Below are 120914 nucleotides of genomic sequence, written 5' to 3'. Positions count from 1 at the left end.
CAATCAGAGGGGTGGGTGGCTCATGACTGCCACTGGCCAGAGGTTAAAATCTCCAGGAATTATACCGCTGAGCATCTTAGCAGAATAGAAACTAAAGGATCCTGGTTTGGCCCCTGGACGCCAAAAAGTTAGAGCTGTAAGTACAGGTGCCATGTGGAATACACGTACGTGACTCCAGGAGGACAGTGTAGGGCTCCACGGTGACACACTGAGAGCAGGCTGAGAGTTCAGAGACAAAGGTCAGAGTGAGTCAGGCATATAAGCAACTAGGTTAAACGTCAAACAATGTGAGATGAAAGCCCAGTTAACTCCCCTAGACAGAGGCAGAGCCACTTCACCTGTTGTGAGGGAAGCAGAGACTCTCAGCTTGTACCGAATTCCACTTCAGCCTGAAAAACAGGTCGGCTTCTCCCAGGGGATCTGTGCACACTGGACGCTGTGAGCAACCAGGCCCCTGAATGCCTTCTCTTGTCACCATCCTTGCAGAGAGGCAGGGCTCAGGGGTCTGGGAGGAAAAGCTGAAATTCAAGAGGCTGTGGTTTGTGCTTTAGGTTTATTTTAGGATAATGGTAAAGGCCATGAATTCCCAGGGGTGCTGGATTCAGCTAGGCTGTGCTTGATCTCTAAAAGGAGCCAACACAGCTCCGGGGGAAGGGCACTGGGGCTGGGTGTGACTACAGATTTCTAGGCTGGTACTAGCAGGAAGTGGGGACCCAGAGCTAAACCAAGGTGGTTAGAGGAAATCCCACAAGACTACGATGGAGGGGAAGCAGACAGAGCTGTTCTGCAGAGGGGACAAGGAGGGGGCGCTTATGGAGGTGCTTTCTCTGGATTCCCGATCAGCAGCTTAGAAAACACTCAAGAACACCGTTTGCTTCCCACTGGTGACCCTGGCGGTCATTGCAAAATTTGGGGTTTCTTTACGTTGTGAAAATGAACAGAAACCTCATTTAAAATGGAGTCAGGTGACTTTCTTGGTGGTACAGTGGATAAGAATCTGCCTGCCAACGCAGGGGACACAGGTTCAATTCCTGGTCTGGGAAGATTCCACATGGCGAGGAGCAACTAAAGCCCGTGCACCTCAACTGCTGAGTCTGCAGGCCTAGGGCCTGCATGCCACAGCTAGAGAAGCCACCACAATGAGAAGCCCAAGCTCTGCAAAGATGAGTAGCACCCACTTGTCACAACTAGAGAAAGTTCACTCGCAGCAACAAAGACCCAGAACAACCAAAAATTAAATAAATAATTTTAAAAAATAAATAAAATGCAGTCAGGGACTTCCCTGGTAGTTCAATGGCTGAGACTCCACACTCCCAATGCAGGGGGTCTGGGTTCAATCCCTGGTCTGGGAACTAAGATCCCACATGCCTCGGCAACTAAGCCTTTGCACAACTACTGAAGTCTGCAGGCTCTAGAGCCTGTGAGCCACAATTACTTGCAGAGCCTGGGCTCTGCAACAAAAGAAGCCACTGCAATGAGAAGCCCAAGCACCGCAACTACAGAAAGCCTGTGAACAGCAATAAGGACCCAAGGTAGCCAAACAGGAAGGAGGGAAAAAACTGACTAAATTTAAAGGAAAATAGCCTGGTGGGCTGCCTTCTATGGGGTCGCAGAGTCAGACACGACTAAAGTGACTTAGCAGCAGCAGCCCCTAAATAATGCAGTCTATCAGTGGATGCTGGGAAGGCACAGGCTCCAACGATGTTTTGGAAATACTTAGTTACAGCCCCTTCCCCAGAGAAGGTCCATCCAGCACAGGGGACATGTGGGTCACGACAGTGGCACGTTTGACATGCTTCAAGTGACTGGTATCTGCTCTCCACTGTTCTTTGAAGCAGGCGGGTGAGGACTGCCATGATGGGCAGTGACGGGCAGCCCTGGTGTGTGTGTGTGCATGTGTGTATTGAGGCTCCTACAACCTACTTCCCTGGCAGCCCCACCCAGGGTCTGTCATCTTGAATCTGACACACTCACACTTGAACTCTGGGCCTGTCCTGTTATTGTCTCTCAACCATCCTCCCAGTGTTGCCACCTCTCAGCTGATGTATGTGGGTAGGTATGTGATGTGTGTATATGATATATGTGTGTGATGTATACATGTATGCATATGGCATCTCAATGTATGTATGCGTACGATGTTCGTGTATACAACACGTGTAAACATATGATATACTCCTATGATGTATGTGAATATGACATGTGTATGGGGTACGTGAATATGTATGTGTCATACATACACATGCATATGGTGTATCAATGCACACATACGATGTTTGTGTGTATGATGCACATGTACATATATGATGTACAAGTATACGGTATGATGTATGTGAACATAATGTGCTTGTGGGTACAATGTATGTGTATCTCTGCATTCCCACGGGCTCAGGTTAGAAAACTCTGCACTTCTTCCTCAGCTGGGGGATCAACCTTTGAGGCAGGAATCGATCTCATCACTTCTCTTCACCTCAAGGCCTCCGCTCTGGTCAAGCCCCTGTTCCACTGCCGAATGATGGCCTGAGTCCATCTCAGCCGCCTCTGCCTCCCCACAGTCTCTTTTCAACCAGCTGCATAACTTGGGACATGCACCTGCCAGGGTTCTGCTCTCTGGGCCTGGAGGCAAGGTCTTCTCAATACTTATAAGGCCACGTGGGTGCTCCCCTCCTCAGCAGTGTGCTTACTGCTTCATCATGTGCCTGTGGCAGTTCTGGTGTCAGCCAGCCTTGTCCCCTCGTTTACAGGTCACTGGCAGCTGGATTGCCTGTGATGGCCTAATTTGCAGGTTCTGGCAGTGGGCAGGCAGCTGGCCAGGGACTGCTGGCTGAGCGGCTGCCTCTCCTCCATGTGTCTAGTCCTTGGTGGGCTGGTTCAGGCTGTTCTTTTGAGGGTTGCTGGAGGGTCCCTAACTCTCAGCATGAGCTCCTTTCAAACTCCTGTTTGCATGTCACTCGCATACCATCACCAGCCCAAATGGAAAGGACAGAGACAGAGGGGGAGGACTTCTGGCCATATTTTGCAACCCACAAGACCCACCTCCCTCGGACCCTTGTTTACTCAAGTTCAACAGCCCCCATGGAGGGGTGGGGCAGCAGGAGTGGTGGTCACGGCCTGCACCCACATTCCAGCCACCTGGAAAAGGTTCAGCGGGTGGCAGTGAGCGCTCTCTGAGGGCATCCGTCACCCCGTCTTCACGGCCGAGGAAACCACGTTGCCTGAAAACCTGGACACAGAGACTGGGGTGCACGTCAGTGTCTGCGCCCAGTCCAGGCACATACCCATTGAATCCCTGTAAATTCCTAAGTGGGCTGAATATTGGGAGCATCTTTCTAACAAGAGGACTTTACGGGACAAGAGCTGGTCACCATGGTTACAAGCCCGGATTTCCAGTCCTCCTCCCCACATCCTCCTGAGAGGGGCGAGGGGGATGGAAATGGATTTCAGTGGGAGACCCCTGTTGTGCGACCCCGGCGTGCGCGGCCTCGCGGTGACACTTCGCTTAAGTCTGGGGAGAAGGAGGGAGGGGCAGCCTCAGTACAGCCGCTGGGCTCCGCGGGGTCTCGCGCGCAGACTCGTTATCCTCGGTTCCCTACAGGCGGCGCGGTTCTGGCGTCTCCGGAATTTGGGGTTGTCGGTTGTTTCCTCACGCACAGCTCTGCTCACCTCGTCAGGAATAACGCAAAAGGGATAGCACAGTCTTCTCCCGGTGGTGACATCTGACTCAGGCCGCTAACTTCCGCCTTCAGTCGGACCTAAATAAATGCCACAGACACGGTTGGCCCCTGTCTCCCGCCACCTGCAAGATGGCCGCCTCAGCCCCGGACGAGATGGCCGCCGAGTCTCCGCCCCCGAGGTGGGTGTGACCTGGCAGCTGGCAGCCAATGGGCGCTCGCGTCTGTCCGCAGCCAATGAGAGGGCAGCGCGGGCAGGACCCGTAGAGCCCTGGACCCGAAGCGCGGGCAGGACCCGTAGAGCCCTGGACCCGCGCTCTGTTTGAGAGATGTCAGCCCCCGGGGCCCGGGTCGCCGCCTCGGATCAGGGGCCTGGGGTCCGCAGGAGAGCGTGGGCTGAGCTGCTGGGTAGGTGGGCGCGGGCCCCAAGACTCCTTCCCCCCCGAACCTTCTTCTGCCCATCCTCGTCCCCCTTCATCCTGATCCCGGAGCCCTGATCCCTCCACGCTCACCCGAGCTTCCCATTCTGGCAGCCCTCTGTCCACTCTGTCCTACGTGCGGTCACGAGGGGCCGATTCCAGAAGGTAGAGACGTAAGATTCACCTCCCCCACCCCCCAGTAGCCTGGATGACAATAATTGTTCAGCTCCGCTCAGCCCGAGTCACCTTAACATCTTTGAAAGGATCAATCCCAAGAAAGTAGCTTTGGTACAGTCCTAAACAGCTAAACTAGACTTTGCTCAGATTTCATCAGTTTTCCCCGTAAAAGTCCTTTTTCTGTCCAGGCTCCCACGTGTCAATTACTCCCTTTTCCTTGGTCCCTGCGTGGGTGACAGTTCCTGGGTCCTCCTGACCTGGGCGTTTGAAGGAGTGCCCCTATGTTGGGTGTGTCTGATATGTCCTAGGATTAGATTAAGCTTGTGCGGTTTTTGGCAGGAGTCCCATGGACATAACGTTCCAGGGTGCATCACCTCCAGGGGTACAGCGTGTCACGGTGTTTCCTTGCCTGAGTTTTTAAGGAGTGCTGTAATTTTTGTGAAACTGATTTTCTTCCCTAGAGGGAAGAGTTGAGAGGCAGAAACTGAGTCCCGAAGGGGAGCAGAAGGTGAGAGAGTCAGCCGTGCGCCTCCTGAGAAGCCATCTAAACCTGAATGACCTCATTCTGGAGGTGAGAGGCAGTTGGCTTCGCCTTTGTAAGCACATTTGGGTTGCAGGTTTTCGAGCCTCTCAAAGGCATCACCTTTATGAAGAGACACCTGGCAAGACTTGTGAGTATCTGGGAGGAGCACCCACTAAATGCTGTCCAGGTGAGAAAAGTAATCAGGAGCATATATCTATTTGGAGGTAGAATAGTCCAGAGAGGAGTCTGGTAATTCTCAAAGGTTTTAGTAAGTTTCACCCTAAAATTTTTTTCACCTCAGATTATTTGGGAATCGCACAGTAGGCAAGCACTGTGTACACTTTGGTTGTCTTCAGGACATGGCTTGCATTTTAAAGTGGAGTTCTTGATGTTTTGTTTCTAGGTAGAAGGTCCTCCCTGTGACCAGCTGTGTCTCCGCCAGTTGATTGATTGTGATGGTCCTGAGGCCCACACTAACCTTTCCAGTTCATTGATAGGTGAATTATAGATTTGTTTTCTTAATATATTGCGTTATGGCAGAGCTGTACGTAAAGTGACTTTGATGTGCTTCTAACAGGCAGATGTGTTTAAATTCCCCCAGATAATGGTTTTCTACTTACATGTGTGGTCACCAACAACAAGTTTCTGTGGCTTGCTTGGGGCTTGTTTTGAGGCTCTTGTTTAAAAACAGCAACTGTGCATCGGGCTCAGAACAGTAGGAACCTAAGTGACCCTTGGGAAGATGGGACAGAAATATGGTCCTCGTTTCTGGAAGTGGTGGGAACAGGCCGTGCTGGGTAGGGAAGAGCAGAAGGCAGCTGGAGATGAAGGCTGCCCTGGGCCACTGCTGGGAAGCCAGTGTTGCAGGCAAGCAAGTCCCACAGATTTTTTCATTTCCTGGTGCATAAAAATGTTACATTTACATGACACTGTAATCTACTAAGTGTGCAACAGCATTATGTCTAAAAGAACAGTGTGCATACCTGAATTAGAACATGCTCTACTGCTAAAATTTAAAAAAGACTTTATTGCTAAAAATGTTAACCATCGTCTAAGCCCTCAGAGAGCCATAATCTCTGTTACTGGTAGAGAGTCTCCCTCACTGTTGAGGCTGCTGACTGATCAGGGTAGAAGTTGCCGAAGGCTGGGGTGGTTGTGGCCATTTCTTAAGACAAGATAACAGTGAAATCCGCTGTGTCTTCCTTTCACAGATTCTCTCTCCGTGGCCTGCAATGCTGGGTAATAGCATTTTACCCACAGTAGAACTTTCAAAGTTGGAGTCAGTCTTTTCAAACCCTGCTGCTGCTTTATCAGCTAAGTTTCTGTAATAGTCTAAATCCTTTGTTGTCATCTGAGCAGTCTTCTTGGCATATTCCCAAGGACTATATTCAATCTTAAGAAACCACATCCTTGGCTCAGATATAAGAAGCAGCTCCTCATCCTTCACTTTATCATGAGGTTGCAGGAAATCAGTCACATCTTCAGGCTCCACTTCTTCTTTTTTCAGTTTCTGTAATTTATTACAGACCCAGCACAGCCAAAAATTAAATGGAAATAGAATCCATCTGCCAGGCGCCCTGTTTGTGTCACCCATAACGTCCAAACGTGTGTGTATGTGTATGCAGCCCTAGGCTTCAGGGGCCCCAGACCATCGTGAGATGCTTCAAACAGACTGAAATTGCCTTACTTTTATATGTTGTGTCCCCCAGGTCTCTTCTCCCCTTCAAAAGGCAGTTTTCTGTAGTGCTAGAGCTTAAGAGAAGGCATTTAACCAGTCTCCTTCAGTAGTAGATTTTGTTGGGTATCTCCATATTTTGTTCTGTCTTTAAGGCTCTGCTTTGCGGGATCAAGCCACACGGCTGGGCGTTCCAGTGGCTGTCCTGTCCAGCCAGGTGGTGGCATCTGGCCTCATGCGGATCTGTGAGGCAGACACGAGGCCCCCTCCCAAGGTGCTGCTGACACCAGAGCAGAGGGTAAGATACAGCGTGAGTGAGGGGACTCTGCTTGTTGCTGTTTGGCTGTCTGGGAAAACTGGACATTTAATATGCTTTCTTAGAAAGGATTTAATCTCTTTTCAGAAGAAATTGTCGTCCTTGTTGGAGATCGCTCAGAACTTATTAGCACAGAACATGTTTTCCCGTCTCTACTTCTGTCAAGAATTATGGAAAGCACAGGTAAAGTTGAGATGGTAATTCTGATTCCAGGATCTTCAAGCAGTATTCTGTTCATTTTGGTGGAGCCAATAGAATCCCCAGGTTTTGTTAGGAATTTCCAGCAAGCGTCTTGTTAATCACAGAGACTGGAGTGGAAAGCTTTCAGCAAGTGTCTCTGTGAATGGGGAAGAAGGACCTTCAATTACCGTATTTATCAGTATTCTCCCATCATTAGTCATATTTATTAGAATAGACAGTACACAGAAACATCATGTTATGCCTTCTTAGGTGTACTATGATGAATAATTTCCCAAGGTAGTAAACTATAAAAATGTAATTTAAAGTTATTTTTATTTTTATTGGCCACACTGTGCAGCTTGTGGGATCTTAATTCCTGGAGCAAGGATTGAACCTAGGCCAAGGCTGTGACAGGGCTGAGTCCTAACCACTGGATCACCAGGGAATTCCCTTATCTGTTGTTTTTTGGAAAGTTATAAATTCAGTAGGCCTACAGGGTTTTAAACAGACTTTATTACTGGAGTATAGTTGACTGACGGGGCTTTCCAGGTGGTGCAGTGGTAAAGAATCCACTGCCAACGTAAGAGACACAGGTTCCATCCCTGGGTTGAGAAGAACCCCTGAAGAAGGAAATGGCAACCCACTCCAGTATTCTTGCCTGGGAAATCCCATGGACAGAGGAGCCTGGTGGGCTACAGTCCATGGGGTCGGAAAGAGTCAGAGACAACGGAGTGACAGAACACACGCATAGTTGATTTACAGTTGAAAGTTATTGCTTAGTTACTAAACGGGGTCAGTTATGTAGCAAAGAAGAAACCCAAGGGTGGTGATGCATTCATGGTTTTTCCCTACTTTTATCCAGCGTTTATCTAGAGTTCAAGTGATTGTCAGGCTTTACTATGGTCCCAGCACCTGCTGATAATGAGCTGAATGCATGAGGGTTGTGATGGTCCGGGTGTTTGCAGGCAGCAGAGAAGAGTGGGCAGGGTGTCTGATTGGGTGGTTAGGAAAGGCTTCCAGGAAGAAGCTCATCGGGGTTGGTTGGGGGGGGGCCTGAGTCAGAATTCCTGGGTGAAGAGAAGGGTGCAGTGGGTGTGAGGGCCCGAGTCAGACTGGGGCACCGTGTCCGAGGGGTGGGGCATGTCAGGGCTACAACTGGAGGGCCTTTGTCCTGAAAGTGGAGAGAAACCACTGAAGGGCCCTAGAAAGGAGAAATTGGCGTGACCAGCTACACTGTGGGGTCTTGTGTTGGCCACAGCAGAGAAAGGCCTGGAGGTAAGTTAAGCTGGAGTCTGGGCCTGAACGCAGGATCATGGTGGGGATGGGGGTTCAGGTGGTCATGTGAGTGTTGGCGGCTTGGTTTTCAGGAAAGCATGTCATTAGGCATATAGGTTGAATGTCTTAGAAGAAAATGTGTAGGTGAAGGACTCATAGTTCTGTCACTTTCTTCAGAATTCTTTGCTGCTTGAAGCTGTGTGGCGTCTTCATGTTCAAAACGTTGTAAGCATCCCAGAGCTGCTGGAAAGGTAAACCAGTGATTATTTAGCATTAAAATAAGCTAAAATGAAAACTTTATGTAACATAAAGTTAATATTACTTGATTTACTTTTTGTAATCTAGTCTAATTTGACTCACGTATATGTGAAACCAAAAATCACCCAGAGAAGCAGTTGCTTTATTATTTAAAGACAACGTTGTTATAATTGAAATCTTCATCATGCACAGACTTGGTAATTTTTTTTTATGAGATACATAATGTGATAAAATATTTTTCTCAGGTAAATTTATGACTGGTAAAATGTGTGCAACTGTTACCTCCTGAAATGCCACCAAGAGTCAGAAAGGGGGGTTTACAAAGGAACAACCCTGTATAGTTAGGAGAGACAAGGGGAGGAGGGGCAGAAAGTGGAGGGACTGAAGGAGAGGTGATCCAGGTGGAGCCAGTCGGACATGCACACTGCCTGCCACCTGTCCAGATGTGAGAAGGGTCAGGAGCCTTAGTGGTTGGCCGTCCCTGGTCAACAGAAGGCTGGAGGTTTAGGTGTTTGTTCTCTGGCCAGAAGAAACACAGAGTGTCTAGTCTGGGGGACTGTCAGGCACAGTGGTAAGTGCCATATTGAAGCCAGTGGTTTCATGATGTGTGGGTCACATCCAGAAGTTATGCAAGTTTGGTTAGTTTGACTACATGAAAACCATTATCTCCTAGCATACACACCTAATGTCAGAGTGCCAAATATATGAAGCAAAGCATGATGGTAATGAAGGGAGAGATGGACTTTGAACCATACTAATTGGAGCCTTCAGTAATGGGTCGATCCAGTGGTCAGACTGGTGATGACCAGCCGACGTATCTGACACCTGCAGTATGTCCCACCCAGTGGTAGCAACACACTGGCTCTCAAGTGTGGAACCGTCTGCAGGAGGGGGCCGCATGGGTCAGGCCCTAGAGAGAGTGGGAATAAATTTAAAAGGGTGGAATCCATACAAACGTCTTCTCAAATCACAGAGCAGCTGAAAAGAATCCACAGAAGACAATTTGGGAAATCCACAGTGTTTGGGAAGTAGGCCACACGCTTTTCAATAATCAATGGATTGGCGAAAAATATCACAAGGGAAACTAGAAAATAGCATAACAAAGGAAATGGGAATAACATACCAACATATATTGGGTGCCACTGAAGTAGTGCTTAGAGGGAAATTAGCTGCAAAAGCCTATATTAGAAGAATGATCTGAAGTCAGTGGCTTAAAGTTTGGCCTTAAGAAACTAGAGAGAGAAAAGCAAACCAAACCCAGAGCAAGAAGGAGGAAGGAAATAATAACCATTAGAGCAGAAATCTATGAAATGAGAAACATAATAGAATCAATGAAGATGTCTTTGAAAATGTCAGCAAAATTGATAAGCCTTTAGCTAGACTTACCCAGAAAAGAAGACACAGCCAGCCAAAATCAAGATGAAAGGGGGGTTATTACTGCTGACCGTACAGAAAATTAAAAGCACTGTAAGATAATACTGTGAGGAGTTTTATGCCAATAAATTAGAAAACAGATGAAATGAATGAATTTTCAGAAAGATACAAAAGATTGCACTGAATAGACTGTAACAGGAGAGGAAACCAAGTCACTATTAAATGATTCAGAGGCTTCCCACAAGGAAACCCTCAGGCCCTGGCTCCTCTTGAGAACTCTGCCAAGCATTTAAAGAGGAAATGCAGTGTCCCTTCATAAATTCTTCCAGAAAATAAAGACGATGGAATACTCCCCACCTTACTGCATGAGGCCAGTAGTACCTTGACAGGAAAGTTGACAGAGAGACCCCAGGACAAGAAATTACCAACCAGCATCTCTAATGTATATAGATGCAGAAACTCAGCAAAATATTTACAGACTGGATCCAGCAACCAAAAAAGGTCTAAACATCATAAAAATGGAGATTTATCCCCAAAATGCAAGGTTGGTTTAACATCTGAATGTTAATTAACATATACATTAATAGCATAAAGGACAAGAGTGATCATCTTAATAGAAGCAGAAAGCAGTTGACAAAGTCTAATACTATTTCATGATAAACACTCAGCAAGCTGGGAGTAGAGGGAACGTGTCAACCTCATAAAGGTCATCTGAGAAAAAACCCACAGCTCACATCATACTGAGACTGCAGACTGTACGATCAGGAACATTCTTAATATTTCTGTTCAATATCACCAGACTTTCTGGCCAGGGAATTAGTCAAAGGGGATAAAAAGGCGTCCAGATTGGAATGGAAAAACTGGAACTGTTTGCAGAGGACATCATCTTGCATATAGAAAATCCTCAGAAATCCACACCAAAAGTTCTGGTGTGAATAAATGAATTCTATGTGGTCGCAGGGTACTAGACCAATACACAAACACACTTTTGTTTTCATACGATAACAACACACAGCCTGAAGGTGAAACTAAGAAATAATTTCATTTAATAGTGCATCGAAAAGAAAAAGAACAAGACTAGTGCACTGAAAGCTATAAACATGCTAAAAGAAGCTAAGACCTAAATAGATGCTCCAGGCTCCTGGATCAGACATATTATTATCAAGACGGCACTGCTCACCAACACGACGTGTGTACCCAGTACGGGTCCTTCGGGTCTCAGCTGCTTTGCTCACAGACTTTGACAAGCTTGTCCCAGTGCTGATACGGAAATGCAAGGAACCCTGAATCACCAAAAATTGTTCAGAAAGAGGGGAAAACCTGAAGGAGTCACACCTACTGAATTGATTGTTTGAGTTCTTGCTTGCTTGCCTGCCATGCGGCCTGTGGGATTCCCCAACCAGGGGTTGAACCCATGCCCCCTGCAGTGGAAGCACATAATCCTAGCTACTGGACTACCAGGGAAGTTCCCACACATCCTGTTTTCAGAACTTTTAGTACAAAACAGTCATTATCAAGATAGCGGGGTCCTGGCATAACAGTTGACATACAGAAAAACAGGATTGAGTGTCCAGACGTAAACTCATACATTATGGTCAGTTGTTTTTGACAGCGGTGCCAAGACCATTTAATGGAGGGAAAATGGTCTTTTCAGCAGTGGGGCTCGGACCACTGGATATCTACATGTAGAAGGATGGAGTTGAACCCCTACCTCCACTACAGATAGCAGTTAACTCTGTGCATCCGAGACCTGAACTTAAGGGCTAAAACCATAAACCTCCTGGAAGAAGATCCAAGGGTAAATCTTCATGAGCTTGGACCAGGCAGGGATTTCTCGGACGTGACACCTAAAGTTCATGCGACTATCAGGACAATGAAAATAGTGCACAGGAAACTGTTTACAAGTCAGACAATTCCTCTACTCCAACAATAAGAAGAGGAATAATCCAGTTAAAAAGCAGATAAAGGGTTTCAATAGACATTTCTCTAAAGAAGATTTTACAGAGACTTCCCTGGTGGTCTAGTGGCTAAGATGCTGCACTCCTCAGGCAGGGGGCCCAGGTTCAATCCCTGGTCAGAAGACTAGATTCCATATGCCACAACTAAGAGTTTGCAGGCTACAACTAAGACCTACTACAGCCAAATAAAAATAAATTTTAAAAAGATCCACCAATAGCTAAGCACATGAAAAGATGCTCACCATCATTAGTCACCAGGGGAATACAAACCCGGCAAGTGAGAGTTGCCCACCCACTGCGACGCCCCCAAACCAGCATTGCTCTGCCAGATACTCACTTGTTGGTCTAGAGCCCGAGCCCATTATTACTACTCTCATTACTTTATTACTACTCTCATTACTGTTATTAAGATTTTTCTTTTCCCCCAACAATAATAAGCCACTCCAAGTAAATACACTGTGGAAAAAGGGATGATTTTTACTTGGCTGGCCCCACAGTGGTGGGGGCAGGAGGCTGAGCAGTGCCGGCTTGCTGCCTGTGGCCTCAGCTCCCTGGTGGAGTGAGTGTGACAGACGATGGAATGCTGTGCTTGTGCCCTCAGCTGCGCTGACACCCAGGCCGTGGTGGTCTGGCTCTGCAAGGACCTAGGCCTGCTGTGTGAGCAGATAGAGGTCCCCTGTCCGCATGCTGAGGTCGCCAGGGCTGTGCTTGCCGGTGAGTGCATGGAGCGGGCGGGTGTGTCCCGTGGCGATGGTCAGGGAAGCACAGCAGGCCACACTTGGGGTGTGGAGAGCCAACAGAAGTCAGCTCAGGCACACCTGTCCTCGAGGGCATGTGCTGACAGCCTCTTGGCCTGTTGGGTGGGCCGGCTGCTGTATTGAGGATAGGCACGTGGTGGCCTTCTGAGCACAGAGGCAGGGGCTCCGTGGATGACCTGTCCTGCCTTCCAGGCCCCGAGCGGGCGGGAGAGGGCGGACAGTCGGCTCCTAGGACCTGTGCAGTATCCATGCCTCTGCGAGGCCCAGCTCCAAGTGCTGATTTTAGAAGGTGCAAGAGAGGAAACTGGGCAAGAACCTCGGGTTCTCTGAATGTGGGGACTCTGGGTGAGCAGGGTTGCCTGCTGTGGCCCTTCGCTCAGACACCCGGCCCCTGCGGCTCTTGGGTCAGCAGGTCTGCCGTCACCCATCCTCCCCGAGGAATGCGGCCCATGAGTAAATCGAAGCCTGGACGAGAGGGTTCCCTGTGGGGCTTATACAGTCTTCCTTTGCGGAAGGGGCATTCCTTCTTCCTAAAACTGTCCTGCTGATGTGAGTTATCCTGCTCCCAGATGAAGCTTAAACTGTTTAATTTCAGTCCCTTGATGGTAACCTTGTCAGAAGCTCTGAGTCCATCTCCTGCCTTGCTCCCCACAGTTTAACACTTTCGGGCCCTAAAAGCGTCCTAGTGTGGTTGAGTAGGAGGGAAAGGACACGTGAAACCCTCTTGAAACTTATTTAAGTGAGAACGTCCTTCCATAAACCTGACCAGCTATGTCTCCCTTTCTGTGCAGTGGGCTTAGGGAAGGCTTGGCTGGGTCTGGTGGATGCGGTTGGTGGGCCCCCCGTGCCCAGAGCCAGCGTCCCAGCTTCGTGCAGATCCTGCCCTCCCAGCCCCTCTGAAGCTGGTGGTCTGCCCAGGGACCACAGTGCACAAAAACACTTTGCTTTTGTGCTTTTCAGATCTTGTGCAAATGTTTGTTTTGAGGGGATTCCAGAAAAGCGACGGTGTGAGGGGAGACGGGGCACCAGCGCAGATGGCCCAGGTGGGTGCCAGGCAAGTGGAACAGGACTCTGGGCAGCAGGCACAGGATGAGGGGCTTGGGTGTGCAGCCCCATATGGGGGCGCTCCCTGAGTCTAGCTGCGAGGGCGTAGGCCTGGGCAGTGGTCTCTCTCCTGCGTCTCTGGTTTCTGAAGCTCCCAGACTCTGGGCCAGTGCTTGGGAACAGGGGGAAGGGTGTCCTGGGCAGATCCCCCGAGGGGGTCTGGAGACTGGATCTGGGGTGATGGCAGGCTTGCTTGCACACAGGTGACTGCAGTGTTCTGTCCCCACAGATCGCCGCTGCTGTTCTTGAGCAGATGCTGGCCTGTGAGTGGCCCTGTGGGCCGGGCTGGTTGGGGTTCCTGTAGCTCCTGCCTTTCCAGCTCAGTCGTGCCCTTCAGAGGCCCTTTGACGTCTGTGATGGGGTACAAACTGACCAACTCACTACAGTCTCCTCTGGAGACCAGCTTTGCTGTCTTCACGTCTGGTCTCCAGAGCAGCAGTGGTAACAGCTGGATGGTTTGTTAGGAAAGCACTGTCTTATCTGTATTTGGGTGGATTTTCAAGGCTTGAGTCTGATGCCACCGAGACGTGTGGGAGCTTGAAGGGATTGTGGGTTGGGGGTCCATGACCTGACTTGCCCAGAAGCACTTGGTCGGGGCTGTTTCTGACAGACGTGACGATATGATGCTGATGTCTCTTTTCTGCCTCAGCCACTCTCGAAGCTGTGGCAGCTGGCCTACCGGAGGGGTCCCCAGCATACAAGGCAGGGAGCTGCTGGTGAGTTCCTGGGGTGGGCCTGCAGGCTGAGCGTCCCAGCTGCGCTCTCCCTCCTGAAAGCTCCGTGATCTTTCGCCATCGTGGTGACAGCTCAAAGTGCTAGGAACCGTCTGAAGATGGGGCCCTTCCTGTGGGAACTGTGCCCTCCGGGTTGTGAGGAGGGGGCAGGCCTGGGTCCTCAGGGTCCAAGCCAGGGTGGCCTTGCCCTGCCATGCTGCCCCCGCAGGACCTGTATATGCTTCTGTGGGGGCATGCCCCACGCTCCTGGGGACCGAACCTGCTTCAGGGGATCGTGGGCTGAGGCCACCCAGACTGTGGCTCTTCCGTGGGAGGCTTCTGTGCTTTGTTACTCCTTCCCCTTCTTAATTACCTTGCTCCTGGTTGCTGGTCCCCACGATGACATCAGGAGTCCTCAGCCTGCTGCGTGGTTCAGCACTTAGTAAGCAGCTACAGCACACAGCTGTGTTGTACGTGTGTGCATGTTCATCGTGTGTTGACTGTGCGATCACGGCCTCCCAGGTTAAATCAGTGAACTCAGAGGCCCCTCCCTGTCTGGGTGGCTTCTGCCCTGTCTCCCACCCAGAGCCTCCTCACTGCATGTGGGATGCAGGCAGGTCACATGGCATCTGGGACCCTGAGTTCTCTCCCCTAAGGGGCACCCCACTGTCAGGTCCAGCCCCTGTCCCTCCTCACCTGTCGGTGACTCTCTGCACTGTCTTTCCTTCCCTCTCGTGTCGGGGGATGGCGTCCTTGGCTTGAGGAACGTGGGTGTGGTTGAGAGCTTTGTGGTCTAGGGCGGGGCTGTGGTTCCTGTGGCCTGTGAAACCTGCGAGGAGCGGCCCTTCACGCCCCCAGTCTGACCTGCCTGCTTCTCTCTGTGACAGCGACTGTTACCTTTCATCCTGTCCTGTAGAGTGATGCCCCCCTAGATTCCCTTCCATCTGCAGCATGGAAGCCAGGCTGCAGGCCTGCCAGGGAAGCGTGGCAGGGTGTGGGCAAGGCCAGCCCATACACACAAGCCAGGGGTCTGGAGTGTGGGGCCTGCAGGTCTCCGCTGCTCTTCGGATGAACTGCTCCTTGTGCGTGAGGTGTCGCTGCCATGCAATGGGAACCTAGAGGGTCCCTTCCCTGAGTGCCTCCGCTGTGTCTACAGGTTCAGTGTGTTCAGTGGACCCATGTACCAGAGTATACTTTCAGCAGAGACTCTGAAGAGGTGGTTCTGTCATACTCTGACCCAGATCCTCACCCACAAGCCTGTGCTAAAAGGTGGGTCCAAGCGTCCTGGCGCTCCCCACTACGGGAACTCAGACTGTGGGTGTTAACACTGGAAGGACAGTCTTCTGTCATTAAACATCTTGTTTGAGAGTAACACTTTCCCATAAAGAAAGTTTGAATTAAAGAAGTGTCACCCATTGCCACAGTAGAATGGCAATGGGTGAAGGCCTTCTTGTCTTTTCTGGGTAGGTTTTGGTTGTTTTTTTTTGTTTGTTTTTTTTTAATATTTATTTGGCTGAGCTGGGTCTTAGTTGCAGCATGCAGAATCTTAGTTGTGGCATGTGGGATCTAGTTCCCTGACCAGGGATCAAACCCGGGTCCCCTGCATTGGGAGCCAAGAGTCTTAGCCGCTGGACCACCAGGGAAGTCTAGGTAGGTTTTTAAAACAGTGCTCATACTGTGAATTCCAGGGTTCTGTCTCTGTGTCTCAGGTCAGCATTTCCTGTGTGTGCATGGCTTTCTGTGAATTCCAGGGTTCTGTCTCAGTGGCTCAGGTCAGCATTTCCTGTGGGTACATGGCTTCCTGAAAGGTGTCCAGCACCTAGGCCTTCTCCAGGTCTGTGTGGCTCCCAACACGCCTGCCCTCGGAGCACAGGAAACTCCTCAGAGGCCACTGCTCCAGCAGAGGGCCTGGGCCCGCTGACCTGTGCTTTTCCACCTGCCATGCTTTCCACAGCGTCCTCACTGCTTGTTCACAGTGAAAGTTCGAAAGCCAAATAATTAAAATGTAACTGATGGGTTGGAGGATATTTAGTAGATATGTATGATAAAGGATATGACATAAAAAATGGTTGACAAATGAAACGATGAAGTTCACATACACTTGGACAAGTGCAAATTAAAACACGGTAAGTGTTTGACATGGACTCAATGAACATTGATGATTGCTGACCTGTCATTCTGTGTGTTTGCTCCTGAATGAAGTTTCCGATGCCGTTCAGATGCAGAGAGAGTGGAGCTTTGCAAGGACCCCCGCTCTGCTCAGTGGCCTGTACCGCAGGGTAAGTGCATGGGGTGGGGTCCTGGGAGACACCACAGCCACAGCTGTCCCCGGCTGGATGACCATCTAGGTCCAAGACTGAACTTGTTACTAGGGCAGAGCGCCATAGCCTCAGAGGAGAACTCCCTCTGGCTGGTGCTGGCCGTGGGGGTCAGCATGGGCAGGTGTTTTGAGTCCAGGTTGTGTCTGATGCAGAGTGGGAGGAGGTGAAGGTCCAGCTTTGACTCTCCGCTTCCAGCTCTTTGTGATCCTGAGCCCAGAGGAGCTGGTGGGCCACTTACAAGACGTTCTGGAGACGCAGGAGGTAAACTGGAGACACGTGCTGTCCTGTGTGTCCACGCTGGTCATCTGCCTCCCGGATGCACAGCAGCTGGTTAATGGTGCGTGGGGCGGGAGTTGTGTCCTTTTCTGGGTGTGTGTGTGTTGGCGCGTAGGGAGGGAGCTGTGTCCTGTTCTCAGTGTGTGTCTGTGTGTGATTTATGGACCGGTGTCTGTGAGTGAGCCTGTCATGGAATCACTGATTCCAGCTCAGTGAAAATGAAGCCCTTCACACCTGCTCAGCAGGTGGTCGTCCAGCCGGGGACAGCTGTGGCTGTGGTGTCTCCCAGGACCCCACCCTGCTCAGCCGTCTGCCTGCTGCCGTCTGCCCTCGTACCCACTGCCAGGCTGCGTGCAGGCCGCCACCCATGCTTGGGGATCGGTGTGGGCAGGTGGACAGTCCTGCCCGCACCCCTGGCTTGTCCACAGCCGTGCTGGTGTTCTTACCTAGGTTGGGTGACCCGTCTGCTGGCACGTGCATTCGAGAGCTGGGACTTGGACAGCATGGTTTTGGCATTCCTAGTCGTGCGGCAGGCTGCGCTGGAGGGCCCAGCTGTCTTCCCATCCTACACTACCTGGTTCCAGGTGAGCTGCCTGCACTCCCGCCTGGCCCCCGGGGTCCAGCATGGCCCACGTTTGCAGCTGTGGTTGACTCTGCTGAGACTGCATGGCTTCCCACCTCTTTGTGAGTGCAGTCTGGTAGGACGGTGAAAACCAACACGGCTGCTTTTGTGCACACTGGGCTGCTCTGTGGTGGTTCTCACATCCATGGGGATGGGGTGGGGCGGGGGGTGCCCTTCTCTCTGCTTACTTCCCACCAGGTGCAGGTGTTTGCCGGGGTTTGCTCCTTCCAGACTGCTGAGCCCATCTGGGTGCATTTGGATCTGGGATTACAAGGCCTATTCTTTGTAGAAGTTTGGGTGGCAGAGCTATTGTCTCCTTGCTGGACTCTGTGCCCGGCTTGCCTGTTGGGTTGGTGGGCGTGGTTCGTTCTTTCACTGAATGAAGCTCCCTCCTGCCCAGTGTGTCGGCCAGCTCCACACAGTGGACCAGGGGCTTCTGCATGTGGCTCCGAAGCTGTGTCCACCATCCTGGCACTGAGGATCCCCCTGGGGCCCAGGCAGTGCTCTGATGGCAGGCCCAGTGGTGTCGACTGTGTGTCCTGCATGCTCACTCTGGTGACTGTATGTCTGCTGTCTGTCTGACCATCCTTTGTCAGAAGAACTAGGGGTGTGATCTGGAGGAGGAGCTGCTGCAGGCCTTGCAATGTGGTGGGTGGGCCTCATGTGGGGTGGGTGCTGCTCTTTGCTGGCTCATCCAGACTGCTCAGGGCCGACTCTTCAGAACCTCCCTCCCCCAGGCGCACCCAGTTCTCTAAGGGTCCTCTTCACTTTCCTGCTGTGACCTGGGGCTTTGCCAAAGGCCCACCTGCCGTGGCTACCTCCCCTGCAGGGCTGTCGTCCACTCAGCTGAGCGTGTGGTTAGAGTGGAATGAGTGTGTCTTCGAGGACAGGGCTCTCGTGGGCAGTTGACAAATCCTGTCTCTAAGGTTCACAGAAAGGCACCATATTTACCATTTTCCACAGGAATGTATCCTTTATAAATTTTTAAAATGTTTTTAAATTTAAATTTTTTATTTATTTTTGGCTGCACCGAGTCTTCCTTGTTGCACAGGCTGCAGCAAGCGGGGCTACTCTCTAGTTGTGAGAGTCGAACAAACACCTGACCTGGTGGGAAGTAAGCAGAGAGAAGGGCACCCCCCACCCCATCCCCATGCACGTGAGAACCACCACAGAGCAGCCCAGTGTGCACAAAAGCAGCCGTGTTGGTTTTCGCCGTCCTGCCAGACTGCACTCATGAGGAGGTGGGAAGCCACTCGGTCTGGGCAGAGTCAGCGTCTTGTTGTGGAGCATGGGCTCTAGAGTGGGGGCTCAGGAGTTGTGCACTGGCTTACTTGCTCCTCGGTATGTGGAATCTTCCTGAACCAGGGATGGAACCCATGTCCCCTGTATTTGCAGGCAAATTCTTAACCACTGGGCCATCACGAAGTCCTACAGGACTGTATTTTTTACTTTTTAAATTCTCAGTCCATCTGTTTAGCTAGGGCACAGCCATGGCATCCTGGAGACAAACAAGCTAAAATGACATTGCTTCCCTCTTCCCGCTGTTGCTGAGGCTGGGACGTAGTCATGGCCACTGCATGGCAGGTCCTCCTGTCACCCCACCTCATTCCCGGCTCCTCCCCAGGCCACTTTCGGCAGCACTAGGGGCATCCACAGCTGCAGCAAGAAGGCGCTGGTCTTCCTCTTCAAGTTCCTGTCTGACCTCGTGCCCTTCGAGGTCCCCCGGTACCTGCAGGTGAGAGGCCAGCAGGACCTTCTGCTCAGTCCCCGGTCCTGGGGTTCCCCCAGGACACTGCAGCAGGGAGCAGTCACAGCAGGGACGCCACCCTGGGGTGTCAGGGTGTACCCAAGGGAGCCAGGTTTCTTCTGGTAAATGCCCAGAAACCAGCGTGTGTGGTCCTGGGAGCTGGTCCGTGAGCAGGGCCGTCTGCGTGTCTACACACCACAGACGGTGAGGCAGGCAAGCGTCCTGGGCCCTGTGCTTGGTGTTCAAAATGATCTATTTGTATACTGACAAAGAAGCTGGGGGAAAAAAAAAAAAAGAAGCTGGGGGAGTACGCCCCCGAGGCCATGACTGTTATTCCTGGGGTGTAAGACTGGATGCTCAGTTCATGTTGTCACCAAAAGCATCCTGCTGTGCACTTGCTTGTGATGAGATGACTATCCCCAGCACTCACTTTCGTGGGTAAGGCACTTGGAAAATGAACATCATCTTCCTATTTAATTAAATGTATATTTCATTTCAAAGAGTACGCACGAAGTAACGCACATAGAGGGAGTGAGCACATGCCCTCCTGAGTCCTGTCCCCCCGCCCCCCACTGCCTCCCTCCCATGTGGGGCCTGGGAGCCAGCTCTGTGACAGGACCCTTCCTGCCCTCGCCTGGCCCAGGGCCCTGTCTGCTGCATGTCCTCTGGTCTGTGGCTGATGCTGGGACTCTTCTGTGGTCAGTGTGAGTGACTGCCCCAGAAAGTCGGGGCAGCTGAGGAGCTGATGGACGCCCCCACCCTCTGCCCACAGGTGCACATTCTCCACCCACCCCTGGTCCCTGGCAAGTATCGTACCCTCCTCACCGATTATGTGGTGCTGGCCAAGACGCGCCTGGCCGACCTCAAAGTGAGTCCCAGCTCCTCTTCTCTGTCCGTGGAGCCGAGCGCCCCCAGGGGTCCTCACCGACACCCACCTCTCTGCAGATTTCTATAGAGAACATGGGGCTCTATGAAGACCTGTCTTCTGCTGGAGATGTCACGCAGGTAACGTGCCCATGCTCCTCTCTGCGTGGCCTCCTTCCTGGACTCTGCGCGTCAGAGCCTCTGCCGTCGGGGCACCCGCATGTGCGGCGGCCAGGCAAGCCGTCCTCTGGTGTCTGTTCACAGCAGCAGCAGGGGCCCCACGGCCAGTAACGTTTCTTCTTGGGGTCCCCTTCACGTGGTTTCATGGACAAAGTGGTCTGTAAATCAGCTGGGGAAGGGCAAGGTTGTGTTTTTCTCAGAATTATAGAAAAAAGTGTTAACTCTGTTCGTGTAGACACATGTCAGGTGGGTGTATGGGCTGTGTATACTTTCCTAAGACACTCTAACCTCAAAGTTATGAGTCTATGAAGAACTTTTGGAGGTGCTGCTGGACTGTCAGATTAAAGCTTTAAAATATGTAAAGCAGTTTTCCATTTAAGATTTATTGCTGTTTACAAGTTGCCATTTCATAATATTTTTAAATGTCAAATATCAGGTCTCTGCCTCTTCCCACCTGAAAATTTTGCATTGGGATCTTTGTTGCTCTAGAAGGGAAGCAGAAAGAGGGTGGAGGGACAGACCCACGGGGGCCGGCAGGGCAGCTCTCCAACATGGTGAGCTCACTGAGGCTGGGGGCAGCAGTCGATCCCTCCTAGCAGTTTGCTGGCACAGGGGCTTGTCCACATGCCCTGCTCTCTCGTGCTTCTCACCTGACCACAAAACCGTGGCCCTGCTCTGCTCCTGCCTTTTCTTTAAGTCTTCTGTTCATTTCCATCCAGCCCCAGAGCCAAGCATCCCAGGATGTTGAGAAGGCACTCTCGGTGTTTGAACACACAGGGAAGGTTCCCGTCGCCATCCTAGAGGCCAGGTAGGGTCACACACCGGGAGGGCTATTGGGCAGGCCCCAGCGAAGCTCTGTGGCCATGATGGGTGGGCCCTTTAGGAAAGCTGTTCAGAGGGATCAGAACAGGCCCGCCCTTAAGCCACAATGATTTTTCTTGTTCATGCTTCAGCAGTGACTGTGTGAGGCCAGTGCAGGGAGTTGAATAGCAAAATTTTGTAGAATTTGCTGTGACCCCAAAGCATGAATTCTGGCTGCTCCCAGCATGGGGTAGCTTTCTTAAGGCTTTGCCCCTGAGGGATGTGCATGGCCTCCAGCTCCCACGGTCAACCTCCTGATCATGGATGAGCCCAGATTCCAGAATGCCCTGACTCTCCAGCCACAGGTGGTCACCAGCACAGAATTCTGTTTGTGCAAAGGGCCCCTAAACAGTGAGAAAGAAGACTTGAAAACATGATGCTGACCTTCAGGGACGGCCCCAGATGTGGATGGCACTGCCCTGCTGCAGGTCCTCTGCCAGGGGCCGCCCTGAGCCTGCCCTTCTCCGTTGCAGCATATTCCGGAGGTCCTATTACCTGTCCCACTTCCTCCCTGCGCTGCTCACACCACGAGTGGTCAGTACACGTCTCCGTGACCCTGGGGCCGGGTTGGCAGAGACTGGGGTTCCTCTCGGCATCTCACAGAGTCTGTCTTTCTTCATAGCTCCCGAGAGCCCCTGATTCCCGCGAGGCTCTTATCGAGTCCCTGAGGAGGTATGTGTGGCCAGTGCGGCTGGGGGCTAGCAGCACAGAGACCTGTGTGGTGTCACACGTGTGCTCTATTTATCTATAAAGTTGCCTTAAAATTAGTTGCTTAAAATGTGAAAAAGAAAATTTCTTTGATTCTGAATATCACAACTTCAAAAATACCATATGATGTCCCTTGTACGTAGAATCTAAAACATGGCCCAAATGAAACAGAAACAGGCTCACAAACAGAACAGACTTGTTGCCGGGAGGGGATCAAGGTGTAGAAGGGGAGGCATGGACCGGAAGTTTGGGATCCGCAGATGTACACTGTTACATAAAGGATGGATAAACAGTAAGATCCTACTATATAGCACAGGTAACTATTCAATATCCTGTGATAAATCAGAATAGAGAAGAATATGAAAAAGAATGTATCGATATATATAACTGGGTCATGTTGCTGTACAGCAGAAATTAACACGACATTGTAATTCAACTATATGTCAAAATTTTAAAAAAACAAGTTAGACTAAAGAATCAGATATTTCTATGAAGTTTAAGACAGAGAGCCATGCCACCCATCCTGCCACTTCACTTTCTTTCTGGAAGCAAGCATTTTCATCTCTTACCTGATTTTTTTATATTTTGCCCCAAATCTCCAAATAACTTTATTTCCGTACTTACCACTTTTTCTGGTTTAGTTTTCTGTCCTCCACCAACAAACATAGCTATCCTTCCTGTAATAGTTTTTAAAACCTCAGTATTTAGTGCTTGTTTTTAAGACTATCCAGACACTGTTCAGAGTTGTTCCTTTTGTTTTCTCTGGAGTTCATAATCATCTTTGTTTTATCGTAGTTTTCCTTGTACATATTTATATGCTTCCCTGCAAACTCAGCTGGGTGTCTAACTGTTCTCTTGTTCAGAATCGTTGAGTATCCCTGCAGTTATATTGTAGGGAAATCTCTTCTAGGCCTTCTAACCTGCTCCATTGCTACTTACTAGCTGTTTATGCCTTTAAGACGGCTGTCACCCTTGCATCTCCCTTCAGCATCACCTTGTGCTGTCCTCTGCCATGGCTTGTGCTGGCTTCTCTTTTCTATATCAAGATCCTCCTCTTTCTTGGTTTACTCCTTTGTGTTGGTGGAAAGCGTCCTATTGAAGCTTCTCACAAAAGGATGGATGGGAGGTAAATTTTTGACACTTTTTTTAGCCCGTCATTTGATAGGTAGTTTGGCTGGGTATAGAAATCTAAGTTGTAAATTATTTTCCCTCAAATTTTTGCATCACTTCCTTGACTTCTAATGTCCAGTGTTGCTGCTGAGATGTTAGAAACTTAAAATTTCTGACTCTTTGCATGGGATCTGTGTTCTTTCTGGAGGCCTGTAGTGTCTTTGTTCCCTGTGTTCTGAAGTTTTATAGCAGTGCATTTCACTGTAGATCTGATTTCATTTCTGGTGAAATGATGTAGCAAGGTGTAGAAGGGGAGGCATGGACTGGAGCAAGGTGTAGAAGCTTGCAGAAGCCCCATGTGGTGGGGCTTTTAATCTGGAAGTTCATATTCTTCAGTACTGAGGAATTTTCTTGGATATTTAAAACCCTTTTTTAAAATTTTATGAAAAATTTAAGACAGAAAAGCAGAATAGAATCTGTCACCCAGATTTAATAGTTATCAATAAATGACCAATCTTGTTTCATCTTTAGCCTTCAAATTCATTTACCCACTCAGTATTCTGGATGGTTTTGAAGCCAGTCCCAGACTCTGATTATTTTATCTTGGTTCATGTCATTGAAAGTTTCCTCTGTGTCTTTTTCCTTCTTGGAACTTCTCTTTTTTAGGTGTTATATTTCCTGAAGTGTCTTCTGACTTTTTCCTCTTTTGTCATATTTTGCATATCTGTTTCATTTTGTTTTCCCTCTCCTTTCTGGGAGATTTCTTAAAGTTTATCTGTAGGTACTTTTACTGAGTGTTTCATTTCTGCCATCAGATATTTCTTTGTACAGCAGTCCATTCCTTTTTTAATACAATCTGTTTTTGACTGTGCTGGGTCTTTGTTACTGTGTGAGGTTTTCTCTAGTTGCAGCAAGCAAGGGCCACTCTAGCTGTGGTGCACAGGATTCTCATTGTGGTGGCTTCTCTTGTGGAGCATGGGCTCTAAGGCACACACTCACCAGTTGTGAAGCACTGGCTGTTCCATGGCATGTGGGATTTTCCTGGACTAGTGATCAAACCCTTGTCTCCTGCATTGACAGGCAGATTCTTTACCACTGAGCCTCCAGGGAAACCCCCAGCAATCCATTCTTGTTTCATAGATGCAGTGCTATGTCTTATCTCTCTGAAGATGTTAATGAAAGCAATGACTCAGTTTCTTTTCTGTGGATTTCTCTGTTTCCTTGAGTTTGCTCTTTTTAATTGCACTGGTTTCTGACTTTGGGCTAAAGGCTGTACTGACCCCAGGGCAGAAGGCGGTGCCCCTCAGCTCCTAGTCTCCAGCCCCTGTGCACAGTCATACTCTAGACCGCAGCAGGTCTCTCTCTGTTCTGCTTGAGTCTTGTCATCACAGTTTGCAGCACAGTGTGTGTGGAGGGGAGTGTCCTGCAGACCATGCTGCTGTCATGTGTCTCATAACTGGGCCACTTGTGACTTCCACTCCTCTGAAGGTGACTCCGTGGCTCTTGTCTTTGGACTCGTCCTTGTGCCATGAGGGCATGCCACCTGGGTCCATGCCCTGTAGCTGCCCTGCATCATCACTGGACTTATATTTTGAGTGTCGTAAACATTAATTGGGTGTTTTTCTTAGCATTTCTCATTAAAAGTAATTAATTTCACCTTTAAAATGTGAGAATTACCAAAACTTGACTGAGAGAAGTGAACATCATTTCTAATCTCTCTGCCCAACAAAAACCATTGGCAGACGTTTATGTAGCATGTATTATTCAGTAGAGTCACGTGGTGTGGTGTTGTATAATCTGTTTATGTGTCGTATAGTTTACTGTATTGCATATTTGTGTTTTCTGATAGTTTCTGGAATTGTAACCTTGAGAATCAATTTAAATTGCAATGGACTATTTTACTGTTTGCTTCTGACCCAGAGCGGATAAAATTCCCCCAGCCCTGTACTCCGCCTACCGCCAAGCCTGCTCCACTGCCGGACAGAAGCAGCCAGAAGGTGTGGTCCTCATTTGTGCCCATCTCCGCTTCCCGAATCACGAGACGTTGTCGGTGGAGCCGTAGTCCCTCTGGTCTGGTCATGTCATGCTTGGTCTGGTCAGAGTTGTGGCTTCAGAGACTGACTGGCTCAGCCCCAGGATGGTTGTGACACCCGGAGGGCTGCCTGTGATATCAACCCTCTCAGGTCTCAGCCGGGAAGTACCTGCCGTACACTTCCTGAAGGAAGTGGTACCAAGTCCACTTGACGGTCATCTTTGTGTGCCCCACTGAGGTTGTAACGTGGTTTCTGTTGCCCATCTGATTCGAGCTTTACATTTAGGTGACCAGCCAGGCTGAGGTCATGGTGTTGGTTCTGCACCGTGTCCTACTGGGGGTCTGCCTCAGCTCTTTGTGATGTTGGTGGGGATCTTGCTGCTTCTAGGGGACAATGATGTAGACCTGGGCCAAGAATGCATCAGACCTGGAGCAGCCGGGGACACTGTCCCTACCCCACCCCCCAGGAGCAAGGTGCCATCTGCACAGGGCCTGGTCTATCAGTGTTGAGATGGTGCTGCTGTTTGCTGGTCAAAGCCTCTGCTGCCTGCTGGCCAGTTAGGCTGACTGACTGCCTGCAACTCTGTTCTCTGATTCTGTCTGGCAGAACACTCTCACAGAGTCTGCCACAGGTTCTGATGGCCAAGGGGACCCACACCTGTTTGGACCCGTATCAGAACATCTCATTGATGAGGTGCCAAGGGGCTGGAGGGCTGTGTCCACAGCCAAGAGCAGCCTTGCCTCTCTTCCTGATCTCTGGTCCTGCTTTTGGAAAAGGGCTTCTAGAACCTTTTAAATGTATGTTGAGGGCTGGTAATTCCCTCTAACATTTCATCTTAACATCCTATGGTAAAAAACAGTATCACAATGTTACTTAAAAGTTTAAGAAACATCATCATCAGTTTGACCATCATCTGTCCATAATTCATACCCCCAGCCCAGCCTCCCTCCACAAGCGTTTGGTCTTTTTTATTACGTATGTGCATTTTACACTTGGCGGCGATGATGTGCATAGAACCGTGGTTTTTTCCTAAACTTCCATGTGCTTGCTGTCTAGCCCAATTGTGAAAATCACCTCCCGCCTCTCAGATGCAGCCCAGGGAGGGGAGGTGGAGCCCAGCTGTGCAGAGGAGCCACTGGACCTGCTCATGGCTGCCCTGCAGGAGTTCAGGGCCTCTATGACGGACCCCACCCAGCATGACGGTGAGGAGGGGGCTGCAGGCAGGACTGTCCACAGTGGGTGTTTGTGGGTGGGAAGGCATGTCCCGTGCGCTCAAGTTCATGGCTGGTCCCTGAGCCACAGTGGTCATTGCGTTCCCTGAGCTCAGCATCTGTCACAAAGCCTGACCATGGCCTGGTGGGTGTGGAGGACGCAGCCTTGTTTCTGACATGCAGGCTGTCCCAAGCCTTGGCAGAAGGTGAACTTTCTCTCCTTGGCACTGGTGGGATAGGTGATGTAGAGGAGAAAGCCGTGTGCTGGGCTGGGTATGGCTTTCTTTCTGACCTCCACTGCCCGGCACCTCCAGCCCTCAGCACTGGGTCTCTGCTCCTGGGCTGTCTCCTCTGGGGGACCTGGAGAACCAGTCTGTGCAGTTCAGAGCACGCAGTGGCCACAAAATAAAGTGCTCAGTTCCAGTAGTTTTAGACTTTGTTATGCTAAAGGCAGAAACTAATATAAATAAGCCATGTTTTTAACTGCACAGGTCCATTCAGTATATGCAGATTATTTTCAGTAAATATACTTAATTTTTCAGAGGTAAATGACAATTTGAAAAAACTTGCAGATAAACCATGTAGCCTAGAGATATCAAAAAAATTAGGTATGTTGTGAACGCATATAATGTATGTACGTTCACATCTGACCTGCAGAGAACATGGAAGCCTGTGAGGAGTTAAAATTGAGGGTCAGAAGTGACACATGGTTTTCACAGTCCCAGCCTTGTGTGGTTAGCTCTACCGCAGCTGTGGTCACCCTGCGGGCCCAGGACATCCCCTTGTGGCCAGCATGGCCCTTCCTAACACTGCCCCTGCAGCCTGTGGTCCTGGGGGACACCAAGGCTGGGCCGAGGGGCTGCAGCAGGTGTCAGCGCCTGCAGAGGTGGCAGGCGATGCAAGTGGAGGGTGGTGTAGACACAGTGGGGGCAGGGACGCCCCTGCTCATGGCAGTCCCTCCCTCGTAGAGCTATCAGCTCAGGTGGCCATGGTCTCCGAGAGGCTCCACTCTGTCCTGGGCCTCAGCGAGGATGTCAGCAGTGACGAGGCGGCCCCGGTGCAGCTCAGCATCCAGGCCCCCAAGCTGCAGCCGCTGGAGCAGAGGGTGAGTGTGGGAGACCATGTGTGAGTGAGTTGAGGGTTTGGTATTGTCTGCGTGCAGACTCTGCATTTGGGACGAAGGTGTGGGCAGGTCTGCCGACCCTGTTCTCCACCAACACATCCCATCATGACCCCGGGGGACCTTCCTAGGGTCTGGGGGTTCCTATGACCTGGGAGTGGCAGCCTTCTCTCTGGGCAGCAGCCTGTTTCGTAGTCTCGTGAGCTTAGCCCTGATCCTGTGTCTCCGGGGTGTAAATGCTCTGACAAAACCTTTCCTCTCAGGTGGTGGACCTCCTGCTGACGTCTTTTTGTCAGAACCTCATGGCAGCCTCCAGTGTCGCCCCACCGGACAGGTAGAGGCTGGGTGGTCCCAGCGGGTGGTTGGAGCTGCCCGGAGGGTGGCCTGGTGCTCCTGATGAGAGGCCATCGGTCTTGGTCCAGCTCTGGGCCCTGGGCCACCCCCGATGTCCTGCTGCACTGGGGGAGGGCGGGGAGGGCTGGGGGCTGATGTACTACAGGCACGTGGGCAAGGCAGCCTCGCAGCAGGTGAGCCTGCTGTCTGGGGAGTGACTTGGCTCTTTCTGGGTCTGCGGTGCCTGCCTGCTCATCCATGGGCTCTGGAAGGGCTGGGAGGGCTGGGACTGCCACTGCCCTGTTCTCTATGGCTGTCCCCATAGGCAGGGCCCCTGGGCCACCCACTTCGTGAGGGCCCTGTGTGGACACAGGTTCCTGCCAGCCGTGCTCACCAGGCTCTGCCAGCTGCTCCATCACCAGGTAGGGCTGCCATTCCCTCCAGCTGGGAGTGGGTCCCCCACCCGGCCCCCCAGCACCGAACACCTTTTCTCTCTTAGGGCCCAAGCCTGAGTGCCTCACACGTGCTGGGCTTGGCTGCGCTGGCTGTTCACCTGGGTGAGTCCAGGTCTGAGCTCCCCAAGGTGCACGTGGGTCCTCCAGCCCCTGCCAGGGGCCTGCCCATCCCTGAGTTCATTGACAGCCTCCTGCCCTGCACAGCCCAGCAGGCCTCGGCCCTGTGTCTGAAGTAAGTACACCTTGTCAGTAGTAACATGTGTTCCTCAGACAGCACAGCACGGACAACACGTGTTCCACACTGTGCTGGTCCACACCTCCCGAAAGGAACCTTGTCTGGATGTATCTGGGCGCATGCTGGTATCTCTGGTTAGGACAGTGAAGTCATCCTGCCTTGCTCCCTGCCTTTGGAGACGCTGGCTCTGGGCTGCAGGTGTCCTTCTCTAGGCTGGGTGGCCAGCAGCTGGGTGGACCTGTCCCTCAGGTTCAGTTCTGGGGTCTCCCTGTGGTGAGCAGCTTTCTCTGGGGGACTCTTCTGCACGCATGGCTGTCCCGTCACTGCACACAAAGTGCCAGAACCTCTCCCAGGACCCAGCCGTTGCAGGGAGCCCAGCACCAGGCTTGGCAGGTGTGAGAGATGGCTGGGGTGAGAGTGGCCACCCTATGGCAGAGACCTGGGGCTTTCTGCAGCTGCTGACGTGAACAGACTGAAGTCAGGACAGAAGCCAGACTCTGGTGGGAGGGATGTTGGCAGGGGCAGGGTCTTGGCTTGCGGACTTAGCTGACGTCAGCAGACAGGGAGAGCCAAGCACAGGAGCAGCTCTCACTAATGAGGCCCCCGGGAATCAGGCCCTGTCCTCACTACCCAGACTCCCTGCTGGCCTCTAGCCTCTGCCCGACTCGTCTGAGCCACCATGGGTGGGCAGAGCTGAGGCTGCAACTGGACCCACTTCTCCCTGGCTTGGAGGTCCTTATAGGCAGGAACGGCAAACAATGTGTGGTCATGCTCATGAACCTCACGGAGCACGCCCTCCCCAACACGCTGGGGAAGCAAGCCCTTACGTGGAGTGCTTGCGTGTTTACATTTTCCAAGATGCATTACTAGGGGGTGGGGTGGGGGTCCTGGATGCCCTTGGTTCACTTCATGTGACTCATGCTGACTTCCACCCTGTATTTTGTGTGGATCCTGTTTCTGTGTTATAATTTCCGTTTTCTATTTTCAGATTTTCTACAGCAGCAATTTCTTATTCCTTGTGTAAGTTTTCCCAGTCACATGAGCTTCTGCACAGCTGTCTGTCTCCTGGCCTTATAAAAAAGGTGAGTCTTCTGGGTTCCTTTCTCGGCCGAGTTCCTGTTTTCTACGGGTCTCTGGCCCGAGGCTGTGTGGGCTCCATCTCGTGCTCAGCACCGCCTTGGTCTGTGGCGGGCTCTCTCCTGGGAGCCACCGCCTTCTGCCTTTTCTCACTGGCTGAGTTAAGAGAAGGGGGTGTAAGGTGAACCACAGATGTCCCTCCCGTTTATAAAATTGGCTCAGTAGTCATAAGTAGCGTCTTCCCAGGTAAAGAGGCACCCTATACTTCCTCTAAAGATAGCCCTGGAGACTGTGTGTTGGGATTCTGTGTCAAGGGTGGCAGGGCTGTCCGTTCCAGCGGGAGCCGGGGTTGCGGCACGTGCAGAGTTCCAGGGAGCCTGTCCCCTGGGCAGTGAGCCTGTCCCCTGGGCAGTGAGCCTGCTTCTCAGTTCCAGGCTTGGTGTTGGACTCCTGGGCCCTGCTGGGAGCTGCCTTGTCAGGAGCAGCCTGGGGGCTGGTACCACAGTTTCACAGTGTGGGATTGGAGCAGGTCAGGGGGAGTGGCTTCCCAGAAGAGGAAGCCCACCTCAGGTCCCAAGCTGCCATGGTCCTCTTGTGCTGCCTGTGACTCCGGCAGCACAGGGCAGGGGTTTCTGTCTCCTAAGGAAAGACAGGTGGCTTGTCCATCACCTGGGAGCATCTCACACAGACCCCAGTGCCAGCAAGCCTCAGGGGACGGCTGAGCACGGCTGCAGGACACAGCGGCCTCACATGTGCAGTCAGAGCTGCTGCCCCCTGAAGTGCCATCTGAAGAGCAGGGGCTCCCCACTGCCAGCCGAGCATGGCCAGCCTCACAGCACACACGCCACTGGCTTTTTTCAGTTCCAGTTCATCATGTTCAGATGGTTCCCAGAAGCTCGAGACCCCCCGTCTCAGGAGGACCCGGCCAGCCTACCCTGGAGGCCCCTGTGCCTGCCCTCCGTGGACTGGCGGAGAGCCGCGCTCTGCCTGTGGAAGCAAAGAGCCCTGAAGGAACTGCTCAAGCAGGAGGGGCTCCAGGTACGTCCTGCAGTCCCCTCCCTGGGACACCTGCTACACACAGTGTGAGGTTTTGAGGTTGGTCTCTGTGGACATGTGAGCTGCCCCAGAATTTAAAGACAGGGCAAGTGCTGTGCAGCTGCTGGAAGCTTCATGTTATATGCCCAATTCGGTGAGCTGAAACGAGTTATGCAGATGCCACGATCTGTCCAGAGCCAGGCAGCAATGTGGAGGATGCAGTTGAAGACCAGTTTGAAAAGTTTCAGTTAGCTTCACTTTCAGGGTTAAATGACTGGTTCTTGGGGCTTCATGCCAAGCTCCCTGTCTAACACTGGGAAGTGGCGAGAGGGTCTGAGACACAGGAGACCTCCAGCTGCCATGAGAGCCACATTCACAGCCCGCCCTGTGGCTCCTGTGCACCGTCCTTGGCATGGTGGTCACTTGAGCTTTTTCTCTCAGTTGACTTATAGAGACTGGTTACAACTGGAAATAGAAATTCAGCCTGAAGTTGATTCTCTTTCAGATACAGAAAGGTAAGTGCTTAAAGGATTTGCCCTTTAAAACGTTACACTGTTTTGTGTCATGATATCCTCAATTTAATGTTCAGCTTAACATACAGTCTGTTATAGTATAGTCTGTGAATATAATTTTATTCATTCTATTATTCAAGGAATACTTCCTGAGCTCCTGTGGTTTGGCAGATACTTCTAGAATGTTCTGGGAGCTAGGGATGTAGCGTGAACAAAACAGACGGGGCTCCCCGCCTGCGCTTCTGCCCCATTGGCCCTGAGTGGGCACTCCTACTGAGGGACTGCAGCCCGGAGGCAGGCAGGGAGATACAGCAGGGCTGTGGGAGCAGGTGCTGCCGGGTGAGGAACAAAGAGTCTAAACCCCAGAGGGCCATGGTCAGGGAGCCACAAAGATCTCAGCTGGTGTCAGCCAAGGAGGGGGAGGGTGGGCATGGCTTCACCAATTGCTGGCTTCAAGGCGTGGCAACAGGAGTGAGCAAATTGGGGTCTGAGCCCTGTGGGTCCCGGGGCCCCTGTGGGTCTCGGGGCGGGTGAACGAGATGGCTGAGCCATAAGGTATGCTGTTTGGGGCTCAGGTGTGTGCTGAGGGGCTTCGCAGCAGGGGTGGCTGTCCTCAGGCCGCCATCTGTGGTGTGGTCAGAGACGTTCCCGCACATGGAGATGTTGTGATGTGGTGTCAGATTCTGGTGGAACAAGTAGGCTTAGGGATGATGGCAAACAGGAGTGGGAGTGACGACAATGCCTCTGCAGCTCAGAGGGTGGGGGTGGAGGGGCTGGTGGGGCGCTCCCACCTATCAGCTTTGTGCCCGGCTTGCTTCCTGAGCACTTCCTTCCTATGCTCATGGGCCCGGGGCCTCCCTCCTCTCCAGCGTCCTGGTGTGCAGCTCCAGAGTACGCCTTCTTAGCTCTCCCTCAGGCCACTGTGCTGTCGGTGAGGAGTCAGGTTGGGGCCTCCTTTCTTACTCCTCACTGCAGTGCCCCCTTCCTCTTGTGGTCGTGGCCGAGGCCCTGCTCGGGTTCTGGTCTCCCTGTGGGGGCAGACTGCAGCACTGGTGGCTGCCAGTGCTGTGGTCTTAGCACTGTGGCGCCTGGTCCACATCTGGATGCTCTGCTGCTGGACCAGCCAGTACAGACGCCCCCTCTGCCCCCAGCTCAACAGCCGTGCACCTGCAGTCCCCAACCCCTCCAGCTGAGGCGGCCTCCCTAGGCACAGACACTGGCATTTGCATTGTAGGCAGGACTTCCAGCAGTGGGCCATCCACCAGCACTTCCTCCCCATGCCCTCTGCCACCGGTGGCTGCGATGGAGACCTGGAAGCTGCTTGCACCACCCTGGTCGACGTGCTCATGGACTTCTGCCAAAGGTTAGGAACGTTGGTGCCCAGAGGCATGGGTGTTTTGATTTTGGTAGCTCTAAGAATGTTTTTATTTCTCTCGGTCCACACATTTGGACATATCTGATAACAAGTTTGAATCTTCGCAGTGAAGGCAAGCTTCTGGTATCATCTTTTTCTCTGTGCATCACCTGGTCAGCAAACGTGAGGAGAATAAAAGGTCTAGTAGGTGGTGGGTGCCAGTGTCACCACCCACAGTGCAGGAAGTACCAGTGTGGACTGGCTGCCACAAGAGGCAGGCCTTCCCAGTCCCGTCTGGACTGTGCAGGCTGTGGGCGTCTGACACGGCCTGTTCAGTCTCATCGTCCTCCTGGTTGGGAACATATGCTGTGTCCAGGTGATATGTGGTGTTATCTTGTTATGGTTTTGATTTACTTTTCCCTGATGGCTCACAGTGTTGACCATTTATTTATCTTTTTTGGACAGATGTCTGATCAGATCCTTTGCCCGTTTACAATTGGGCTATTTGTTTGTTGAGTCTTAAGGGTTCTTTATATAGTCCAGATGCCAGGTCCCCTGAGACACGTGAATCACAGATGCTTTCTCCCATCCCTTAAAGTCATTGGTTCACTCCCTTAATAGAGTACTTTGATTCATATAAGTTTTACATTTTGAAGAAGCCATATTCATCTGTTTTTAGTTTTAGCTTTTGGGCCTTTGATCCATTTTGAGTTACTTTTTTTTCCCCTAAATTTATTTATTTGACTGCATCAGGTCTTAGTTGAGGCACACAGACTTTCCATGAGGCACACAGACTTTCCAGTTACAGCCCACAGGCTCAGTTGTGCCTCGGCATGTGGGATCTTAGTTTCTTGACTAGGCATGGAACCCACATCCCCTGCAAGGCAGATTCTTAACCACTGAACCACCAGGGAAGTCTGTTGAGTAAATTTTTTGTAAGATGTGAGGTAGAGATCCAGCCCCATTCTTTTGGATGTGAATGTCCAATTGCCCTTTTTGCTGAAAAGACTGTTCTTTCCCCATTGAATGGTCTTGTTACTCTTGTCAAAAGTCCACTCACCATATGTGTGAGAGTTTACTTCTGGACTCTCAACTCTGTTCTGCTTATTTTTACATCTATCCCTATGCCAGGACCACACTATTTTGATTACTATAGCTTTGTAATAAGTTTTAAAACTGGAAAATGTGGGAATTCTCTGGCAGTCCAGTGGTTAGGACTCCATGCTTTTACTGCTAAGGGCCTGGGTTCAATCCTTGGGTAACTGCTGCTGCTGCTAAGTCGCTTCAGTCATGTCTGACTCTGTGCGACCCCATAGACGGCAGCCCACCAGGCTCCCCCATCGCTGGGATTCTCCAGGCAAGAACACTGGAGTGGGTTGCCATTTCCTTCTCCAGTGCGTGAAAGTGAAGTCGCTCAGTTGTGTCCGACTCTTCGTGACCCCATGGACTGCAGCCTACCAGGCTCCTCCGTCCATGGGATTTTCCAGGCAAGAGTACTGGAGTGGGGTGCCATTGCCTTGGGTAACTACGGTCCCACAAACTGCACGGTGCAGCCAAAAAATAAACAAGGAAGTAAAATTGGAAGACATGGGTCCGCTAACTTTGTCCTTCTTTATCAAGATTGTTCTGGAGCCCTTGCAGCTCCATCTGGACTTTTAGGATCAGCTTATCAATTTGTACAAAATGAGCTGGGATTCTGATAATGACTGCACTGTATCTGTATATCAGTTTGGGTCCTTCCATTTGTTTAGGTCATCTTTGATATTTTTCAACAGTGTTTTATAGTTTTCAGTGTGCAAGTCTTGCATCTCCTTGATTAAATTTATTCTGCAGTATTTTTCTTTTTTTAGCACCATTGTAAATGGGATCATTGCTTTAATTTCACTTATTTGCTCAGATGGCTTTTTATTGTTAATTTTTTATGATTTTTCTATGTATAAGGTCTTGTCATCTGTGAATAGAGATGGTTTAACCTTTTCCTTTCCAATCCAAATGACTTTTATGTGCTGATTTATTTGCTGAGTTGTCCTGTCTAGAACTTTACAGTGCAATGCTCACTGGAGGCAGTAGGAACAGACACTTCGTCCTGGTCCTGGTCTTGGGAGAACAGTTTTCAGTCTGTCATCATTGAGTACAACGTGAACTGTGGGTTCTTCATAAATGCCCTTTGCCAGGTTGAGGAAGGTCCCTTTTACTCCTAGTTAGTTTATTTTTTTAGTCATGAGATGGTGTTGGACCTAATGTTTTATCTGTGTGGGTTTTGGTTTTCTATTTTACTTATGTTTATTGCATTAATTGATTTTTGCATATTAAGCCAACGTTGCATTCTTAGGATAAATCCCAGTTGGTTGTGTAATCATTTTGATGTGTCGCTGGAGCTGGTTGCTGGCTTTGTGCTGTTGCTGGGGCACTGTGCGTGCGCTGTGGTCCCTGGGTACTCCCTGGCCCTGTGACTACAGGCCATACTGGAGGCAGAAGAAGAGGTAGCCCAGCACAGATAGGAGACACTAAGGAGGCTTTCAGTGTGTTTTCATTTCAGTTCGAGGAGTCATCATCACTCAGAGAATTCTGATTTGGTTCTCAGTGGCTGCAAAGGAAATCGGGACATTTTTTCCAGATTGCAGGTGAGTTAGAAAATGCAAAACTCAGTGTGTCCACTGCATCGAAGCCATGTGCTATCATGATATTTATTGAGTATCCAGTGAGTCCAGATGCCTTTTCTAAGCAGAATGAAAGCCTGAGTCACAGACATGGTCACTCAGACCAGAGACCATGTGTTCTGTGAACTCATGTCACCATGAACGTCAAAGGAACACAAAAATGAAAGATGAAATACAGGAAGCATCTCCAGGCTTTAGGACATTTAAGATTTGAAAACAGGAAGTAAAAATATGGACTTCAGTAGTAACTTGGTTGCTACTCCCATTCTCTGCTCTTTAACTCTGGGTGCTGCGCTAGGAGGTCAGACTCTTGAGAACTGATATAAATAACCCTCCACTTGGCTGAGTATTTAGAGTTTGGAATACAGCCCCTTCTGTTTCCCGGGTCACTTGTCACTGAGGCAGGAATACTGAGAAGGGTGCAGAAGCCCTTCAGGTTCTCATCCTGCAGTGAAAAGTGCCTTTCTGTCAGCATGCTGCTGCCCAGATCTCCTGAGAGTGGGCTCTGGGGTCAGAGGGCAGACCAGGCCTGTCCTTCTCGCCGGCTGTACACTGGGAGTCTGTAACTGTGGACGTGCCGACACAGCTCTGTCTTATGGGATCTGGAATTCCCGCTATCTCTCTTTAAAAGTGCCTGAATTTAGAAAATGTGGAGGATGAAAGGGAGATCCTAACACTCCACACAAAAGGGACGTGTGTCCTCTGCGTCCATCGTAACGGGAAGTGGAAGAAAGTACCCGGGAGGGCGGCCGCGGCAGGAGTCGTGGGGTTAGAGGTCGCGTGTGACAGAACGATAAGGAGACGGGTGCTCTTCATCTGCTGCCGTCTCCAGGAGATGGCTGCTGACCTGGAGCAGGGCCCTGCGCCCCTCGGCCACGCTGCTCCCCACGGACACTTTCTCTTTGGAGTTTTCCGCAGACGCCTCCAGGCCCTGACTCACGGGTGGGACATGGCCAGCCGCCTCCAGAGACAGCGGGAGCTGCTCACCTGCAAACGGTAACACGGTCGTGTCCCAGGGTCTCTCCCCACTTTGGCTTCTCTTCCCTCTAGTTGCGGGTCTCTGGGCTGGCCTCTCCCCGGGAGTCCCCTGGAGAGCAGGGTCTGGGCCCAGGATCCCTTGAGTTCAAAGGCTTCACATCGAATGTGGGCTCAGGGGTCCTCACAGCAGCTTCATCACAACTGAGCTGTGAATTGACATCCTTCCCAGGCTAGTGAGCTCGTTGGTTCGCACACTGCTCCCACCCTGGGTCATCATGAAACTGCATGGCTGCTTTGGGGAAGCACAGTGGTGTCTGTGGACCCAGCAGCACAGGAGCCCAGGCCCTCCAGGGAGGGATGGGCCACAGACTAGGGCCAGTTCCCAACAGGCTGGGAGGGTGGCTGCTGCTCCAAGCATTGCTCTCGGGGGTGACTGTCCACACCTCTGTCCTCCCAGCACTCTCCTCGGCCTGCCCCCCTCCATGCTGGTCAGCAGCCCCCGTGCGGAGCAGCCAGCCGCCCCCAGCTGCACTGATTTCTTCCACTTGGTCAACTCAGAGTTGGTAGGTGTGGAGCGAGCAAGGTCAGGTGCGGGGCTGGGGGCCATGTGGGCACCGTAGACTAGTTCTGGGGAAAGTTCAGGAGTGCATCTGTGGTGACATGGAGCCAGCGGCCTCGGTATAAGTCCCACCTGCAGCAGGTCACTGAGGATAGGCTGTGGCACTTGGAGCCACAGGGAGTCCTTCACCCTGTTGGACACTGGCGGCAAGGCCAGAGACTGGGGCCAGTGCTCTCTCTGGAACACGACTCCTTCACAGAAGCTTCCCCAGGTTAGCAGTTTGGGCCCCAGAAGTGCTGACCGACCTGCCCGCTTCACCTCTGGGCACAAAAGCCAGACAGTGCCCACACCTGGCTCTTCAGGTTCCAAAGGGTGCCCTCCCTTACTTGTGCACAGTCAGGGACAGGGAGGTGCTGTGCCCACCGCAGGAGGCTTTGTAAAATTGCACCATGTGGTTGGAGGTTGATCTGAGGTTCTGGTCATCTGTGTGGAGCTTATAGGGTAACTGGGGAGCAACAGAAATGAGGTGAGATTTTCTGTTCAAGTTCGTTCTGGAGGCTGTTCCCCCTCAAGCTCTGAGAACGGCCTGTGAAAGCAGCCAGGTGCTGGGGGAGGAGGGACAGCACATGGCCGCCCACCCCCGTCCACCGCCTTCCTTCCTCACCAGCCTCTACTGTCTTGCAGAGGAACTTCTCCCATGATGGTGCCCTCACCCACGACATCACCGCCCACTTCTTCAGGGTAATTCCAGTTCCCTCCACCCCTCCCGTGTCACTGCTCAGACCTCTGGCCTGGCCCTTGTGTATACAATGGTTCCCAGGGTCCACATGCAAACCCAGTGGTGGGCATCTCCTCCCCCAGGGGCTCCTCAACACCTGTGCACGAAGCAGAGACCCATCCCTGGCAGCCGACTTGGCCCTGACCGCCTGCCAGACCCAGTGCCCCCTGCTGCTCACCTCTGCTCTGGTAGGCCTGCCATCTTCTTGCGGGAGCTCCCAGGCCTGGTGAGGTGCCATGAGGGTCAGTGTGGCTGGGGCTGCACGTCCATCTAGGGCTTCCTGGCTGTGTGATCCCAGGCACAGTGGGTGTTAAGTCAGGAGAAGATGGCCGGGAGCAGTGGGGAGAGAACTGGAGTGGGAGGACAGGGTTACAGGAGTCCATCCGTACCAGAGCAAGCGACAGGAGTCGTTCACACTGTGTGCTCTGGGCTGGAGCTGCCGGCTCGGCCCCTGCAGCCCGGCCTCTGCATGGCGTTCCGAAGTTCCTCAGGAGGGGCTCCCTTGTGGGCTTTCTCACCCCTTCTCGTTTTGTCAGGAGGGAGGGCACAGCCCCATTCTTTCAGAGCAGCATGTCCTATGCCGAGCTCCCTGGATAACCGTGCGTCCTCTGAGGATGAGTTGTGTTGGGCCGTAGATGAGACACTGTCCTTGTGGTTAGGAAGCACTAGATGAGCAGAGCCAGGCTTGGGGGGGTGGGTGTCAGCCAGCAGGTGGACGTGTCCTGCCCAGATGGTCAGGGTCACTGAGGTCTCCAAAGAGCCCTGGTGGTGGGGAATGACTGTCGGTGCCCGTTCTCTCCCATGAGCTGTGGTGGTCGAGCCTGGAGCCCGAGCTGCACTGCCGGTGGAGGAGGTGGTCCCAGAGCCCGCTCCCTGCAGAGCTGCGGAAGCTGCAGGAGGCCCACCTCTTCGCTGAGAGGTGAGTATGGGCGCACGCTCTTGTTGACCTGCCCAGCATCTCGGGAGCTGGAGAGGCCTCTGGACAGTCCCTGCAAGGTGCAGTGTTTACCTACCCGTCTCCTCTTACTTCCCAGTGGGTGCCCTCCTAACGGTCACAGAGAAGATCGCTGGCCCTCTCCAGCCTCCTTACATTTTCCTCTGTGACCATTTCCATCCCTCAGGCACCCACAAAGAGTTAGGGATGCCGGAAACCTCAGAAAACAAGGAAAGCCAGTCTGCCCACTGACTCTAATCATATAGAGAGCAGGAGTTTCTTAAATCACTGCACTTATTGTTTTTCACTTTTGTCCATTTTAACCTGCTGAAGGACCTTGAACATCACAGTGCAATTGGGGCAGGGGTTGTGTGGGAGGCCGGTGTAGACTCTGGGGAATCGGGGGAAGGGGGTCGGGGCAAGGGCTCCAGGCGACCCTGCGTTCCACACCCTCCTGACAAAGCTGAGACCCCCTGCAAGCTGCACCGCTTCCTGTGTCCAGGGCATAGGGCCAGTCTGTGCAGAGCCAGGTTGGGGGCAGGGGTTCCTGTGGTAATACACTCCTCTTGTCTGTGCAGCGTGTCCTCCCCCCTCACACCGTCCCCCGCACCTGGCCCGTCCTGGCTCTGCGCGGCTGCCCTGCACTTTGCGATTCAACGGGCCAGGAAGGAGAGCTTCCGGCAGGAGCTGGGGAAGCTGGATGGCCAAGGAGAGGAGGCAAGGATGAGACCCTCTTCCTTGAGGGTCACCTTCTCTCAGGGTTCATCTAACACACTGTGCTTTTCCAGGACACACAAGTGTTTGGGGTCCTTGTGACTTTATTTGGAAGCAAACCTTCCTGGGTGTACAGGTTTGATAAGACTTACTTTCAGGTTAACTCTCAACTGCTTTTATTTGACCGTTTATCCTCCCCATAATCCCTAGGAGGGGGCAGTTAGGGCTGGCTGGCACTCATCAAGGTACCTATACCCCATTCAGCTGCTCGCTGAGACCAGGGCTGGATGGAGGAGGGCTGCTCGGAGGGCAGGCTGATGTCCCCACTGGGAGCTGCCATGGTGCACCCAGCTGAACCCGATTCTCTAAAACCCAGAGCTCCCCAGAAGCTCAGGCTGTATACACCTGCCTGACAACAACTGCTGAGCTGTGTGGGGTTTGAGTGATTAGAATTTCAAGTAACAGAGTCCCAGGGAGCATCTGTTCTTAGACTTTTCAGGCTGTTTTTGTTGGAAGGCTTTTAGTGGCTCCGTATCTTCCAGACCACTGTCCCCTGACAGACCCACAGAGATGGGCGCCAAGCAGTAATTGTTTATAACCCATTAAATTCTCTAAAAGCGATTGGAAATTTTATTCCTGTGAAGATTCCCCTAAAGATTTCTAACCTAGGCCTATAAACACTCAATTAGTGAGGAATGTTTTTTACTTATAGTTACTCTCAGGGACAGAATACAGGTAGTCTAATGTTGTAAGCGGATGTGTTTTCATTTGTAGCTGTTCGTTTCCCTGTTTTTCTTTTCCTTGATGGGCCTGCTCTCTTCATATCTGACTCCACAGGTAAGTCAGACCCTCTCCCACATTGGACAGGGTGGCGAGCCCCTGCCCCCAGGGCGCTTGAAACCATGGATCCCCATTTCCCCGCAGACCTCCTAAGTTGGGTCTCTTGAGCAGGGGAGGTGTGGTACCTTTGGGGCAAAAACTTTCTCAGGAGAGAAAACCCCAGGCCATGGGCCTGCCCTGTGGGGTCTCCCTTCAGACCCTGTACCCTGAAGTCTGTGCAGGGCCCCAGGTAGACACCCCCTCCTTGCCCACTGTCACCTTTGAGTTCTCCTGTTTTTCTGTGGGTCACAGGCCATTGGTTCCCTGAGGGCTCTGGACATCTGTACGGACATCTTGGGGTGTCTGCAGAGGAGGAGGATTTCCTGGCTGCTGGTCTTTCAGCTGACGGAGGCGGGTGAGAGATCCAGAGGCTGCCAGCCATGTCTGTGCTGGCCCCCAGCCCTCTGGCGGGAGCAGGTCAGACTGCAGCCGACTCAGTCCTCTTCAGAAGGAACTTTCAAATGATTATGCAGGAGCCCTCCTTGGGGCTCACTTTAAAAACTCATTTTTGCAACTTTATGTTCTTGGTTAAGTATGCAGATTCACTTAATAATTTAGTGGAGCCCTGAGGATTTCAGAGACCCAGCCCCTACCCCCTAGTCTGTGGCGTGAGGTTGCCACCTCTGGGTCAGCAGGCACACAACTCCTGGAGACCCTGACACTATGGGAGGACCCCACGCTGCTGACAAGCCTCTTGGTTTTGCAGATGTCCCCCTGGGGCGCACCCTCCTTGGCCTGGCCCCCGACCACCAGGTCAGGCTGCTGCCGGTCGCCTTCTACAGGTAACCCTCAGGGCCTGGAGGTCAGGGGAGAGAGAGCAGGGGTCCTTCAAGACAGAGAGGCTGCGCCCCTGCTGCCTGCCACCAGCCCCAGTCAGACGTGTGAGGTCGTCACCTGACACCTGTGTCTGCCTTCAGCCTCCTTCCCTACTTTGACGAGGATGCCCTCCTCACAGAAGATGCCTTCCTGCACGTTGCTCTCAACATGTACCTGAAGCTTGTTGGCCTCTTTGTGGCCGGGGAGACCGGTGCAGTCTGGACTGTGGCCCATGATAGGGAGCTCCCAACTCAGGCAGGTGCAGGGCCAGGCCCCATCTCCAGACAGACCAGGGTGATGCTCCTGGCACAGTTCACAGCTGTGGGCACCCTGACCTTGGCACTGCCCATCTTCTTTCTAGGGTGACCCCGTAAGCCTGATAACAAATGCCCGTCTGTTTCTGCTGCAATTGATACCTCGGTGCCCAGAAAGGAGCTTCTTGCACGTGGCAGAGGTAACCCCCAGGTGCTCACCACGGTGTCTGTGTTTAGGTCCATGTCACCGTGTGACGTGAGGATGCTGGACGCCTTGGGGAAAGCTGGCATCCAGCATCCAGGCCCGGGAGGGACGGGGGCAGAATGGGCCCAGCGTGTGGGCTTTGTTGCAGCTGCTGGCTGTGAGTGGAGACTGTGACCCGGAAGTGAGTGCTGCCCTCCTGAGCAGGCGGCAGGCTGTGCTGGACCCCGATCTCTCCCAGGAGCCCCAACTCTTCTGACCCGATCTGCACAGGGCACTGCCCACTTCCTCGGTAAATAATTTATTACAAGCATGACATGGAGCTCTTGTTGCCCTGAAAAGTGGGTTACAAATCTCAATTGCTTTAGTGGGGAAGAGGAATCAGTTCTCTAAAATCTGCATCTGGCCCAAGTCACTCTGGTTATAGGAGAAGAAACTGCTGGTCCCAGAGCAGAGGCCACAAGACCCCGGAGCCGTAGACTGAACCATCACCACCAGCACGCATAGTGGGGGTACATCAGGGCACCACTCTGCGCACAGGCCGGAACCTCAGTCACCACCCGAGCTCGGGGCAGGCAGGCCCTCAGGTGGGCTCAGCCTTCACCACCTGCCCTGCTGCGGGCCGGGGCGGGGCCTCCGGGGCCTGTGTCAGCGGGTGCACCATGGACATGTGCACGTTGAGGTTGTGTGCCTTCTCAAACCGCCGGCCACACTGGTCACAGGCAAAGTCCAGCTCTGTCTCAGCCTTGTGCTTGGTCATGTGGTACTTCAGGGATGCCCGCTGCCGGCACTGGAACCCGCAGACCTCACACCTATGGGATGGGGGCAGTGAGCCAGGGCCAGGGTGCTGCCAGTGGGAGGGCCACCACCCCCCACTTACTGCAGAGGCTTGGCTCCCGAGTGGCGCATCTGGTGGACCAGGAGGTGCTTCCGCTGCTTGAAGGTCTGTCCACACTCATCGCAGATGTAGTTCCGCACCTCTGGGGACCAGATAGGGAGTGACCACAGGCCCTGACACTGTCCCCTTGGTGCCCAAGCACCTGACTCACAGGTGACACAGCTCTGACCCACGTCACTTGGCTGTAGCATGTTTCCCTAAACCTATTTTCTGGAGCACCAATTCTCAGAGGAAGCCCAATCAGTGCAATTTCACAGATGACTGATTACAGCTACTCCTACTCTAAGGACTGTCCCCACCACAGGGGTACCCACTGTGGCAGTCAGTCTTACAAGAGCTTTTCAACAAAACTTGAACGTCACACCCCCAGCCATGCACCTGGAGCAACACCACATGCTTCTCTCCTACGTCACTGCGCGCCTACCAACATGTGACGAAGCCGCACAGGCAGGCTCCTCCGTGACTAGGAGCAATTGTCCTGAAACTGTGAGGTCTAGACTGTTCTGTGCTGAAAATAAAAACTGCTCGTGGTCACGACTGTGCTCAGACTGAGTTACAATGGCTTGACCCGACACCAGGGAATTACTGTGTCTGGACTAACAGACAAGAACACTCACAGCATGAAATGCTGTGAAACCAAGGCACTGTGAGCCAGCCATTAAGTGGGCAAATCAGAGTGAGGAAGTCAGTCGTTTGTACAAAGATCAACAGAGCAAAGATATTGTTTAGGATGGACTATCTGGACATGGGGGCTGCAGGTCGGGAGAGCTGCCTTCTGGGCAGAACAGCAGTGACGAGCATAGGCACACACGAGTCCAAGGCTGTGGACGCGTGTTCAGAGAGGAGCGGTAGCAACCTCACACGCTGACGGCGGTGATCACGGGCGCCACCTTCCCTGTGCTTTGGGTTACTTTTATAATCTGAAAAGCATATACCATTTTCTTCCAGTGATGATGTAAATGGAGAAGGAAATGGCAACCCACTCCAGTACTCTTGCCTGGAGAATCCCATGGACAAAGGAGCCTGGTGGGCTATAGTCCATGGGGTCGCAAAGAGTCAGACACGACTAAGCAACTGACACACACAATGATATAAAACAGACCACAGTAAACTCACAGGACAGCACCAGGGTTTCTTCAGTGTCAGTTCCCGGGAGCCCCATCTGCAGGGGAGGGGACACACCTGTGTGGATGAGCTTGACGTGGCGCTGCAGGTAGCGGTCAATCATGAACACCTTGTTGCAGCCGGGGTGTGGGCAGGGCCTCTCCCGGACCTCCTCGTGGTGCTCCTTGACATGCTTCTGTGGGAGGGACCAGGGGCGTGAGTCCCCTGGCATGGCCAATACCCCAGAGCAGCGCACGTGCCTCCTCCCAGCGAAGGCACAGACCCAGGCAGGCCCTGTCAGCAGAGCTGGGGGTGCGCTCTCCTGGGAGCCCCCTCACCTTCATGCCGTCGGCCCCGCGGTACACGGCCGTGCAGCCCTGGTGCGGACACTTGTAGATGGTGGGCAGTTCCTCCCTGCAATGCAGAGCACACGTGGAGCCACAGCCCCCACAGGCTGTGCAACCCCCGCTCCAGCCCCTCACCTCTCACACCGTGGCTTGCCCTTCCAGCCCGGCTTAGGCCCAGGTTTCTTTCGGATTTTTGGTTCTTCTGACTTCTTGGCTTCTTTGCTTTCACTCTTCCTACCAGACACCCTGGAAGAAAAGACAACACTGGTCAGTGATGTTTCTGACCTTTTGCATACACAGTGCTCATTTTTCTTTAAACACTGAGGTAGTTTCTTTGGATTTCCAGGGCTAGCCTCCAGTCCCCATGCTGACCACCTGGCCTTCACACTGACGCTTGGCCACCAGAGCTAAAAAGACTCTGTGGGGAGGTGGAGGCCCTGCTCTGCCACCTCAGGACCCAGGAGTGGGCCTTCAGGGCCAAGTGTCACTCCCTGTTGTCACACCAAAACACAACTTTGGAGACACCAGGGAAAATAGTGGAGTGGGGGAAGCTAGAAAGAAGATCCAGATCCACTCTCCCGGGACCTGCCAGGAGACCCTCAGCAACCAGTGGGGAGCTCCACACCCACTGCTGTCCCCCTACTGCAGACCCTAGGCAGTGGGGACCTTGTCTTCCAAGCATGGGGTTGTGCACCTCAGCCAGTCTCACAGGGCCCTGAGGACCAGGCCAAACAGAGCAGCTTCCCCCTTGGTGTCCTTCAAAGTCTTAAAGAGACATGCACACCTCTTCTTAGATCCAGGAATGTAAGGAAATCTGTCAGGAACAGAAGTCAACTTCTAGGGCCATAATGACAAGCCACTGCTGACGCACTCCTCGATGGTCAACAACTGAAAGCTTTTCCTCTAATATCAGAAGGAAGACAGAGATGCCCACTTTCATCAGTTCTCAACACAGCACTAAAAGTCCTAGCCAGAGCCATTAGGCAAAGAAAAAGGCATCTAAATTAACAGGAAAGAAAATTACCTCTATTCACGATGCCATGATGTTATATATAGAAAACCTTAAAGAACCTACACAGAAAAATTAAGCAAAGTTGCAGGGTGGAAAAATCACATTAAAACCCAGTCCTGTTCCTACACACTTAAAATGAATGGTCCAAAAAAGGAAATTAAGAAAACTATTCATTTTTTATAGCATCAAAACAAATAAGATACTTAGGAGTAAACTTAAAAAGTTAGACTGGTACACAAAACTATGAAAATGCTGTGAAAATTAAGACCTAAGCAAGTAGAAACATATTCATGAACTGGAAAACTTAAAACTGTAAAGATGGCAATAATCTCCCAAAGCAATCTATACATTCAATCCCTATAAAAATTCTGTGTTTTTTTTACAAAGTAGAAAAAAAATCCTAAGTTTCACATGGAATTTCAAAGGACATTGAATAGCCACACAAGTTTGAAAGACAACAAAGCTGAAGGATTCACACTTCCTAATTCCAAAATTTACTACAAAGCTACGGTAATCAAAGCAGCATGGTACTGGCATAAAGACAGACAGACATACCGAGAAACAGAGACCAGAAATAAACCCCTGCAAGTACAATCGACTAACTTTTGACAAAGGTAGCAAGACCACTCACTAGGGAAAGGACAGTCTGTTCAACAAAAGGTGCTGGGACAATCACATATCCACATGCAAGAGTGGGGTCGATCTGTACCTCACACCATACACAGAAATAACTCAAATGGATCAAAGACCTAAATCGAAGTGAAAACTGTGAAACTCTTATGGGTAAATCTTCCATGACCTTAGGCTTGGTAATGGTTTCTCCTGAATATGACACCAAAAGCACAGTAAACTAAAAAAGTAAAAACAGGAACACTGGACTTCAAGACAGTGAAAAAAGGGCAAAATATATTCTACAGTTCAGTGGCAAAAAACCCAAACAACTTAGTTAAAACACAGCCAAAGAACTTGGACAGACATTTCCCCAAAGATGATACAAACATGAAAAGCTACTTAACATCACTGTCACTGGGGAAATGCAAATCAAAATGACAATGAGATACTACTTAATATCCACTAGCAGGACCTAAAATAACAAGATTTGGTGAGGATGTGTAGAAATCAGAACCCCTGTACATCGGCAGCAGGAAATGTAGAATGTGCAGCTGCTGTAGAAAACTATGGCAGTTCCTCAGAAAGTTAAAAGTACCATAGGACCCAAAGAATCAAAAACAGGTCTCAAACAGGTAATTGTTACACCAACCTTTCTAGCACCATTGACAGCAGCCAAAATGTGGTCCCTCCATACCATGTGCTGCATGGCAACCCGACCAGGGATCAAACCCATGTCCCCAGCAGTGGAAATGTGGCATCCTAACCACTAGACCACCAGGAAAGTCCCTTTAATAGGACCTTATAGAAAGGAATCAAACTGACAGGTCACAACATGGATGAATCTCAAAAACCCTATTCTGAGTGAAAGAAGCCAGTGGGAAAGAGACACACACAGTCCCCAGAATGGATACCTACACTAGGAGTGGGCAGGGCCTGAGGGGCAGACAGGGAATTCACTGCTTCATGAGGATGCGTTTGGGATGGTGAAAGTCTGGAAACAGTGCTGACGGTAGCACAACATTGTAAAAGTTCTGAAACGGGAGTGAACTGTACACTTAAAAAATGGTAAAACAGTAACCTTTGCTGTGTATTAATTTACCACAAATAAAAACATGAACAGCTGTTTTCCTCTTCAAACAGTAATATTAACAAGAACCTTTTCAACAACTGCACAGGCTGCTCCTCCCCTTCTTTGTCTATGACTATTCTTTGCCACCTGGCCACGGTCCTGGCCTCCACCCTCCGCTGCTGTGCCGCTCAGGCACCTAGTGAGAGCTCAGCCATGCCCGGTGCTCGCACCACATCACATGCTCCTTGAGAGCAGGAGCAGCCTCCATGTCTCCCAGTGCGTCCCTGAAGGACAAGGAGCTGGGGTCCCTGCAGGCGTGGGAGGATGGCGCTCACAGGCCCAACTTGGGGCTGCTGGTGCTCTTCCTTCCCGTGGCCACTCAGGCTCCTGTGGGAGCCCTGGCAGCTGGTGTCCCCTTCTGTCTGTGTGGCTGAGGACCTCGACAGGCACGTCTGCTGCAAGGTCACATGGACCTAGGCCACATCCTAGGACGTCAGCAGGCATTCGTGTTGTGGTGCTGGAGGCACCAAGAGGCCGTCAGGGATGAGCCCAGAGCTCCAGCCTCCCACAGGTACAACTTCCACTAACGTTCCATCTGACCAAGGCCTCTGAACACATTGCAGCTTCCCTGGTGGCTCAGACGGTAAAGCGTCTGCCTGCAATGTGGGAGACCTGGATTCAATCCCTGGGTTGGGAAGATCCCCTGGAGAAAGAAATGGCAACCCACTCCAGTACTCTTGCCTGGAAAATCCCATGGATGGAGGAGCCTGGCAGGCTGCAGTCCATGGGGTCGCAAAGAGTCGGACACAACCGAGTGACTCCACTTTCTTTCTGAACACATACCTGATGTGTCCCGTCCTATTGCAGTGTCTGTGCGCCCTCCCGGAAACCCAGGGCAGGGGGGCCGCCTGCGTGCCGTCTCCACCTGGAGCAGGGCAGGGCAGGGCCTCTCCCTCTCCTAACCCCGTGCCAGTTGCCCTAGGACTGCTGGCAGCAGGACTTAAGAGGTGGGCTCATGGAGATCAGGGTGGAGAGCAAGGGCTCCTGCTGCAGCAGACCTGGCCCCTCCATCCTGGCCCTCCTGACGCCCCCTCTGGCCCAGCAGCATCTGTTCACTCAGGCCCGCTCAAGGGCTGTGACCCAGTCCCACATCCCAACTGGGGACTCCCAAGCCACCGCCTCTCTTGTCTCCACACACAAAGGAAAAAGGAAGTTGTGCCTGCTTCTCCATTTTGTTTTGCACTTTCCTGGCTGATGGTGTGGTTTCATTCTACATCAAAGGCCCAAGCTGGGCATCTACTAACGAGGCGTTTGGGTGTTCCTGGGCCCAGGGTGACACAGTGATAACCAGCCTCCTCTGCCAGCACCCACAGAGCAAGAACACAAAATCCTGTGGGAGGTGGGCTGCCTCAACAAGGGATCAGGGCCAGAGGTAGACCCGGAGCAACTGCAGGGCCAGGTGGCCATGTCGCCAAGGCCCTGGGCACAGAAGGCAGAAGGAGAGTGGGGGACCAGAGGCAACCAGAGCAGACACAGGTGGGTGGACGGATCACATTCACAGTGCTGCACTAGGCCAGGTCCCTGTGCTGAACTGGGAAAGTCCTTCTGGGCTACCCAGAAACCACCCTTCACTGGGCTGGTGAGGTCAGGCCATTAGAGAAGCAGAGCGTGTGCTGACCAAGGCAGACTGGGGAAAGCTACTGTCTGGTCCCCGCTGCCCCCAGGGTAGGCTCAGATCTCCAGGTCACCCACTGGACACCCCCCAAACCCCGGGGAGCTCATGGCACCACCATCCCCTTACTTCTTTCCTGGGTACGGCTCAAAGGACTCATCCGAGGACTGGGTGTTCTGCTTCTTGTCATTTTCATCTTCACTCAGGAAATCTCTAGGAAAGAAGAGAACCTTCAGCAATGCTCTGGAGCAGGTGACGGAGGCAGTGAAACTTCCTGTCTAACACCATGTGGATCCCCACACTACATGTTTTACTTCTCAGAAGGCCTAAAATCCCCAATACTCTAATACCATCTCCTAAAAGAAAGGGAAAACCAGGGTCACAGGCTGAGGATCCCTGGTAAGCCATGCCTCTCATCACACCAGGACCCCAAACTCAGAAAGAGTCAGCCTACGGGGCCCCAGGCAGAGGGGAAGACCCTCACAAGAGGTAGCTTCACAGAAAGTGGGCTTTTAGAATGTCACCTCACTCCCATAACTAGAAACACCTGCCCAAATGACAGGCCAGCTGTCAGTGATTTCAAAGGGTAACAAAGACCTGAAAAAGATCTGCATGTCTGTAATCTCTACCCTAAAATGTGAGTCACGACATAAGCTCTGCTAGTCTGCAGACAGAGCCTGGCTGGCATGCCTCAGCTGCCCCTACAGGCTGCCACCCTCCCCACAGAGAAAGGCCCAAGGATGGCTGGTGGCTGGAGGACAGCCACAGCCTCCTGACCTGGGGTGGGGGGTGGATTTCTGGCACCCACTGGTTCTCCTCCAACACCTGGGTCATCTGTCACTGGCACCAAAAATCACGCTGTCGTTCTACTTGTTTGGACAAAGTACATCTGTGGTCCAGCCACAGTGCACAAGGCAGGGTGGAAAGGTCAGCTGGCGTGCGGCCTCCACCCTGAGAGATTTGATCTTGGAGACGGGGAAGGGGGTGGCCCCAGGAGCAGACAGGTGGTCCTGCCTGACTCTAGAAGGTCTGTCCTCCACTCCACACCACAAACACCATGATAAACAGCCAGAGGCTGGCTTCTGTTCTAGTAACATCTGGGGTTGGCATAAAACTCAGCCTTGGAGGCGGAGATGAGCCAGCAGCCAGAGGACCATCTAAATAGAGTGATGTCCACACCTGGCTGGGCCCCCTGTGCAGCTCCATCAGGTCTGAAGTGCCCCCAATCAAAAATGGAAGCCTGTTAAGCACCCCCTACCACTCCCCTCCTCCCAACAGAGAAAGTGGGAGGCCAGTGAGAGCCAGGCTGCAGCCCCTGGGATGGTGGCGTTGGGTTGCCAAGGAGGAATGTTAGGCTATGTAAACCCACTCTTCTCTCACCCCTCAGAAAGGTCACTGAACTCGTCTTTTACCCGATCATCCGAGGTTGGAGATGGAACCTGCTTCTCACCCAATTGCCCTGGGAAACAAAGAACAAAACTCCAGTCACCTGTCACCCCAGGGAACAGCGTGGTAGTGCTCCCCACAGGCATGACAGGGCGCCTAGGGTTCCTATGCCTCCAAATCCACTCACCTCCTGGCGCCCCCGCCCACAAGGCCTGCATAGCCAAACCCACCATGCCACCCCCATGTCCTGCCAACAGTAGCAACAGCAGCAAATCCAGCCCTGCCCCAGAGGTTCAGATCCAGTCACTCTGGGATGCTTCAGAACATCGAAAAAGATCATTGGTATCCAAGTACTGCAGGCACACAGTTCAAAACTCCAAGCAGTTTTAAGAACAGTGAAGCCCTCCAGCATGAGTACTGCCTCACTTTGAACCATCCGGTGGCAAACATCACTCACAGGAGCAGCCTGGCACCCACATGGAAGCTCAGAGACGTGGGTAGGAAGCCGGCCCAGCCCTTCTAATACCACGTTGGTGAACAGCTGCACCCAACACACAGGGCCACAGGATCAGGCCCCACAGGGCACTGACAGGCCCAGGCAGTGACCTGCACTGGCTCAGGACAACCCCTGACCCCAGCTGCCTTCGTGCCCCACAAAGGCCCAGGCTCTTCCTCCCTCTGTGCCCTGGCCCAAAGCAGGCTTGGAGGAACACCTGGATCGCAGGTGAGCATGCCTTGAAGGAAGGCGCTCAAACAGAGTCTTCAGCCCCTCTGCTGTCAGATGCACATGAGGCGGCGCCAGGGCTGCCTTGGTTACTATACTGCTCCTCTGCGCATGATACCACTGCTACCACCACAACACCCGCTTCTTGCCAAGGGCCCTGCCCGGCTCAGGACCAGGAATACTGGTCAAATAGCCCAGAGGAGCCGCCTACCTGGGGCCCCACCTGGGGGGAGGCTTGGCTGAGACGGGGGGCCCGGCCCCGGCCCCACTGGGTCACCATCTGAAGGAAGCCGGCTTGTGTCCATGCTGGGGAGTGTCTCGGTTTCAGCCCCAGCCGCAGCTGCTTTGCCTTGGGAGCTCTGAGGGGCAGCCCCAGTGGGGTTGAACCCCCGATGCTGGGGGAGTCGCGGGGCTGAATCCTTGTCCCACGTCCACTTGACACCCAAAGCACTGTCCAGCAAGAAGGCCCCGCAGCTGGAGTCGGCGTCCATGGTGTAGTCATGGCCCTGGTCGCAGCCCCACATGGCCCGGATGACACCACAGTACTCGGAGGACAGCGTCCTCTGGAGGCTAGGTAGGGCCCCGCAGCCGGCCGCGTGTCTGTGCACCCACCCCACCAAGCCACGCAGGCCCTGGGGGCTCGAAGCAATCAGGTCCACTGAGGAGAGGCAGAGAGACGCCAGCCCGTGGCCAGTCAGCATCTGGGTCCCCCCGCCTCCCACCCACCCTGCACCCCACCCTGGGGGCGCACTCACCCACACACGCTCCCTCCTCTGGCCCCATCCGTGGCTGGACACCGACCCTGCAAAGGAGCAGGGCTGCTCACCAAGAGCAAGCATGGGGCCCAGTGGCCACTGTGTGTGCAGGCTGAGCCTTTTCCTCCAAGGCCACCCACCAGGCCCTCCCCGCCCTGTGCTCTCCGGTCAGTCTCCCAACACACCCAGCGCACTGGTGCTCATGAGTGTCTGCCTCACCAGGCACCCGGGCTGCCCTGTGCCCATGCAGCCCTGTTCACAGGGTCTCCTGCACGCCCCCAGCAAAGGAGGGAAGGGGCGCCTACTTTGCACAAGGCTTCCGGCGGCCTGTCGGGGGAACATTGACTCGCTGCAGGAAAGATGTGAGGAGGCCGTGGCACTGGTAGAACTGGGCATGGCAGTTCTTGCAGATAAACTGGGACAGAGCTGGGTCCTGGTGGACAGCCACGCCCAGGAGGCGCTGGAAATCCCGGATGAAAACACGGTCCCCAGGGGGTGGCCTTTCTGAGCTCTCCCCAGGTGCCCTGCCGGAGATGCTGCGGAGACTCCGGGAGGAGAACTTCCCATGACAAAGGCGACAGTGCCCCATGGCCAGGGCCCGGGCTGTTCCTGGGCAAGCACAGGAAACATGAAGTCAGGCATGCAGAACACAGCTCCCAGGCGAAGTGAGATCCACACTCCACCAGCCCCCCGCCCCAGCTCCTGGAGTGGGACCTCCCCAGACATGCCCCTTAGATACAAGTCCAGGTCTGGGCCAGAGGCAGGGCTCTGGCTCCAAGCTCCCAGATGAACACACAGTCTTTTGGGAGAATGGCCAGTGGAGGGTCTTCTGAGTGGAAAATCCTTTCAAAGAACTCTAAATGCCTCCAAAACAAAGCCAGTATTGCTCTAATACTAAAACCAGACAAGGACACAACAAGAAAATAAAATAATATTTATTTTTAATAAACATAGATGTACAAGTCTTAAACAAAGTAACAGCAAACTGAACTCAACACTTAATTTAAAAGATCATGCACAATGATCAGCTGGAATGTATTCCAGGGAGGCAAGGATGGCTCAACCTTCCCGAATCAATTCATGTGACACACATTAACAAAATAAAAATCATACTCCTCTCAATAAATGGAGAAATAAGTAGTGGACAAAATTCAATATCCATTCATGATAAAATCCTCAATAAACTGTATACAGATAGAAAATACCACCACATAATAAGAGTCATACATGACAAGCCCCAAGCTAACATCATACTCAATGGTAAAGAGCTAAAGCTTTCTTCTAAGATCAGGAACAAAACAAGGATTCCCACTCTCACCATTTTTATTCAACACAGTACTGGACATTCTGGCCAAAGCAATTAGGCAAGAAAAATAAAAACCACTCAAATCATACAGACAGAAGCAAGACAATCTGTTTGTGTATAATATTACATATAGAAAATTCTGTAAGACTCCACCAGAAAAACTGTTAGAATAAGCAAATTCAGTTATAGAATACAAAATCAATATATAAAAGTTGATTTCCATATACTAATAAAAAACTATTAGAAATTAAGAAAATAATCAGATTTACAATTGTATCAAAAAGAATAAAATACCTATGAATAAATATAACCAAAGAGATGAAAGACCTGTACACTGACACCTATAAGACACTGACAAAAAAAAATTGAAACCACAAATAAGTAGTCCATGACCATGGATTGGAATAATTAATTGACATCAAATAATAAGACAATTGACATTAATTAACAAGACAGTGTTAAAATGTCTATACTCCCCAAAGTCATCTACAAATTCAAAACAACCCCTATCAAAATCTCATTGGTATTTTTCACAAAAATAAAACAATCTTAAAATTTATATGAAACCAATAAAGACCCTGAACAACCAAAGCAATTCTGAGAAAGAACCACAAAATTGAAGGCATCATGCTTCCTGATTTCAAACTATACTGCTGCTGCTGCTAAGTCACTTCAGTCATGTCCGACTCTGTGGGACCCCGTAGACAGCAGCCCACCAGGCTCCCCGTCCCTGGGATTCTCCAGGCAAGAACACTGGAGTGGGTTGCCATTTCCTTCTCCAATGCATGAAAGTGAAAGGTGAAAGTGAAGTCGCTCAGTCGTGTCCGACTCTTCTCGACCCCATGGACTGCAGCCTACCAGGCTCCTCCGCCCATGGGATTTTCCAGGTAAGAGTACTGGAGTGGGGTGCCATTGCCTTCTCTGTCAAACTATAATACAAAGCTACAATAATTAAAACAGTACAGTACTGGCATAAACAGAGGCACATAAAGGGACTTCACTGATGGTCCAGTGGCTAAGACTCCGCGTTCCTATTATAAGCGGCCAAGATTCAATCCCTGGTCAGGGAACTTGCCACAACTAAAGATCCCACATACTGCAACAAATATCACAGATCCTGCATGCCACAACTAAGACCCAACACAGCTAAATAAATATTTTTAGTTAAAAAAAAAATTAACACATAAGCTAATGAAACAGAATTGACAGTACAGAAATAAAGTCATGTATATATAACCAATTAATCTACAACAAATAAGCCAAGATACAATGGGGAAAGGACAGTCTCTTCAACAAATAGTGTTGAGAAAACTGGACAGCCATATGCAAAAGAATGAAACTAGACCATCTTATACCATACTCAACTCAAAATGATTTAAAGGCTTGAAAGACCATAAAACTTCGATGTAACAAAACATAATAGTTAGCTCCCTGACATCAGTCTTGAAGATGATTTTTTGGATTGACACCAAAAGCAAAGGCAACAAAGGCAAAAATAAATAAATGGGACTATGTCAAACTGAAACGTTTCTGCACAGCAAAGAAAACCATCAACAAAATGAAAAGGCAACCTACTGAATAGGAAAAAATACTCACCAGTTATGTATCACATAGGAGGTTAATAATCAAAATATGTAAAGAACTCATACAACTCAATAACAAAAATAATCTGATTTTTAAAATGAGCAAAGGCTCTGAAGAGACCTCTTTCTAAAGAAGGTGTGCAAATAACCAACAGGTGTATGAAAAGGTGGTCAACATTACTTCATGCTAAGTCACTTCAGTCGTGTCCGACTCTGTGCGACCCCATAGACGGCAGCCCCCCAGGCTCCCCCGTCCCTGGGATTCTCCAGGCAAGAACACTGGAGTGGGTTGCCATTTCCTTCTCCAATGCATGAAAGTGAAAAGTGAAAGTGAAGTCGCTCAGTCATGTCAGACTCTTAGCGACCCCATGGATTGCAGCCCACCAGGCTCCTCCATCCATGGGATTTTCCAGGCAAGGGTACTGAGGGAAATGCAAATCAAAACAATGAAGAAAAAAAAAAATCCCACAATGAGACATTTACGTCCCACCTATCAGAATGGCCATCATCAAAAAGACAAGTAATTACAAGTGTTGGTGAGGATGTGCAGAAAAGCGAACCCTTGTACAGTTAGTGAGAATGTAACCTGGTGCAGCCACTATGGAAAACAGTACAGAGATTCCTCAAAAAGTTAAAAATAAAACTACTATACAGTCCAGCAATTCCACTGCTCGGTATTTATCCTAAGGAAATGAAAACTAACTTGAAAAGGTACATGCATGCACCCCTATATACACTACAGCATTATTTATGATAGCCAAGATATGGAAACAACCAAAGTGTCTATCAATGTATGAATGTATAAACAAAGTGGCATAAATACTCAATGGAATATTTACTCAGCTATTAGAAAACAAGAAAATTCTGCCATTTCCGATGACAAAGATGGACATTATTAGCATTATACTAAGTGAAATCAGTCAGATGGAGTAGGATAAATACCATATGATGTTACTAACGTGGAATCTACAAAAAGAGAAAATCATGAACTAATGATTACAGAAAAGATATACTGTTAGTTGAAAGAAGGGGAGTGAGGTGCTGAAATGCGGTGTGCAGTGATCAAAAGGTGCAAACTTCTAGTTATAAAGCACGTCCTGGTGACGTCGTCTACAATATAATACTTTTGTGTATATCTGAAAATTGCTAAGAGCTCTTTAAAGTTGATCCTATAAGTTCTTATCACAAGGGAAAAAGACTGCTAACTTCGAGTGGTGATGGGTGTTAGCTAGCATACCTGAAAGCAACATCATGTTATGTGCCAACTATACATCAAATTTTTTTCTCAAAAAAAAAATTTGAGTATATAAATGCCTCCACAGCTATGGAACCGTCATAAACTGAGCTGGAAACTTCATTCCTCTTCACACCACTCCCCTGAGGCCAGAAGCGAAGGAGTCACGTCCACACACTGCTTTCCAGGGGGTCTCTACTCCTGACTGCAGGAGTAGACGATGCCCCTGCCTCTCTGCCCCGGAATTATAGGAGAGCGCTTGAAGTCTTTTCTGAGGGGGCAAAAGCATGACACTAAGACCAAGTGCATATTAACCCCCATTACAGTCCGTCAGGCGGGGGGGGCCAGGCACTCCTATGCTTAATCCTTAGTTCTGTTTTAACGAAGAGGAAGCTGAGGCCCTGAGAGATTCAGCCATTATCCTAAAAGCACAGGGCAAAACCACGACTGAAACCAGGCCTGCCCGACAGACGGCACGACTCGAGCACTATACTACTCCTCAAGCTCTGAGGGGAGCTGACGGGTCAGCTGTGTTGCGAAAGAGCACCCCGCGCAGCTGCGGCGTCCCGGGGAGGCCGCCTCACCTCTCCCAGCGGGGAGGCCTAGTCCGCTTTCTGAGACACCCTGGGCCGGGGGGTCCCGCGGGGTCCCGGTGGCCACCGAGGGCACTCTACGGTCACAGGGGTCCCACCCGCCGCCCCTCGCGACCGGACGGCCGGACCCACCTGCCTCGTCTGCGCCGTCCTCGCCCGCGTCCCCGCAGGGCCGCGCCGGGCCCCAGCCCAGCCGCGCCGCCACCACAGCAGCCGCCTCGGCCACGTCGGGACCGCTGCGGGCGGGGCGGCCCCGGACCCGGCCTCCGCCACAACTACCGCGGCCCGAACTCCCGCGCTGCCGGGACGCCGCGGGCGACAGGAAGCGCCCGAGCCGGTCCCGCTTCATAGCCGTGGAGACTGCTTAAGCTCGGCCCCAGCGCTCCGCCCCGTCCGAACCGGCTCGGCCCAACTCGGCCCCACCCGGCTCCGCCCCACCCGGCTCCGTCCGGCCCGGCTCCGCCCGGCCCCGCTCGGCTAGCTGGGCCGAGGTAGGACGTCCGGAGCCTCTAGTCCGCTAGGCGGACTGTGCTCGTTCGTTTCCGTTCGACTCCGCCGCTCGGCTTCGCTGGACTTACTGGAAGCGGGGGAGGCGATGAGGGAGGGGCGGGGCGAGGGAGGGGGGAGGAGGAGGATGAAGAGACCTGGATGGGGCGGGCTGACCACCGGAGGGGAGGGCGAGGAGAGCGTAAAGGGAGGAGCGGAGTGAGGAGGGGAGGGGCGCAGTGAGGAGGGCCGAGCAGTACGGCCTGAGGGCAAGGGACACGGTCTACGCTATTGGCCTGTCACCGACGTGGAGTGCGGGCAGCAGTAGTTGCACTTACACGCTCTTGGCTACAGCGTAATGAGGTTATTTGAGAGCTCCGTCACCCCTACCTCCGCCCCTTCGGCCCCGGGAGCAGAGCGCGCAGCGCGCCGGCGGGGCGGGGCTGCCGGAAGTGGGCCCGGGCTGCCGGAAGTGGGCCCTTGCTGGTACCGCCTTTTCCGATGGTCCTGGGCTCGGGCGGAACCTGGTCCTGCACACGTTGCGTTCCGGGCCTGGAGCCGGCCGCCCCGCCCCTCGGCCGCCACCACCGCCTCCCCCGCCGGCGCCATGGCCGCTGCGGCCGGAGACGGCTCTGTGAAGCCACTGCAATGCGCCATGAAGCTAGCCAACGGGGCCATCGAGCTGGACACCGGCAACCGGCCCCGGGTAAGGCGGGCGGAGCAGAGCGGGGCGGGGGCGGTCGCCGACCAGCGACCGGCCTGGTGGGCGTGGGCGAGGGCGGGGCCGCGGGGAGGGCGCCTCCAGGCCTCTCTGAAGACTCCGGGGTGCCGGCTCCGGCTTGGGCCGTGACCTTGGACAGCTCCCGACCTTTCCCCCCTCCCCACCCCGTCTGTTTAGCAATTCGGTCGGAGCCGAGGCGTTTTTATTTGTGAAGGGACTCAGGAGGTGCCGTGAAGCCGCCTGCCAAAGTGTATCTAGCAGACAGTCCCGTCTGTTTGTGTAGTTTGGAGGCGGGCCCTGTAGATTCAGTCAGGTTCCCAAAGGGGACGGTACGCAGAAGAGGGTAACTGCGGCTTTCCAGTCGCCTTCAGAGCTTGTTTGGTAGGAAGTGCCGGCGGGGGAGGGGTGCGGCTTGTTTCTGAGAACGAGTGTTAATCCTAAGGGTGGCAACCGCGTGGAAAAGCCGGCGGAGCCACTCTGGGCCGCCCAAGGGAAGAGGCGTTCAGGTCTTCCATCCGTTTCCTTTCCCAAGTCGGGATTCTAGGGCAGCAAATGCCCCCACAAGTCATAAATCCTTCCCGGAATCCATTTTATCTTTACGTGAAGTGTAGACTTAAAGGTGGGTAACGAGAACTGGGCGGAGAAGGCAATGGCAACCCACTCCAGTACTCTTGCCTGGAAAATCCCATGGACGAAGGAGCCTGGTGGGCTGCAGTCCATGGGGTCGCTGAGTCAGACAAGACTGAGCGACTTCACTTTCACTTTTCACTTTCATGCATTGGAGAAGGAAATGGCAACCCACTCCAGTGTTCTTGCCTGGAGAATCCCAGGGACAGAGGAGCCTAGTGGGCTGCTGTCTATGGGGTCACACAGAGTCGGACACGACTGAAGCAACTTAGCAGCAGCAACGAGAACTGGGATGCAACGAAACAAAAAGCAAAGCCCCATGCTGTCATTCCACATGCCCTGAGCTCTGTCAGGCAGCCCTGACCAGGAGGGTCACACGTTTGAAAGTGCCAGCATTCTAGTGGCATAGACTCCTGCGTGCCCGGGGAATTCTTACACTGGGGTTCAGGAAAGAGTTTTCCCAGACTGAGTCAGAAAGTGACTCTAAGATTTACAACACAGTCCCTGATTCACCTCCCAGGAAATATTTCTTTAAAGCCACTGAATGAATGGCCCTTGAGTTATACAGGAAAAGAACTTGTTGCATAGAGTGGAAACGGCAGCACCCGCCAGTGCTGCTTCCTTGACCCACTGAATGAGAACCTCCATTCCTTTCCATGCTGGAGAGAAAGGAGTGACACCAGCTTCAAGTCTAGAAAAAAGGGTTATTCTCTGTGCCCCAGGCAGAGCAGTTACCAGCTAACCAGCTGGGATAATGCAGGTGTATCTCAGAGATAAGCAGGCATCATGGTTGCTGTTTTCAAAAGGGCACCAAGCAGACATGATGGAATTATTTGCCTCTAATGACATGACCTATGTCATTTCTCTTCCCTGGGCACAGGAGGCATATACAGAATACCTGAGGAGCATCCACTACATCTCCCAGGTGTTGCTGGAAGAAGTGGAGGCCACTAAAGGTACAGCTTCTCCTGTGCTGCCCAGACTGTGGACATCAATTGGCCTTTGATGGGTCTCTGGGCCCCAGACCTGGGCGTGTCCCATGTCCTACCTACCTGGTCATTAGCAGGTGAACACCTGAACACTCAGCATGAGTGTGACATGGAGCAGGAAGGGACGGCTGCTGTGACTCAGAGGATGGAGATGGGTGGGGACACGACCACAGACTGAACGCTGAACCCCAGTTCTGGGAGGAGTGAACTACACGATGGCTGGGGGCTGGGGGCGGCCCAGAGGCCCTGCAGCGAAGAGGGTGTCAGATACAAGGCAGTCTGGAGAGAGGGAGGTGCGGTTGGGGCAGGCAGGGCCTTGGGTGGGCCTGGGACTGTTCTGGCATGAGGAGAAGCTCAACGGATGCTTTGTGGGCAGAGGCCAGCATGGCAGCAGAGCCTCCAGGAGGTTCCCACAGTGGGGACAGCAGTGGTGGGAGTGCCAGGAGGTGGGCAAGTGAAGGGCTTAGGGGATGTTCTCTAAAGATCTGCCTCAGCAGACTTTCTCAGGGGGCAGTGAGGTGCTGGGGTTGGTTGGGGGCAAGCGAGCACCGGAGGTGGAGCAGGAGGTGGCAGAAGCTGAGGCCTCCATCATGGGCATGATCTGCTCCGGGCGTGTGGCAGCCTGACATGGTCAAGGGGAGGTGGCTGTCCTCACAGTGAGCACCACCCTGGGGAGCTCAGCAGAGCTTTGAGCACAGGGAGTAGGGCGTGGTGGGAGAGGCCCTGAGGGGATGTCAGAGGAAAGACTATGGGGGTCAGGGACCCGTGGGGAAGGGCAGCACATGAGTGGATGAGTGGAAATCTGGTGGCTGAACTAGGGTGTAGTGAGGGGCTGGCCCTGAAGGCAGTAGGAGGTGGGTCAGGAGCTGAGGCTGGTGGGGTCCATGGGAGACTGTCAGGTGGCAGCCCCTACAGCACGAGTTTGCTGACAGGAGCGATTCCTGAGGAGGAGTGCAAAGCAGAGAACAGACGCCCCCGGGGTGCATGGGATGCAGGGTGGGGGGCTGGAGATGGTGAGGAAATGATCTCTGGGAAACAGCCACACTGCCTGCAGGGCCCGCCTGGGGGAGGGGCTGTAAGTACATGTGAAGCTGTCCGCGGGAGAAAAGGCCAGGGTAGTTAGAGAAAAGGCTCTGATGGTCCAGGCTGAAGGACAGGATAGCCACATAGAGGGCAGGTGGTCCGAGATGAGGAGAGGGGGTGCCTTTGTTTGTATCTCAGCAAGAATCTGACCAGTGACAGAGGGGATGGTGACCATCTTTTTTGTCACTTGCTCCCCAGAAGCTGGGGAAACTGTGACCTCTGATACCTCAAAGATGCTGAAGCTGGCCGAGCAGTGTCTGGAGAGGGCCCAGTCAACAGCTGCCAAGCTTGGTGGGTGTCCAGCAGAAAGCTTTCTTGGGTCACCCACCCCGGCCCTGGCTCAGTCTGGCTCAGTGGGGCCCCTATGCGGATCCATGGCTGTACGTTTCTTACAGGGAAAACATGCCTGAGGCCAGCCATGCCTGTGGCTGCACCCGTGCCCTCCCCTGCTAGTCGACACCGCCGGGTATACTCAGATGAGGGAGGGAAGCTCTCTCCGTTCCTGCCACCTGAGATCTTCCAGAAGCTTCAGGTCGTGGAGTCACAAAGCTCTAAGAAGTAAGATGGGACAGCACGGCATGTGGGCTAAACCTGGGTTTGGAGGCACGGTGAGATAACTGTGGTGGCTTTAGTCAAAAGGAATCCTAGAATGGAAATAACCTGGTGCCTAGCAGAAGCAAATGCAAATTGTCTCTGGAGAAAAGCACCTTCAACTTCCATGAAATGAGTGGTACATAGTCAAAGACAACCATACATAAAAAGAAGTTTGAGCAGTAGCAGAAACACACCTGAAAACTCTTCAGATAGAGTTATGGGACACAGATTATAACACAGTCATGCTCTCTATATTCAGAAAAATAAAAAGAAAGTTTTAAAATACCTTTAGGGAAGAAGAAACTGTAAAATCTGACTCTTGTTTATAATAGAGGTCAAATAAGAACCAAGTAGTAATAAGAAATACTGAAATTATTTTTTTTAATTAATCAAAAACAATGGAAACAAATTATATTCTCTTGTAAAAATACACACATGGACCCAAAAAGAAGTGTACAAGTTTGTGACAGCAGAGTGGACATAGCTGAAGAGAGAATTAGAGAACTGGATAAAAGGTTAAAGGTTTTCCTGAATGGCTCACACACACAAAAAGAAAAGATGAAAAAGACATGGAAGGTCTATCCAGAAACAGATGACAAAGAAAATGTAAGAGGAGCATTATTTGAAGAGAGAAAGACAATTTTCTTTATAGAGCTGATGAAAGACCCCAAGACACAAATGCCAGAACCCCAGCAGGGTAGGCAAGAGGACGGGCTCCTCCTGCTGCAGGTTCTGAGCCACTGCTCACTTTGTCTCTGCATGTGCTGCTCTGGGGCAGGGCCAGGCACCAACTCCCATCCCAGGACAGTCTTGTGCCCCACAGCCTACCTCCTCCCACCCATGAAAGCAGGAAGATATTAGACTGAAACTTTGGATGGTGAGAGGGCTGTCAGTGGCTGTTACGGAGTACTGTGACCTCCCTTTCGTGGGCTGCAAACTACCTGTTTAGGCCGCATGGTGCCTTCAAAGAGTTTCATACTATTCAGAAACTCAAATAACTGAGTTGCTTAAAGGTCTGGAGTCCAGGCAGTAGGGCCATATTTCAGGGGGGCAGGTGTCTCCCATCCACCCCAGACGTCCTCTCTCCTTTACATTTCTGCTGGCCCCCATCACCACCTCCTCACCTTGGGGCCTCAGGGGAGGGTCAGGAGGGGTCCTCAGATGACTGGAGGGTTTGTGGGCTTCCTGGAGCCTGGCCAGCAGCTTGTCACCATTTCAGGGAGCTGACACCCCTGGAAGAGGCCTCCCTGCAGAATCAGAAGCTGAAGGCTGCCTATGAGGCCCGGATGGCCCGGCTGGACCCCAGCCAGGCCATGCAGAAGACATCCCTGGTGAGTGGGGCCCAGGACCATGTGGAGTGGGGGTACCAGGGGGGCAGGCCTTATTCCCTCTTCCTGTCCTAGACCCTGTCCCTGCAGCGCCAGATGATGGAGAACCTGGTGATCGCTAAGGCCCGGGAGGACACAGTATCCTTTCCATCCAGCCTTGGGGTCCAGAGGCTTAAGCTGAGGGAGGAGGCAGGGAGTAGAGGTGCCAGAGCCCAGCATCCTTGTTGGGGTCGGGGGGCAGTGGTTCCTGCCCAGCCTGCTTTGTCTCGCCTCCTGGCCTTTGCACAGGCCACCCTGCCCCTCCCAGCACCCACAGACTCCTCTCCACCCCTCAGGTCGACTAGGACTTGCCTTCTTCCACCCACCCCACCGGCCCGTGGCCGGCAGGGCTCAGGGACGCCGGGGGTCCATACATGCCACTCAGAAAGGGCCTTGACTCTACTGCCCCAGCTGCAGAGGAAGATGGAAGAGCGCCGGCTGCGGCTCCAGGAGGCCGCCAACAAGTGTGTCCCTGCTTCAGGTCCCGGGACTTCGGGGGGTGGGGGAGCAGGTGGGGGCTCCCGCGCCGGCCTGTCCAGCCCTGAGGTCCCCAGACCTGTCCTTCCTTCCAGGAGGTTCTGCAGCCAGGTTGCCCTGACCCCCGAGGAGCGGGAGCAGCGGGCCGTCTATGCTGCCATCCTGGAGTATGAGCAAGACCATGTGAGTGCTGGGTGGGGCTGGGTGGGGAGGTCTAGTCCCGGGGGTGCAGCCTTGGTGAGGGAGGAGGGGCTTCCCGGGGCTCTCTCCCAAGGGCTCCTGTCCTGCAGGACTGGCCAAAGCTCTGGAAGGCCAAGCTCAAGAGGAGCCCAGGGGACCTGTCCCTGGTGACCAGTCTGGTCTCCCACCTGCTCAGGTATCGGGCCTCAGCTCCCTCCAGCAGGCTGCAGGCTGCGGGCAGAGGAAAGGATTAAGAGGGAAAGAGGAGGTCTGGGGTGACTGCAGGGGCAGTAGGCCCCTGATGGCCTTTCACAGGCCTTCTGCCTTCTCAGAGGGGAGGGACATTTGCCCACAAGGTTTATCCGTGAATCCCTTCTCTGAAACCCCTCACAGTGGGGCCACATGACCAGTGGGTGGGGGGTTGGGCAGGCTTTGTAGCCCCCACCCCAGAGCCTGGTGAGGAGGCTGCAGCCGCCAGACCTACAGGGCTGCCCTCTACACTGCTTCTACCCCACTCACAGCGTTCCCGACCACCCCATCTCCCAGCTCCTGAAGAAGCTCCAGTGCGCGGTGTACCGGGCGCTGTACCCCATCGTGAGCAAGGGCGCCGCCCCCAGCTGCTGTTCCCTGCCCCCCGATGCCGACGGGCTGCTGGCTCCTGGAAGCCGGCGGCTCCGGCCTTCTCAGAGCCTCTACTGCATGCCTTCCCCGCTGGAGCCCAGCCCGGCCCCAAAGCCCCCAGACGGCCCTTGCGCCAGCCCACCCCGCCCCGGCAGCCCCGCAGGGCCTCCCTCACCCCAGCTGCTGGGCAAGGACAGCTCATTCGAGGACCTAGAACAGTTCTTGGCTACTCCTGAGAGCAGGGGCCGGGGCCCTGGGGAGCGGCCTGAGCCCCAGACCCCAGGGGTGAGGAAGGAGCCTGTGCTGGAGCAGCTGAAGGGCACCGTGCAGGACATACACGATGCCATCGGTGAGGCCCCAAGACGGGCGCTTGGGCGGCTGCATGTGACCCTGTGACCCCAGGGATAAGCAGGGTTTCAAGGGGAGGGGAGGCAGGGCCAGGTAGAGCGCCCTCCCAAGGAGCCCAGAAGCAGCCTGCGGTGAGGCCCACCCCGAGGAGGCTGTCTCTGCGGGGCGGGGCTGGAGGTCCCCGCTGAGCCGGCTCTGCTCCCGGCAGACAGGCTGCTCTCGCTCACCCTCCTGGCTTTTGAAGGCCTAAACACGGCCGCCTCCAAGGACCGCTGCCTGGCCTGCATCGAGGAGCCGTTCTTCTCCCCACTGTGGCCCCTGCTGCTGGCCATCTACAGGTGGGGCCCTGCCCCCGAGGTCCACCTGGGTGCTACTCTCCGCGGACGCCTTCCCTTCCCGGCCTCAGGTGTTTTGGGTTCGCAGGCGGTGCCATGCCCACCGTCCAGGATTCTGGGTGTGGCCGGCTCCCCCAGCCGGGTCTCAGTCCGCCCCGGGGCCGGGGTCTTTGGGCCGCTGAACCTGGCCTCTCTCCACCCCAGGAATGTTCACCGCCTGCGGGAGGCGGCCTTGAGCCGGAGCATGGAGCTGTACAGGAATGCGCCCCCGGCAGCCATCGGCGTCCCCACCAGGCTCCTCCCGCAGGACCCCGAGGCCGCGGGAGCGGGCCCCTACCCCTACTGCGCCGCAGCCCAGGAGCTGGGGCTGCTGGTTCTGGAGAGCTGCCCCCAGAAGAAGCTGGAGTGCATTGGTGAGGGGGCGGTTTGGGAAGGGAGAGCAGTGTCCCGTCCCACGGGGCACCCTGAGTCCGCACCTCTGAGCCACAGCCTGGTCCCATCTGGTGGGGAGGAGTCCCTTGGGACAAAAGCGGTGCTCGTCCTGCCCTGCCTGGTCCTGCATGGGGTCGGGGTGCGGCGGTGCCCCGGGCCGGTTTGGGACGCCGTCCCCACCCCCTCACCCGAAGCCTGGCTTCTGCGCCTCAGTTCGGGCCTTGCGGGTCATCTGTGCCTGTGCGGAGGATTACTACCGGGCCCGGGAGGCTGCGTTGCAGCCTGGCATCGCCGCTATGTGAGTCCCAGAAGGGTGCGATTGTGAGGTTGGGGTGGGGCTGGGGGGGGGGGGGCGCTGGGCCTGTCTGTGGCTGCCTTCAGAGGCTCAGGAAAGCAGAAACGCTTCACCCTGACCCGGCACTGGGCGCTTGGGGTTCCGCCTTGCTTCTCCTTAAGGACAGGATGGCCCTTTGCCACCAAAGACCCCTGGCTCCAGCCCTGCAGACGACAGGGCCCTGCCCCTCTGTATTCTGGTGGCATTCTCGAAGGCTGTGCCTCCCCTCTGTCTCACACTTGGGGAAGCCTCCTTAGTCCTTGCCCAGACTCCGGAGGCAGGTAGGGGCCTTCCCCACCGTGTCCTGCCTTAACTCACCTGGGCCAGCCTAGAGCTGGCAGTCTCCTGCCTTGGTACTGGTGAACCCTCGGCACCAGCCAGGGCTCTGCCTTCTGCTATCCTGTGCCAGAGACCAGGGTCACCCTGAAGGCACCTGTGCTTGTAGCCGAGTGGGCAGGCTATGGTGCCTACCTGTGCAGAGGCCTGGGGTTGCTTTCACCATTTTACCATCTGGCCTCCAAAAAAGTTGTTGCAGGTGAAAGGGTCCCAGAACTACAAGTGTTTCAGAGTCCAAGTCCCCACACAAGCTCCTTCAGGATTTCTGAGGAGCTAGAGAGGGTGGTGAGTGGCTGCAGGTGTGTGGCTCCCTGGGAAGTGGGAACAGGAGTCCCTGGTCTGTGCCTTCATGCTTCTGGCAGAGAGCACTGACTTGTGGGGCCTTCACCGGGGGTTTGACCATCCCTCAGGGACTCCCTCACTGAGAAGCTTCCTGCATCAGGTCTGGGATACCAGGCGTGGCAAATGAGTGACCCTGATCCCAGGAGTGAATAGGCTGCCTGGGAATATGGGCCTCCCACTCCAGCAGCCTGTCCCTGGGCTCGGGCAAGTGCACAGGAATGAGGAACGGTTCCTCCAGCTCTGCAGCACAGGGTCCCCATTCAGGATGGCCTCAGTGCTCCCAGATCTTCTGTCATGCTGATCTAAGCCCACCCCTATCCCCTGTGGCTGGTGGGTGGGAGGAGCACAGAGAGCAGCCAGCAAGCTCAAGGCTGCTCCAGGGACTGAGCTGTAGCTTCAGGCTTTTGGGGACAGAGCAGGCCCCCCTGCCCAGGTCCCTGGAGCCTCCTGGCTGCATGTGTGTCTCCCCAACAGTGGTGCTGATGACTTGCTGCCCATCCTGTCCTTTGTGGCGCTGAAGAGTGGCCTCCCTCAGTTGGTGTCGGAGTGTGCAGCCCTGGAGGAGTTCATCCATGAGAGGTGGGGTCTTTGAGCCTGTCCCTGCCCCACCCTCAGCACGTGGCCCAGAGGTGCCCCCGACAGCCCCTATGGGACCTCAGCAGTGAGGTTCTGCCCTGCAGCCCCTCCAGTGACAGGTACCCGTGTGTCGCCTCCATGCAGGTACCTGATTGGAGAGGAGGGCTACTGCCTGACATCCCTGCAGAGCGCCCTGAGCTATGTGGAGCTGCTGCCCCGGCGGGCCCTGGGCAAGTAGTGGAGGACTGGCCGGCCAAGGACTGGCCAGGAGGCACCTGTGCGGGTCAGCAGGCCAGCCATGGAGGGGCTCTTGCCCCCACCTGACTTCGGCCCCCAGGGCTTGGGGAGGCCTCTCTGCTCCTGGTAGGATGAACATCCTGGCGGCTCGGGCCGCTGACAGCGTGAGGACTGAGGGGGCTGTGGGCCTGGCCGAGGGCAGCTCTGCTCCCCTACATTTCTGTGACGTTTGGAGCCCCCTGAGCCAGGTTGTTGTCTGAGTCAAGTAGAGAGCTGATCACCCCCATAGAGGCCCAAGGCCCAGGTGGGTTCAGACCATGCTGTTTATTTATTGGACACTGACCACTCTGTCCTGGAGGCCCAAGTGTCCCCAGGGCATCTACCCATGTCTGGGATCTCTGAGCCACACTTCACCCTTGGCGGTGGGCATGGAAATCCTGAGACCCCCACCAATCCCCACCCCCACTCAGCCCCTGTGGGGTCAGTGCGAAGCCTGGGTCAGCACCTGCCTGTAGCCCACCACCTGCCCACAAACTGTTACAGGCCCCTGGGCAGCCACTGACCCAACTGGAAATAAAAAGGTCACTGGCATCTCCCTCTACGTGGCTCATTTGCTCCCCACCCCACTGGCCAGCCCAAGGCCTGGGCAGTACAGCCACGCCTGGCTGAGCAGCAGGAACCAGACAGTCCCAGAGAGCCCAGGGGGCCATTGCCAAACTCAGCCTGCCTCCCAGCCCTCTGCCCAGGAGTGGGGTCTTGCAGGGGCCACTCGCTCTAGCATTAGACACTCTGTGGGGCCTAGTGGGTTGGTAGGGTCAGAGGTCATCACTGGGCAGGACCTAAGCCTAGAGCACTTATCCTGAAGAGTTCTCTGGAGTCAGCTTTGCTCTCCAGGTGGGCAGCACACCCAGGGGCTCCTGGAGAATACAAGACAGGTGGCCTGGCCGCAGCCCCAGACAGCATCTGCCAGGGAAGGAGGTGGGTGGTTTGCCCCCCATGGCAGAGCCTCGGCCCCCTACCACGGCAGAGGCCCATCATGGGAGGAGTGGGCAGGTCCCTAGGAAAGGCTCAGTTGGACTTGACTGTCCATCCTGTGTGCATAGTATCCCAGGGCTCTGCAGGAGACCATGAGGAAAGTGAGGCATGAGGAGGTGACTGCCTCCTCCAGGCCACACCTCCCAGAGCAGAGCTGGCTTTGAGCCCAGCAGGTTGACTCCAGAGGCCAGAGGGTACCAGTGGACGTAACCTGAAGAGCAGGCACAGGCCCAGTGCACTGGGGCAGCTGTCTGTCTCGGGAGCCTTTGTGAGCAGGAGTCCCCTGCCCACCAGCACCCCAGGAACAAACAAGGAGGCACCCACCCACTCACCCTGCCCTGCTCTCAGAACTTGCGGCCTCTGAATTCCTGCCCTTGTCTCCCACCCCTGCCCTCTCCAGAGGAAAGCCCCCAGCCCTGGACACAAGTCCCAGCCAGCTGTGAAGCCTGGGGAGGATGACACCCCTGGTCCAGGCCTTGGTGGGGACATCTCGAGGATGGGACTGTAAAGTCTCCCTCACAGAGCAGGTGAAGGTAAATGTGGGTCTCAAGCTAGGCCTGACTGGGAAGGCCCCTTCCCCTGATCAGACAGCTTTCCTGCTGGTTATTCTGGGCCAGTCCTTTAGCCTCTCCCAGCCCGTGGCCCTCCATAGAATGAGTGAATGATGGATTCTTCACATAGAAAATCCTGCAGATCAACAACAAGAAAAAAGCCTTGTTCATAGACAGGCTATGAACAGTCTGTCTTCAGAAGAAGAAATTTTAAAAGCTAATCAGCATAAGAAGTGTCTGAAATCATTTTAAAAATCAAGAAATACAAAGTAAAACACAAGATAGGAAACCTAGGCATTGGACTGGCGAAGATAAGGTGGGAAAATCCAGAGGGCAGTGCTACCTGGGAGACAGGGCCACACGTAGTGTGCAGCATGCTGGGCCAAGGTAAGTATCAACTGATCCTCTCACCCACCTACTCCACTCGCGGTTGTAGCCCAAGGTCACAGGAGGCAGAGCAGCCTGCTGGGTGACAAGCCAGTCCACTTGGTGGCTTAAACACAGGACAGCCATTTGCTTTGCTGTAACTAACTAGATGCCATAACAAAACACAAACTGGGGAGCGCAAAACAACAAAAGTTTACTCTCAAAGTCCTAAAGTCTTAAATCAAGGTGTCCACAGAACCATGGGCTGGCAGAGTGCCAGACAGATCCCTTCCCTGCCTCGTCCAGCTCTGGGGGCTCTTGTAGCCTCTGCCCGTGGCTGCAAGTCTCTGTGTCCATCATATGCCTCCTCTTGAAGTGTGTAACCTTCCTCCTCGTAAAGACACTGTTCTGACTTGGCTTAGGGTCCACCCTCATCCAGTCTGACTTCGTCTTAACTTGATTATATAAGCTCACATTCCCAGGTTCTGTGGAATTTGAATTTTATCTAGCCCCTCATACAGTTGCTGGCATCCCCCAGCATGTGACTAGGTTCCAAGAGTAAGCATCTCAAGACAACAAGGCGTTTTTGTGACCTAACCTAGGAAGTCACACAGTGTCATTTTCATTCTGTGTCCTCTATGGAAGGACGGTGCCAAGACCTATCCAGGTTCAAGGGTCCCACCAAAACAGGGGCCTGCTCCCTGGAGCAGCACACACAATCCAGAGAAAGCACCTGCAGCCACTGAGGGCCCAAGTGGAGCAGCAGAGCAGGACACGAAGCAGAACACTGTCCACACATGGGCCTGCACATTGGCAACAATGTGCTCCAAGGGTGTGTCCACCGCATTCAGCGATCGCCTTTGTGGGGGAGGGGCGCCGTGGGCAAGGCCATAGGAGATGCCACAGAGCGGCAGGCGCTGTGCACCCACCATAAACCACTGTGAACTGAGGAGCGTAGAAAGCGCAGCTGTTCTTCCTTCACACAAGGATGCACTTGGAGGTGTGCGAAGTCAGATGTCCCTTCAGGGTTGATGCAAGCCCGGAGGGGGCTGAGTCAAGTAAACAGTGAAAGATTGGAATGTTCAGCGGTGCTCGGCAAAACACCGCTCGGCTCAGATTCCCTACTTGGTTATGATATTCTTCTCAAAGTATAGAAATTTTTTCCCCAGTCAGGTCCCACTTGGCGTGGAGAGGTTAGAGTCCCAGAAATCGCGGAGCCTTGCCTGCCCAGGGAGCGAACCCCTCCCTCACCCTTCCTCCACACAGTCTTAACGGTGAGTTAGGCAGGAAAACCAAAATAAGGAAATTGTGGCCCTTCTGGGCCTGGATGCTTGGAATCTTTGACCGAGTCAAAGAGGCCCACGTTGCTGTTCTGTTTTTTCTTTTGGGAGGCACGCACGAGGAACTTCCCAGCCCACGAATGGAACCCGGGGCCCCCAGCAGCGGAAGCGCGGAGTCCTACCAAATGGACCACCGGGTTGCTATTTAAAATCACACGGAAACGCACGTCTGGCGCCCATCTTGAGCGCCGGCTCCGGCCTCTTCCCCATGTCTGTGTCAGGCCACGAGGAGGGTCCCGCCCCCTCGGGGTAGCCCCGCCCTCAAGATTCGTCCCGGGACCCCTACGTGCCCACGAGGAGCCCCGGTACCTGCTTCCCTGGCGGCCTAGCCTTCCCAAGGGACCAGCTCTGGCAGTCTGCCCCCGCGGCAGGAGAGCGCCCCGTGCCAGCCTAGGTGGGAGCGCCCGCCGTGCACCCCTCACTCCGCCCCGCGGGCAGTGCAGGTGCGTTGCATTAGTGCTCCCCTTCCCCGACCAGGCCCCGCCCCCGAGGAGACTCCGCCCTGAACGTCAGGGCCAAAGCCGAGGGGCGGAGCCGCCCCCAGCGGAAGCGCGCTATTGCCTGCTGAGAAGCCCGAACCGAGCGGCTGGCGCTTGGCACCGCTGGGGGCAGATAGGTAGGGCGGTGGGCTGCTGGGCAAAAGCGGATTTCTGCTTGGGAAGGGAGACTCAGCTGGCGCAAATCTCCAGAGAACAGGGTGCTGTGGACAGCAGGGGCGCTCAGCTGGGGCTGAGGGGGTACTGTGGACGCAGGCGGGGACTCTGGAGGCGCGGAGCGCGCAGGGAGGGGCCTCTGGGTGCTGACACCCTACTCCTGCCCGTCAGCATGGGCAGTAGCTCACTGTCCGAGGACTACCGCCTGTGCCTGGAGCGGGAACTGCGGCGCGGCCGCGCGGGCGTGTGCGGGGATCCATCGCTGCGGGCCGTGCTCTGGCACATCCTCGTGGAAGACTTCGACCTGCACGGGGCGCTGCAGGATGACGCGCTGGCACTGCTCACCGACGGCCTGTGGGGGCGCGCCGACCTGGCCCCCGCGCTGCGCGGCCTGGCCCGTGCCTTCGAGCTGCTAGAGTTGGCCGCCGTGCACCTATACCTGCTGCCGTGGAGAAAGGAGTTCACAACCATCAAGGTAGGGTGCCGGGCCGCATGGAGGTTCCCTGCCCCGGCTACTGGGTGCTAGGCACCGCCCGGACGGGGGCTACCGTTGGGATGAGGGACTGCAGGTGTCCACAGAGCCAGATGGGTTTCAGAGGGCTCAGTGTGCCAGTGTCCTGGGCGTGTTGGAGCATCTCTTGGCTGAGGTTTCCCTTGGTACTCCTAGGGCTAAGAACACCTGTCTGGGTACCTGCCTTCTCAGGGAATCCTGCCTCTTAAAGCTTGTATCGCTGCCCTAAGAGCGGCCTTGTGGCCTGTTACCATAGAAACCCTAGGACAGGTGCATGGGAAGGATCATTCTATGATCACCCTAATCCCTCCAGGATGTGGGCTGATCCCATTTGTAGAGGAGGACATAGGGTGGATGTATTTCCTATGAAGTAGGCAGGGGCTGGGGGTACCCCTGCATGCCCTAGGGGAGCTGGCCTAGACAAGAACCTTAGCTCACCCCCCAGCCTGGGTAGAGGCTGTGCCCAGGGCCGGCCTGGCCCCTCCAGGTGAGCTGCCGGCTGGCAGGAGGGGGCAGGCTGCTTTGTGCTCCGGAGCTAATTCAGAAGAGTGGGAAGATAATGACGTCACTGGGCACGTGGGCGGCTGCCTCCGCTGGTTGTCATGGCAACAGCAGCCTCTCTCAGGGACAGTGAGCTCTGGGGCTCACCGCTCCACCGGACATCTGCTAGGGCTTTCATTCATCCATTCTGACCAGAGGGCAGGATCCAGCCCCACAGGGACCAGGAGCAGAATGGGCAGGCCTGTTCTTGAGACGCTAACTGGCTTCAGTGTTGAGCAGACCTGTATGGGATCTGCTGTGGCTTGGGGCAAGAATCCATTTCTTCCTCTGGGAAGCAGACAAAAGAACAGTCCAGCATAAGGTCCATTGTTGAGGGGTGAAGGCACAGCCCTGGGTATAATCTTACACACAACAGCTCCCCCATGTGTGGCTCTAAGCAGAGCACTCATGAGGTCCCAGATGTCACAGACTTGCAGACACATGGGAGACACAGATCACCATCCTAGGAAACTTTTAGTTCCTCTGCAGTCTGGAGCCTCCCAAAACTACACATTCCATCCATGTGGTGGGAAAGCTACACAGCCCTCTTTCCTAACAAAGAAAGCTCTCAGAAACTGCAAAAGTAGAGCTCAGAATAAAGTGTTTAGGTGGCTACCTGCTCAGAGAAGCAAAAAAACACCGCTATTTTTTGTTTGCATAACCAGACACTCAGCAGGTACACAAGAAACTAACTAGAGGAGCAAACCTCTACAGGTGACAGGAGGTGGAAGGGACTCTGATGCAGGCGAAATGTCTCAGGCTTTTAAAAAGATTGTGACGCCTAGGCCTGCCTCAGCCAGTAATGTTAGAACCTCAGGGGTGACCCGAACACCTGTTTTTTTCTTTTTTGGCTGCACAGCTTTCGGGATGGATACCAGTTTCTCAACCAGGGACTGAACCTGGTGGAGGGAGTAGAGGAGGACATGAGATGAATGCATCTCCTATGAAGTAGGCAGGGGCCGGGGGTACCCCTGCATGCCCTAGGGGAGCTGGCCTAGACAAAAACCTAGCTCACACCCCCAGCCTGGGTAGAGGCTGTGTCCAGGGCTGCACCCCCTGGAAGGGAGCTCATCGGGTCTGCGGGAGCGGGGCTGCCACCAACTGACCCCCTCCCTTGCAGACGTTCTCCGGGGGCTACGTGCACGTGCTAAAGGGCGCGCTCTCGGAGGACCTCCTCATCCAGAGCTTCCAGAAGATGGGCTACGTGCGCAGGGACGCCCACCGCCTCATGGTGGCTGCCCTGCCCCCCGCCCGCCAGCTGGTGCAGGTGGCCCTGGGCTGCTTCGCCCTGCGGCTGGAGTGCGAGATCCTGGGTGAGGTGCTGGCGCAGCTGGGCACCAGCGTGCTGCCAGCTGAGGAGCTGCTTCAGGCACGGCGGGCCAGTGTGGACGTGGCCTCCTGCGTGGCCTGGCTGCAGCAGCGACTGGCCCGCGAGGAAGAACCACCACCCCTGCCCCGCCGTGGCTCCCCCACCGGGTGCCAGGCCCGGCTGGACCTGTACCGGGACGTGCAGGAGGACGAGGGCTCAGACGAGGCCAGCCTGTACGGGGGGCCCTCGCCCGGCCCTGACTCTCCCACCTCAGAACTGGCCTGCCAGCCTCGGTTCTGGGAGCAGAGTGCCAGACTGTGGGGGGCGGGGGGCGGGCCATGGGAGCCGGCTGAGGCCAGCAGCCCCACCTCCGGGGCCTCAGAAGAGGAGGAGCCTCAGCCCGAAGCCTTCTCCTTCCTCTCACTGCGTAGAGAGCTGCTTAGTCGGCCTGGGGACCTGGCCCCTCCCCATGCCCCTAGAAGCCCTGAGCAGGCCAGCCCGCCACTCGTCCCAGAGCCCCCTGGCTACCAGATGCACACTTGCCTGGCCCCGGGAGCCCTGCCCGCCCTCTGCTGCGACACGTGTCGCCAGCTGCACGCCGCCCACTGTGCTGCCCTTCCCAGCTGCCACCCCGGCCACAGCCTGCGCACCCTGCGTGGGAACAGCCAGCGGCGTCTGTGGCTGCAGCGAGCCCAGGTGGACGCCCTGCTCTACGACAGCCCTGTGGCCGGGCCCTAGACCCACCTGGCCCCAGGGCAAGGGCTCTCCGGAGAAACTCCGTGGTGCTTTTCTGGGGCTTGTCCCACCTCAGGCCCCGCCCACTGGCCACCCTGCTCCTCCTGCCATGTGGAGTCTGTACCCTACCAGGTGAGGTGGGGACTCACCCTCCATGGACAGCTCCCCGCTGGTTCCACCCCCGACTCTGGAAGGCAGGGTGGGAGACCTCAAAGGCTGCCCACCCCAGATCCAGTGGTAACGGCGCACAGATGCCAGCAGCCATCCCCAGCTCACTGGACTGGGGGTGCTCTGCCCACCAGGATTCCTGGGGCAGGTACCAGTCTTCTGTGGGCCTCTGCTCAATGGTGCCCCCACCCCAGGCCGTCTGCCCCCCTCCCCCCACACCTGTCACGTCACACAAATCACAACCTCCAAGTACATTAAAGGACACTGGCTCCAACCGCGTCTGAGGAAAGCGTTTATCTCTCGAACCACCCCCATTCCCCACGGGCCTCAGAGAAGGGGCGTGGGCACAGGGCACAGCGCAAGGTTCTCACTCTAGGGGTCACAGAGCAGCTCAGACTCAGTCCACATCTCCATCCCTCCTCCCCTCTCCGTGTCTCCCTAGCCCCACCAGGGGGTCACCTTGGCCTCTCCATTCCAGGCAGATCCTGCAGATCAACTGGGAACAAAAGTGACCATACGAGGTCTGAGGTCTGCTTGTCCCAAGCCAGCAACACCTGCTGAGACGGGCTCAGCCAGGTTTCCTCCTGGGAACCGAGGGCCTGAGGCCTGGCCACAGGTCGGACCCAGCCCAGCCGCAACGTGGAGTCACAGCCCAGTGGGCCGGCCTCTGGGTGGCTGGGCCCTCAGAGTGTACCGCTGGCATCACCCCCAAGGTCCACACTCTGCTGTCCCAGGGCAGAGGTGGGCAGGGGCACAGGAGGCGGAGTACTCAGCTGGAATACCTCCACCTGTCAGGGTCTGCCGCGCCGGCTCTGGCTCTCAGTGCCCAAGGATGTGGCCGGGGTGGCACGCTTGTTACGATGGTGGGGGAAGGTGGGCATGAGCTCCGGCTCGCAGGCTGGGGGTGGGGGGAACGGACTGCATCAGCCCTGAGTGAGGGAAGAGCCCCACGCTACCCTCTGCTCCCCTCTTGAGCCTCCCTATGTGGCCCAAAACAGCCCCTACCCGCCTGGGCCCCACCACCCACCTGCCTTAAGCCCCACCCTACACAAGGGCCCCCGGCCAGGTGCCAGCGGGGAAGACTCACGCAGGGGCTTCTCCTTGAAGTAGGAGCTCTCCAGGCAGTCACCGGCCGTCGCCCTGGAGAGGAGAGCTCACTGTTCACACGGCCCAGGCCCAGTCAGGCTTGTCTCCCGCACAGCTGCCCCGCAGAGCGCCCCCTGGTTCCCCTCCACACAAGAGAAAGTTGGGTAAACCAACAGAACCCCACAAAATCGGGCCTGACTCATGCACGTGTGGGGCTCTCTCAGCACCTTTTCTTAGGGTCGTACATGAAGAGGAGGTTCATCAGGCGCAGGCCAGCCTCTGAGAGCCACGGGAACTTATGCTTCAGGTTGTTGTAGGGCTGCTTCCGCAGGCTGTACTGGCTGGCCAGCGGCAGCTGAGAGAAGCCCTGTGGGGAGGGGCCGGTAAAGGCCAATGGCCAGCAGGGGCAGGAGGGAGGAGGGCGGGGCTGGCACTCACCGGCCAGATGTTCTCACTGGGGGTCCCCAGCAGCTGCACGATCAGGTCCACCTGGTGGATCTCGGAAGTGCCGGGGAGAAGGGGCTTATGGGCCAGCAGCTCAGCCAGGATGCAGCCCACCGCCCTGCAGAGGAGTGTGGGGTCTCCTCTCAGCTCCCTGGCTCCGCCTGGACCAGTCCCCCAGCTGCTGGGGCGGAGGCTGGGGGCAGAGCTGGGAGGAGGTCATGATGGGATGACCACTGGGGTCTCCAGCTGAGCCACGTGACCTGGCCTCAGCAGGCCTCTTATGGCCACGAGGGCAGGTCCTCAGTGATGGGGCTGTCTCCCTCTGCCTCTCAGGACCCCAAGCATAGGCCCATCTTCTTGGGAGCTGGGGAGACCCCAGCCCCAGAGCTGTCCACCCCCCCGCCCCAGGTCCCACAAGACCACCCCACTGTCTGAGAGGCCTGGGAGCAGCGTCCACCTCTCACCACATGTCGATGCTGGTGGTCTGTGTGGTGGTTCCCAGCAGCAGTTCAGGGGCTCGGTACCTGCGAACAGAAGCCCCTGCTTTGCATCTGGCAGTTCCTCTCCTCCAGCCTGGCCTCCACAGGGCACCCACCGGCCACCACCCTGCCCTGAGAGCCAGAGACAGCCTGGGATGAGGGAGCATGAACCTCAGCTATGGCTGTCCCTTCCACGAAAGCTTGACAAACATGCTGCTATTACTGGGTGAGCCCTGAGTGCTGCAGTGTCCTATGCCGGCCCTTCTACACAGGCGGGGGTGAGTGACAGCACAACGCAGCCTGCCCTGAACCACAACCCGTTTTGCTTCAAAATGTCAAGTGAGAAGTAACTGCAGAAACCAGCGCTGTTCCCACGCTCCAGTGGTGAAGTCATCTCCCCTCTGAGCAGCGCCAAGGCCAGCTGGGGGCGGGGCTGCCTCAGGACAGAACAGCACCCCATCTGGATGGGCAGGTCCCTCCCTGTGACAGCACTGCTCTTTCTTGGCAGCTGAAAGACCTCCAAGATGCTCTGGCCACTTCAGCATGACCCACCCACACCCGCCCAAACTTCCCCTGGTCTCCAGGGACTTACCAGAGTGTGACCACCTTGGGAGTCATTGGCTTCACTGGGATGCCATAGGCCCGGGCCAGACCAAAATCCGCTGAGATGGAGGCAGAGGGATGGGAGGGAGAGTGTCACCCAGGGAAGGCTGACCACTGCCACCTCGAGCCAGTGTGTAGTGTGCAGGGAGCTTCTGGAGACCAGCCTGCCACCCCAGTGCAGGGGCACTCATGGACCCCTGCACCCACCTGTCTTCACGCAGCCCTTATCCGTCATGAGCAAGTTAGAGACCTTCAGATCCCTATGACAGAAAGATAACACCAGTGGTTCCCAGAAACTCGCATGCAGGAACAAGGTTGTTACCGCTGCAGCAACACTCAGAACGCTTCCCCACACATCTCGTCCTGTTTGTACTTTTTAGAAGGAGAAGCACAGGTAATGCAAGGCCATTCAGTAGCTGGAAACAGCAGAGAGCTCTCAGTGACTTCCTGAGAGGTAGAGTCCTGCCCCTGGTCCCCCCCAGGGCCGCACGAGCCACCCTGCACAGGGAGTCCAGGTCCCTCCCCGGCCATCTGCCTGGCAGAGGGGAAAACAGGTACTATGCTGTCCCGCCCTCCCCTGGGACCAGTTACAGGAGCTCCACTGCCTTGAGGTTGCTCTACTCCCCTGCGTGTTGGTGCTGAGTCAGTCTAGTGGTCACCCCGCCCCCAAGCCACAAGCCCCGCCCACCTGTGGATGATGAAATTCCGGTGCAGGTACTGGAGGCCCCGGAGCACCTGCAGCACGATGCACTTGACCTGCAGAAGGCCAGGAGGTCTGCTTTTGGCACAATGTGCCTAACAACGGCTTGGGAAGCCCCCCACCAGAGCCCCCACTCCCGGCCACCCCAGCCCACGCCTCCAACCTGGGCCTCAGAGAAGGGTGTTGGCATGTTCTCCAGAAGGCTGGCCAGGTCTTGCTCACAGTAGCCCATCACCAGGAAGATGCTAAAGTAAGAGGGAGAAACGCATGCCACCTCCCACCTCCTCCCAGGTGAGCCAAGGGAGCCTCCTGGGCAGCAGGAAGGGAAGTAGGGAGGGGGCTGGGCAGGGCCTAATGTGGGGGCAGCAAGCAGACCGACCGCTCACCTCTCCAGGTGGTTCCCCACAACCACCTCCTTCAGCTCCACAATGTTGGGATGGCGGAGGCGAAGCAGCAGTGTGATCTCTCGAAGGCTGCTGATGGGGACCCCTGCAACCAGCCTGGCCTTGGTGACCCCATCTCTGCAGCTGGCCCACTCAATGACCCCACCCCTGCAGACAGGGACCCCTGACAGCCAGCTGCCTCGGTGACTCCCAGCCCTACCTGGCAGAACTCTGCCTGCTACTTCATGGAGAAGCAAGGCCATCCAAACCAGCACCTTTAACCCTCTCCTCCTCCATCAAACACAAGCAGCTCTCTGTACTGACCACTGTGTATGGCAGCCAGCCCCCAGTGAGCACAGCACAGCCCTGCACGCACAGGCGCCCAAGGGGCAGTCAGCAGGGGTGCGAGCAGCACACAGGGGCTACCTGCCCAGGCTTCAGTGGGAAAGCCCTGGGGAGGGTGACGCTGAGCTGAGACAGGAGAGGAGGCAGAGTCAGCCAGCAGGAAGGAGAGGACAGATGAAGGGAATGAACTGCACACGACTCAGGGGAACTGACGCTAGGGTGTGGAGGAGGGGTGATGAGCTGGAGAAGTCCAGGGGAGACAGGCAGGGCCAGACTGCAGCCCCCTAGAGACCAGCCTCCTTTGACCATCATGCAGGCGCCACTCAAGGAGCTCAGGCAACTTGCATCTTCCTAGACCCTCCCACTTGAGTGCAAGTGGTGCAGCGGCCCCTCCCAGCTCACCATCCTTCTCCTTGTCCATCCGCACTTTCTTCAGGGCGACAATCTCATCTGTGTGGGTATCCCGGGCCCGATCTGGAAGGGAAGCGCCTCCACAGTAGGATCCAGGCCCACCCCCTGCCCTCCTGCCACATGGGGGCACCCTTGCTCTTCTTCCTTGACTGCTGGTACCCTGTGCAAGCAATACTCCAACGCTGGGAGACAGGTGCTCCCTGGGGAGTCCCCTGGTTTGAGCAGATAGCGGGCCCCCAGCTAGAAGAGTCTCCCTAAACGTTTCCTTCTTAGAGTCGGAGTGCAGACCACTGCTTTGCGTTCTGTGGTTTCTGTGTTCTAACAGCAAATAATGTCCTTATTGTGAAAAAAGCAGCCTTATCTTTATGAAGCTGATCCCTAGAGCACTGTGGGGATTTGTGCAGCTTCCACACCCACGGCAGGGTGATACACACCGACGTCCCAGTGGCTGTGGCTACACTTCTGGCCACTGTCCCACGGTGCTACACTTGATCGTGTGATAGCGCCCTCCACTCACAGGGACACATGAACAATCTGATGCTTCCGTTCACTCAGTCGTAGTATGAAATCGACAGCAATTATACCAAGGATTAAAGGTCACCTGCACTCTCCTTCCAGCCCTGACACAGCTGCTGCCAGGACAGTCCCTGGGTCCCAGGCCTGCCACTGTAGCCACTCACATACGATGCCATAGGTGCCTTCCCCAATGCGATTCAGCTTCTCAAACTCCTTCACGCTCCGGCACCGTCCCAGCTGAAAGAGAGAGGTGCTGGCAGTGAGGGGATCTGGCAGCTAAGGGAACCAGAGATGGATACTGACACTTAAGCTGTTCCAAAGAGCCAGCACCTGTCCTGACCACACACTTGGGTTTGCGGGTGAGAAAATGGGGTAATGATACTGGCCAGACACTTTGAAAATGAAATCAAGGTCGGTCCAACCATTCCCTTTCAATCCCATGGTCCAGATGTGTGCTGCCTAAAAAGAGTAACTACCAGCCACATTTGGTTAAAATTGACTAAAATGAAACTAAAAGTTCATTTCTTCAGCTGCATGAGCCATGTGAAGTGTTCGAGGGCCCCATGCAGTTCATGGTGGCCACAGTGGACAATTCAGAAGACACAACGTTTCCATCATCACAGAAAGTCCACTTGAGCAGCAATGGTCTGAACTATGCTCTGGGCAATTCCCTGGTGGTCCGGTGGTTAGAACTCTGTACTCTCAATGCCAAGGGTGAGGGTTGATCCCAGATCAGGGATCTGAAATCCCACAGGCTAAGCAGTGTGACCATAAATAAATAAATAAACAAAGCTCTGGACATGAAAAAGCTTGAAGACCTTCACAAAGCATCTACCAAACACAGTGGCAGAAACTGTCTCCAACATCCATACATTACTTCTTCCTCTGCGTTATGAAACAATCCCAAGGGAACATGGCAACCCAGATGGTGGCCCGAGTTCCCAGTCTCCCTTGCAGCTAGGTGTAAACATGTGACTAAATTCTGGCCAGTACGATGTACACAGAGGGACAAGCACCACTTCCTGACCAAAGGAAGCTGGTTGCTCTTCACTCCTTTCTGCCTCCTGAGGCAAGCTAGGATTTGGTGGAGCAAAAACTGACAACCTGAGTGCCTGCAAACCTGTGTGATGTTAGGGGCACCAGAAATAAAAGTCCCGTCCTTAAAGCACTGTATTTTGGGGTCTCCAAGTTCTAGCAGAGCCTGTACCCTAATACACCTTCATCTGTAGCACTTCCTTGTGGGTCGTACAACATGCGGCAAGTTTCAGGTTCTAAACTGCCCCTCTCTTGACTCTCTGCCTCTATTTACCTTGCCCTCCATCTTGGGAAACCAAGTTAGGGTCACCTGGCTCCAAATGAACCCTTCCCTCATCCCATCCCAACCTAATTGCTTCCCTCTTTCCCCCTCTCTCTGCGGAACCCCTGGTGCTTCCTGTACACACTGCCTTTAGCGGGATTTTGCTCTTGCTGCTCCCTAGGTCTAGCAAGCCCACCTGCCTCCTCATCTGTGCATCCAAAACCTAGTCACACTTTCCCGCCCAGCAGAAATGCTGCCCCTTCTCAAAACTGCTTCCTGAGCCCCAGCTGAAAACATTTCTTTCTCTGCAAAATCCCCTGACACTTTGGTCTTGCAGCACTTACAATTGCGCACTTTGCACTGTCCTCGTCTAGGTATGTCTTAACTGAGATTAGTTGCTGCGTTTCGGTGAACAACGCCGGGGGGACCGCTCAAGGCTGGCTCCTGCGCTCACTCATTCAGTCCGTTACCGTTCTTACTGGACACTGACGCGGCCTCGCACAGCACCAGCAAGTAGTCAAAACAACCCGCCACCAGGGATCACACCTGCCCCTGCACGAGCCGTCTACCTTAGTAAAACCACTCGAAGCCCCTAAGCTTCACCCTTCTCACCTCTACGAAGGGTGCTCGAAAGGACTAAGTGACTGACACACGGAGAGGCCCCGCACGGAGCAAGGCACAAGCGGAGCTGCCGGGTCACAGACGGACCCCGCCCAGTGTACCCACAGGCTGGTAGGAGACACGTCTCCAACACTTCCCACGACTATTCTCCCCTAACACAAGGCGCCCGTCCCGGACGCAAAACTAAGAAACGCCCGCGCTGCAGCGCGCTCTTGACGAGGAGGCCGGCGACCTGAGAGCCGGCCAGTCCCCGGGGCGGACGCTACCCTCGAGGACCGCTGGGGTTGCCGTTCCCGCTGCTGACGTTCCTGGCGCTCCTGGCGCTCCTGGCGCTTTAGCGCGACGCTGAGGGCCCAGAGCTACCAGAACAGATCCTCTTCGTACCCTGTGCTCTGGAGGCACCGTGAAGAAGCCTTCTTTACGGACACACTTCAGACGGATCTGCTCCGGCTCCGGCTCCCCCATGCCGAGAGCAGCCCCTCGAGCTTCCCATCTGCGCAGGCGCAGACCAGGGATCCTCTGCGCAGGCGCATGGCCTACTTCCGGGGCGTCCGCTCCTTAGCAACAGTTACCAAGGAAACCTCCCCAAGATCCCCGAGAACCTCAGTTTCTACGAAGCACTCAGACTACCAAGATTCTAGCTTTATTTTAGTTTTAAGTACGGTGGCTCAGACCGTAAAGAATCTGCCTGCCATGCAGGAGACCCTGGTTCGGTCCCTGGGTTGGGAAGATCCCCTGGAGAAGGATATGGCAATCTGCTCCAGTATTCTTCCCTGGAGAATTCTACAGTCAGAGGAACCTGACAGGCTACAGTCTATACAGTCCATGGGGTCGCAAAGAGTCGTACACAACTGAGCGACACACACACATACACACACACACAGGCACGTGACTGCGCTGGCGCGCTGCGTAATGGCCACCGGAGGAGGAGGAGATCTGGGGGTTACAATGGGTCCCAGGGGTGCGGGGTGGGGGAGGGCGGGGAGGGGCTTGAGAGGGCGGGAATCTGTGGTGTTCTCCCGGCAGTGGGAGCTGTGCTTTAGAGCTCTCCCTTGGAGCCAAGAAGGGAAAGGCTTGGCAGAGCCAGGGGGACTGAGAGAGAGTAGAGGGCGCGTCTGAGAGATGTGGAAAGAACTGACACGACGTGGCGACGGACGGACTTTGGGACCAATGGGTCCCCTAATACATCCTTGTTGAGCACTCACTACGTACTTGCCCATGTCCGAGTCTGCCCTACGGCACCTTACATTCTCACTGGAAGCAGTAAACAAGGTAAGTCATGTACACAGCCTGCTCAGGAGGAAAGACACTGTAAGTGCTAAAATACTACTAATGTAAGTGAAGGACATTAGATAATTATGAAAGGAGATAATGAGTCAAAATGATTTAAACTAGTTACCACATTCACTTCATTCTGGTTGTTTTTGAATTCTGATAAGCTAAACTTATAGCTAATAACGAGATTAGAATTAATGCCATAGTAAATATAGCTTTTCCTGTGGTCATGTATGGATGTGAGAGTTAGACTGTGAAAAAGGCTGAGCGCCAAAGAATTGATGCTTTTGAACTGTGGTGTTGGAGAAGACTCTTGAGAGTCCCTTGGACTGCAAGGAGATCCAACCAGTCCATTCTGAAGGAGATCAGCCCTGGGATTTCTTTGGAAGGAATGATGCTAAAGCTGAAACTCCAGTACTTTGGCCACCTCATGCGAGGAGTTGACTCGTTGGAAAAGACTCTGTTGCTGGGAGGGATTGGGGGCAGGAGGAAAAGGGGACGACAGAGGATGAGATGGCTGAATGGCATCACTGACTCAATGGACATGAGTTTGAGTGAACTCCAAAAGTTGGTGATGGACAGGGAGGCCTGGTGTGCTGCGATTCATGGGGTCGCAAAGAGTCAGACACGACTGAGCAACTGAACTGAACTGAAATATAGCTTTGGAGGCTTCCCAGGTGGCTCAGCAGATGTGCCAATGCAGGGATGCAGGTTCAATCCCTGGGTTGGGAAGATGCCTGGAGAAGGAGATGGCAACCAACCCCAGTATTCTTGCCTGGGAAATCCCATGGACAGAAGAACCTGGTGGGCTACAGTCCTTGGGGTCACAAAAGAGTCGGACACAACTAAACAACTAAATAAGTTTTTGGATTATTTGCTTGAGATGCTTAGGGCAGGGTAGGAGGGCAATTTCTAGGTCGAATGATAGAAATGCAACAGCTACTTGCAATTTTATGGAGGAGAAGCATGCTGACCCTCTGTGATCAAATTCACCTTTGTATGGGCTTGACCTTTCTGTATAAATATTTATTCGTGGCAGTCAGACTGCATAAATAAATGTACTAAATAAATACAAATGAGTATATTAACAATATATTAGTAAACAATGTCAATATGAGATGTCTGTTTTCCTGATTATATCAAAACTCACTGACTGGAAGTCACTTGTACTATTTACTACTAAAAAGATATGATGCTCCTCAACAGACAAAGACAGAGCCCCTCTGTATGCAGCCTGCTGATCATTCCAGGAATGAAGAAAGCTGGCACACACTGTCACCAGACTAAACATGTGAGTTCAGACAGGGCAGGATGCTCTCCAGCCAACCCGGAGAAGAGTGGACTCTGACCCGAGGGCTGCTGATGAGGCTGGGACACCTGAGGCTGTGAGTCCCCTAATGGCCCCTCCCCACTGGAAGCCCTCAAACACAGCCAGAAAGAGGGGAAGTTGTCAGCTCAACTCACCTTCCCCCCCGGGTGGCTCTAACAGAGCCAGTGTTCCAAGTGCTGGGGCTGCGTCTACGTTCTCCGCATCATGTGGTACTCAAGCTAAGAGCCCTTCTCTGTTCTGGGTGCTGACACCTCAGAGTCCCACCTTTGGTTCCGGGGTGGGTACACCTCCTTCACTTCCACTGCTGGGTGCTTGTGCCATGGCCCTCTGGTCCTGAACGGGAAGGGTTCAGTTTAGAACTGCGAGAGATGGCGGCCTGATACCTCTCAATCATGATGTGCAGGCAGCCAGTTCCAGCAGGGCTCATCTCATGATCACCCCACGTTCACTCTTGGAGCCAGAGTCACTCTTGCCCTCTGCCAAGCTGCCTGCCAGTGTCAAAGAGCTGGGGAAACCTTGCTGACTGAAGGGGCACCTGCAGGTTTTCACAGGATGGGGTGGCCCTTCTGCCATCACCACCGAGACACTGCACAGGGAGGAACCACAGCTGCCGGGGTGCCTGTTTATTCTGTGGTCTGTATGTTATAGGCGTCTACTGTGCTGGGGTTTCTGTGTCGGGAGTAGGGACCCTGCTCAGCCCGTTCCCGAATGGTTCTCTGCTCCTGCATTCCCATGGAACCATAGCTGATCACAGTCTCTTTTGACGGTGTGGTGATGATGATCTGTGGGATGGCAAGCTTCTTCTTTTCTGGATTTACATCAGGTTTCTCTAGAAGGAAGGAAAACATCCAAGCATTTCATAAGTCTGTTAGGGCCAGAGCAAAGCAATTAGGTTTGTGGCTAAGGAAAAGAAATGAGCGAGGTTGAAAACAGTCAGAACCCTAAGTGAACATTCCAAAGCTTAAACCAAGCAACAACTCAGACACGCAGGTGGTGAATCCAGGAGGCGCCCCCTCCATGAGGAGAACAGGAGAGGCACCCCCACCATCCTGTGGAGAGCCTCAGCTCTGGGGCGGCCCAGAGACAGACGCAGGAGAGATACCTGGAAGAGGCAGGGTCTGCCCCACAGGTGAAGGTTCAGACACAGTTTCCACAGGATTCTAAACAGAGTGGAAGCTCTCCGTACAGAACATCATCAGTGGGGGTGCTATAGAGCTGGGGGCCACAGCGTTTCCTCAAACTCGTTACGATCTCCAGGAATGCACAGGGCATGTGAACCACTACCAAATGCTACAAGCCTAAATGCAGAGCTTACTGCTTCCACCGTTCACCTCCTGCCTTGCTTCCTGGAGGTCACCACTTCGGGGCTCCTCCACCTGGGCCTCTGTTCAGCCCTACAGAGAGGTCTTTGTGTCCCGCGTGCGCACATGTGTCCTGAACAGAATTAGAAGACATCGTCACCTGCTTGTTCCTCACTGAACACCTCAGGAACTCAGCCACCTGGAGGAGGAGCAGCAGCCCATTCTGCGCCAGACATTGCTCTGAGTCCTGGAATAGCGACCCGCACGTTTCTGAGGTGGGTCCTTTAACACCTACGTTTTACAGAAGGAACTGAGGCATAGAGCAGTGCTGTCACCTTCCCAGGGCTGGCAGCCGAGGAAGATGCTGCCACCATCCAGTGCCACACACACAGCTTCCATGGTTCTAACCATGGCCGAGGGGCCCACGCCTGCACTCAGCTCAAGAGTATCCTTTCTTCTCCTTTTTATCATAAGTCAATGTGCGTTTCATTGTATTTTGAATTAAAATTAAGATAATTTCTTCATATCGATTTACACAAGCTTTTTTACATATTGTGGTTTAGTTGCTAAATCGTACCCGACTCTTGAAATGTCATGGACTGTAGCCCGCCAGGCTCCTCTGTCCATGAGATTCTCCAGGCAAGAATACTGGAGTGGGTTGCCATTTCCTTTTCCAGGGCATCTTCCCAACCCAGGAATTGAATTTGCCTTGCCTTGCAGGCAGATTCTTTACCAACCGAGCGGGTATGTTATATATTAAGACTACTTAAAAATATTCACTTAAAAACATTTCACTTAAAAATAATCCACACTGGTTAAAAGCTATATTTGGAATGCTGCTTCTTGCAGACACTTCACACATACTTGCTGCTGGAACCACACACTGAGTCTCGCAGTGACCACACCCTCCCCAGCTGAGCACAGACAAGCCTGGAGTTCACTGTGGGGGCCATCATGCTATAACAGCTCCCTTTGATGAATATAACTTAGCTTAGTTCCAGTTTCTCTGTTTAAACTATGCTGCAGTGAACATTCTTGCATTTATGTATTTACAAACTTTTGGAGGTTTACCTGTTGGGTAAGTTACTAGGAAAATGTTGGCCAATATTGTCAACTTGCTTTCCGTAAAGATTAATTTGTGTTTCGCTAAGAGATTATCACCAGGGACATTCCTCCACATGCTCCTGCTTTTTTCGTTTTTCTAAACCTTTTCCAAGGCTACAGTGACCGTGGAAGTGCTCATTCCGCCCCTGTATCTTCCTGTGAATGAATGTCATTCTGCATTTTCTACTTTTACCTTTTTTGTGTGTGAGCTTTTTTTTATATTTGGGAAACTCACTGTTAGGGATTTATTAAATATGTTACAGATAGCTCCTGGCTTTTTATTACAGCTTCCTTCTGCAACAGATTCATCCATCTGTTCCTTAATGGCTTGTAGTTTGTCAGACTGGAAAAGGCACCCCCGGGTCCAAACTTGTAAAAACCATTCACTCGTTTCCTTTTCATACTTACTTTATACTTGTTTTCTCAGTTGTCTAGTGAGATTGCCTATCTCCCCCAACCACTACCATCTTTACCACAGCACCTCTCGGGGCCCCACTGGAGCACGAAGGACACCGTGAGTTCATCACTGTGAGACACGTTCACACGTCAGAGGGTTCTATCTGTTCTAGCCACTTTTCCAGATGCTTCCTGCCATCCCTACACTGTTACTCTTTCACGTGACCTTTGGGCTAATTTGTTTCTGTTCTCAAAATGACCTGTGCTCTTTTGCTCGTGTCACACTGACTTGCTAGAATAAGGGTGAATTAACACCGTGACGCTGCTGAGGTTTCTAACCCCAAACAAGACTCCTTGCATCTTCCTCAGAGTTTTAAAGCTTCTTCATTTAGAAACACGAATCTTTTCACAGTTCTTAATGCACACAGCCTGCACTATTTTTCAGTTACGGCCTGCAAGTTACATTTTAGTGGCCAACGTAAAACAGCACACACATCACCACGGGCTCCACTGGGTCTGGAGTCCAGCCTACGGTTCAGCTGTCAGCCCAGTCGTGTCCTCATCTGAACCTGGAGACCTTCCACAGCCACTCAGGTTGTAGGCAGAGTTCATTTCTTTGTGGGCCAAGGACAAAGCACTGTCTCCCTGCTGGCTGGCGACTCTCAAACCACGGGAGCTGACTGCTTCACAGCCACCTCTCTGATGCTTTCACCTGTTTCAAAGGCTTCTCTGATGAGCTCAGGAATGCTCCAGAAAAGTTCCATTTGGGTTAAGCCAATACCAAAGGTTACTAACCTGATCCTGGAAGCCTCCCCCATCCCCCTCCCAGGGATGACCACACGTAAGGGCAGGGGCTCCTACAGACTTGTTCGCAGAACTGCGATCTGGGGGCCTCTGAACCCACCTCCCACGTTACCAGATGCCTTCAGTCTGACTTCCACCCACAACGTGTCTGGGCTCTGGACCTGTCATGTGTTACTCTTTGACCTCTTGTTTCTGTTGTAAATATTTTTTGAGCTTACCATTATTTGTTTTACATTTGTTTATAGAGGGCTGGGGAGATGTTTTACTTTTTAATGTAGTCAAATCCTTCAATATTATCTGTAATGTCTTTGCTCTGAGGTTTAGAGAGATGTTCCCAATTGAGGAATCAGAATAAAATGTACATCTTATTTTTTGTAGGCACCTTTTTTTTTCCCCCAGTAAGGAAATTTTTTTTAGATGACCACACACTGTCAACTGGAAGATGGTACTAATTGCTCTTTTCCTTTCCCCTTTGAGTTGCCTGATCAGTTTACAGTCTACCTTTTAAAAAATTTTAAGTAGAGTTGATGTACATGTAGTCACTTTTTATATTCACTCAACCCATCTAGAATTTATCAGAGCATACAGCAGGATGTTACAGTCCACCTTACATTCTCTCTTAAAATGTTAAGGAATCTTCCTAGCACAGTTTATCATACAAGCCTTCCTTTTCCCATCTGATTTTGATGCCAGCTTTATCATACTCTAATTATATATAGACATGGTGACATCGATACATACACAGTCACTCTTGTCCATGTTTCCCCTTTCACTCACCTGCCCTTTTTATATGGTAGCCATGTTATTTTAATTATTATAACTTTTGATGTCTTTTAAAATGTTTTACTTTGACAATATCAATTCACAGAAAGCTGCACGAGTAGCCCAGAGAGCTCCCTGCTACCTTGTCAATTGCCCTCAGCGGCAGCACCTCAGGTGACTCACCTCAGGCAGCAGAACATATGCTCACCTCAGGTGACGAACAGGGCCGACTGCGGTGCAGTGAGTGTTCTGAGCCGTGTGGTCACCTGTAACCACTACCAGATCCAGACATTGGACAAGGCCCGTCTTCCTGCCACACTTCAGTCCCGCCCCACCGCCCCCAACCCCAACCCCTGGCAGTCCCTAGTCTGTCCTCATCACTATCATTTTGTCATTGGAGAATGTTACATAAATAAAATCATGCAGCATATAAATCTTTGGAAACTGGTTTTTCACATTTTTTTAATAGTTGATAATACAATACAGTATTTCTATCAGATGAGGAATGTTTTTTTTAGCATAACCACAATGGCACTGTCACATCTAAGGATATTATCATTGACTTTTTATTATCATCTAATACCCAGTTTGATTATCTCAAGAATAACTTAGCCCAGATCCAAACACTGCTTTTTGTTCATAGGTCTCTTAAATCTCCTAGCAACTGCTGTGGACTGAAAGTTGGTGTTCCCCTCCCTCCAAATCATATGTTGAAGGCCTGATTCTTGATGTGATGGTATTTGGAAGTGGGGCCTTTGTGAATTAAGGTTAGATGAGATCATGAAGGTGAAGCCCTCAGGAAGGGATCAGGAGGAAGAGGGGACCACAACCTTCTTCCTCTGGCCGCGTGAGGACACAGCCATCAGACAGCTGTCTGGGATCCTCACAGGAACACAGACAGATAGGGGGCCCCCCAGGCTCCAGTATGATGAGAAATGAGGTCTGTGGTTTAAACCAAGCCCATAGGATTTGCTTTTTTCCCCTGGGTATGTGGCATCTTAGTTCCCTGAGAGGGGATCGAACCCACTCTGTGTGCAGTGAACTGTAGACTCTTAACCACTGGATCGCCAAGCAAGTCCCCAACCCATGGTGTTTGTGATGGCCACCTGATCAGACCTATAAGACAGCTCCTTTTCTTCAAGTCATTTATTTGTAGAAAAGTTGGTTGTTGTTGTTGTTTTTTCCAGAAGATTTTGCAGCATTTTGGAACTGGCTGATTGCCAACTTGTGGTGCCTTAGTCTCTATAATGTATGTTTCTGGGTTTTTAATGCAAAAGTTGAAGTACGGACAGAAGCAGCAAGAAGCGAGCACAGTACAATACATCTGCATCACCAGCTGCCACAACTACAAACCCGGTCACACCTGGTCTCCACCGCAGCATGCACTCACCTGTGTTCTGCTTACTACACTGCTGGGTAGCAACTCAGCCTGACCTCAGCAGCTGGAAATAACCACTTTCTCACCATTTTATGGGTCAAGTATTGAGCAAAGGCTCAGCTGGACAGTTATCACTGTGGTTTCCCAGGGGCTACAGTCAAATGCCATCTGAAGGCTCGACTGGGCTGGCCACGGCGGACACCCACTCACCAGGCTGCTAGGTGCTGTGCAGCAGCTCAGCTGCAGTCGCTGTAGGCTCGTCACTTACATGCCCATCACCCGGGTGGGATGCGCTATGCGACTGCTGCTCCCCCATGGCCTCCCCAGCGGCCGGCGCAGCACAGCTGGCACCCAGGTGAGCCTGCCAGACCCTGCCACCCTTCATCGCCCACCACCTGGAAGTCACTTCAGCCACTCTACTGGTTACAAGACAATGTCAAACCTGAAAAGGTTTAGAGAGGGGATGAAGACCCCCGAGGTAGGAGAAGCATTGAGATCACATCACAGAACCTGCGGAGAGGGAGGGAAGCAGCATCTGTGAAAACACGTACTCTCCTTCACCTGGCAATCCAGCACAACTATTTACACTCAGAATACTGGGGGTGCAGCTCTAAGAGACAAGGACTCATGTGTATTCCATTCCATGTTTTCTGAGGCATACTTCAGACCAGACACAAGGCACAGTTCTTAAGTGTTCAGCTGCAGTTTCCCATATCCAAACAAGATGCAGAACTTTCCAGCATCCCACAGAGCTCCCACGGGCCCTGTTTCAGTCAGCACACCTCCCCTGACCCTAGCCCAGCAATCATTCAACAGTAGTAAAGCCCATTTTTATTAATTGTATAATACACAGAATTTTTTATTGTTGAACTCATCATTTCTCTAAGGTTTTTATGGTATTAGGTTAACTTTCATTTCTTCAAATATACTAGGGAAATTCCTCAGCTTTAAAACTTGGATGTTGGGACTTCACTAGTGGTCCAGTGGCTAAGACTCTGCACTCCCAAGGCAGAGGCCCAGGTTCCATCCCTGGTCAGGGAACTAGATCCCATATGCTACAACTAAAAATCTCACATGCCACAACTAAGACCCAGAGCAGCCAAATAAAGGAATAAATAAAAACTGTTATTTTTTTAAAAATGACTGTGAATGAGAAGATGCCCCTGCCCTTCTTGAGGTGGTCCTCCTGGCAAACCAGGTATGTGTCTTCACTCCTGGTTCCCACTAAGGCCACCAAGTGCAGCGGCTGGTCTCACTCAATAGTGTTCCCTGGGTTTACTCCACCTCTCTGCAGCATTCAACACTGCCAACAAGTTCTCCTTTCCTAAAACTTGATTCAGTATAATTTAAAAACCATGAAACTTACCTGTGTAAAGCATACAACTCAATGGGATTTAGTAAACTTTCAAAGTTGGGCACCCACTGACTGAGTCTTTAAGTCTATTTCCATCATTCTCCGAAGAGCCCTTGTGCCCACCCTTGGCCCAGGCTCCTTCCATATGGGGTTGACTTTCCTGGACTTTTCACGTAAGCAGAGCAGGATCTGTGTCTGGTTTCTTTCACTCGCATCTGCTCTGGGGTGTGCTACCCAGGACAGCGTGTGCCAGGGTTGTGTTCCGTGTGATGGCACTCTTCACCTGCTTTCTGGGAACTCCACCCTCATTCTGCCCCCGAAATTAGGGTGTGACACACACGGCCACACCTTTCCTTGCTGGCACAGGTCCAGCCCGTCCTGGAGAGCTGGGCACGCAGGCCTCTGAGGGACGGTGCCCTTGCTAATACGAAGCAAGATAACACCTCTCACAAACGAGACATAGTCTGTGTGCATGCCACTGAAACCTGTCCAGCCCTCTGTGGACCATGGACACTGAGGGTGGCCAAGTGTGAACACACAATCCTGGATGCTGCCACGCCCAGGGCCCAGCCTCTGACCTCTTCTTTACTTGGAGGACACTGAGCCCCTTGGTAGTAAAGCTCTTCTGTGACCAGCGGCCAAAAGCTTCCTGACAGACTGGCAGCAATTTTCCAAACCTCCCCCTAGGACTCTGGTCCTTCCTGCCTTATATAAGAGCTCATGAATTGGAATTTGAAGTCCAGGCCTCGCTCCCATGTCCAGTGTGCTCCCCTCAAACGGTTTTCTGCCCTTGATGACCCCAAAGGGGCCTCAGTGTGAAGCTCTGTGCCCAGCTTCTCTCTCCTCCATACCTTCCTTGTTGGATGCACTGGCTATCCATTCTCATGGTCACCAAAGCCCACTTGGCTCCTCTCTTTGCCCCCACATCCTGTCAGACAGGAAGTCCCCTTGCACAGCCCGACTACCTCCTACTCTCCCCACCAACCACCACCCCACCACCCCCCTCACCCCCGCCCCCCGCCAAGTTAGCTGCTCAGGCTCCAGTCTGTGGAATGCGGAGGGAGTGGCAGGCGGGTGCCAAAGGTGTGCAGCCTTCGGGAGGACTACAGGCTGGTTTGGGTCTGCACATGGCTTGGCCCTTCTTGCTGTGTGTTACGCAGCTACCACTTGGAAACTTAAAACCAATTACATTAAACTTAAATGCAAACTTATTACATTTTTTACGAGAACTCTCATATTTACCTCCTAGATAAAGGTCCCCAAACCTTCTCCATCATCAGGGCACGCCCCCTGCTACTAGCACCCCACCGCAGGCTCCTGTGCGCCTCATCCTCAAATACACGTCTGGTTTCGGGAGTGTCCTACCTCCCACTTCAGATGAAGGCCACTGCCGCTTAGCCGCCCCTTTCTCCTCACGGAGGCTCTCCGCAGGCTTGGTGTCCGAAGGCTTCTTGGACTCTCGTGAAGGTCTGTCCACCCGCCTTTCCTCAGCCTTTGAAACTAAGTAAGTGCGCCGGGTCTTCGACTCCTCATCTGAAAATACATGTGCAATTAACTGGACCAATTTTACTGAGTCTGGGCAATGGACCCCATCCTTCAGTTGCCTGCTCTGTTTGGAATGAAATAAGATAGCTTGAAAGACTTGGGGCACTCCATTTCCCTACATGTGAATACTTCCCCGGATGAAAAGGTCCCCGAGGCACCGTCCTCAGAGAGGACCCAGCGCCGGAAGATTTACGGGGGCGGGGCCGCGCCGGGAAGAGGCCACCGGCCCTTTACCTTTCCCCAGTTTGCGTTTGCTTTTGGAAAGGCCCATAGGTGAACCCACCGCCCCAGGCCCCCACCAGAGTCAGTCCCAGCCCCTGCACCTAGTGGGCGCCCTGCCCACTGACTCACAGACGCCGGACAGCCGCCACCCAAGCCTGCGCGGTCACCACGGCAACACCACCTCCCGCGGGACCAGCCCATCCTCTCGCGAGAGCGCCCCGCCTCCGAAATAGGCGCGACCCGGAAGTGCCCACCCGCCCTCCGGTCCGCTCGCCAGCCGCGGTCGGTTCTGTTGACGCCGCTGGAAGATCCTGTCGGTCTACCTTTTCCAGGCCTGCCGCTGCCGGACCAGCCATGGACGGTGAGAGGCCGCCGCCCTCCGGGGCTGCACGGGGCGGGGCGGGCGGGGCTTAGGCTGGTGCCCCTGGTCTCGATCCCAGACCTGAAACCCGACCCCGGACTCCGGGGCCTGAACCCGGGACCCCAGTCCCCGACCCCATAACCCGGGACCTCGACCCAGAACTCCGATACCAGAGCCCCTTCCCTGATCCCCGCCCACTTCCCCTGCTCTCCCCAACGACCGGCTGCCCCTACCCCCGCCCCGCCCCCCCCCTCCCCCCGCCACTTGCCAAGCTGCTGTATTGGTGAGGGACATCAGGCTTTTGGGCCCTGGGATTCCGGGTCAGAGGGCACCCGAAAAGGAGGCAGTTGTACCAGTGCCCCCAGAACATTACCAAGAGAAATAAGAGCTAAGGCAAAAAATCCTCATTAGGTACAGGCACAGAAGTTCTTGAGGTAGGAACCGTATGATTCCATTCCGCAGATGGGAAAACAGGCTGGGAGGGAGTCCATGCAGGCGCAAGCCCCAGGCGGCTTGGTCGTCCGTCTGGTCCTCCGCTGCCAGCAGTACCACCTCAGGGCTCTCTGCCCTGCTCTGCCTAGGAACAGGAAGCATCTGTGATAAAGTGAAGATAGATACATTTGCTATAATGTTTCAGTGCTGGTGTGATAGACAGGTGGAACGTCACTGTCGAGAAGGAAATTCTATACAGATTGCCTCAGAGAGAAGATGAAGGCACCCCACCCCAATGCCCAGCACACACACGTTGGGTTTTGCCCCTCCCACTCAGCTTCAGCTCCCCAGGGAGTTCTGTTTTCTTATATCCCTTTTCTCTAGGGCCAGGTTTTGCCTCGGGTGGGAGTCTGTCCCTCCCACCCGAGTCTGGGCCACACCTAACACAGCCTTGCTGTCCCCCGCAGTAAGCACGCTGCCTGCCACCTGCTCTAGATGCACAGACAACCTGGCCTTGCCCAGGGCCTGCGCTCATGGGTGGCAGATGCACAGGGCCCAGGGGAGCTCTCAGCTGGGAGCCTTCACCTGCCTTTATGGGTCTGGATTCTGGTTCCAGAATTTTGTTTCTTCATTCTGGGCTAGTGTGGTAAACAGTTTCAAGAATCATTTCCCAAATTTAGGAATGGGATACACTGAGATAGTTTTAAGGTGAAACTACCTAGCTCTTGAGTTTGGGCGAGTGGCAAATTCAGATACCAAGGGACTTCGCCAGTAACACGTTCGCACATGCACGTCTCCGGTTGGTCATTGCAGATTTGATGGCTCAGGAATGGCAGCTCCCATGGAGAGTGGTCTCTGTGGGCCAGCTCTTTTATAACTTAAGAATCATTACCCTGCTGTTTTTATCCATGAAAAACAGACTGTCAAGTACTATTTTCTTGGGCTCCAAAACCACTGCAGATGGTGACTGCAGCCATGGAATTAAAAGACACTTGCTCCTTGAAAGAAAAGCTGTGGCAAACCTATTAATAAGTAGAGACATCACTTTGCCAACAAAAATCCTTTTAGTCAAAGCTATGGTTTTTGTAGTAGTTATGTACAGATGTGAAAGTTGGACCATAAAGAAGGCTGAGCACTGAAGGTGCTTTTGAACTGTGGTGCTGGAGAACTCTTGAGGGTCCCTTGGACTGCAAGATCAAACTAGTCAATCCTAAAGGAAATCAACTCTGAATATTCATTGGAAGGACTGATGCTAAAGCTGAAGCTCTAATACTCTGGCCACCTGATGTGAAGAGCTAACTCACTGGAAAAGACCCTGAGGCTGGGAAAGATCGAGGGCAAAAGGAGAAGGGGTGGCAGAGGATGAGTGGTTAAATAGCACTACCAACTCAATGGTCATGAGTTTATGCAAACTCCAGGAGATAGTGAAGGACAGGGAAGCCTGGCGTGCTGCAGTCCATGGAGTTCCAAAGAGTCAGACAAGACTTAGCAACTGAACAACAAGTAGTAAACCTTACTAGATTGGGGAGAACTCCCAAGGGTCCTTTGTAAAGCTGCACTGATTACAGACCGTACTGAGTTTTCACTGTGGACTGCACTCATACCCTTAAGGTCAGCTGGTGCTGTCCAGGTGTTTCCTAGAGGTGTCAGAAGGTCAGGGAAACTCTCATTGCCTGAGCTTTGTGGCTAAGGAGGTGCCAAGCTGGTGTGAGTGGGCCTCCCTCCAGGCCCCAGTTCTGTGGCAGCTCTTCACATTCAGGGGAAGTGGTGACCATCAGCCGACTAGGAGTGCTGCTTCTCACACTCCTCACCATCTTTTAATCGTCTCTCTTTGCAGACACCCTGTTCCAGCTGAAGGTATGTGCTGATCAGCCTTTCACCCTGACCCTATCCCGGTGGTTGTCAGTGGGGACAGATGGTGTAAGTCACACTTAGGACAGTGCCCAGCCAGACTGATGACCAAAGGGTCGGGGACATGCCTTTCTGGCTTTTCTTGGGCTGAGCGGAAGCAGGTCACTTGGACTTGTCCCTGAGGGCGACTGTGTGCATCCCGTAAACGGTCCATGCGGTGTTTAAAATGGTGGCCTCACGTCCTTCAGAGTCACACACGGGACAGCATTCTTTCTGGCAGCGAGCATCCCTCCTGCCCGCGGTGGTGGCAGGCTCTGTCAGAGTTCCTTAGTCCCTCAGAGGGAACACACACGTGGGCTCTGAAGGACAAGGGAGTGAGGTTGTCTGGTCCCGACTGTAGCAGCTGCACCAGCTCAGCCCTGGGGCCTCCAGACCAGATTCCCAGGTCAGGACCACCTGGACTTCTCCCTGAGGAACGGAGGACGGGAGGTAGACACACAAGAAACCTTTTCTCTACAACTGGAAATCCCGGGTGACACTGGCTGAGAGAACACTGCTGGCCTCTGGGAGGCCACTTGTTCCCCTGGCTCGTCTGAGCCTTCTCCCTGCCAGCTTCCAGTCAGCAGAGGTTTGGGGGCCGCTCTGACCAGGGCTGAGGTGTGCGAGGTCACGCCGGGGGCTCCGTTTTGGAGCTGACTAGAGAGTCCCAGGGCACCTGGCCAGAGGAAAGGACCTTGTTTAGCAGCAGTAGATGGTGGTCTGGTGTGTACTTCAGGCTGTGCGTGGGGTGGGGGGGCCGGGCAAGGCTGGACAGGAGGCTGAGGAGCCGCCTCGGGAGGGGCCTTGGCGGCTGGGGCAGGAGAAGGGCTGCACCAGCCCGGCTATCTGTGCACAGCGACAGCTGACGCCAGCCACACTGGGCGCCTGGAGTGGGGCTCCCAGGACCAAGGAACTGATGTTTTACTTAAGTTTTAAGTAATTTAAACTTAAATAGCCACATGTGTCTAGTGCCTACTGGACTGGACAGTGCAGGAAGAGAACGGTCTGGGGGTCAGGTGATGCAGATGTTGATTTAAAGGCCTCTCAGGATTGAGTTTGATGACCAGGAAGTGGGTTGACTTTGGAGAGAGCATCCTGTGGCCATGAGCCTACAGTTAGGGAGCTGGTGACCTACATGGGCCAGACCACGGGAGCAGGACACACGTCAGCCTGAGGCCCAGACACCAAGGCGTTCAGCTGTTTGCTTCACAGCCAGACGGAAGGAGGAGATCAGAGAGGGAGGGGTTTACGCTGGTGAGGCCTGTGGGCAGTTTCTCAACAGGCCCCCAGCTGCTGTTCTGTGGAACAGGCTGGAAGGTGGGGCTGAGGCCCCCGCAGCCCGCCTGTGTATGGAGGGAAGGCGGTTGCAGGCACAGCCCACGGACAGGATGCTGGGAGGGGAGCAGATTGTCCAGCAGAGGCGGCAGTCCCTCGGGTGGACTTGAGGCCCAGGAGGGCGGGGTGTGGGCCAGGCAGGCTGATGCGGTGACCCAGCCTCCTTACCTCAGTTCACGGCAAAGCAGCTGGAGAAGCTGGCCAAGAAGGCGGAGAAGGACTCCAAGGCAGAGCAGGCCAAGGTGAAGAAGGTGAGTGTGGGCCCTGACGCTGGCCGGGCTGTCCTGTTGGTCCTGTGCTCTGACCCTCCATGGGGCGGGGCGAGGCTGGAGGCTCCTGGGGTCGCCCATGCTCTTGGGGGACTTGCTTGTAGCCACTGGTTACAGCCGTTGAGTGGCTGCAGTAGCTCCTGGGGTCTGGGCCAGTCTGAGTGACCCGGTGCCCTGGGGAAGAAAAGGAACGCAGCCGACCGTGTGGTCTGAAGCCTTGTCCCCCAGAGGGTCAGCACTGGCCATGCTGGCCTTTCCAGCTCTGCTGCTTCCAGGTGGACAGATTCTATGTGTGACCCAGGAGGAGCTGAGGGGGCCGGGCATGGCAGTGGAGAGGACGCATGGAAAGGCGGCCATGGTCTTTGGGCTTGGCTTTCTTTTGTCTGATCCTGTCTGGGGGCTGGTTGGGGCCCTGGTCCTAGATACCCTCACTCCTGAGACATTTCTGAGGAGAACCCCTGGGGAGAGGCTGAGAAGGGGCCACCCCCTCACCAGCAGACAGAGAGCCCCAGGACAGGACCCCAGCTGGCATCTCCCTCCTGAATTTCAGGCCCTTCAGCAGAAGAATGTAGAGTGTGCACGTGTGTATGCTGAGAACGCCATCCGCAAAAAGAACGAAGGTGTGAACTGGCTCCGCATGGCGTCCCGCGTGGATGCCGTGGCCTCTAAGGTGCAGACAGCAGTGACCATGAAGGGGGTGAGTGCTTGGCCAGGGGATGCGGCCGGCTTCTGCTGGCAGAGTTGAGGGTGCAGCTGGGACTGGGTTCACCCTGGGATTCCCTCTCTACGGTCAGGCAGGCACCAGTGTGAGACACGCCCTGAAGGCTCTTAAGTGTCCATGCACGGCCTGGGTCTCCTCCTGTCCATTCTTCCATCGACAGCACCATCTGGGGACGTGCCATGCAGGGACCCCTGGGGCCTGAGGGCCCTGCCCACCTCTTCATTCTTGCCTCTGCCAGGTGACCAAGAACATGGCGCAGGTGACCAAAGCCCTGGACCGGGCCCTCAGCACCATGGACCTGCAGAAGGTCTCTGCTGTGATGGACAGGTTCGAGCAGCAGGTGCAGAACCTGGATGTACACACGTCGGTACGTGCGCCCAGGTGTGCGGGTAATGGCCACGTCTGCTCCCTCCCTCCCCCTGGGGCAGTCACTCCCCTGGAGCCCGGTTCCTTGTGTGGAATCCAGACCAGCCCACAGAGGTCCAGCAGGGGAGAGGGGGCCCGGGGCTGGGGTGGGTGCCCCAGGACCAGCACTCTGGAGAGTGTGCGCTGGGGAGAGTGCCAGAAGGGGCTGGAGGGACAGAGGGAGCCCCAGGGTGCCCTGACTGCCCAGCACTCGACCCCCAGGTGATGGAAGACTCCATGAGCTCGGCCACCACGCTGACCACGCCACAGGAGCAGGTAGACAGCCTCATCCTGCAGATCGCGGAGGAGAACGGCCTGGAGGTGCTGGACCAGCTCAGCCAGCTGCCTGAGGGCGCCTCTGCTGTGGGCGAGAGCTCCGTGCGCAGCCAGGAGGACCAGCTGTCCCGGAGGTGGGCGGGGCGCAGAAACCCAGCCCCGTGTCTGCAGTGGGGGTGGGGGCGTCAGGCAGCTTACCCTAGAAGGGGAGGAAGGCAACTAGGATGGCCTGGAAGAGGTGGAGGGCGCTGTTGCCGGGCCTCAGAGGGTCCTGTTGTTTGCAGGTTGGCCGCCCTGAGGAATTAGCAGACCCCGCACCAGCGCCCCTTCCTGGCCTGGGGGAAGGCTGGGAAGGCCACCTCCACCCTTTCCCTCTGGTCTGGCCTTTCTGCCGAGCGAGCCTACAGCCTGCGGCAGCACTGGCCCCTGCTGCTCTCAGCCTCTCACCTGCCAGCCCTGGGACTCTTCTTCTTGTCTGAGTGTGGGCGTGGGTCTGTGCCCTACAGGGTGAGTTTGCACAAACTTCTGACTTCTGTGGGTGATTTCTGTGACTCTGGGCCAACCAGCTGGACAGTCTGCAGGCTCCCTCCATCCACTACCCACTAAGAAATTTACAGGGACTGGCCAGTGGTCTCCACATGGATATGGGGGCCTTCAGACTCCGTGATGGCAGACACATGGGGAGCAGTCAGCCAGCCAGGGTCGGAGTGGCTCCCTGTTGCCAGCTTCCCCCAACCCCCAGGCTCCCTGCTCCAGCTGGAACCTGGTCCTGCCGCTAGATGGGCTCAGGCTCTTCCCCCTCCTGGGGGGACGTTATTCCCGTAATTGTAGTAACAGGGTGCCTCCCCTGACTGGCTCCTGCTGCATGGTGGGCCCACGCTGTTGACCTTGAAGCCGGAGTGACTGATAAGAGAGCCACAGTGGGGCCCGCGGCTACAATGGTTCAGATGACGTGCGGGAGCCTGAGGGGAGCTTCAGATAGGCTGCACGTTTCTGTTTTCTTCAATTCCTAAAGTTTACTTTGTCTTCCTGAAGCTCCCAGGGTTTTTTGTTTTTGCCAAAAGAGAAGGAACAGTAGACAGGAAGCAGCAACCGGAAAGCACCTGTGGTTGGGGCTGACCAGAGGCCTCAGACCAACCGTCCTCACAGCGACGGCTCTGGTGGACAGAAATGTGGGACAGCTTTCCCGAGGCTCACTGCGTTTCATTCCTCCAGGACTTGGAGGCCACAGGTGTTCTGTACAATAAACTATAGACAGTAGTGTGAGACCAGAGAGGAAAGGGATCAAGAGTGTCTGATCTGTCTTCTGTGATGACCACCTCGCCTTACACTCTCGTCATCCCTTGGGGCTCCCATGTGCTGGGGATCCAGAGAGGGTCCCAAGTGTGTCCCCAGGGGGTGTGGAGCCCCACCGGGACACAGTGGGGGCAGAGGCTACTCCTCATCAAAGGGAAGCCGGCAAAGCTTACCTTCTGAAATGCTGTTCTGAGTAAAAAGATTGAGAACTGTTTCCATCTTTGTTTCAGTGGCTGGCGGGAGGCGGGAGGAGGATGTGGGTGTGCGCCTGAGGTGGGGGCCCTTGGCGTGTGGTCCAGCCCCAAGGACAGGCTGATGCGTTCCTGAAGCGGGCAGGTAGGTAGTGTGAGGAGTGAGATTCCCAAGCCCTGCTCAGTCCGACTTGGTAGGATCCAGTTTCTTTACGATTTTACCATGAAATAATTTTAAACTATTAAAAATTGAAAACCTAGTGCACAACATCAGTATACATTTATGTACGAGCTTTCCTCACCTCAGGCCTCTAAATTACCCAGGAACCAACTGAGAAACCTATGCCAACCCCAAGTCTGGGACAGGCCCTCTAGTTTCTCTGACCTGGATGGCCACAGTTTACACCCCTGAGCTCACAGGAACCACCTCTGAGCACTGTGCTATGTGCATTGGAAACTGCACCCAGGCACTTCCTGCATGCACCCCCACTGTGGGCCCCCGTGTGTACACCTTATGGACAACGTGAAGCACCACAGCATGCTCCTACGTGCACGCCAGAACCAGATTGGTCCACCCTGCCACCGCCCCATATACTCCAGTAACAATGTTCATGCCCCTTCCATATTCACAAACCTTCATCAGGGCACTTCCTGTGTGTTACAGAAACTATGTCCGGGCACTGTATAAACTAGAAACTATGTTCCTGTACCTGCTGTGTACACCGGAAGCTACCTCTGGGCGCCACCCTGTGCAAACCAGAAAACAGTCCTCAACCCATCAGTTCAGTTCAGTCACTCAGTCGTGTCTGACTCTTTGTGACCCCATGAACTGCAGCACGCCATGCCTCCCTATCCATCACCAATTCCCGGAGTCCACCCAAGCCCATGTCCATCAAGTTGGTGATGCCATCCAACCATCTCATCCTGTCGTCCCCTTCTCCTCCTGCCCTCAATCTTTCCCAGTATCAGGGTCTTTTCCAATGAGTCAGCTCTTCACATCAGGTGGTCAAAGTATTGGAGTTTCAGCTTCAACATCAGTCCTTCCGGTGAACACCCAGGACTGATCTTTAGGATGGAGTGGTTGGATCTCCTTGCAGTCCAAGGGACTCTCAAGAGTCTTCTCCAACACCACAGTTCAAAAGCATCAATTCTTTGGCCCTCAGGTTTCTTTACAGTCCAACTGTCATATCCATACATGACCACGGGGAAAACCATAGCCTTGACGAGACAGACCTTTGTTGGTAATGTCTCTGCTTTTTAATATACTGTCTAGGTTGGTCATAACTTTGTTCCAAGGAGTAAGCATCTTTTAATTTCATGGCTGCAATCACCATCTAAAGTTATTTTGGAGCCCAGAAAAATAAAGTCAGCCACTGTTTCTCCATCTATTTGCCATGAAGTGATGGGACCAGATGCCATGATCTTAGTTTTCTGAATGTTGAGCTTTAAGCCAACTTTTGCACTCTGCTCTTTCACTTTCATCAAGAGATTCTTTAGTTCTTCACTTTCTGCCATAAGGGTGGTGTCATCTGCATGTCTGAGGTTATTGACATTTCTCCTGGCAATCTTGATTCTAGCTTGTGCTTCCTCCAGCCTAGCGTTTCTCATGATGTACTCTGCATATAAGTTAAATAAGCAGGGTGACAATATACAGCCTCGACGTACTCCTTTTCCTATTTGGAACCAGTCTGTTGTTCCATGTCCAGTTTTAACTGTTGCTTCCTGAGATGCATACAGGTTTCTCAACCCCTCGGTGCTCCATAAAATGCGTCCTGGTGTCCCCTTCTGTGCACCAGAAACCATATCTGTGCACCCTCACTGCGGGCTTGGGAACCACCTCTGTGGGCCCCCCATGTATGTACCAGAAAGCATGTTGGTGCGCCGCTCCCTACCCCGTAAACATGTGAAGCACGACGGTATGCCCCCATATATGTCCAAGAACCAGAATAGTGCACCCTGCCCTCAGTGCGCTCCAGAAACTATATCCGTCAGCTCCTCTGTACTCAATGAAATCGCATCCGGGCTACCGCCCGGGAGCTGCAGAAACTACTTCCGGGCAGTTCCTATGTGTCAGAAACTACATCCAGGTACCCCCTTGTGTGCACCAGAAACCACATCCTTGCGCCCCCGTTATGGGCGCGGGAACCAGGTATGTGGGCACCAGTCTGTGCAAAAAAAGCATGTTGGTGCGCCCTCCTATGTACACGTTAGGGATGACAGGATGCCACTGTATGCGTGGGGATCAAACTGTTGCAACTCTGTATGTTTCAGAAACTACTGGGCACTTCTGTGTGCATCAGAAACGTCTGGGCACTATCTGTGTGCGTCATAAATAACGTCCCGGTATTTCCTGAGTGAATCAGAAACAATATTCGGAATCCCTTATGTGCTGCTGCTGCTGCTGCTAAGTCGCTTCAGTCGTGTCCGACTCTGTGCTACCGCATCCAAAGCCCACCAGGCTTTGCCGTTTCCGGGATTCTCAAGGCAAGGACACTGGAGTGGGTTACCATTTCCTTCTCCGTCCCTCATGTGCTCCTGAAACCAAATCCTTTTGCCCCCACGGTGGGCGCAGACACCAGGTCTGTGGGCACCCACATGTGCACTGAAAGCATGTTGATGCGCCCTCCTGTGGACATGTTAGGCACGACAGCATGACACTATATATGCGCGTAGGAATCAAATTGTTGCGTACTCTGTGTGCCAAAGCCTTTGTGTGGATCACAACAAACTGTGGGAAATTCTTAAAGAGATGAGAATACCAGACCACCTGCCTGCCTCCTGAGAAATCTGTATGCAGGTCAAGAAGCAACAGTTAGAACGGGACATGGAACAACAGACTGGTTCCAAATTGGAAAAGGAGTAAGTCAAGGCTGTGTATTGTCACCCTGCTTATTTAACTTATATGCTGAGTACATCATGCTAAATGCCGGGCTGGAGGAAGCACAAGCTGCAATCAAGATTGCTAGGAGAAATATCAATAACTTCAGATACACAGATGACATCACCCTTATGGCAGAAAGTGAGGAAGAACTAAAGAATCTCTTGATGAAAGTAAAAGAGGAGAGTGCAAAAGTTGGCTTAAAACTCAACATTCAGAAAACTAAGATCATGGCATCCAGTTCCATCACTTCATGGCAAATAGATGGGGAAACAATGGAAACAGTGACAGACTTTATTTTGGGGGGCTCCAAAATCACTGCAAATAGTGACTGCACCCATGAAATTAGAAGACGTTTGTTCCTTGGAAGAAAAGCCATGACCAACCTAGACAGCATATTAAAAAGCAGAGACATTACTTTACCATCAAAGGTCTGTCCAGTCAAAACTATAGTTTTTCCAGTGGTCATGCATGGATGTGAGAGTTGGACTGTAAAGAAAGCTGAGAACCGAAGAATTGATGCTTTTGAACTGTGTGGTGTTGGACAAGATTCTTGAGAGACCTTTGGACTGCAAGGTTATCCAAGCAGTCAATCCTAAAGGAAATCAGTCCTGAATATTCATTGGAAGGACTGATGCTGAAGCTGAAACTCCAATACTTTGACCACCTGATGTGAACAACTGACTCATTGGAAAAGACCCTGATGCTGGGAAAGACTGAAGGCAGGAGGAGAAGGGGACGACAGGATGAGGTGGTTGGATGGCATCACTGACGCGATGGACATGAGTTTGAGTAGGCCCCAGGAACTGGTGCTGGACAGGGAAGCCTGGCGTCTTGCAGTCCATGGGGTCACAAACAGTTGGACACGAATGAGCGACTAACTGAACTGAACTGTGTGTGCTCCAGAAACTACATCCGGGCATTTCCTATGTGCCTCAGAAGCTACGTCTGGGCACCCCGGCCCTTATGTGCACCAGAAACAACATCCGTTCGCCTCCACTGTAGGCACAGACATCAGGTCTGTTGGCACCCATGTGCTCACCAACAGCATGTTAGCGCGCCCTCCTGTGGACATGTTAGGCGCAACTGCACGAAATTATATATATAGGCAAGAATGCACGAAGTTAGGGCACTTCCTGTGTGTATCAGAAACAACTGGTCGGACACTCCCTGTGTGAATCAAAAATAATGGTCCCGGCACCCCTTTATGTTCACCTGAAACCACATCCGTTCACCCCGTACTCTGGACCCAGAAACCAGGTGTGGACACTCTCTTGTGCACCAAGATAATGTTGGTGCACCTTCTTATGGACACGTTAGGCACGACAACATTCCATTGTATATATGCTCGGGAATGAGATTGTTGCATCACTTCCGGTGCACCAGAAACAACGTCCGGGCACTTCCTCTATGCATCAGGAACAACGTGCGAACACTCCCTTATGTGGAGTAGAAACCACATCCGTACTCCCCCACTGTGGGCACGGAAACCAGGTCTACGGGGACCCATGCGTGTGCCAAAAGCGTGTTCCTTCGCCCTCTGTGTACACGCTAGGCACAACAGCGTACCCCTAAGCTAAGCTAAGCTAAGCCACTTCAGTCGTGTCCGACTCTGTGCGACCCCATAGACGGCAGCCTACCAGGCTCTTCCATCCATGGGATTTCCCAGGCAAGAGTACTGGAGTGGGGTGCCATTGCCTTCTCCAGCGTGCCCCTATATATGTACAAAAATCCATCCAGGCACTTCCTGTGTGCTCCAGAAACAACGTCCGGTCACTTCCTGTGTCCATCGTAAATAGTCTCCGGCCACTTCCTGTGTGTTTCATATATAGTCTTGGTACGTCCTGTGCAGATCATCGGAGAAGGCAATGGCACCCCACTCCAGTACTCTTGCCTGGAAAATCTCATGGACGGAGGAGACTGGTAGGCTGCAGTCCATGGGGTCGCTAAGGGTCTGACACGACTGAGAGACTTCACTTTGACTTTTCACTTTCATGGCATTGAAGAAGGAAATGGCAACCCACTCCAGTGTTCTTGCCTGGAGAATCCCAGGGACGGGGAGCCTGGTGGGCTGCCGTCTATGGGGTCGCACAGAGTCGGACACGACTGAAGTGACTTAGCAGTTTAGCAGTGCGTATCATAAACATTCCGGCACCCTTTTATCTGCACCTGAAACCCCATCCATTCACCCCGTGTTCACGCAGAAACCAGGTCTGTGGGTGCTCTCCTGTAGACATTTTAGGCACAGCATGGCATAGGAATCATATTGTTGCATCGCTCTATGTGCATCAGAAACAACGTGTGGGCACCCCTTATTATACCAGAAACCACATCAGTTCGCCCCCACTGCAGGCACAGAAACCCGGTCTTTGGGCACCCATGTATCCGTGAATAGCATGTCAGTGCGCCCTCCAGTGGACACGTTAGGCACGACAGCATGCCACAATCTATGCTCAGGTATACGTCCGGTCACTTCCTGTGTATCATAAATAACCTTCGGGCACTTCCTGTGTGCATCATAAACGTCTGGGCAACCCCTTATGTGCACCAGAAACCACATCCGTTCGCCCCCACGGTGGGGGCACAAACTATGTCTGAGGACACCCAGGTGTGTACCGAAAGCATGTTTGTGCGCCCTCTTGTGGACATGTTAGACACAATAGCATGCCACTATATCTGTGCGGGAATCAGTTCGTTACATCCCTCTGTGTGCTCCAGAAACCGTGTCCGGGCACTTTATGTGTGTATCAGAAACTACCTCCGGGCAACTCCTGTGTACACCCGAAACCACATCTGTGGACGGCACTGTGCCCGTGGGCCCCAGGTTTGTACCAGAAAGCATGTTGGTGTGCCCTCCAGTGGACACGTTGAAACACTACAGTATGCCCCTATGTGTGCGTCAGAACCAGATTGGTGTACAGCCGCCTTCTGAGTTCCAGAAACTGCGCCCCTGAGCCCCTCTGTACTCATGGAAACCACATGCGGGCAGCAACCGGTGTGCCCGAAACTACGTCAGGGCAGTTCCTGTGTACACCAGAAAGGACGTTCGGGCACCACCCCGACGCGAACTAGAAACGATGCTCCTGCGCCCCATTGTACACCAGAAATGACCTCCAGGCGTTACTCTGAACGAACCAGAAGATACCTTCCTTCAACAACCCCCTCGGTGCTCCAGAAACTGCCTCCAGACACCCCCGTGTGAGAGCCAGAAACTACTTCCGTGCAGAGCCTTGTGTGCACCTGAAAATGTGAGGCACAATAGCATGGCCCCTGTGTGCCCCAGACCCCGAATGGTGCACCCTGCCGCTGTGTGCCCCTCTCTGTACTCACTGGAACCCCATCCAGGCAGCCTCCTGTGTACCCCGAAACTACCCCCGGGTAGCCCCTGTGTGCTCCAGAAACTAGTCTGCCCAGCTGGCTGCACCCCTGTGAGACGCTCTTGCCCACCAGAGGACAGAGTTTGTGCAGCCACTCTGCTGGGGCCCCTGGTGCATTGTCAAAAGGCCCTGCTCTCAGCCAAGCCTTCTGGGCAGTCTGTTAGATTCAATGGTTCATGTTGGGGGTGGGGGGCAGTGCTTCAGTCTGTCTGCTCTTGATCAGTTTTGAGGACATGTGAACCCCTAACAGGGTTCTGAAGTCAGAACCGCAGTTAGGTCCCTGCCCTCTGTGCCCATCCGCCTGCCAGAGTGACCACTTGTGGCTCTGGGCCACCCCTTGTCCCTGCTTCGAGCACACCTTGGTTTGAACCAGGCCTGAGACTCCTTGTTTCCTGGTTGTGAAGCAGGAGGCAGATGGGCAACCCCCCACCCCCACCCCACCAACAACAACCAGGGTAAAGCAATTGGAGATTCATACTCTCTTGAGGGAAACTCCAAAACAAGAATAGCAGGGCAATTAAGGGAGGAGGCTGGGCCCTAATAAACCACCCAGACCACACATGTACAGAAAAGCCTCCTTAGAAGCCAAAGAGGAGTCATGTCAAGGGATGTTTTACCCAGAAGCCTTATCAGTAGGATCCATCTTAGCTATGAGAGGCACGCACTCACGGGAGGATCCTGAGATATACCAAATATGAACTCTGAACCAGGAAAATCAGAATGACTAAAGGAAATCCAGAATAAGTGCCCCATAAAAGGAAATCTGCCAGGAGGGTGCAGCTCAGGGGCAGCCCCTCTCTCTGAGTCCGCTTGTGTGCTTGTCCACACATACTGTGCTCTTCTCCCTCTTAATAAATACTCGTTTCACTACTTTCTGTCTTTGTGGAAATTCTTCCCTGAGAAGCTGAAGGGCCAGGGCCTTTTGCCACTGACCACTGGTCTAGTGGCTAGAACCTGGTGCTCTCATCTCCACAACCCAGCCCAATCTCTGGCTGGGAACCCAAGCCTCTCTTCAAGCTGTTCTTCAGGCCAAGGCCATTTGAGGTCAGTTGCAGAATGGCTGATATGGGCTCTGCCCAGGGAGACGGCCCTTCAGGGGCTCCAGAACGGACTCCACACTGCTGGCTCAGGCATGGCACCTGCCTCCATGGAGCCCATTACCAGGAGCCCCGGGAAAGGCTGTGGCCTGCAGCTCCAAGGGTGAATGAGGCGCAAGCAGAAAGATTTCTAGAACCAGATTCTGGGGACAGCACTTGATCTGTTGCCTCTGGGTGTGGTTCCATTGTGATGAAGGTGATTTCAGATGGATTTAAAGCATTTCTTGTGAGAAAATCCCTTCCCATTAGCAAACTTAGGCCTGCCCACCTGCAGCCCACCAAGGTCCCCTCCTGCCTCCTCCAGCCCAGCTAGGTAAATCAGTGGCAGCAGCTGGGGCAGTTGGAATAACTGGCCAACTCAGGACAAAAACCTTTGATTTGAGTCCTTCCTCCTTTAACATTAAACTGATCCCAAGTGTCAGCAAATACCTACAGCGTCCCAGCTTGTGACTTTAGACCTCCCTGAGAGGGTGCCAGCTGGCTGGCAGGCACGAGTTGGTAGCAGTGTTCTCGGGGGCTCTGGCCTGGAAAAGCACCAGCAGGGACATGTTGGTGGTCTTGTCTGGAGTCTGTCACCCGCTAAGTTATTCATCTCAAGACACATCCACCGAATGACCAGGCTGGGGAGGTGCTGAGCCCAGGTGGGAAGCCCTGCCCTGTAGAATCTGTGTTTACCGTGTGTGAGGAGACTCCGCGGGGCTGCGAGCCTCCCAGCTCCAGACCTTTATACCAAGAGAGTCTGGCCCAAGGGTGGACACACGAGTGTGAATGCATTGGGAGTATATATGTGCATGCATGAGTGAGGATATGAGGGTGTGGGATGCAGGTGTGCACACATGAGCATGCATGCATGTGTGTTTGTGTGTGTGCCTATGTACAAGTGCGTGTGAGGAGGTGGCAACTGAAGCCTGGACTGTGTTTTTAAAGAGCCTCCAGCAACGTCCACACAGTTTCTCAGACCCTGAGCCCGCTGGCCATGACCTTCAGGACTTGGGCCCTCATGTGTCCAGGTGTCCAGCCAGAGGCCCCTCCAGGGCTACGGTTGCCAATGACATAAGAGTTGAAGGCTCGGTGCCTTTATTGAGGGTCCAGCTGTGCCTGCATATTGTGCTGCCCAAGGAGTCCTGCAGCCTTCCCAGGACCGGGCAGACTTGAGTGCACAGGGAATCATGGCCATTCCAGCCCCCAAAGTGTCAGAGAAGACACAGGCTGAGGAGGAGGGTCACAAGGGAGGCCAGCAGGGTCCCTGGCTGGAGGTGGAGGCTGGGGGCCCCTGAGTAGCCATAGTTGGTCCTGCAGGAAGCCTCCAGCTGGCCCAGTGGGATGGGCTCCTCTCCAGGAGCCTGCTTGTGATCGCTAGCCTGGGGACAGACACAGGTCAGCTGCCTAACTGAGGGCAGGAGAAGCTCGGGGGTTGGGGGACGGGAGCATGGCAGTCCCTCCTCACCTGCTCCACTGCTTTGAAGACCCTTAGTAGGTTTTCAGCCAGGGCACCCCTGACCTCCTCCTCCGTCCACTGTCTCCTGAGCAGCTCAGCGACTAGGTCTGGATACTTGGACACGTCCTCCAGCCCAGAGGGGAGCCTGAGATGTGGACAGAGAGCCAGAATCTGCAGCCTGGGACTTGGAGCCCGGGGGCCCCATCCCAAGCCCTGGAGCCCTCCGCTCCCCACAACATATGGGCAGGGTCTCGCCTTACCTGGACACACCATCATAGTCCCCACCAAAGCCCACTGCTCCAGCTCCCGCAACCTTCTTGATGTAGTCCAGGTGGTCTGCACGGAGGCAGCACATGAGGCCCCGCAAGAGGGACACCCCCACCCCTGCCCGCCGCCACTCAAGCCCACCCACCTGCCACTTGGGACAAGTTGGCCTCCGCTTTGCAGGAAACGTAGTCATTGTAGAAGTTCACCATTACCAGGCTGCCCGTCTGCTTCTGCGAGGGAGAGAGGGTGGAGCTGGGGGCAGGGCGGCCAGGCTGCGAGGGCCACCTGGGGCAGAGGCAGCAGCCCCACCCTCACCACCAGCTGCAGCACGTGGTCGGGCACGTTGCGCCGGTGTCGGCACACGCTGTATGCCGAGGAGTGGCTGAAGATGACCGGGGCCTTGGACAGCTGCAGAGCGGCCTCCATGGTGGCCACGGACACGTGGGCCAAGTCGATGATGACGCCCAGGCGGTTCATCTCCTTCACGACGCTCTGAGGGGGGACGGGATCAGGGAACCTGTCCGGCCCAGAGGGTCATGGACGACACCCCGGGACCAGGCAGGCTGCATTGCGCCCACTTGTGTTCACATGACCTTCTGGGGCTCATCATCGACCCGGCCTCCACTCACCTGCCCGAAGGATGACAGGCCTTGGCTCTGGGCTTCGTCCTCTCCCGTGTCCACCAGCCAGTTGTCGGCCCTGGGAGAGCGGAGAGCGGGAGCCCGAGGGGAAGCGTGGTTGTCCAGACCCACCCACCTCGAGCCTCTTCGGAGGACAGCAGGTACCCCAGGGTCCCTGCCCCTAGACCCGACCCAGGGCTGCTCACCAGGGCGTGTTGCAGCTGTGGGTGAGAGTCAGGTAGCGCATGCCCAGGTGGTAGAGCGCCCGCAGGACACCCAGACTGCTGTCGATGGAGTGGCCGCCCTCCACACCAACCAGACTGGCCACTTTCCCCTCCTGGAAGGCCTGCTGGATGCCTGGGGGTGGGGGCTGCAACGTGAAGGGACAGCCCAGCGCGCTGCTCAGGACGGCCCCCGCCCCCCTGCCCAGGGCGCTGGCACCCACCTGCGCTGTCCGTGACACACAGGAAGGTCTCGGGGTAGAGCTGGCACATGCGCTGGATGACATCAATCTGCTCCAGCGTCCGCTTCACCGAATCCTTATTCTGGGTGTCGCAGGGCGTGTACGCAGACCAGAACTGGGGGCCACGGTGGGGAGGGGCTGGGAGCCCAGCGGTCCGAACCCAGGCCCTGCCCCTGCCCCTACAGGCCTGGGGGTCCCCTCGCGCCCCAGAAGCCCTCCCCACAGCCTGGGTGGCTAAGGGCCCAGGGAGGTACACAGCCACCAGTGAGGGGCGCCAAGGGAGGAGCGGGTGGGCTCCGCGTGTGGGCAGGCTCAGGGCTGAACCCTACCTGGGCCCCCACAAAGCCAGCCTTCAGCTTGGGGATGTTGGTGTGCGTGCCGTTCAGGCTGGTCAGGTTTGCCCTTGGGTCCTGAAGCTGATTGTTGAACCTCTTCAGCAGCTGCCAGGGCAGGTCATTGTGCCTGGAGGGGCCAGGAGGGGTCAGGACAGGGGTTTCAGGACGGCTTCCTCCCAGGCAGGCTGCCCCTTCTCTGGCTCCTCTTCTAGTGGCTGAGAACTAGGAGGGTCCCAGGGTGATTACTGTTACCTGAACACACCTGAGCACAGGTGAGCTTCTCAGCCGGCCCCACCCCCAGGCCAGGTCAGCGAGCTGAGCACTAAGGGGACAGGACTTCTCTCCCCGAGCCTTCCACTGGGGAAAAAGGAGGGCGCACACTGACTTGGCTTCAAAATCGTGGGGGGCGTGGAGGGGGGGCCGGACGGTTAAAACAATCTCCATGGATAAGACTGGTTGCCATGGGGTTACTGGGTGTAGGGCCTCGGTGAGATTTCACAGATTAAAGACTAAATTCTAGGACTCCCGGCGATCCAGTGGTTACGACTCCGAGCTTCCAATGCAGGGGCGCAGGTTCCATCCCTCAGCGGGGAACTAAGACCCCGCCTTCGGGCGTGGCCAAAAAAAGGAGTTGAAATCTCCCCTTGCAGGGGCAGGGGGAAGTGAGGGGCGTGGCCTTCCCTGGGGGAGGGTGGCAACGGAGCAGCTCGCCAACGCGGAATTTGGGGCTCCCTCCGCACCTCCGCTCGCCCCGCAGACCCTCTCTGCCTCTGTCCCTGGGCACAGTCTCGCACCATTTCCAAGAAGATCCTCTATGCTTCCAAAAGACAGGCCCTCTAAAGTCTTCCCAGGAGCCAGGAGGCGGAGAGTGCATTGGAGGTGGGGGTGGGGCAGAGAGGGAGGTGGGAAGGGCGGAGAGGACCCGACCGGACCCCGAGGAGATGGCGCAGGGGGCGCTGGGGGCTATCAGCCGCTGGGGAGTGGGCACCGGTGGGGCTGGGGCACCTTCTCCCTGGCCCCAGGAACTGACAGGGGGATCAGGAGCAGCCCCAGAAGAGAGGCCGCTGGGACCCACGATCTCCAGATGCTGGAAGTGGCCTCGGACCTTGGGACCTGATGAGAGAAACAGAGTCCCAGGCCCAGCCCGGACCCTCCGTCTGGCTTTCATCAGCTTGTGTGCACACACGCATGGGACATTGAGGGAGCCGTGCAGGGAGCCGCCCGTCTGCATCCCTGGTCTGGTGACAACGGGAACACCTGGAGAGGGCCTTACTCCCACTGGGAGCCCTCCCATCCAGGCCTCCTCTGCAGCTCTGCAGCCAGGCCCACTGTCCCCAGGACCCTGCCCCATCCCCAGCTCCGCTCCCTCCTCATGTCTGCCTAGTGCGGATCAATCACTATACCGTTAACACTGCGGTGGGTGGCCCAGGTTGTCCAGCCCCCTGGGGTGGGTCTTCCTGCCGGTGGGAAGTGAGGGCTCCCTGGGCCCCACCCTAGGGGGCTCCAGACTGTGGAAGCTGCCCCAGGTGCCATGGGTGGGGCTCCCACCCCAGCTGTGTTTTCTGCAAATTCTGAGATTTGCCCACTGGGCATGGCCTTTGTTGAATGAGAGGTGGATGAACTCCAGTGAGGCGGGGTCATCACCTCATTGCAGGATTGGGGGGTGCTGTCCCTGGGGCAGCGCCACCAGGCAGGACTTTACTCCTTTGCTGGTCTAAGAAGTCCAGCCCCACCTTCCAACTGCCTCCACTTTGTTCCTCCTTCCTTCCCTCAGCCTCTCCTCCCTTTGTAGGTCTCTGCTCTGTGGGCAATACCACCTTTTGGAGCCTTGTGGAGCCTCTCTCCTTATCTCTGTGGCCTGGGAGCATCCTCAGACATGATAGAGGACTCTTCCATTCTACTAAAAGTAGGGAGGAGAGGGTTCCTAGTGCTGGACAGTGCTAGAAAGGACAACCAAATGCACACTTAGACCAGCTCTGGCATACAGATGTGATGGCTGGAGCTGGTGCAGCTATATTAAATCATGAGGTAACTGTGGGAATGGTGGCTGCACTATTGTGGAATGCTGTGCCAGGGCTTCTTCTGCACTTTTCTGTTGTTAAAGCTACTTCTTTGTGTCTCTTAGCTACACTGCTTTTGATTTTGTCAGCCTCGTTGTAGTTTTCTAAGACTTTGGATAATCCCAGATCACAGCGTCCTGAGTACTCCTGGCTGTCTGGGCTCTGTGAGCCATCTTACCCCTCACATGGACCTCTGGACAGCTCCATTACCTAGACTCAATCCCCTCTCCCTGTGCCCAGCTGCCCTGAGTCCTCCAGAATGAACAGCTTCCCTGGTTCATTCTGTTGGCATCATCTATCTATGCTTGCTGGCATGGGATGCCCAGTCCCTGAACCTGGACCTGTGAGACAGAAGGGCCTCCGAGTTGCGAGCCAAGGGCAGCAGCCTCTGCAGAAAGCTCTCTGTACCTGTGGGGCAGGCGAGCAGCGAGCAGGGGGACAGGAGGGCCAGGAAGCATGGGAAGGAGAGTGGTCAGGGGAGGGCTGTGGGAGGGAGGGAAGGTGGTGTGCACACTGACCCTTGATGGCCACTTCCTTCTCTAGGGCTACCCTGCAGCTCCAGGCAGGTCTTATGTGACAAGACACTCACTTTCTTTGCTTTTCATGTAGAGCTTTTGTCCAACAAAACCCAGCAGCATGTAGTGTTCTCCTAGCCTTCCCGGCACCCAAGAGCCACTGCACACCAGATACTGCTTCTCTGGGCTGCGTGCAGCCAGTGTGCCGGGCAGCACGGCAGGCAGGCGGGCAGGAGAGCAGGCGGGGCGGGAGTGTGTATGCAGGTGGTGTCCTTCCCAGGGCTCTGGAAGTCCCCGAGGAACTAGGGCCAGGATCAGGGGAGGGGGCCTGGCCAGGCTTGCCTGCAGCATCGAGGGGCCCCAGGGGCAGCTGTGAGGACTTTTTTTTCCTTGTTTGTTTTTATTGTTCCAAGCTTAGTGGGAGTCACGGCAGGGGGTATCTTGAAGGACAGGGGTGGGACTTGGGTCTCCAAGCCTCCCACTGGCTGCAGTGTGAGACCTGACCTTGAGACTGTGGGAGGAGGGGACGGTCAGAGATGCAGGCGTGACCCCAAGCAGGGGGTGGGGTGGTGGGGGAGGGTAACTGAAGGGGACCGGCAGGCCCAGGTTGGCCGCAACATGAAGGACGGACAAGGTGTCTCTAGGGTCTTGGCTGGAATGGTACCCGTGGGAGTGGGTGCCCAGGAGCTTGTCTGGGGCACTGAAGGCCAACATGCCTCGGTGAGGTCAAGCTGGGATTTGATGGGGTCACGCCAGGTGGACGGGGTTGGGGGGTCTGACAAGAGGACCTCAAGAAGAAGGGTCAAGAGGGCCAGCAGGGTCTCCCCAGTGACACCCTCCCTGCCCTTCCTGTGAGGTAGGGCCCCCAGCCCCCCTTTCCGGAGCTGGGATCCAGCCCCCAGGAGGTTCAGGTTGGGCTCAGGTGCCCCGGGAGCTGCTGAGATGCCAGGGCCTCACCACTTACCCCCTTCCTGCTCCGTTCCCACAGACCCTCCTCTGCTGAAGTCTTTGTGGCCCTGAGAGCCCACAAAGAGTTCAGCAAAGAGCAAAGGCCATGTTTCAGTTGGAGAGACCGAGTCTCGAGGAGACAGGGCAGTGCCTGTCTCAGGTCACATGAGCCTTGATCACAGCTCCCCCAGCCCAGACCCCAGACCCGTCCCGAGTGGCTGCTTACCCGTCAATGACAGGCGTGCTCTGCATGAGTCTCACCGCATTGTCCCGGAACTGGTCTGCAGTGCAGACGGCCACCAGGGGCCAGAGCCACCAGCCGATCCACATGGCACTGTCCCTGGGCACCCGCTGCCTGCCGCTGCTGTGCGTCTGTCCTGACCAGCTGTCCTGCCAGAAGACAGAGGCCTTTGGTCCAGGTGATCGCTGCCCAACCTCCCGTTTATCAGTAATCAGCGCATTCCCTGTGAGGGTGGGAAGATGGGAGTTCCTGGACCCCATGGCTGGGCGTCGCTGTCTGAGGCTGGGCGTCATTGTCCGGGCCAGCCCAGGTGCAGTAAAACCCCAGGGGCGGAGCTGCTGCCCAGAGGACAGGAGAAGAGGCGGGGAGGGCCGGTTACCTCCACGCCCGCCCCTAGGACTCAGTGCCTGAGGTCTGCAAACAAGATTCAATTTTGCGTCCTTGAATGCACCTCTCGGTTTGCCTGTCAAGTAGTTTATGTTACTTTCCACAGACAGTGGAGCACAGCACCACAGGGGTGCTCCCTCCACACCCCACCCTGGTCCTGCGGACAGCACTGTGACCCACGCTCAGCTGCAGGTTGGACACGGGGGCTTGGGGTCAGAAGCCTGGAGTGTTTGTACTTCCTTAGAACTAGAGGCTCACACAGGTCTCTCAGATGGATCTGTTTGAGGACCATCTCAGGTCTCTTAGGTGGGGCAGTTTGAGGATGCTCCCAGGAGCTGCTGGAATGGGTGAATCAGTGATCCTTGTCCCAGGGCTGGGCCAGCATCCTGGTTCTGGTGGGCAACTCTGGCTCCTCGGGGTTGCTGGGTTCCACAGGGCTGGTCTTACCGGGTCATTCACATTCAGTTCCGGGACTTCAGCTGCAGATGACTCTTGCAAGTTGATGACAGAGAACACATTTCCAGGAGTTAAGCTGTGGGCATGACCATACGTCCTTGGGTGACCCAAGAAACACAAGACTCAAGGACACTCAACTACACCCATGGGAGGGCCGGGTACACCCTTGTTCAAACATGAGAGGATTTCCAGGATGATAGCCCCGGAAGATGACAGCCAAGGGGTGTCGTCTATACCCAAGTCTATACCCAGGAGGGCTCGTGCTGTGCGGGGTCCATTCCGCCTCCTCCCTCCAGTAACTCACAGCCTGTGTCCCTTGGTGGGGCTCGGGGTCAGGCTGCTTGGGCACGTGGTCAGACTTCTCAGCCGTGGCATCTGTCTGCGAACAGAAGTCATCTTGGGCCCCCCTGCTGGGAGTGCCAACCTGTGGACCCGTGGGTCAGGCCCCGCACTCACACCTGAATGTGTCTGCTCAAGTCGATTGTTCATCCTGGGGTCTCTGATTGCCTGACAGTCTTCCACTCTCTGGGCCTCCTCCCAGTGCCCAGCTTCGGGTCCACGGTTCCCTTTGAATTTCTGCGTTGGACCCTCCGCCTCTAGGGTTACATCCTGTTTCGCTAGAGCTGTTTCCCAAACCACCCCTGGAAGTGGTGCTGGGAAAACTTCCAAGCCCTGGAATGTTTGCACTTGACATTATTATGCCCTCATAACTGAGCAACAGGTTTGCTGGCCTTGCACTTCTGGATCGTAACCTGTTTCCTCTTGAAAGTGAAGGGCTATCCACAATGCACTATTGCTGAGGATTCATTTCTTTGTAGGCAGCTTGTTGCCTTCTTGCACAGTCTCCTTGAGCTACCTCTTCCTCCTTGGCTCTGCACTTTCTCAGGGACGTGCCTCACTGGAGACTGTTTTCATCTGACCAGCTCCTCATGCGGGGTCGCTGGCTCTGCCGCTGGTCCCAGAACACGCCCTGGATTCCTCCTCTGTCTGCTCCCAGGCAGCGTGTTCAGTCGGATGCTGGACCTCTGGCACTGCTCCTATTTGACTCTTGTGTTTTTCTCTCCTGTTTTAGGTTTTCTTGTGCTTTTATTCTGTGCATTTCTATTCTGTGAATTTATGAATGGAATATTCTTTGAATTTATTCTATAAGTTTCCTTGTTTCTGAATTTAAACACTTTCACCCAGCTGTCTTTCAGAAATTACATACTTAACCTCCCAAAGTGCCGTCTTGTGTTTCTGTTGGTGGTGGGTTTCTGTTTCCCTTTGCTCCTTGTTCTTATATGGAAGCAATATTATCTCGTGTCAGTTGGTAGTTCTGTTTTCTTTTCTCCTGTTTACTGGATGATAATGTTTCCTCTGGACCCCTTTCCTCCATTGTGTATTCAACCTTTCATCGCATATGCAGACTGTCCTCAACCAGCTGGAGGTCTTTGTCACTTCATGCAGTAGGCAAACTGCTGGATACCAGAGCCTCCCGAAGCAAGAGGGGGCCCTTCATGTCAGAATCTAACATGAGCACATCACAGCAACCCTGATTCTCAAAACAAACATATTTTTAGGGACACTCCACCGTGTCTTTTTCCCTGGAGTCAGCCTGGCCATGGACCAACCAGGACTGTCCATCTGTGTCCGTGGGCACCGGGGGTCAGCCTGTCCACCATCCAGCCATCCATAAGTCTGATTTTACCCGTGTCTCTCACGCCTACCCGCTCCTGTGACATCTAAGTTGAGCTCCCCTCTGGTTTCTGATGGGCCCCTGCCATCTGCACCCCTGCCCCCCCCTTCTGTAAATGCTCCTGAAGAGGCCGTCTCCATCTAAGTTATTCCCCCAAACTGGCTGAATCTGCCAGTCAAGGACCCTTTCTCTCTGGGACACTGCAGGTTCTGCCTGAGTCATTTCCTGCCACCTGGAGGGACATGGCAAGGAAATGCCCGTCTCAGGCCCACCTCTGACCTAAGGGCTGCAGTGGGTGTAGCTGTGGAGGATTTTCACGGCATCTCTGTTTCCTCCTGTGCTGGCACCCCGTGACATAAGCCTCAGGGACAGAGTGGGCTCGACGGCCTGGCCCAGGTCCTTTGATTTTAGAGACTCTCTCAGGAGGTGGGACTAGGCTTTGTTGAGAGCACAAGCTTGGAACAGGCCGCCCGGGGTTCACGCTCCTGTGTGGCCGACTGCGTGTTCCAGAACTGGCAGCACTTGCCTGTCCATCCTCCTTGCCAAGAGGAGAAGCAACCGGCTCGACCCGCAGAGAAAGCGGCCGGCGTGACTTCCGTGCTGCCATCTGGCTCCTGTCCTGGACACACCATGGGGGATGCAGCCACCAGCCCAGCTCCTCCCAGCTGACGGCTGGCCATGGCCCCCTGCCAGCTCCTGGCTGAGGCCAGACTCTGGGCCAGAGACCAGTTGGCCCTGCTGGGTCTGGAAACGTGAGCAATGCCGGAGACCCCCGAGTGCCAGCTGGAGCTTTGGAGGATCGCTTGTTCAACAGCAGAGAGCTGACACGCTGGCCCTTCTCTCGCGGCTGGTGACGGTGTTGGTGACTGTGCCCTGGTCTGTAAAATGGGTGAGTAACCCGAACCACCTTGGGCTGCTGGGGGTGGCGGCGCCCCACAGTCTCCTTGGCAACAAGAAGCCCCCGGTCCATGGCGGGCTGAGGACATGCGCTTTCCCCCAGGGTCCCTGGGAGAATGGCCAAGCCTCGCTGCTTGCTCAGCTCTCAGGGGAGCCGCCTAATTGTCTGCCTTAAAATGTTTTCACGTTTTATTTAAATGAAGAGAATAATGTTATTAATTGGAAACATCAGCATCACTTGCCGTAATCAGGAGAAACACGGTGACAATAAACACGCAAAAACTAAGCAGTGCTGTTATATTTTGGTGGGAGCCAGAGAGGCATCCAGGAGCAGCCAGAGCCTGCCCGGCTCTTCATCAACCCGCCCAGAGCAGCCCAGGTGTTCAGCGGGGCTCCTGGGACGGTCCCCCAAGATTCCCCCATCTGCACCTGTGCCTGCAGGGGCGCAGCCCCGACACAGCTCAGAGCACCTGGAGGACCTGAGTGCACAGCCCCTGCCCTTCAGGAACACACACCCTGTGTGTGCGAACAGACACGAGCAAAAACACAGTTACACAGGCGCCCTGGCACAACCACCTGTGTCAAGATGCATGTGCCCCAACAGGCACCAACATAGCAAGTGTGCCAACACCTCCTGTGACCCACACACCAGCACACGTATGCACCAGGACATCACAGATGAGACCTGCATGTGCAGACACAGCACAGGCTTATAAGCACACCCATGTGGACTTGCCCATGTGATCAGACACACACAGACACCAAGATGCAGACGCACACACAGACACATATTTAGCACACCAATATAAACTCACAGTAATATGTAGGTGCATGGTTGTGACCACAGGTTCACACACACTCTTACCCCAGGCCTGTCCTGTCACGCACACAGCACACGGGCTTAGCCTTGCAGGCACCCTCGTCTCTGTGTCACTGTGCCCACCCGGCCCCCATGTCCATCTCGGGGCCTGCAGCCGGGCCCTCAGCCCCATGACCACCCACAGAGCCTGGAACGCGGCAACCCCCAGTGGGCCTGGAGGCAATGGGGTGTGCTGGCGTGCCCTGGGGAGCCCTGGGTACAGGCCCTTCAGACCATGTGACCTCTGTGTCCAGGCATCTTGAGGCCTCTCGGCTGTCCAGGCCCAGTCATGAGGCCACCACCCAGGTCTCTGCCCCCAACCCTCACGGATGGCCCCTGTCCACCCAGCCCCAGGGTGCGTCCAGGCTGCTGGCTTCTCCACAATCCTCCTGGTCCCCCACTGTCCCCTCTGTCCCCCTCTGCCCCCTCTGTCCCCCTCTGCCCCCTCTGTCCCCACTGCCCCCCTCTGTCCCCCTCTGCCCCCTCTGTCCCCACTGTCCCCCTCTGTCCCCTCTGTCCTCTCTGTCCCCACTGTCCCCGTCTGTCCCCTTCTGTCCCCCTCTGTCCCCCCTCTGTCACCCTCTGCCCACTCTGTCCCCACTGCCCCCTCTGCCCCCTCTGTCCCCCCTCTGTCCCCCACTGTCCCCCACTGTACCCTCTGTCCCCCAATTTCCCTTCTGTCCCCACTGTCCCCCTCTGCCCCCCTGTCCCCACTGTCCCCCCCTCTGTCCCCTCTGTCCCCCTCTGTCCCCCCTGTGCCCCCTCTGTCCCCACTGTCCCCCCCTCTGTCCCCACTGTCCCCCTCTGTCCCCTCTGTCCCCCTCTGCCCCCTCTGTCCCCACTGTCTCCCTCTGTCCCCCCTGTGCCCCCTCTGTCCCCACTGTCCCCCTCTGCCCCCTCTGTCCCCACTGTCCCCCTCTGTCCCCCCTGTGCCCCCTCTGTCCCCACTGTCCTCCCCCTCTGTCCCCACTGTCCCCCTCTGCCCCCCTGTCCCCCTCTGTCCCCCCTGTCCCCTTCTGTCCCCTCTGTCCCCCTCTGTCCCCACTGTTCCCCTCTGCCCCTTCTGTGCCCCTCTGTCCCCCTCTGTCCCCCCTGTGCCCCCCACTGTCCCCCTCTGTTCCCACTGTCCCCTCTGTCCCCCTCTGCCCCCCTGTCCCCCTCTGTCCCCTCTGTCCCCCTCTGTCCCCACTGTTCCCCTCTGCCCCTTCTGTGCCCCTCTGTCCCCCTCTGTCCCCCCTGTGCCCCCCCACTGTCCCCCTCTGTTCCCACTGTCCCCACTGTCCCCCTCTGCCCCCTCTGTCCCCCTCTGCCCCCTACTGTCCTTCTCTGCCCCCTACTGTCCCCCACTGTCCCCTCTGTCCCCACTTTCCCCTCTGTCCCCTTCTGTCCCCTCTGTCCCCCCTGTGCCCCCCACTATCCCCCTCTGTTCCCACTGTCCCCACTGTCCCCTTCTGTCCCCTTCTGTCCCCTCTGTCCCCCTCTGTCCCCCCTGTGCCCCCCATTGTCCCCCTCTGTTCCCACTGTCCCCACTGTCCCCCTCTGTCCCCCCTGTGCCCCCCCACTGTCCCCCTCTGTTCCCACTGTCCCCCTCTGTCCCCTCTGTCCCCCTCTGTCCCCCCTGAGCCCCCCACTATCCCCCTCTGTCCCCTTATGTCCCCCCTGTCCCCTTCTGTCCCCCCTGTGCCCCCCTCTGTCCCCACTGTCCCCTCTGTCCCCCACTTTCCCCTCTGTCCCCACTGTCCTCCTCTGTCCCCCTCTGTCCCCTCTGTCCCCTCTGTCCCCACTGTCCCCCTCTGTCCCCTTCTGCCCTCCTCTGTCCCCTCTGTCCCCCTCTGTCCCCCCTGTGCCCCCTCTGTCCCCTTCTGTCCCCTCTGTCCCCCCTGTGCCCCCTCTGTCCCCTTCTGTCCCCTCTGTCCCCCTCTGCCCCCTCTGTCCCCCTCTGTCCCCCTCTGCCCCCTCTGTCCCCCTCTGTCCCCTCTGTCCCCTCTGCCCCCTCTGTCCCCCTCTGTCCCCCTCTGCCCCCTCTGTCCCCCTCTGTCCCCACTGCTCCCCACTGTCCAGGGTCAACTGTACAGCCCCACTGGCTGCCCCCACCACTCTGAGCTCCGTGGTCCACTGGACACAGCAGCGGTCCCTCCCTCAGGGGCTCCAGAGACACTCCCAAGAGGCCCTGGCCCTCCATTCACCCCTAGAACCACAGCCCAGCAGGCCCTTTCCTCACCTGCCCGCGATGCACTCACCCGTCGGGCACCTGAACTGGTCCCCTCAGCTCAGACTCAGAGGCCTCACCAGGCATACAGTAGGTATCCACTAATGGCTGTCCTGCCGGGTGCTGCGTAAACCAGACAGCCCTCCCGCGATGGGAGGAGACAGGCTTCCTGCAGCTCAGCGAGTGCTGGTGCCCAGGCTCCCCAGGAACGGGAGGGCGGGCTCCCCTCAGGTCACGAGACCTGGGGGGTTGTTTCTGTTTTTCTCAAGTTGCACCCGCCCCTGAGTTCCACAGGCCGCCTCGGAGGGGTGAACACTGCACACGTGTCAGCTGGTCTGAGTTTCTGCAGACACAAGAGGCAGGCGTGCCCGGCACATACAGCCCACCCAGACTCAGCGCCCTCTGACCCTCAAGCTGGGCCTCAGGCCCAGGGCAGGCCAGACAGGGCCGGGCTGGATGACAGGGAGTCGGGGTCCCCAGACAGGCGAGGGCGTTCCCTCGGACAGGCTGGTGGCATCTAGTGGGGGGCTGAGTTAGGAGGCGGGCGTCACAAGGATAGCTGGGCTGGGCCACGCTCCCCCTTCCCCCCTCCAGGCCCACAGCATCATCTGGTAGCAGCAACCTGGCACCTGAGGGGATGCCACCCCGCCCTCACTGCTGGGGTCAAGGGTGATAGCTGTGTCCAGGGCTAGAAGGCATCTTCGCTGCAGCCTGGCCCAGAGGCTGGGGCCCACGTTCTATATGTGTAGTACGCTCGACTCCAGGAGGATCTGAAGCAGGCAGGGATCGGAATGTCCTCTGGCAGAGACTCAGACCAGGAGAAGGTCTGTGTGGAGCCCCGGCCCAGCTGGGGGCTGGCTGCGCTAATTGGTTTCAGGATTCTGAGGTTAGGATGGGGGGGACACACCCTGGCAGGCACTGGCAAACAGCTGGCAGACAGCTGGCAGTCCCATCCTCACCCAGGGAGGGTCCCAGCAGCCTGGGTGAGGGCACAGTGCCCCAGTCTCAACCTCCTCTGCCCTGGCCCTCTCGTGGTTCACAGACACTGACTGAGTGGGGCAGCCCCTGCCCCAGCTGTGAGGCGCTCAGTTACTAGAACTGGGAGGAATGGGACGTCATAACGGGGGTGGGTCATATACGGGGATGTAGCATGAGAAGGGGGCCCCAAGAGCAATGCGGGTCTTAGCGGAGGGTGGCAGAGCTGGGGGGCCACCTGCCAAGGCTCTGGAGCATGTTGGCTCCCTTGACCCTCCCCTAGAGGGTGGTGAGAGTTCAGGAGGAGGATTGGTTCAGGGTGGAGAAGGGGCTGAAGGTCTGACCCTGGGCCCCGCGGACCAGGGCCTGGGGGAGGCAGCCACGTGTGGCCCCTGCCTGCACGGTGATCCCCCAGTTCCATATTTGGGGTGGTACCCCTTTGTGAGCACAGAGGCTGGAGAGCAGAACTTCCCCGGGTCTGCCCAGGGTCTTGGCATCGCTGGACGGGGGAGGGCCAGAGGCGCCAAGGCCCGGGTGGAAGGGGCAGATTCCTACTTTTGATGTTATTACTCTTTGTAATAACATCTTTTGATGTTATTACTGTTTGACATTTTTAGCATGTGAATTAAAATGGAAAAATAATTAAAACAGAGAAGAGTGTTTAAGCAGGCTCTGCACAGAGATGGGGGTGGGTGCCCCTGACTCCAGGCCCTCCACTCTCAGGGTCTGGCTGCTGGCTGAGTTCCTGTGTGGGCGCCAGGTGTCCCGCTGGCAGGCGGATGTCCCAGGAACGTTCGGATGGTGCCCAAGGTGGGGCAGGTCTGGGGGCCCCACCAGCTACTCCGTCAGCAGGTCCCTCTGCCCACAGATT

The 120914-nt window shown here is 54.4% G+C and overlaps 8 protein-coding genes across 28 annotated transcripts; 4 read left to right on the top strand and 4 right to left on the bottom strand.

Annotated features, from left to right (window-relative positions):
* Positions 1-3955: 3955 nt before the first annotated feature.
* FANCA (FA complementation group A) lies at positions 3956-43249 on the top strand. Of its 6 annotated transcripts, XM_061387042.1 has the most exons (44): positions 3956-4076; positions 4726-4835; positions 5191-5284; positions 6618-6760; positions 6866-6961; positions 8411-8484; positions 12425-12537; positions 13542-13624; positions 13915-13948; positions 14335-14401; positions 15555-15667; positions 16601-16677; positions 16915-17056; positions 17446-17579; positions 19242-19352; positions 20137-20232; positions 20310-20369; positions 21128-21216; positions 21743-21803; positions 21892-21941; positions 25008-25084; positions 26209-26322; positions 27300-27436; positions 27715-27785; positions 28110-28206; positions 28284-28471; positions 29463-29556; positions 30413-30589; positions 31028-31101; positions 32333-32461; positions 34992-35076; positions 35945-36108; positions 36548-36653; positions 37334-37390; positions 37511-37615; positions 38234-38346; positions 38940-39078; positions 39850-39912; positions 40207-40309; positions 40661-40736; positions 40872-41025; positions 41132-41224; positions 41378-41518; positions 41654-43249. In XM_061387042.1, exons 1-43 carry the CDS (start codon positions 3998-4000, stop codon positions 41483-41485), a joined length of 4350 nt encoding a protein of 1449 aa, XP_061243026.1. In that variant the 5' UTR covers positions 3956-3997; the 3' UTR covers positions 41486-41518; positions 41654-43249. The 6 variants fall into 6 exon arrangements, with proteins under 6 accessions (XP_061243026.1, XP_061243024.1, XP_061243027.1 ...); XM_061387040.1 differs by having other exon boundaries at positions 41378-43249; XM_061387043.1 differs by lacking the exon at positions 41654-43249 and having other exon boundaries at positions 41132-41235; positions 41378-41480.
* Positions 41512-56435, bottom strand: ZNF276 (zinc finger protein 276). Of its 3 annotated transcripts, none has more exons than XM_061387064.1 (11): positions 56346-56435; positions 51111-51414; positions 50806-50852; positions 50262-50708; positions 49321-49399; positions 48070-48153; positions 43711-43821; positions 43567-43642; positions 43307-43424; positions 42107-42206; positions 41512-42038 (listed from the first exon to the last, which is right to left on the bottom strand). In XM_061387064.1, exons 2-11 carry the CDS (start codon positions 51392-51394, stop codon positions 41810-41812), a joined length of 1575 nt encoding a protein of 524 aa, XP_061243048.1. In that variant the 5' UTR covers positions 51395-51414; positions 56346-56435; the 3' UTR covers positions 41512-41809. The 3 variants fall into 3 exon arrangements, with proteins under 3 accessions (XP_061243048.1, XP_061243046.1, XP_061243047.1); XM_061387062.1 differs by lacking the exon at positions 56346-56435 and adding an exon at positions 55654-55970; XM_061387063.1 differs by lacking the exon at positions 56346-56435 and adding an exon at positions 55654-55970 and having other exon boundaries at positions 43720-43821.
* On the top strand, positions 56366-66197 carry VPS9D1 (VPS9 domain containing 1). 7 transcript variants are annotated; one of them, XM_061387054.1, is made up of 15 exons: positions 56366-56713; positions 58236-58311; positions 59629-59718; positions 59823-59985; positions 61241-61352; positions 61425-61487; positions 61800-61852; positions 61961-62048; positions 62156-62241; positions 62567-63015; positions 63223-63352; positions 63554-63762; positions 63995-64079; positions 65268-65372; positions 65514-66197. In XM_061387054.1, exons 1-15 carry the CDS (start codon positions 56366-56368, stop codon positions 65605-65607), a joined length of 2151 nt encoding a protein of 716 aa, XP_061243038.1. In that variant the 3' UTR covers positions 65608-66197. The 7 variants fall into 7 exon arrangements, with proteins under 7 accessions (XP_061243038.1, XP_061243037.1, XP_061243034.1 ...); XM_061387053.1 differs by having other exon boundaries at positions 59626-59718; XM_061387050.1 differs by having other exon boundaries at positions 59626-59718; positions 63223-63762.
* A 3208-nt stretch (positions 66198-69405) lies between these two features.
* SPATA2L (spermatogenesis associated 2 like) lies at positions 69406-73088 on the top strand. The gene is made up of 3 exons (XM_061387069.1): positions 69406-69514; positions 69723-70026; positions 71723-73088. The coding sequence occupies exons 2-3, from the start codon at positions 69724-69726 to the stop codon at positions 72647-72649; spliced, it is 1230 nt and encodes a 409-aa protein (XP_061243053.1). The 5' UTR covers positions 69406-69514; position 69723; the 3' UTR covers positions 72650-73088.
* A 5-nt stretch (positions 73089-73093) lies between these two features.
* CDK10 (cyclin dependent kinase 10) lies at positions 73094-80230 on the bottom strand. 3 transcript variants are annotated; one of them, XM_061387071.1, is made up of 13 exons: positions 80084-80230; positions 77946-78018; positions 77257-77328; positions 76513-76615; positions 76290-76371; positions 76115-76182; positions 75634-75686; positions 75416-75485; positions 74809-74868; positions 74339-74462; positions 74128-74267; positions 73902-73954; positions 73094-73712 (listed from the first exon to the last, which is right to left on the bottom strand). In XM_061387071.1, exons 1-13 carry the CDS (start codon positions 80162-80164, stop codon positions 73606-73608), a joined length of 1086 nt encoding a protein of 361 aa, XP_061243055.1. In that variant the 5' UTR covers positions 80165-80230; the 3' UTR covers positions 73094-73605. The 3 variants fall into 3 exon arrangements, with proteins under 3 accessions (XP_061243055.1, XP_061243056.1, XP_061243057.1); XM_061387072.1 differs by adding an exon at positions 76730-76875 and having other exon boundaries at positions 77257-78018; positions 80084-80108; XM_061387073.1 differs by having other exon boundaries at positions 77700-78018; positions 80084-80108.
* A 1602-nt stretch (positions 80231-81832) lies between these two features.
* On the bottom strand, positions 81833-91371 carry SPATA33 (spermatogenesis associated 33). Of its 2 annotated transcripts, none has more exons than XM_061387075.1 (3): positions 91272-91371; positions 90769-90936; positions 81833-83133 (listed from the first exon to the last, which is right to left on the bottom strand). In XM_061387075.1, exons 1-3 carry the CDS (start codon positions 91369-91371, stop codon positions 82928-82930), a joined length of 474 nt encoding a protein of 157 aa, XP_061243059.1. In that variant the 3' UTR covers positions 81833-82927. The 2 variants fall into 2 exon arrangements, with proteins under 2 accessions (XP_061243059.1, XP_061243060.1); XM_061387076.1 differs by lacking the exon at positions 91272-91371 and adding an exon at positions 91183-91258 and having other exon boundaries at positions 82913-83133.
* Positions 91372-91445: 74 nt separating this feature from the next.
* Positions 91446-98369, top strand: CHMP1A (charged multivesicular body protein 1A). 2 transcript variants are annotated; one of them, XR_009730752.1, is made up of 8 exons: positions 91446-91531; positions 93801-93820; positions 95362-95439; positions 96008-96154; positions 96417-96545; positions 96806-96993; positions 97144-97366; positions 97895-98369. XR_009730752.1 is itself a non-coding variant. In XM_061387074.1 (7 exons), the coding sequence occupies exons 1-7, from the start codon at positions 91525-91527 to the stop codon at positions 97163-97165; spliced, it is 591 nt and encodes a 196-aa protein (XP_061243058.1). In that variant the 5' UTR covers positions 91446-91524; the 3' UTR covers positions 97166-98369. The 2 variants fall into 2 exon arrangements, 1 of the variants encoding a protein (XP_061243058.1); XM_061387074.1 differs by having other exon boundaries at positions 97144-98369.
* Positions 98370-105839: 7470 nt separating this feature from the next.
* Positions 105840-119267, bottom strand: DPEP1 (dipeptidase 1). 4 transcript variants are annotated; one of them, XM_061387065.1, is made up of 12 exons: positions 113733-113747; positions 113420-113504; positions 112571-112734; positions 108816-108948; positions 108469-108601; positions 108230-108380; positions 108033-108102; positions 107719-107895; positions 107549-107633; positions 107397-107472; positions 107146-107281; positions 105840-106222 (listed from the first exon to the last, which is right to left on the bottom strand). In XM_061387065.1, exons 3-12 carry the CDS (start codon positions 112672-112674, stop codon positions 106151-106153), a joined length of 1137 nt encoding a protein of 378 aa, XP_061243049.1. In that variant the 5' UTR covers positions 112675-112734; positions 113420-113504; positions 113733-113747; the 3' UTR covers positions 105840-106150. The 4 variants fall into 4 exon arrangements, with proteins under 4 accessions (XP_061243049.1, XP_061243050.1, XP_061243052.1 ...); XM_061387066.1 differs by lacking the exons at positions 105840-106222; positions 113733-113747 and adding exons at positions 106759-107059; positions 119100-119267; XM_061387068.1 differs by lacking the exons at positions 105840-106222; positions 113420-113504; positions 113733-113747 and adding exons at positions 106759-107059; positions 119100-119267.
* Between the last annotated feature and the right edge of the window lie 1647 nt (positions 119268-120914).

The sequence above is a fragment of the Bos javanicus genome, chromosome 18 (genome assembly GCF_032452875.1).
Source record: "Bos javanicus breed banteng chromosome 18, ARS-OSU_banteng_1.0, whole genome shotgun sequence".
In the NCBI taxonomy this organism is placed as follows: domain Eukaryota; kingdom Metazoa; phylum Chordata; class Mammalia; order Artiodactyla; family Bovidae; genus Bos; species Bos javanicus.
The sequence above is the reverse complement of the archived record's forward strand: the minus strand, read 5'-3'. Positions and strand labels throughout refer to the sequence as shown.

Coding starts and splice junctions, on each gene's coding strand:
- ZNF276 (XM_061387062.1), bottom strand. CDS start 55,870: ATGAAGCGGGACCGGCTCGGGCGCTTCCTGTCGCCCGCGGCGTCCCGG. Junction 43,643..43,710: donor GGCAAGCCACGGTGTGAGAG/GTGAGGGGCTGG, acceptor TCTGCATTGCAG/GGAGGAACTGCCCACCATCT. Junction 42,207..43,306: donor CGTCAAGCTCATCCACACAG/GTGTGTCCCCTC, acceptor TCTGGTCCCCAG/AGGTGCGGAACTACATCTGC.
- CHMP1A (XM_061387074.1), top strand. Junction 96,155..96,416: donor CAGCAGTGACCATGAAGGGG/GTGAGTGCTTGG, acceptor TGCCTCTGCCAG/GTGACCAAGAACATGGCGCA. Junction 96,546..96,805: donor ACCTGGATGTACACACGTCG/GTACGTGCGCCC, acceptor CTCGACCCCCAG/GTGATGGAAGACTCCATGAG.
- SPATA2L (XM_061387069.1), top strand. CDS start 69,724: ATGGGCAGTAGCTCACTGTCCGAGGACTACCGCCTGTGCCTGGAGCGG. Junction 70,027..71,722: donor AGGAGTTCACAACCATCAAG/GTAGGGTGCCGG, acceptor CCTCCCTTGCAG/ACGTTCTCCGGGGGCTACGT.
- SPATA33 (XM_061387075.1), bottom strand. CDS start 91,371: ATGGGCTGGTCCCGCGGGAGGTGGTGTTGCCGTGGTGACCGCGCAGGC. Junction 90,937..91,271: donor GTGGGCAGGGCGCCCACTAG/GTGCAGGGGCTG, acceptor ATGTATTTTCAG/ATGAGGAGTCGAAGACCCGG. Junction 83,134..90,768: donor GCCTTCATCTGAAGTGGGAG/GTAGGACACTCC, acceptor CCTTCCTTCTAG/AGAAACCTGATGTAAATCCA.
- FANCA (XM_061387042.1), top strand. CDS start 3,998: ATGTCAGCCCCCGGGGCCCGGGTCGCCGCCTCGGATCAGGGGCCTGGG. Junction 29,557..30,412: donor CTCCTGGCCTTATAAAAAAG/GTGAGTCTTCTG, acceptor GGCTTTTTTCAG/TTCCAGTTCATCATGTTCAG. Junction 37,391..37,510: donor TCACCGCCCACTTCTTCAGG/GTAATTCCAGTT, acceptor CTCCTCCCCCAG/GGGCTCCTCAACACCTGTGC.
- VPS9D1 (XM_061387048.1), top strand. CDS start 56,366: ATGAGGTTATTTGAGAGCTCCGTCACCCCTACCTCCGCCCCTTCGGCC. Junction 59,719..59,822: donor GTCAACAGCTGCCAAGCTTG/GTGGGTGTCCAG, acceptor CGTTTCTTACAG/GGAAAACATGCCTGAGGCCA. Junction 63,016..63,222: donor GGACATACACGATGCCATCG/GTGAGGCCCCAA, acceptor TGCTCCCGGCAG/ACAGGCTGCTCTCGCTCACC.
- CDK10 (XM_061387071.1), bottom strand. CDS start 80,164: ATGGGGGAGCCGGAGCCGGAGCAGATCCGTCTGAAGTGTGTCCGTAAA. Junction 77,329..77,945: donor AGGCACCTATGGCATCGTAT/GTGAGTGGCTAC, acceptor CTTCCCTTCCAG/ATCGGGCCCGGGATACCCAC. Junction 74,463..74,808: donor ACCACCAGCATCGACATGTG/GTGAGAGGTGGA, acceptor ACTCCTCTGCAG/GGCGGTGGGCTGCATCCTGG.
- DPEP1 (XM_061387066.1), bottom strand. CDS start 119,155: ATGCCTGGTGAGGCCTCTGAGTCTGAGCTGAGGGGACCAGTTCAGGTG. Junction 108,949..112,570: donor AGCACGCCTGTCATTGACGG/GTAAGCAGCCAC, acceptor TGGCCCCTCCAG/GCACAATGACCTGCCCTGGC. Junction 108,602..108,815: donor CTGGCTTTGTGGGGGCCCAG/GTAGGGTTCAGC, acceptor CGTGGCCCCCAG/TTCTGGTCTGCGTACACGCC.